Source organism: Pelophylax lessonae (assembly GCF_965119305.1).
Source record: "Pelophylax lessonae genome assembly, chromosome: 6".
In the NCBI taxonomy this organism is placed as follows: domain Eukaryota; kingdom Metazoa; phylum Chordata; class Amphibia; order Anura; family Ranidae; genus Pelophylax; species Pelophylax lessonae.
In genome coordinates, this window is record NC_138773.1 from 243,121,930 (window position 1) to 243,266,108 (window position 144,179).

The 144,179-nt window shown below is 44.2% G+C and overlaps 2 protein-coding genes across 5 annotated transcripts in view; one reads left to right on the forward strand and one right to left on the reverse strand.

Moving 5' to 3' along the window:
- Positions 1-17,110: 17,110 nt before the first annotated feature.
- NFE2L2 (NFE2 like bZIP transcription factor 2) lies at positions 17,111-84,445 on the forward strand. Its single transcript, XM_082260383.1, has 5 exons — positions 17,111-17,306; positions 73,910-74,170; positions 74,264-74,338; positions 79,339-79,527; positions 83,117-84,445. The coding sequence occupies exons 1-5, from the start codon at positions 17,265-17,267 to the stop codon at positions 84,299-84,301; spliced, it is 1,752 nt and encodes a 583-aa protein (XP_082116509.1). The 5' UTR covers positions 17,111-17,264; the 3' UTR covers positions 84,302-84,445.
- A 53,563-nt stretch (positions 84,446-138,008) lies between these two features.
- Positions 138,009-144,179, reverse strand: part of HNRNPA3 (heterogeneous nuclear ribonucleoprotein A3) — a 15,160-nt gene continuing 8,989 nt past the window's right edge. For 2 of the 4 annotated variants that reach the window (XM_082261909.1, XM_082261907.1), the window contains 8 exons: positions 143,450-143,596; positions 143,161-143,371; positions 142,424-142,513; positions 142,216-142,335; positions 141,858-141,923; positions 141,500-141,652; positions 140,718-140,837; positions 138,009-138,542 (listed from right to left, as the gene is read on the reverse strand). In XM_082261909.1, coding sequence (XP_082118035.1) covers positions 138,478-138,542; positions 140,718-140,837; positions 141,500-141,652; positions 141,858-141,923; positions 142,216-142,335; positions 142,424-142,513; positions 143,161-143,371; positions 143,450-143,596 — 972 coding nt within the window. In that variant the 3' untranslated portion in view covers positions 138,009-138,477. The remainder of the gene's footprint in view (positions 138,543-140,717; positions 140,838-141,499; positions 141,653-141,857; positions 141,924-142,215; positions 142,336-142,423; positions 142,514-143,160; positions 143,372-143,449; positions 143,597-144,179) is intronic. The other 2 variants (XM_082261908.1, XM_082261910.1) reach the window with 2 other exon arrangements.

Consider the following 144,179-nt stretch of genomic DNA (forward strand, 5'->3'; position numbering starts at 1 on the left):
GAGGGGGGGTAATCTAAAGAGAGCAATCTCAAAAAATGAAACTCAATGGATTCATCGCCTCGGGACCTTACAGCCCCGGGGTCTCAATATAGAATTGGATCTGAACTGTTTTCTGTCTAATTGGTAAAAAAACTTTTCCTCCCCTTCCCCCTTCTCTGTTTTTTTCTTCTAAGGCTGAGGCATAATTTTGATTATTTTGAATCCCATATTGTTGAAGTAAAAATTTTTTATTTTTATTTTTATTTTTATTTTTATTATTTATATTTATTTTTATTTTTATTTTTATTTTTATTTTTATTTTCATTTTTATTTTTATCTTTATTTTTATCTTTATTTTTATTTATTTTTATTTTTATTTTTATTTATTTTTATTTTTATTATTATTTTCACTTTTATTTTATTTTATTTTATTTTATTTTTTATTATTTTTTCTTATTATCATATTTATATTTATTTCTATTTTTATTTTTATTTTTATTTTTATTTTTATTTTTATTTTCATTTATATTTATTATTTTTTATTAAATTTTTATTTATTATTATTTTCATTTCTATAATTTTTTTACATTTTTTTAATATATAATTTATATATTTTTTATATTTTTTATATATTTTTTTCGTTTTTTATTCTTTCTCGGGATTTTGTAAATAATAGATATTAATATATATTCTTGTTACAAATATCGACCTTCTCATTTGAATTGTTTTATTTAACAAATAAGATTGTTTGAATAACGCTGATATGTATGATTTGTATTTATGAATTTTATGAAGTGTAATAAATTTTAAAGTTTTTTAACAATATAATAAGTTATCGGCAACAGGAAATGAGGTGGTGATTTTAATATTCGATAGATTTGCATATATTCATCAATTTATTTTATTCACCCAAATAAATATTGCGGATCGAGTTGCTATTTGCACCGTGGGGACACGCTTAATAGTAGACTGTCAACAGGAAGTTGATAGATAGAGTATATGCCACCCCCCTTTTCTCCTTCGATTGGCTGCGAGTAGAGTCAATTAAGTATAAAAACACAAGCCGCCTTACCGGAAGTGATGTCTTTGATAACGCCCATTAAGGCGGGCGAAACGCGTCGACGCACTTCCGGGCAGCGGAGCTTTTGCAGCGTCATTTCCTGTTAACCACCGTGGAACGCACGCCGGCAGCGACACGGAAATTGGAGGATTGACTGTGCTAGGCTGTTTAATGCTGTTCATTGCCGATTTTTTAAAGATACATTGTGAGTACTATTCTTACCATTCTGTTTTAAATAAATATTACGGGCTTCACTATGTACGGCTTCTCTCTTTATATTTGAAACACACATGGGAGAGAGAGAGGAGACGAATTATTAAGGAGCCAGTCTATGAGGTGCTTGTCATCCATCCATCCGTTTGAGGGATATCTCATATGCTAGGGTAGCTGCATTGATCCTGTGATCCGATCAAGGAACATTATACATGTTCAAGGCTCATTTTTACCCAAAATCTGGTGAGTGCATCCCCATTGGGGGCCTTTTTCCTGAAGAGCACTTGGGCACTTTTATGGATTCGAGCACCTGTTTGGCACTTTAGTTTTGTGTTGAAGAAGCATTTTTTGGACTGCACCTTAACAAATCACTTTGCACTTTAATGGTTATATTATGGACACTTAATCTTAGCACTTTAGTATTTATTATATATGTATTGTTTATATATACACTTTTTGGTTGTACCAATTTTTTAGAGCATCAATGTTTTAGGGCACCAATTAATTATTGTAGCACATTTATATATATTTATAATTCATTTACATTTTGTCACCTGTTAGCGCTGTCTATTTATGCTTTTAGTTTTTTCTGGTATTTCACCTAGTGAGCAGCAGCTTCAGGTTTTATACATTGTTTATATTTTATTTTTTCACCAAAATATACATCACAGCGCGGAAAATAAGTTATTGTTTTACAGATTTGTATTACTGTTTATGTTGAGGAGACTTGCCTTCAGGTCCTGCTGTGTCCACCCCCATGAGCAAGCTCCCATGGCAGAGTGGCCTGGAGGGGGTCCAGGCTAAGACTGCCACTTGTCTACACACAGCAGGTCTTTTTCTGATGTGCGGCTCACGGGATCCTCTGCTCTTATCTGTCAAGGTCCTGCTGTGTCAATGAGAAAAGTAGTGCAGGGAATTTTTCTAAAGGGGGCACAATCACTGAGATACAAGATCTCTTACACACATCTTACTATTGAATAAAAAAACACACACACTCTCTGCTACCCCACGTGGTAGGGCAGGGGGTCCTAATGGCCTTACCATGTTCAACTATGACAGACTCTTGCCTTAACTTTATCCACACTTTCTAGAAGCATTCAGTGCACTTTCAAAGGGCGATAGCATTTGTGCTTGTTTGTGCTAGTAGCGCAGTAATCTCTAAGGTGAGTAAGGACCCCTCCAACTGTGCCACCTAGATTTTTTAAAATACATTTTGACCGGAAGATCTTTTCTAAAATCATAGTGAATCGGCCTTGTCCTATTCTCCAACTCCCTATTCACCTCAACCAAACAAGGTTTTATCCTGTCTTGGAAAACTGAAGATAACACTATCAGAACCATTAGCTGATAGTGAAGGTCAAGATTGCAACTGAAAAACAGAGAACACCAGATACGGTTGACTGGGACTTTTTGAATCAAGCTTTGGGCAATATTGGGTTGTTGTTCATCCTTTACTCATGAACACATGGATTAAAGCCCACTATTCCAACCTCTATAAGGCCAGGACTACAAATGATGCAGAAAAATTTTGTTAAGATGGAATTGGATTTTTAGACTAAATTTTGGCCCACAATGAGAGTCCTCTGTCGATATACACCAGGATTAAAGTCCTTTATTCCACCATCTCAGCCATTGTCAAGGTTAAAGTGGAATTCCAGTCATACTCTAACTAAGCCTATACTAAAGCCCCGTACACACGTACCGATGGTCGGCTTACAAATGTTCCTCTTTTCTCCCCGGGATGTCGGTGTCTGCTGAAAAGTGCAAAGACAGCACAAGGACAGCACAAGAATTTTGTCCGCCGACTGCAGAAGTGATGTCATGTAATGGTTAACTTTCCCTGTGTTTTCTATTTTCTGAGCATGCCCAGTCTTGCAAATCTGCGGTCTGTCGGCCGAATTGTGTACTGACAGGCGAACAATCGTCCGTTCTGGTGTCGGCATACAAATATTTTCATGTTTGCACGAAAGACTTTTGTCCGCGGATTGTGCGCAGACATCTGTCGGAGGCACCATACTAACACGCGTACAATCGGCAGATCCTTCGTCCACCGACGTTTGTATGCCGACGATCGGTACGTGTGTACGGGCCTTTACCTATTCAGAAGCCTGGCCTATTCTCTGGTTGGGTCACATTTCCAGCTCTAGTTTAACCACTTCCGCTCCAGATGATTTACCTCCCTTCCTGATCAGGCCATTTTTTGTGATACCTCACTGTGTTACTTCAATGTACAATCGCCCAGTTGTGCGACACTGTACCCAAATCAAATTTTGCCCTTTTTTCCAACAGATAGCGTTTTTTTTTTGGTGGCATTTGATCACCTCTGCGGTATTTATTTTTTGCACTGTAAACAAAAAAATGACCGTCACTTCCGCTCCTGCAGGGAGCCTGGGCATACCACAACCTGCCCATGGACCAGAAATCACAAATACTCTGGGCTGGCAAACATCAGAGCAGATGGGGAAACTCCAAGTCTTGCCCACCTGCTGCTGATTGAAGGCAGGGACTGGCCATTCAACCCAGACAGCAAAACAAAATTCCCGGCCACCTGCTGCCGATCAAGGAATGCTGAGTTTCAGCAACTTGCCACTGACTGGAAGAGGAGAAGACGGGATGGGCATGGGAGTGTGTGTGTGTGTGTCTGCATGGGAGTGTGTGTGTGTCTGCATGGGAGTGTGTGTGTCTGCATGGGAGTGTGTGTGTGTCTGCATGGGAGTGTGTGTGTGTCTGCATGGGAGTGTGTGTGTGTCTGCATGGGAGTGTGTGTGTGCCTGCATGGGAGTTTGAGTGTGTCTGCATGGGAGTGTGTGTGTCTGCATAGGAGTTTGTGTATGTGTCTGCATGGGAGTGTGTGTGTGTGTGTGTGTGCGTGTGTCTGCATGGGAGTGTGTGTATGTGTGTGTGTGCGTGTGTCTGCATGGGAGTGTGTGTATGTGTCGTCATGGGAGTGTGTGTGTGTCTGCTTGGGAGTGTTTGTGTGTCTGCATGGGAGTGTGTGTGTGTCTGCATGGGAGTGTGTGTGTGTGTGTGTGTGTCACAGCAGATTCAAAGGGATCTGTGAATGAATTACTACAAGTTCCAGCAGACGGACTCAATGGTTCCTAATAGACTGTAAGGGTGCTGAGAAGCACCTTTGCAGTTCACAGACACTCCCTCCAGCTTTCTAACTGAAAGCCTGTACAGAGGATGTGTCTGCATGTACAGTAGGTAGGAGCAGTGTGGTGCGTCGGCAGTAATTACAGAAGGCACCTGACCGGGAACACTCACGGCAAGTAACAGCAATATGTAGCAGGGCAGGTCTCAGATGTGCCAGCAGCATCTGTCTTGAGAGGCAGAATAAGGCCTGGCCAGTCTGGACCCAAGTGTGGAGGTCTCCAGGTAGGATGGTGTGTCCCTATCCTTTTCCTACACGTCCGGAACCTCTGACCCAAGATGGCTGGTAGAATCACATGGGTCGGCAGAATCCAATCAAATATCTTCCTCAGTGACTCAGGAAACCATAGCTGAATGCTGCTGCTGTTTAGCGCCACTTGCAGTGGAGAAAATAGACTGCACCTGCCTACATGCAGGAGTGCGGCATTATACCTGTGATCCATTGATCACAGGTGCAATGGTTTGCATGTTACTGTAGAATAAAATATTAAATGCATGTTTTTTCTCTGCAAAAACCTGTGCATTTATTATTTTTTCCTCATAGGTGAACTTAATTTATTGAATATACACAAAATTTCCAAAAGTATTGGGACCCTGCCTTGACATGTGCATGAACTTTAATGATAACCCAGTCTTAGTGCGTAGGGTTCATTATTGAGTTCACCCGTCCTTTGCAGTTTTAACAGCTTCGACTCTTCTGGGAAGGGTCCACAAATGGTCCACGAAGTTTAGAGGTGTCTATGGGAATGTTTGACCATTATTTCGGAAGCACATTTGTGAGGTTAGGCACTGATGTGGACAAGAAGGTCTGGCTCGCAGTCTCCACTCTAATTCATCCCAAAGGTGTTCTATCGGGTTGCGGTCAGGACTCTGTGCAAGCCAGTTAAGTTCCTCATTCCCAATCTCGCTCATCCATGTCTTTATGGATTTTGTTTGTACACTGGTGCGCAGTCATTTTGGAACAGGATGGGGCCATCCCCAAAGTATTACTACAAAGTTGGGAGCATGAAATTGTCCAAAATGTCTTGGTATGCTGACGCCTTAAGAGTTCTCATCCCATTTTTGTAAATATTTTACTATATCTTTTCATGTGACAACACTGAAGAAATGACACTTTGCTACAATGTAAAGTAGTGAGTGTAAAGCTTGTATAACAGTGCTGTTCCCTCAAAATAACTCAACACACAGCCATTAAAGTCTAAACCCCTGGCAACAAAAGTGAGTACACCCCTAAGTGACAATGTCCAAATTGAGCCCAATTAGCCATTTTCCCTCCCCGGTGTCATGTGACTCGTTAGTGTTACAAGGTCTTGGGTGTGAATGAGGAGCAGGTGTGTTAAATTTGGTGTTATCGCTTTCACTCTCTCATACTGGTCACTGGAAGTTCAACATGGCACCTCATGGCAAAGAGGATCTGAAAACAAGAATTGTTGCTCTACATAAAGATAGCCAAGGCTAAAGGAAGATTGCCAAGACCCTGAAACTGAGCTGCAGCATGGTGGGAAAGACCATACAGCTGGTTTAACAGGAGAGGTTCCACTCAGAACAGGCCTTGCCATGGTCGACAAAGAAGTTGAGTGCACGTGCTCAACTTCATATCAAGAGGATGTCTTTGGGAAATAAACAAATACGTGCTGCCAACATTTCTGTAGAGGTTGAAGGGGTGGGGGGTCAGCTCGTCAGTGCTCAGACCATACACCGCACACACTGCATCAAATTGGTCTGCATGGCTGTCGTCCCAGAAGGAAGCCTCTTCTACAGATGATGCACACAAAAGCCTACAAACAGTTTGCTGAAGACAAGCAGACTAATGACATGGATTACTGGAGCCATGTCCTGTGATCTGTTGAGACCAAGATAAACTTATTTGGTTCAGATGGTGTCAAGCGTGTGTGGTAGCAACCAGGTGAGGAGTAGAAAGACAAGTGTGTCTTGCCTACAGTCAAGCATTGAATTGTGATGGGAGTGTCATGGTCTGGGGCTACATGAGTGCTGCTGGCACTGGGAAGCTACAGTTCACTGAGGGATCCATGAATGCCAACATGTACTGTGACACACTGAAGCAGAGCATGATCCCCTACCTTCAGAGACTGGGCGGCAGGGCAGTATTCCAACATGATAACAATCCCAAAAACACCTCCAAGGTGACCATTACCTTGTCAAAGAAGCTGAGTGTAAAGGTGATGGACTGGCCAAGCATGTCTCCAGACTTAAAACCCTATTGAGCATCTGTGGGGCATCCTCAAATGGAAGGTGGAGGAGTGCAAGGTCTCTAACATTCACCAGCATAGGCGTGCGCACAGGGTGTGCCGGGTGTGCCTGGGCACACCCTAATCACCTAGGGCACATTAGCATTATCGCTCTGTTAGCCAGTGAGGAGATGGGAAAGATCTCCCTCGGACCTGCTCTGCCATTAGAGAAGTGCCACACACTTCTATTTCACTTTGCCAGCAGGGAGAGTAATGTACCGGGCCATATACATGTAGGCAAACACATGCATGTGTATTTAAACTTTGGGGTGCACACCCTAATGCAATAGGCTGCTCACACCTATGTTCACCAGCTCAGTGATGTTGTCATGGAGGAGTGGAAGAGGACTCCAGTGGCAACCTGTGAAGCTCTGGTGAACTCCATGCCCCAGAGGGTTAGGGCAGTGCTGGAAAATAATGGTGGCCACACAAATTATTGACACTTTGGGTCCAATTTGGACATTTTCACTTAGGGGTGTACTCACTTTTGTTGCCAGCGATTTAGACATTAATGGCTGTGTTTTGAGTTATTTTGACGAGACAGCAAATTTACACTGTTATACAAGCTGTACACTCACTAGTTTACATTTGTAGCAAAGTGACATTTCTTCAGTGTTGTCACATGAAAAGATATAATAAAATATTTATAAAAATGTGAGGGGTGTACTCACTTTTGTGAGATACTGTATACATCCAAAAAGTGAATAGAAATTAACTAAATAAATAAAGTTCTAATACTCATAAAAAAAACCCAATAACATCCAGTGACCCTAAATAAACACAGTAAATGTCCAGTGCTAAAAAGTCCAAACAACACTATTAGGTAAGAGTGTATAAAAAATGTTCAGTGAAATATTCCACTTGCTGTGTCTCTTTTATGGGTGTGAATTCCACCATTAGGTATAGCCTTCACATGTGATATTCTACATACGATATTCTACTGGTGTTTAGAACTAAAATCCCAGTGCTGCAATTGCTTGCGGTATCTTCTCCGCTGCTCCACCAGATAGTGAAAATATAAGAATTGCCCCGTACCCGTTGCCAAGACCTATGTTATAGGCCTAGAAACGCCTGTTCCCCAGTGTCAGGGGTAATCAGATGTGTAGACTCCTTTAAGGATGGTCGCCGCTCAGAGATGTATAGTAACTAAGTAGAACTACTTCACTACTGTACTTAAAGCAGAGTTCCAGCCATTTACTCACCTGTCCAGCGGTCCAGCGATGCGGCCGCCGGAAGCCTCGATCCTCTCCCTCGGCGCCGGCATCACTGCTGTGGGCACCCGGCTGTTACAGTTTGCGGCTTCACAGCCGGGTACCCACTGCGCATGCGCGAGTCGCGCTGCGCGCCGTGATTGGCTGGTAATCTGGGACACGTCAGAGGTCCCAGAAGATTGCAGGGAGGGACTGGGAACTCGGCGCTCCGAGCGGAAGTGGGAGCGGGTACCTGTCAAAACTAGGTACCCGCTCCCCCCCCCAAAAAATGACATGCCAAATGTGGCATGTCGGGGGGTCAGGACTCCCTAAAGCGGAAGTTCCACTTTTGGGTGGAACTCCGCTTTAAGTACCGAAAGGCGGTATCTGTACTTTCCTAGAGTAGAATTTTTTTCTCCTACTTCCACTTTTACTTCACTACATTTTTTCGATGATTTCAATACTTCTACTCCGATATTTTTTTTTTGTGCTGCATAGTTACTCGTTACTATTATAAAAATTACCACTGCCAGAACAGTAGATGGCAGGTTTCATGAAGCTCAAAACATGTGTATTATCAGCGCATACGAAAATAAAAGCTACTGTATGTATAAATAAAAGCTGCATTTGAAATAATAAAAAACAATATGATGTTCAAACTTTTGACTTCTTTCTTTAATAACTACATAACACAGTACTTGTACTTTTACTTTCAGTACTTGAGTAGCAATTTTTTTTAAAAAACTACTTGCAATAATTAAGTACAAAAAATGTTGAATACTTTTGTACTTCTACTCAAGTCACTTTTTGATTGAGCACTTCCACTTCTACGCAAGTCACTTTTTGATCGAGCACTTGTACTTTTACTCAAGTATGGGTTTCGAGTACTTTCTACAACTCTGTCGCCGCTCAGACGCCGTTCGGTATCTCCTCTCCCCCTATCCAGTTAATCTCATGGATATCCCCGTGGTAATCTCTAGGCAGAGCTCATGATCTCAGAGAAACTACCATAGTGTAGTATGTAAAACCTCCAAAGATTTTATTAAAACTATGTATTGCACTCACATTAAAAACACTTGTAAAATAGCATACCAATATAGGGTCCAGCACAAACTGATTAAATACTTGCTGGTACTCCTCGTAGCTCATCCATGACGTCACCTCACTCCTCCAGGAGTCAATGGACGCAGAGCGTGGCTCGGGATTGAGTCTGCATGAGTGCTCCATAGCAAGTGGCTTGCAATGGGGGCACTCAGTGGGGGGAGGATGGGGGTGGCCAGGAAAGTATGACATGTTTATTAGGTTAAAAAAAATGTTTTCCCTTCATAATCACTTTAACTCTTTAATGACACCATCATATATGTAATTTATGATTTTCCTGGAGTTTTCGCTTTAATTTCCTTTTTTTGGGGGGGGGGGGGGTTGCATGGTGGAGGAGGCAAGATTGGGGAGGTGGAAGCTGGAGCTGGATTTGGGTCTTATACTGGTGAGAACATTCAAATTTAAACTTTTTTTAACCTTACGTTTAATGTTGTCTTTTTATAGTGTATCTACTGTACCTTAAAGCGGAGTTCCACCCTGGGAACGTTTTTTTTTAATAAAAATACCCCCGGGACAGTCAGGACTAGTGCATTCCACAATGGATAGCCTCTGATCTGTCCCGGGTTGCACTTACCTTTTAGAAGAAATACTTACCCTGAAAATGTATTGTCCAGCGCTGCCATCTCAGGTGTGGGCAGCTTGAAGCCAGCGCGATCCTCTTCTGTGTCCTCTTCCGTCTTCTTCGGTCCCACGATGCACTGCACCGGCCCCACCGTCACTTCCGGTGCCGCAGCGTCATCCCTGCACAGCTTCTAGGCATGCCCAGAAGCTGTTTTGCAAGGTATGAAGGCGCCTGCACCGGAACTGAAGTCGGGGCCGGTGCAGGCGCATTGATTCCTGGGAGCGATGACGTTCAGCTCCCAGGAATCATTGCAAGCCAGGAAGTGACGAATCGCCATGGCCGCCGAGGGGAGGAAGAGGAAGTAAGGTAAGTATATTTTCTTCTAAACAAGGTAAGTAAAAAAAAAAAAAAAAATTGCGATTATCCATTTGTTTTTCAGGTGACCCGGAGCAAGAATATGGAGGTAAGTATAATTTTAGGGTGGAACTCCGCTTTAACCATGCCACCAATGTTGTTTCTCTTGTAGTTATCTGATTAATTCATCATATAAGGCTTAAAAATACAAAAAGTGTTGTACATATAAACTCGAAGAAAACTCTGCTCACCTCTGATTGCAGCACACCCTGGCCTATTCATTATATCTAGAAAGTGTTATAAACTCAAAAAGAGAACTCTGCTCACCTCTGATTGCATCACGCCTTGCCAAAAGATTTCAGGGCGAGTGGGTTAAAGGTAATGTTGCTGAACCTGCTGAGCAGACAAAACAAGCAAGTTTGTCCAGTGCGCTCAGTTCACAGTTGGAGAGAAAGCTTTTTATGGAAACATATGCAGACATATACAGTGACAAATGTCTAACACATATTCTTGTGCATTTATTTTGAATTTAAGTTAAATGTAATCTGATCAGATATTTGTAAACTGTTATACAATGTGTAGCACTAAAGAATCTACTTGATTAGGTGTAAATAATGTAGCACCCTCCTAGGTAGGTGCTAGGGAAAAGAATAGTTTGCTCTGCCTGCTTTACATTGGAGCCTGATCAGTAGTTAGGCCTGTTGCATGTGTCCATGTGTGATTCATCTGGTCTGAGGGAGTGTCCACACTGTATCCAATAGGGGAGCCTGTTGGACAGTGGAGGAAACCCAGCCAGTGACACACAGGCTTTTATGACTATCCCAGTGGGTTGGCATATGGGATATGTTATAAAAGCCAAGGGCACATGTGACAGGGTTTCTTTGGGCAGGAAGCCAGGTCCTAGGAGGAGGGTGATGGCTGTCTCTCCTCCTGTTGCTGAGGAAGGTGGTCACAGGTGGTCGGCCTCGTGGACCAGAAGTGTGGTGCTGAGCCAGGAGGTCCAGTGGATGCTGACAAGGGAGTTGGAGGCAGAGCGACCCAGGCAAAAACAGTGTCCTTGAACACTGGGAAGCTTGCCAGGGGTCTGCCCAGGAAGGGGACCTCTCCAGTAGAGTGTCAGTGGACAGGAGGTCAGCGCACACAGTCAGTGAGAAAGGGGGTGCCAAGTTAGACCCTAAAGAGGAACCTAAAGGGGAGTACATATTCTTTATCTTCACTTCAATGGCAAGGTGAAGCAGCGGCCTTGCCGCATTGTACAGTCAGTTGTCCTCAAGAATTGTGCATAGTTCAAGTTGGAGTATCCCGCTCATCCCTTCTCCCATCCAAGTTCCAATAAAACACAAAAAACAAAACAAATCCCCTGGACTGTTCATTGTCTGAGCCAAGAACTTTTAATGCCCTGTATCTGTTGTCAGTTCAGGGGCGTAACTACAGGGGTTGCGATTGCAACCGGGCCCAATGCTCCAGGGGGCCCAGCATTGGATAGGAGGGGAGGCGGGGGCAGCATGTAGAGAAATCACTGTCCTCCTTTTTCCTCCTGTAGCTGCAGAAAGAAAATGGAGGAGATTGGATCCTCTGTATGCTACCCCCGCCACTCCTCCTATCCAGTTCACTTGTGTTCTGCTGTCTGGGCCCCTGTGTGCTCCCCTGGTCCCCCCCCCCCCACTGTGATCCCTCCCCTTTCCTGTCGGCTGCTGCAGGGGATGTGTAACAATAGAGAACCAGGAAGGGGTCGGTAAATATGTAATTTACCAGCTCCTTGCTTCTCTAAATGGGCAGAGTCATAGTCAGTGACATTGTAAAAAAATTAAATAAAATGATAAAAAATAATACAATTAAAATACCAAAAAATAAAAACTACTGACACCAGTGGGTGAACTTTCAGGATCGCAAAGGTCACACTTGCAACCGGGCCCTGGCATTCCACCACCGTGGGGAGGCCCCAAGATGGCAGGAAGGGGGGCCCACTGCAAAACTTGTGAAAGGGACGCACTGTGGGACCGCAATAAAGGGCCCCGCAAGCGGAGTAAAGGGCCCCAGGATCAGTGGGAAGAGCCCGGGGCTTGAAGGGAAGGGCCCGGCCAGGGGTCCGGGGGGGCCCTTCATGGTATCTTGCACCGGGGCCCTGAAGGTTCTAGTTACGCCTCTGTGTCAGTTGCTAATGGTAACCCAGGGGAACTCAAGAAGTGTAATTCTCAGCAACTCCCTAGGGGGCAGTGCTTCAGTAATATAACTGGGTATTAATATTTATAAGTAAAGTTGATCCAGGGAATATCCGATTGCCTCTCGTGGGATCAGGAAGGATTTTGTTACCCCTGCTGTAGCAAATTGAATTATGCTTTGCTAAAATTTCTTTTATGTGTATATATATATATAGCATGTATCTGCTGATGTTGTATCTATACAATGTTTCCTTCTTGCTCATATTAGTATCTAACATCTATATCCTGTATATGCTTTCTATTCTAGAAGTAGCATTAAAACATCCCCTGAAGAAACCGTTTGGTGAAACATGTCAGGATTGCTACTCTGCGACAATACCGCAAATATATATTGTGACAGGAAGTCAGGTAAATCTGGGAATGTAGTCACTGAGAGGAGACACATTCCCACCTGCTTTGAAAAGTTCACTGATACTATAGGGTGTTGGCTGCAAAAAGAGCCAGCAGGAAGTTGAAAACCATTCAGCTGTTCAGAATGAGGAGATCAAGGCCTCTATAATTTGTCCAGAGAAAATCTATTGAGTGCTGCCTCCTGTCGCCGTGTGGGCTGGGAGAGGAAGGCAGACATACGTGTACCTCCCGACGCCGTGTGGGCATGGGAGAAGGACTGCTGCCTCCTGTCGCCGTGTGGGCTGGGAGAGGGGGACAGTCGGATGTGTGCCTCCCGACAAGCTGGTGAGCATGGGAGAAGACCCCCTACAGCGATGTGAAGCTAAGGAGGGTAACCACGAGTGAAGACGTCTCAAAGGTGAGAAGACAAAGTGTTCCATGTGAAGAGTGTGAAGAGTAAAGGGACCTGTTAAATGAACTGTGTTCAATGTGAAGAATCTGAAGAGTAAAGGATCCTGTTATAAATGAACATGTGCTGTGTGAAAGAAAACAAAGGGACATGTTCAATGGACAATGTTTGTGCTGTGTGAAAAGCAAACAAATGGACATTTGAGTGTCTGCTGTAGGATCAGCAGTGTCGGCCCAACAGTAGGTTGGGAAGACTTCTTAGGTAGGTTCCAGCGTGAGAAGGTAGCCGCCCACAGAGGCAAGGATTTATTTTGTCTTTTATTTTATTTTGGCTGTTTTGACGCTTGCAATTATGTGAAGTAAATTGCATGAATAAATCAGTCTTGTTTTCAACCTCTGCTCGGCTATCTCTCTGTGAAAACGCACCCCCAAAAGGGTCACCCATACGCCTACCACCGAGCTAATCCCTTACAATATATATATATATATATATATATATATATATATATATATATATATATATATAAAAAATTTCAATAATGTATACAGAAGCAAAAATGTTTTAATCATGTTGTTTGTTTGTCTATTTTAATCTTTTCAAATACAATTTGGATATTTTAAGATGCATGTTTTGACGTTGAGTTAATTGGCACCTTAACCACTTAAACCCCGGAAGATTTTACCCCCATTCCGACCAGGGTTTTTTTTGTGATTCGGCACTGCGTGACTTTAACAGACAGTTGCGCGGTCGTGCGACGCTGTACCTAAACGAATTTGACGTCCTTTTTTTTTCCCCGCAAACAGAGCTTTCTTTTGGTGGTATTTGATCACCTGTGCGATTTTTACTTTTTGCGCTATAAACAAAAAAAGAGCGTCAATTTTGCAAAAATAACAATATTTTTCACATTTTTATATATGAAATTCCCAAAAAAAAAATGTAAAAATCTAAATTTTTTAACATTTTTTTTTAGGCCAATTTGTTTTATGCTACCTATGTTTGGTAAAAAAATCGCAAAAAGCGTATTTTGATTGGTTTGCGCAAAAGTTATTGCGTTTACTAACTAAGGGAAAGATTTCTGTCATTTTTGGTGTTTTTTTTTTTTTAACGCGTAATGGCAGTGATCTGCGATTTTTTTTTTGCGGTACTGCGACATTGCGGCGGACAGATCGGACCCTTGACTGACATTTTTGACACTTTTGGGGTTACCAGTGACATTACCACAGTAATCAGTGCTATATATATATGCACTGTTACTGCAAAATGACACTGGCAGGGAAGGGGTTAATTTTATTGAGGAAGGAGGGGTTAAGTGTGTCCCTAGGGGCGTGCTTCTAACTGTGATTGGACATGGCTACTGGTGTAGGAACAGTGATCAACGGTCCTACATAGTAGAACTGTATGATCACTATTCATACACAGGGGAGAATGACAGGCGGCTTTGTTTACATTAGCCGCCTGCGTTTCTCCCTTCACGGCAGACGATCGCGAGTGACCGGCGGACATCGGGTCCACCGGTCACACGCACAGACTTCCCAGGGAACAAGCCGGGGCCCGCTATTGGCTCACAAGCAAGTAACAGGCGAGTGACGTACCCATTCGTCACTTTGCCTGTCCGGGGCTGACCGCCGCAGTATATGTACTTGTGGCGGTCGGCAACCAGTTAACAATCCCTAGCCCTCCCCCCTTGTAGGGTTTACTTTCTTGCATGCTTTTCTGGGATTTTTCACCTTCATATAGATCAACTGCGGGTATAGGATTGTGTATATGGGATTGTATGGTTGTGTTTTCTTTACTGTTTTTTTGTTTTTTATTGGTTGAGCCAGATGGACTTGTGTCTTTTTTCAACCTGACTAACTACTGTATGTAACTGTTATTATCATTAGGGGAAACCCTGACAGGAAGACTGCTGATGGTCCTGACCCTGACAAAAATGGTATGGCTGGTCCTCCTGTTGGTTGGGTAGCATTAAAAAAAATATATAATTTTTTTGTTTTAGGGTAAAGATTATAGAATACACTAAAACAAGAAATAGGTCACATAGATAGGCAAAAGTGAATTAACATTTATAGGCACAAAATGGGTAAGAAAAAAAAAACCTAGAGGTGAAAAGAGGCTTGGAGCAGGTCTCTAATAATCGTAGTCAGAGAATACCCGTGTGGCTAATCTGCTTTGGCAGAGTATATACCCTTTCCCAATCACACCAAGGTAATTAACAGGTATACCAATTGGGGTGTAAATGTTAAATAGGCCTTATTCACACTTGCGAATGGGGCCGTTTGTGATTAGCTGTGGGAGACCTAGCGGGGTGCCCTGGTTAGCTGCAGGCAGGAAGCCCCACTAAAAGCAATGGGAGGCAGCAGCTATGAACAGCTCAGATGTTTTGCCTGCCTCCAAAGAACCCAAAAAAATGCCCAAAAAAACGCTAGCGCCAAAAAAAAAATGCCCAGGTGTGTTGTTGCAGGCATTTTTTTAGGGTTTTTGGAGGCAGGCAAAACATCTGAACTTGTGTATAGTGGTATATATACACACCTATATATGTCTAGGTGTATATATACATATAAGTATGTGTGTATATATACCTCTATACACAAGTTCAGATGTTTTGCCTGCCTCAAAAGACCCCAAAAAATGCCCAAAAAAACGTCTGCTGCTAAACCGGCAAGGTGTGAAAATAGCGAAGTGACATAATACAAACAATCTTTTTTTTATGGTTCTGGACATGCTACAGAGCTTAAACTTCACAGGTACACTTTTTAGACCCCCCAGACACTAAATCCAAAGAATTTTTTTTTTTTTTTCAATAATTGGCTCTCTATCAAAAATGAAAATTTTTAAGAACTTTTTTTGTGTGATTAATAGTCCCTGGGGTATGACCCAGAACCCTAGGCACTTTTTAGGGGTATATATTGGGTTTTAGGGCTTAAAATTTGTGTTTTTTGATTACCGAAGTTCGGGTCCCATTGATTTCAATGGGGTTCTGAAATCTGGGCTGAACTTTCGGGAAGTTCGGATGTTCTAACCGAACCGAACTTTTGAAAAGTTCGATCATCCCTAGTCTCCAGACCTAAACATCCTCAAACAGAAGGCAGAGGAGTGCAAGGTCTCTAAAATCCACCAGCTCTGTGATTTCTTCATGGAGGAGTGGAAGAGGACTCCAGTGGCAACCTGTAAAGCTCTGGTGAACTCCATGCCCAAGAGGGTTAAGGCAGTGCTGGAAAATAATGGCGGCCACACAAATTATTGACGCTTTGGGCCCAATTTGGACATTTTCACTTAGCGGTGTATTCACTTTTGTTGCCAGCGGTTTAGACATTAATGGCTGTGTGTTATGGTATTTTGAGGGGGCAGAAAATGTACACTGTTATACAAGCTGTACACTCACTACTTTACATTGTAGCAAAGTGTCATTTCTTCAGTGTTGTCACATGAAAAGATATAACAAAATATTTGCAAAAATGTGATATACTGTATATAATACATAGGATGATATGATTGCCCCTCTATCAGATCTCTGTGTATATAATACATAGGATGATATGATTGTCCCTCTATCAGATATCTGTGTGTATATTATATCGGATGATATGATTGCCCCTCTATCAGATCTCTGTGTATATAATATATAGGATGACATGATTGCCCCTCTATCAGATCTCTGTGTATATAATATATAGGATGATATGATTGTCCCTCTATCAGATCTCTGTGTATATAATATATAGGATGACATGATTGCCCCTCTATCAGATCTCTGTGTATATAATATATAGGATGATATGATTGCCCCTCTATCAGATCTCTGTGTGTATATATTATATATAGGATGATATGATTGTCCCTCTATCAGATCTCTGTGTATATAATATATAGGATGACATGATTGCCCCTCTATCAGATCTCTGTGTGTATATAATATATAGGATGATATGATTGCCCCTCTATCAGATCTCTGTGTATATATTATATAGAGGATGATATGATTGTCCCTCTATCAGATCTCTGTGTGTATATAATATATAGGATGATATGATTGTCCCTCTATCAGATCTCTGTGTGTATTATAGGACACGTTCCCCCAGCTCAGGGCTCTCCCCGATTTTCCCAATTCCTCAGCCAATCTTCGGCACCGAAGAGGTTAGTGGAAGTGGGCGTGACACGAAAGCGTGGGCGATGGCCGGCCCCGCCCACCCCTTCGTTCGTCAGACGGGGCAGTGAGAATGGGGCGTGGCTGGAAGAACACGGCTCTCCATTGGCTTAGTGGGCGTGGCTTGTGACTTTGGCAGTGTTACGCTGGAGTTTCCCGTCATATCGCTCTGGACGGTCCTGTGAGCGGAGGGTAAAGTGAGTCACCGGCCGGGAAGACGTGAAGGGGGACACGAACCGAGGAATACATACTGCGACCACCACAGCGAGGAGACACCCGGCCGGGGCCAGGGACCACCATGATGGAAATAGAGTTACCCCCCGCCAAGCAGTCCATGCAGGTGAGGGGGCGGGGCGGGGCCGAGCTGTCACCTCTGTCCTGTCCTGTGAAGGAGGGAGGGAGGGGGAGGGGTGTGTGGAGCTGTCACACACAGGCGGCTGTTATCTGTCACATGTGATCACATGATCAGTGCTGCCCCATACACGGGCCGATCTCCCTGCTGGGGATACAAAGTGTCATTATCTGATCCCAGGAGAGCAGATCTGTACAATGCAGTGCAGGCCTGACTCTTCATACACATTACAAGAGTGGAGGGATCAATTCCTATGTTCTCCATACAGATCAGACACCTCTATTACAGATCTGTCAGCTTCAGAGTCCGACTGCCATGACTAGTCCAACATCCAATCAGAATTGTCTCCAGGCCACGCCATTCGCCATTATTGTCCAAAGTAGAAGAATATTCATCCCCAGGAACAGGGGAGGCGACCAATCAGAACTGGGGATTTCAGATCCCCCCCAAAACTTTCTGGAGATTTGATTGTTGGTACACCGATCCTTCAATCCACAACAAAGTACATCTGACCACCATGCTGGGGGGGATTGTGTGGTCAGAGCCGGGCGCTCAGTGATTGGACGGAGAGCAGATTCTGAGGATCGGCCCCCTTATTGGCCCGTAAAGATGACATTGGCCCCATAAAGACGACTTTGGCCCCCTTCTGGGCCCCTAAAAACATTAATGCCCCCCTTCTGGGCCCTTAAAGACGACATTGGCCCCCTTCTGGACCCCTAAAGATGACAATGGGCCCTTAAAGACGACATTGGCCCCCTTCTGGGCCCTTAAAGATGACATTGGCCCCCTATTGGGCCCCTAAAGATGACAATGGGCCACCAAAGACGACATTGGCCCCCTTCTGGGCCCCTAAAGATGACATTGGCCCCCTATTGGGCCCCTAAAGATGACAATGGGCCACCAAAGACGACATTGGCCCCCTTCTGGGCCCCTAAAGATGACAATGGGCCCTTAAAGACGACATTGGCCCCCTAAAGATGACAATGGGCCCCTAAAGACGACATTGGCCCCCTTCTGGGCCCCTAAAGATGACAATGGGCCCTTAAAGACGACATTGGCCCCCTTCTGGGCCCCTAAAGATGACAATGGGCCCTTAAAGACGACATTGGCCCCCTTCTGGGCCCCTAAAGATGACAATGGGCCCCTAAAGACGACATTGGCCCCCTATTGGGCCCCTAAAGATGACAATGGGCCCCTAAAGACGACATTGGCCCCCTATTGGGCCCCTAAAGATGACAATGGGCCCCTAAAGACAACAATGGCCCCCTTCTGGGCCCCTAAAGACGACAATGGCCCCCTTCTGGGCCCCTAAAGACGACAATGGCCCCCTTCTGGGCCCCTAAAGACGACAATGGGCCCCTAAAGACGACATTGGCTCCCTTCTGGGCCCCTAAAGATGACATGTGGCATGGACTTTCCACTGTGCCTCCTACCTGGGGACGCTCAGCTGGAGTCCTCTGGTTTGGAGATCTCTCATTAGAATGGGGTTGGCTCTGTAGAGATTGTTGTGAAGGTCAGATAGAAATGTCACCGTGTCTCCTTACCCCCTCCTATAGATCAGTACAATTGTTCTGTCCTCAGCATACATTGAACATGCACATAATATGCATGGCAGCGCACCTCACTATGTCACTGCGCCTGGTCACAACACGCTCTGATGCATGGTGTTAACCGAAATGTTATTTTGTAACATTTTAATAATGTTAAAAAAAACAAAAACCCTTCACACCATACCTTCACACCAGTACACACGTTTAAAGTGTATCTAAAGCGATAATGTTTTGGTGCTTGCACTAGGGAAGAGTTAAAACCCCTATCAGTAGTTTCTTTTTTTTTTTTTTTTGCCCTCGGTTTTATTAGGGAGATTTCCATTCATTTCCTGTCCCGTAGACACGAAAGGAAGTGAGAGAAAATCTCTCCAAAGTGAGGGAATTCTCTTATCAGATGGTTGTCACTGGAACAGGTGTCCCCATTTGACAGATTCCGCTCCTTTCCTCTTATAGTGACAACTCCAAAATATTTGTTTTTCTTCCTCACTGTCACTGCTGGTGACCACAGCCACCAAGACCAATAATGAGGGGGTCAGCCTTCCCAGGCCAGGACACTTATGGCAACAAAAACCTTGCAGAGGTTTTAACCCTTCCACACTATCCTAAAGTAAAAAAAAAAATAAAACGGCGTTTGATACGCTTTAATCATTATTTAGATAGATTCGTGCTTGGTTTTGACATTTTTTTTTTTTTATTTATTGTATGAGAAAATCATTATATTAATAATAAGTAATAGGTTAAAAAAAAAAAAGTTTTGGTATAATAAAAAAATAGTGATGATGGTGTTGTTGTGATCAACAAAACAATTTTTTTTTCTTCTTCTTTTTTTTTTATTAACAACTTTTATTATTTTTATTAAGTATAAAACAATAGTGTTATCAACAACAAAGTAATAATAAAAAAAAAAATTGTTTTAATAACACAAATCATAATAAAAAAATGTAGTTTTGTTTTATTATTATATATTTTTTTTTATTAATAAAAGTAATTAAAATATGTATGATAATACAAGTAATAAAATTTTTAGTTTTGTTGATAACAAAAGCAACACTATTTTTATATTACTTGTAGTAGTATTATCAGTATTATTGTTATTAATAATAATTTTATAGTTTTGATAATAAAAAACTTGTTTTGTTGATGATAATAGTGATAATTTAAAGTGGTGGTGGTGAGGATGATGAGACAACGATGACTGACATTGCTGAAGGGTTTTTTTTTTGTTTTTGTTTTGAACAGTATTGTTTTTTATTCCACAAGATTTAAAGAGTTTTATTTCTTTCATTTAGTACTGTACATTCAGCTTTCCATCAGTAAGTAGTACAAAGTACATGAACCCCCAGGAGCCAATCACATTTCAGATTACGTCGGTCTTGTAGGTGAGAAGTAAATTCTTCTGGCGGGTTATGGTTTCCTGCACATTGCCCTGCTGCTTCCTGAATAGGACTGACCTGTTTCTCTGCGTGTTGAACATTCCTCTGAGCAGTTCTATAATGACTGATCTGATACAGTGCAGTGCAATGACAAGTTTTCCTGACTGTATCAGCGTAGTGGGATCTGTAGAGGGAGGGCCGGGGGCTGGGATCTGTAGAGTGGGGGCCGGGGGCCAGGATCTGTAGAGGGAAGGCCGGGATCTGTAGAGTGGGGGCCGGGGGCCGGGATCTGTAGAGTGGGGGCCGTGGGCTGGGATCTGTAGAGGGAAGGCTGGGATCTGTAGAGTGGGGGTCGGGGGCTGGGATCTGTAGAGTGGGGGCCGTGGGCTGGGATCTGTAGAGTGGGGGTCGGGGGCTGGGATCTGTAGAGGGAAGGCCGGGATCTGTAGAGTGGGGGCCGTGGGCTGGGATCTGTAGAGGGAAGGCCGGGATCTGTAGAGTGGGGGTCGTGGGCTGGGATCTGTAGAGGGAAGGCTGGGATCTGTAGAGTGGGGGTCGGGGGCTGGGATCTGTAGAGTGGGGGCCGTGGGCTGGGATCTGTAGAGGGAAGGCCGGGATCTGTAGAGTGGGGGTCGGGGGCTGGGATCTGTAGAGTGGGGGCCGGGATCTAGAGGGAAGGGCGCGATCTGTAGAGTGGGGGCCAGGGGCCGGGATCTGTAGAGGGAAGGCCGGGATCTGTAGAGTGAGGGTCGGGATCTAGAGGGAAGGGCGCGATCTGTAGAGTGGGGGCCAGGGGCCGGGATCTGTAGAGGGAAGGCCGGGATCTCTAGAGTGAGGGCCGGGGGCCGGGATCTGTAGAGAGAAGGCCGGGATCTCTAGAGTGAGGGCCGGGGGCCGGGATCTGTAGAGAGAAGGCCAGGGGCCGGGATCTGTAGAGGGAAGGCCGGGATCTCTAGAGTGAGGGCCGGGGGCCGGGATCTGTAGAGAGAAGGCCGGGGGCTGGGATCTGTAGAGGGAAGGCTGGGATCTGTAGAGTGGGGGGTGGGGGCCTGGATCTGTAGAGTGGGGGCTGGGATCTGTAGAGGGAAGGCCGGGTTGGAATGGTCACACTTTGCATGCTTTTTCTCCTTGAAAATGGAATGTGCTCGGTCACCCTGGGGCTCCTTAGGGGTTTGGAGGGCTATGTACAGTGAAAGGTCTCCTGGTATTCTGCAGCCTAAGTTTTATAAATACCGATTGAAGGTGTTTTAGGAAATCAATGCTTTGCACTCTGCTAAATCAACATTTGTATATCTATGGGGGAGACTTTACTAAAACTGGAGAATGCAAAATTGGGCACAGCTCTGCAGAGAAACCAATCCGCCTCTGGTTTTTTTTGTTAAAGCTTGGTGGAAGAAGCTGAAGTTAGATGATTGGTTACCATGCAGAGCTGCCCCAGAATTTGCACTCTCCAGTTTTAGTAAATCTCCCCCAATATATCATAGTTTTCTCATTCCCAGAATCCTAGATCAGATTTCTCTGCAGGTGTCCTATGAAAGTCGATTATCAGCTGTGAGCTCATAGGAGATATGGATATATATATATATATATATATATATATATATATATATTATGTATTCACCTTATCTTGGCTGTTGATGACATTGAGCTCGGGGCAGCGGTCCTCATTTTAGCAGAGTGAAGATAACCCTGAATTGTATGATTGGCGAGCAGGGAACGGAAATATTTCTGTTCCCTTTTGAAGGATATTTCAAGGTTTTTGTTGAATAAAAAGTTATTTTTTGCATCTGTTTTTACTAGGAATAATCTCAGACTTTGTGCCTCTCTGTAGTCGGTTTGGACATTGAGCTCGGCTCTTTGTTTTCATTGCTATAGGTGGGAAGAGCGAGAATTGTTTGCTGTAGTAGAGAGAAGGATCTGTAAATACGCAAAGCTTATTTGATGGGAGTTGGTTGTTTATGATCCGGTTCACCATGGAGCTTATCACTTCTTCATGGACACTAAAGCCCCGTACACACGTAGCGATCGTCGGCCGAACGATCGGCCGTCTTTTGTCCAGGGCTGTCGTGTCTGTTGAAAACTGCAAAAGACAGCACATGAATTTTGTCGGCCAACAACAGCCGACTGCAGAAGTGATGTCATGTGATGGTTAACTTTCCTTGTCTTTTTTCTTTTCTGAGCATGCCCAGTCTTGCAAATCTGCTGTCTGACGGCCGAATTCTGTACTGACTGGCGAACAATCGGCCGTTCTGGTGATGGCCAACAAAAATTTTAATGCCTGCACGACAGATTCTGTTCGGCCGAAAATGCGCTGTCGGAAGCTTCATACTAACAAGCCTACAATCGGCCGCCGAATATTTGCGGCCGACAATCGCTACGTGTGTACGGGGCTTTAAGGAACAATGGGCTTTTGTCTGAAAAAGGCATTCAGGGCAGTATAGTTTTCCTCCTAAAATGGAAGTCCAGGATAGGCCGGTGGTACTGGTTGGACTTCATAGTTGGCCTGATTGCAGTCTTAGCCAGGGAACAAACAATGGACATCCTACTGCCTATACGTAGGGGTGTCCAAACTATGACCCTCCAGCTGTTCAGGAACTACAATTCCCATGAGGCATTGAAATTCTCTGACATTCACAGAGATAACTAGGCATGATGGGAATTGTAGTTCCTGAACAGCTGGAGGGCCATAGTTTGTTACTGGGGCCTGACTTTCCCTGACTCTATGGTTTAGGTTTACCAGCACTGGTCTCTTTGTCTGATAAAACTCTGTGATTGCTAATGGTGCTGCCCTTGGATGAGGAATGGAGCTTTGCCATGAAATTTTGGAAGAAAGACTTGGAAAGAAAGTGAAACTAAATCAGAGAGGGGCACGGAAGGGGGATTCTTGGCTGGTAAAGTTGGGCATCCTGTGGCACCTGCTGTTTATGGTTGTAGGATTTGGGGGGAGTGGGGGTTTGGGGAGTATGGAGGGTACAAACAAATGGCAACCACCCAAACTATAGCTGGCCCACTTACCAGCCAGCCTGCAACAAACCCAACTGACCCTGTCCAGCAGCTCACATTTAAACTAAGGGGTTTAGTTTGCACACATTTGCAAATACATGTGTAAGCTGCAGCAGCCACGTTGCGTCACCCCGGTGTATTGTAGTTCTAACTCTATGGCGTTAGGAATGCAGTACACTGGGTTGCTGTGACCTGGCTGCTGCAGCTTATGCAAATCCTCTTGGTTTTGCCATGAACAGGTTAGCTTGGTTTGTTGCAGACTGGCTGGTAAGGGAGCTGGGAATTTTTGTTTGTTGTTTTTTAAAGTATGGAAGCTGCCATTGTTGACCTGTCCTGGTGAAAATACTTGTAGCCTGACTTCAGTTCCTTCAAGAGATGCAGGGAAATTTCGGCCACAGAAAATGTTATTGGCATTTTGCTGATAAGAGAAAAAGGTGCCAATAATGGCGCCAAAAACGCATATTGTGATTTTTTTTTTTGTGAATTTTTGGCGATTTTGCTGCTAATTTGCAGCAATTTTGGCACGATTTTACTGTGTGTATAATTTTTCATAGGTCATGTGACTCAAAAATGTAACACGGGTGCGTTCTTGCTGTGATTTCAATTAATTTCAACAGGGAGGTGCATTTTTGGCGCAGCTTTAACTGACCAAAAATGCAGCAAGCAAGATTTTAAACAACGGAAGCGCAATGGACCAGTGAGAAGACCTACATTGAGTTTTAAAAGGGATACGTTTTTCTTGTGCTAAAGGTGCCAATAATGGCTGACAATAAATTAATTTAAATTCATGATAACTAAAGTCAAATTATAATACGGTTCTATATAAAAAATATACTTTTAAAAAAAAAAGTCAGTTTCGGCACCAAAATTTCCATTTGGTGCACCTCCCAGTTCCTTCCTAGCTGAGGGGGTGGGGGGTAGGTAGGATAAATATGTAGTTTAGATCGGACTCTTATGTTACTGATCTGCACACATGCTGGGTCACTGTCTCAGACAGCCAGGCAGGAAGCATTTTCAGAAGCAGATCGGCAGTTGTGGCTTCTTCTCTGTACAGAATCACTTTAAGGCCCCTTTCACACTTGTGCGACTTCAAAGTCACGCAATTTTACCGCAACTTTGACTGGGCTTGAATGTCTTTGGCCTTAAAATGCTTCAAAATCGTGCCAAAGTAGTGCAGGGACTACTTTGAAGTCAGTGCGACTTCAAGTCGCACAGATATGAATGGGGCTCATTGGAAATAATGGAAAACGACTTGTCATGTGATTTTTGCAGTCCCAAATCGCATGACAAGTCGCACAAGCATGAAAGGTGGCCTAAGGGGAATGTGCTCTGGGGAAACCGTGGGGCAGCCATTGCCGGTGCTGGGCTATTACAGCGGCACTTCTAAGCTCTATAAATTTCCTACCATTTAGTTGGTGGTAATTACAGCTCTTCAAAATGTTATTCGCGGAATCCCGGGTGGATAATTTATTGGTTACCCGGTAGAAGGAATCCCTGGGATTACATAACGTTAGCATGAAAACATTTCTCCGGAATAGTCAAATTTTTTTTTCAAAACAAGCCAGAAAAATAAATTAACCAATAAGATTTGTGTTTAACCACTTCAGCCCTGGAACGTTTTACCCCCTTTAATGATCAGGCCATTTTTGTTTGCGATGTGGCACTGCCTTACTTTAACAGCACAGTTTGTACGACACTTTACCCAAATAAAAATTATGTAATTTTTCCCCACAAATAGTTTTCTTTTGGTGGTACTTGACCTCTGCGGTTTTTATTTTTTGCGCTTTTTGAAAAAAAATAAAAACCTGTATTTTTTTAATTTCTGCTAAAAAAACATCCAATATAAAAAAATCGAATTTCCTCATCAATTTAGGCCAATATGTATTCTGCTACATATTTTTGGTTTAAAAAAAAAATCACAATAGGCGTATCGTGATTGGTTTGCGCAAAAGTTATTGCGGCTACAAACTAGGGGCAAGATTTATGTCCATTTTTTATTTATTTTTACTAGTAATGGCTGACACTTTTGGGGGGACCAGGGACATTACTACAGTAATCAGTGCTAAAAATAGGCACTGTTACTGAACTAATTACACTGGCAGGGAAAGGGTTAATACCAGGGGCGATCAAAGGGTTGAGTGTGTCCCTAGCGCAGTGATGGCGAACCTTGGCAGCCCAGATGTTTTGGAACTAAATTTCCCATTTCTTGCACTCTGCAGTGTAGTTGAGCATCATGGGAAATGTCGTTCCAAAACTTCTGGGCTGCCAAGGTTTGCCATCACTGCCCTAGGGGATGCTTTCTAACTGTGTGGGGGAAGGACTTACTAGATGAACAGAGATCTGTGTTCCTACATAGCAGGAACACAGGATCCTTGTGGTAATCTCTGACGGAACGGCGGTTTGCCTTGTTTAAATTGGCAGACCGGATGTTATGTTTCCCTGGGGAGCGATCGCGGGTGGTCAGCAGACATCATGGCTGCCAGACTGGCTGATTGGCTCCCCCTCTGGCCAATCAGTGCGCACGCCCCCTGCTGGCTATTGCACTAAATGACGTACAGGTACAAGGTTTTGCGCAATAGAGCCGACCTGTCGCAGTATATGTACCGCAGCCGGTCGGCAAGTGGTTAACCCCTCCTCCTCCTCCCTCTCGCTTCATAAAAAAACCAACCCTAGAAATTTCCTGAAAAAAACCATCACTTCGTTGGTTATGGGGTTATTACGTGTGCGTGATACAAAGGCCAAGGTCCCCGGTCTACAGTCATTTCTCAACATATCCATGAACTGCTATGCTAAAGTCCTCAAACTTGGAGAGGACATTGACTTGTATGGTGCAGTAAGTAGAGTTCATGTTCGCAGCCATTGTAGGCTGGAGGAGTCCCACCAGAGGAACTCTACAGAGGAGATACTTGGGGGTTTTGTTAAAGCGGAGTTCCACCCTAAAATCAAAGTTCGGTCCATCTTCTTGGTCCGGGTCACCTGAAAAACAAATGGATAATCGCAATTTTTTATTTTTTTTTTTTACTTACCTGGTTTAGAAGAAAATATACTTACCTTACTTCCTCTTCCTCCCCTCGGCGGCCACGGCGATTCGTCACTTCCTGGCTTTGCAATGATTCCTGGGAGCTGAACGTCATCGCTACCAGGAATCAATGCGCCTGCACCGGCCCGACGTCCGTTCCGGTGCAGGCGCCGTCATACCTTGCTAAACAGCTTCTGGGCATGCCCAGAAACTGTGCAGGGATGACGCTGCGGCACCGGAAGTGACGGCGGGGCCGGTGCAGTGCATCGTGGGACCGACGAAGACGGAAGAGGACACAGAAGGGGATCGCGCTGGCTTCAAGCTGCCCACACCCGAGATGGCAGCGATGGACAATACATTTTCAAGGTAAGTATTTCTTCTTGCAGGTAAGTGCAACCCGGGACAGATCAGAGGCTAGCCATTGTGGAATGCACTAGGGTATTTTTTTTTATTTTATTTTTTTTTAGGTGGAACTCTGCTTTAAACTGTTAGGGCCGTTTACACAGGTGTCTATTTTATGATACCGAGATGAGCTGTGATCCTGATGATAGCAGCTCCTCTGGGATCATTAGCGGTTTATGAAACTGAGATGGTCAGGGAAGAGCATGTTCTCCTCTGATCACCTCCGCACACATAGAATCGGCCAGTTTATGAAGGTGCGATCTCGGCACCTCACTGGCGATCTGTCAGAATTCTCCCTCCCAGATTCTCCAGTCCATAGGTGGAGAATTAGGGAGAGAAGAGAGAATCCTGGGGAACTGAGGAGGAAGAAGGACCCAAAACCGGTAAAGTAGGTTGGAAGGAATGAATATATATAATATAATATGCGTGCCCACCCTTTACAGCCATAACAGCTTCAACTTTTCTGGGAAGGCTGTCCACAAGGTTTAGGAGTGTGTCTATGGGAATGTTTGACCATTCTTCCAGAAGCACATTTGTAAGGTAAGGCACTGATGTTGGACGAGAAGGCCTGACTCGCAGTCTGCACTCCTAATTTATCCCAAAGGTGTTCTATCCGGTTTAGGTCAGTACTCTATGCAGGCCAGTCAAGTTCATAGTTACATAGAAGTTAAGGTTGAGTAAAGACAACAGTCCATCCAGTTCAACCTGTGTAGGTGTGTGTCTTCGAAGTTCCTCCACCCCAAACTTGCTCATCCATGTCTTTACGGATCTTGCTTTGTGCATTGGTGCACAGTCATTTTTGAATAGGAAGGGGTCATCCCCAAACTGTTCCCATACACTTGGGAGCATGAAATTGTACAAAATGTCTTGGTATTCTGATGCCCTAAGAGTTCCCATCACTGGAACTAAGGGGCCAAACCCAACCCTTGAGAAACAACCCCCCACCATAATTCCCCCTCCACCAAATGATTTGGATCAGTGCCCAAAGCAACGTCCATAAAGACATGGATGAGCGAGTTTGGGTTGGAGGAAGGAACTTGACTGGCCTGCACAGAGTACTGACCTCAACCCAATCTAATTTATCCCAAAGGTGTTCTATCGGGTTGAGGTCAGAACTCTGTGCAGGCCAGTCAAGTTCCTCCATCCCAAACTCGCTCATCCATGTCTTTATGGACGTTGCTTTGGGCACTGATCCAAATCATTTGGTGAAGGGGGGTTATGGTGGGGGGTTGTTTTTCAGGGGTTGGGCTTGGCCCCTTAGTTCCAGTGATGGGAACTCTTAGGGCATCAGAATACCAAGACATTTTGGACAATTTCATGCTCCCAAGTGTATGGGAACAGTTTGGGGTTTGCGGAGACTGCGAGCCAGGCCTTTTTGTCCACATCCCTGTCTGACCTCACAAATGCGCTTCTTTATGATTGGTCAAACCTATTGTACGGATAGATGGATAAATACCTATAGATCCAAATCTGGTGTTGCGAACAGCGCTACGTTCTTCTCACACTGCGATGCAATCAGGCCATTGATAGAATAAATCAAGAGGGATTGCTGCACAAAAAATTTACGGGCTTTCCGCTCAGATCTAGCTGTCGGCTTTTCATGCGGACCTGATGGGATGCTCCAGGCACCTCTATGGAGAAGCAGATGTCAGCGGTGACATGTCCGCGGACACCCGCTGCTATCTGATCCTGTCTGTAAAATCTTTTGCTTTTAAGTGTAGATGTAAGATCTAAGGTCTTTTTGACCCTAGATCTTAAATTAAAGAGGACCTGTCCTGCTTTTTTCCATTTACAAGGGATATTTACATTTCTTGTAATGGGAATAAAAGTGATCAAATTTTTTTTTTTTAAAGGGACAGTGTAAAAAAAAAAAAAAGGTAAAATAAATAAGAGAAAAAAAAATTACACGCAGGACCCCTTTGTCAGGCATGTGATGAAGGGGTCCTGCGTGACTCTGAAACGTTGCACCTATCCTGATGTGATCCTTTTGCAATAAAAAGTTTCTTTGGATTGCTGTGCAAGATCCTTGGTGTGCTGGCGAATATGTATGTATGTATCTGTGATAGATCCAGTGTCCAGCACCCACAATTGATGTGCCTATTCCAGGAAGGTGTGCGATGGGAATATGAACTATACTATTTTGGTGCAATGCTGTGTCGCTCATCTCAAATAGCATTCCACTCCCCCTTACCAACATTTGCACGATGCTGCACAGGGCAACACACAGCGATTCAGTAACATGTTGCTGTGCATGTGCTGCAATGCACATCTGTTGGCAATGTGCAATGGGATGCCATTCAGAATAAATGGGGCCGCATCTTGCCAACACATGTAGCGTGTGAACCAACCGTCAGAATCCAAATTCTCTAAATATATTATTTTCTAAAGCTGTCTAATACAGCTAGAAAATTGTCGGCCGAACAGTGCATCTGTTTCAATAGAACTTATTGAAATTTTTTTGCAAAAAAAGTAAAGACCTTAGAAAATGAGGCTTAAAACAAGGCCTATCGTGACTTATCAAGTAAAGGTTTTCAATGTGAGTCGGCTACGCAGGCGGAATAGGACGCCAACAAATAAGAACAATAATCTTTAGGAGTAGTAAACTTAATCGGTTGAATAGTACATGTGAGCAGTTCGGGATTTTGAGCGTTGGTGGAGGAATCTGTTAGATTTTCCAGGCTAAACAAAAAAAGCCTGTTTGTACGGGCAATTTAGTAGAGATGCACCAAAATTTTAGCAGGCCAAAAATGGTGTTATCGGCAATTTGCTGATAAGAGAAGAAGGTGCTGAAAACGTGTGATTTTTACCACAATTTTATTGTACTTATGGTGAGTTTTTCATAGATCATGTGACTCAAAAACCGCTTCAAAAATATAACACGGGTGCATTATTGATGTGTTTTCAAAGCATTTAAACTGGGAGGTGTTTTTTGGTGGTGTTTTTTTTTTTTTTTTTTTTTAACTGACCAAAATGTAGCAGGCAGGATTTTTAACACCACAAAGGAAGTGCAATGGACAAGTGTAAAGACATTTATGGCGCTTTTCCACTGCATGGAACCGAACGGTTCGTCTCGCTTTTGTGCTTCTCCACTGCTGGTACCGCATGGTACGGTGTAGGAACGGTTCAGTACGGTACGGCGGCACTTTTCCACTACATGGAACAGAACGGTACGGCTCTCAAAAACATTACCACCTCGATTGTGGTTCCAAGAAGTACCATACCCGGTACCATATCCCACAATCCTTTGCATGCAGTCACTACTAGCCACTGATTGGTCAGAGAATTGTTGTTATCCCACCCACATCCCACCCACTTAACTTTAGTACTACTTTAGTGGAAAAGCAAACCATACCGTACCGAACCGTTCAGACACCGTACCATGCGGTACCAGCAGTGGAAAAGCAAACCGGGCCAAGCAGTGCCAAGTAGAGCCAAGCTGGTACTTGCAGTGGAAAAGTGCCATTATGGCGCTTTTCCGCTGCATGGAACCGTACCGGTTCGGCACGCTTTTGTGCTTTTCCACTGCGGTACCCCATGGTATAGGGTCGGAACGGTTCGGTATGGTACGGTATAGGTTTGCTTTTCCACTGCATGGAACCGAACGGTACGGTACGGCTCTGAAAAAAACAGTACCTACTCGATTGTGGTTCCAACAGGTACCAAACTGGTACCATATCCCACAATCCTTTGCATGCAGTCACTACTAGCCACTGATTGGTCAGAGAATCCCACCCACCCCGTTGTTATCCCACCCACTTAACTTTAGTACTACTTTAATGGAAAAGCAAACCGTACCGTACCGAACCGTTCCGACACTATACCATGCGGTACCGCAGTGGAAAAGCAAACCGGGCCGAGTAGAGCCGAGCCGGTACTTGCAGTGGAAAAGTGCCATAAAAGAGAATTTAAAGGTATAAACTTTTCTTGAGCTAAAGGTGCCAATCTAAGTTCTCTTACTATGGACAATTTAGACAGGAGCTAATTAACCTATGAGCATGTCTGCCTGCCCCCTCCAATGGCACCCCAAACGCAGTACAATTTTGCCGCAATTGTCGCCCGTGAAATTGCAGTAAAATTGCCCAAACGGAAACGCAGAATGTTGCCGAAAAGAAATCCTTTTATTACTTTTGGGTGACAGGCATCCCTTGATTCTGTTTATGTGATTTTTACCGCGATGGCAAAATCGCGCTGCGTATAGGGTGCCATTGAAAGGGATGGGAACCGCACGCGTGTGCCGCGATTTGCTGTGATTCAGGATCGTGGGCAGAATTGTGGTAGTTGTGCCTGCAATCCAGGATGCCAATATGTGAACGGAGCCTTAGCCATTGTGCTGCTCTATGTAAATACAAAAATTGATGACGGTAAGTGGCATTGATGTATATCTGTACCCATATTTCCTGCGTCTTTGGACCATTGGAAGTCTGTGATAGGTGTGAAGATCAGGAAGAAGATATCCCCCACCAGAATACGTGCATTAGACTCCGTTACTTAATAGGGGTCCATCTCTTCTGGCGAGTGTGAAGAAGCGGCACGGGTCGCACATCACTGTTGTGAAGTCTTTTTAAACACTAAAGCACTTCATGTTTTTGCGCACGGAGCACATTATAAAGGAAATTCACCAAAGAAGTGGACATTTCTGCACTATTTATATTCATCTGTTTTGACACTGAAAGGACATTTCTTTTATTTTTTATATATTTATTTTATATTTATTGGTGGTTTTGAACTGCGATGCGCTGCGTTCTATAGAGTTTGAGCTAACATTTGTTTCCCCATATTCCCTAGGTGGAAGTGATTAGCCTAGATGACATGATATAGGTTAATTAGAATACCTCCAAGACTTGTACTACATGGACAGCTTCCTGTAACTATGGCAACGGATTAAACTGGCGGCTTTGTAGCCACAGTGGTAGCTGTCACTTTATTTGTTTAATTGGCGCTGGTGACAACAGTACGTCACCTGTGTAGCTGAGAAAACTAGACCTAGGAGGGGGAACCTACCTGCTGGGATGATCTTGGTAAAGCGTGTGATTCTGTATATCTGGTTTGGTGGCTTCTGTTGCCTGGATGGGGCAGGAGGCTGTGCTCACAGATGTATGGAAGATTGTTTTGTCACCTCTGATTAGAACTTGCAGTTGTGTGCTAACAAGCTGCATTCCCTGTTGTGAGGGAACGCCATGTGGTGCCTGGAAATGGAGGAACCGGATCTTCTGGTGTTGACAAAGACCTTCCTATTGATCAAGCTAATGCCTCGTACACACGCAACGATTATCGGCCGACCGATCGTCCTGGAAATGGAGGAACTGGATCTTCTGGTGTTGACAAAAGACCTTTCTATTGATCAAGCTAATGCCTCGTACACACGCAACGATTATCGGCCGACCGATCGTCCGACTTTTATCCAGAGTGGTGTTTTGTTGGTTGAAATGTTCCTAGACTGCGCACGATTTTTCTTGGCCAACAAAAATCTACTTCAGAAGTGATGTCATGTGCTGGTTTACTTTCCGTGTGTTTTTTCTTCTCTGAGCATGCCCAGTCTTGCTCATCAGATTTTTGTCTGCTGAAATCTGTACTGACTGACGGAAAATCGGGCGTTGTGTTGACGGCCAACAAAAATTTTATAGCAAGCACACCAGATTTTTTTCGGCCGAAAAGTCGGAGTCGGTTGTCGAAAGCATCATACTAACAAGCCGAAAATCGGCCGATCGGACGTTGGCCGAAAATTTCCAGCCAATAATCGATGCGTGTGTACGAGGCATAACTTGCTTTGGTTAGGTTGCTTGAAATCACCAAAAAACACCCCCAAAAAGGAGGGGGGGGGGGTCTTCAGACATATTTTAAATCCAAATACAGGAAACAGAAGGAACACCACTCCGAAGGTTAGAGAGTCCAAGACTGTGTATTATTTAAAGCCCAACATTGGGAGATCTAAAAATTCCTCCTACGGCCCTCCAGCTGTTGCGGAACTACAAGTCCTATGAGGCATTGTAAAACTCTGACATTCACAGACATGACTAGGCATGATGGGAATTGTAGTTCCTGAACAACTGGAGGGCCATAGTTTGGAGACCCTTGCTCTAAAGCCTCGTACACGCAATCAGATTATCGAACGATCTGTCGTCCGTTTTTTGTGGCATGCTAGTCTCATGTGGAAAGTGAAGAGGTTACTTTCATACGAAAATTCCCATATGACAGAATTCAACTTCAGAAGTGATGTCATGTGTTGGATTGTTTTGTATGAGTTCTTTCATTTCTGATCATGCCTAGTCTTGCTCTTACGGTTGTTTTCGGATGTACTAATTAAGTGTCCATTCACACTACCGCGACTTGTCAGCCTGACAAGTCACGGTCCATGCAGTGCTACAGGACCGGTTCTAATAGAAGCAACACAAGTCGCTCCGACTTAGAAAAAGGGTCCTGTACTACTTCGGGGCGACCTCGGAGCGACTTGCATAGACATTCATTATATGAAGTACGTGCAAGTCACGCCGAAGTCGTGGTGCACGGGACTTCACAGGTCGCCCCCGAAGTTGGAGCGACCTAGTGTGAACTGGCACTAAATGAAAATCGGACGTTGTGTTGACGTACGATAAAAATGCTATAGCCTGCACATCCAGTTTTTATCTTCCGAAAATTCGTAATCGGCTTTCGAAAGCACTATACTAACAATCCGAAAATCGGCAGATCGCTCGGATGAAATTTTACTTCCGATTTTCGTATCGTGTGTACAGGCCTTTAGTGTGTACTACTCATTTAGGTCTAGCACTTTACTTTCCTGATCCTCTGATTCCCTTGCAAACAGCACTCCCCATGCTCTGGTGGTGGAGTCTTCCCCTGGTGTCATCACGTCCATTGCAGGGCTATGGAGCCAGCATTGGTTTTGTTGGTGCCAGATGACCTTAGACCACAAGAGAATGGGGGAAGAAAGCAACGTGAAGACGAGTAGAATCGTAATTGTAATTTTGACCCCCTATACCGAGTATGAGCAATTAATCCCTTCTGTGCAGGCGCAGCCCCACTGCAAAGGAGACCTTTCTAGTTTCCAGGAGATGGGCTTTAAAACTTAGTAAAAACGCGTGTATTTTGGGGGTTCAGACACTCCCCCCCCCCCCCCCTTATCAAGGGCGGAGTATTGTGTGACCTCTAGGGGCCGGTTCACACCGGGAATGCACAGGAACCTGTGCCGCATTTAAAAACTTGCCACACCAAATTGCATGGTACTGCGGTTGGGGTTCTAGAAGTCTGATTTGCAGCGCCGTTACGTTTACATTGGCAACCACATGCAGATTGCAACAACATTGCATTTGAATGCAGTATGTGAAATGTGCACATAAAGTGCCTTTTCTGCACTGTCCTGGTGTGAACGGCCCTAAATGTGGCTGGACTTGATTGAAAAAAAAAAAAACCGTTTCATATTTTATAAAAAAACATTACTATCCCTGGCAGTCTGTAGCAGGAAAACCAGTGGAAGAGATTTTCTTTTTTATACTGAATAATTCTATAACTATTGTTGCTTTTCAATAGAGTCCAGACAAATTTGTAGATGATACAATACACGGCCATGATGAGAGGGCAGAGTCCAAACCCCGGAAATGTGTTGGAGTTTTTATTAGGCTGCATTCACATGTCAGCGTTTGGATCGCGGGCAGAACCGCCGCGGTTCCGCCCGCGATCCGGAGATTATTGCAAATCGCGGGACGCCTAGCGTTGCCCGTTGATTTGCAATAGCCCCCCAAACGCCGAGCGATGTTGCCGCGATTTCCGCCTGCCGAATCGCGGCAACATCGCGCAAACAAAATCGCGGGACGCAATACGCTCCAAAGAAGCTCTTGTTCTGCCCGCGATCCATACGCTCACATGTGAACGGAGCCTTACTGATTATTTAAATAAAACACAGCTTAGACACTTTAATAGAGATGCACCAAAATTTTGGCGGCCGAAAAAAAATGCACGCACTTTTTCTACGATTTTTTTACCATGATTTTACTGTGCTTATGGTGCCTTTTTTCATAGGTCATGTGACTCAAAGTTAACCCCTTCCCTGCCAGTGTTGTTTTTACAGTAACAGTGCATATGTATAGCACTGATTACTGTAGTAATGTCACTGGTAACCCCAAAAGTGTCAAAAATGTCAGTCAAGGGTCCGATCTGTCTGTCGCAGTCCCGCAAAAAAAATCGCAGATCGCCACCATTACTCGTTAAAAAAAAAAAACAATAAAAATGACAATCTTTCCCTTAATTAGTGAACGCAGTAACTTTTGCGCAAACCAATCAAAATGCGCTTTTTGCGTTTTTTTTTTTTTTTTTTAACCAAGCATATGTAGCAGAAAACAAATTGGCCTAAAATGTTAAATTTTGATTTTTACATTCCTTTTTTTTTTTTTTTTTTTTGGGGGGGGGAATTTCATATAAAAAAAAATGTGAAAAATTAAATTATTGTTATTTTTGCAAAATTGTCGCACATTGTTTGTTTATAGCGCATGATCAAAAAATCGCACAGGTGATCAAATACCACCAAAAGAAAGCTCTTGTTTGTGGGGAAAAAAAAGGATGTCAAATTCACTTTGGGTACAGCATCGCCCAACCGCGCAATTGTCCGTTAAAGTCACGCAGTGCCGAATCGCAAAATAGGACCTGGTCAGGAAGGGGGTAAAATCTTCCGGGGCTTAAGTGGTTAAGCTGCAGTTTGCAAGAGGCCTCATAGGTGGTGTGGGGGGGGGGGGGTAGTGGCTGTTTGTTTGTATCCTTTGACACTTAAACATTAATTCTGGCAATTGAAATGAATTAATAATCTGGCCAATCAAATGCATTAATGCCCAAGCACTTGATGTGCATTTACAATCGTCAAATGTTTTTTTTTTTTTCTGCCCAAATGTGGCTGCCAGAAGTAAAGGAGGGTTAGCACCCCCCATGCATGTGGCTTTCCAAATCGCTTTGGGTGGATTTTTATACTGTTGTGCTAATCCAGCATTAAATGTGTTTGATGAATTCTATAAACGAATGATCTTCATGCATTCAACTGGCATTAAAGTATAATTTCTGCTTCTAAAACGTGTAAAAATCCCTTCAGATATCAGTGTTACAAAGTGCTGCTAGAAAAACTATTCCTATGAATTCATTTATCCGACATCTACAGGCTGGAAAGTCTTGGAAAGCCTCCCAGCACATGGTCTGAGCGCGTCGCTGCTGGTTGGATGTCTGTAGTCCCCTTGATGGATCCCCGCTCCTTTGCGTGTGAGCTCCTACACACTCTGTGCACAGCAGGGAGTTGTTGGGACTGCTGAGGCTCTTGCACAACCATCCGGCTGCACTTCCCTCCACTCCCTCTGCAAAGGGCTGACTTTTCTTTTTTTTTTTTTCCTACATCTGGCTTCAGCCGCTTGCAGAGCCAGCACAGTGTACTGTTCTATGGAGATTGCACAACTTCCCTTTTGCAAATAAACTATTATAGGGATCAACCTACACAAAACTGCTCATATGTTATTTGTACTAAAATGTAATTTATCCAACAGTAGCAACAGAATCCACTCAAAGGTAATGTGGATCCAATCCAATGATTGATATAGGTCAATAGTGACTGTGTGGGCTAATGGACCAGCTCAGCCAATGCAGATCAAACTAAATTTCTCCTGTACTGAAATAGTCACTGCATGCTGTGAGCTTCTCACAGTATGCACAAAAGCCGCACGATCGTTTAAAAAAAATCACGATCTTGATTTAACCCCCCCTCACGACCTTTTTTCAACATTTCCGATTCATGTTCAACAAGTGCAGAGCAGTTCTCTGCTCACAGTTGTCAAAAAAAAAAAAAAAAAAAAAGGCAGCCGGCAAAGTTTTATAATAACATTGCTCAGCACTGAGAGATAAAATAAACATTGTATCATTTGGTTCTTTTAGATCAAGGGGTTGAACTTCGGTCTGCAAATGAGGGCAGTTTAACTTAAAGCGGAGTTCCGGGCACAGATCTCCTTTTTTGATGAACATACCCCTGGGACAGTCAGGGCTAGCACATTCCACAATGGATAGCCTCTGATCTGTCCCGGTTCGCACTTACCTGCAAGAAGAAATACTTACTTTGAAAATTTCTTCCACAGCGTTTCCATCTCTCTTGTGGGCAGCTGAAGCCAGCGCGGTCCTCTTCGGTGTCTTCTTCCGCGTCTTCTTCTCCCAGAATGCGCCGCACCGGCCCCTCTCGTCACTTCCGGTGCGGCGCCGCATTCCTAAATAGCTTCTGGGCATGCCCAGAAGCTGTTTAGCAGGGGAATGCGGCGTCGCCCGGAAGTGACGTGCGGGGCCGGTGCCGTCGCATTGATTCCTGGGAGCGATGACTTTCAGCTCCCAGGAATCATCGCGAGGCAGGAAGTGACGGGGTGAGCCGCGGCGCTGGAGGAGGAAGTACCCTGAGGTGAGTATTTACGATCTTCGATTACAAGGTGAGTGTACAAAAAAAAAAAATATAACTATCCAATTCCTTTTCAGGTTATGTGTAGCTAGCGGAGGGGCCCGGAACTCCGCTTTAAAGCAGAGTTCCACTGGCTTTTGTGTTTTATTAAAAGTGTAGCTGCTGACTTTTTTAATAAAAACATACTCACCTGCCCCACGGTCCAGCGATGCGGCCAGGTAGGGAGCCTCGGTTCTGTCTGTCTTTTCCCTGTGGCGCCAGCATCTCTAGTGTGGGCACCTGGCTGTGACAGCTTGCGGGTGCCGGGTGCACACTGCGCATGCGCGAGTCACACTGCACGTCGTGACTGGCCAGGCAATCTTCTGGAACCTGTGATGTGTCCCAGAAGATTGCAGGGAGGGAGGGGGAGAGCAGAACTTCCGCCCGAGCCGCCTAGGTGGCCTGAGCGGAAGTGGGAGGAGCGGGTACCTGTCAAAACTAGGTACCCGCTCCCTCCCAAAAAAGTGGCATGTCAGGAGTCGGGACCACTTAAAGCAGAAGTTCCACTTTTGAGTGGAACTCCGCTTTAAAGACTAAGCCTTTTTCTGACACTTGTTGCTAACAAGTTAAAATCAGTATTTTTTGCTAGAAAATTACTTAGAACCCCAAACATATATATAATGTATATAATTTTAGCAGAGTTCCTAGAGAATAAAACGGCGGCCGTTGCAATATTTTATGTCGCACTGTATTTGCTGCGCAGTGGTCTTTCAGAAGGAATTTATTTATTTATTTTTTTGGGGGAAAAATACACTTCAACTAATTTAAAAAACGAAACCGTAAAGTTAGTATAATGTGAAAGATGATGTTTCACCGAGAATCGTGATCTTTATATGAAACAAATTGTGATTCTCATTTTATGCAGAATCGTGCAGCTCTAATATGCACTAAAAACTACAGCAAGTCAAATAGAGCCTGCCTCATTTCCTGGTTGGAGGACAGCCGATATTGTTAATTCCTTTCCTCCCCAGCTTTACTGTCCATGTTTTCATTTATTGGATTTCACTTCTTACAGTCTTTGTGATTCTACATCACATGCAAGCAAATGCAGTCTGCCTGCCTAGGAAAACCCTCCCCTCCAAACTGACATCCACCCATCAGAGCAGTCTTATTTGCATAACTCCTCCCAAGGGTCAGCCCATGGTTTGCTTCAGGGATGGGGGCTCTAGGGAGGAGTACTGAGGCAGGGTGCTGTGATGTTTCAGGAAATATGCTGCCAACCCCTCCCACCATCCATGCGATGATCTGCCTACATTGCATAGAGTAGCACAAGGACCTAGTGATTATGTCACTGGGCCTAAGATAAGGTTTGTATTGGGAATGTTTTATTAATACAAGCAGATTAAACTTCAGCTTTAACTGTATCTAGCCAAAACATTTTTGTGTGGTTTTAGTGTGGGGAAGACCTAAAACATGTCATCTACAGTGCCTTGCAAAAGTATTCTGCCCCCTTGAACTTTGCGACCTTTTGCCACATTTCAGGCTTCAAACATAAAGATATAAAACTGTAATTTTTTGTGAAGAATCAACAAGTGGGACACAATCATGAAGTGGAATGAAATTTATTGGATATTTCAAACTTTAACAAAGAACTGAAAAATTGGGCGTGCAAAATTCAGCCCCTTTACTTTCAGTGCAGCAAACTCTCTCCAGATTTTCAGTGAGGATCTCTGAATGATCCAATGTTGACCTAAATGACTAATGATGATAAATAGAATCCACCTGTGTGTAATCAAGTCTCCGTATAAATGCACCTGCACTGTGATAGTCTCAGAGGTCCGTTTTAAAGCGCAGAGAGCATCATGAAGAACAAGGTACACACCAGGCAGGTCTGAGATACTGTTGTGGAGAAGTTTAAAGCCGGATTTTGATACAAAAAGATTTCCCAAGCTTTAAGCATCCCAAGGAGCACTGTGCAAGGGATAATCTTGAAATGGAAGGAGTATCGGACCACTGCAAATCTACGAAGACCTGGCCGTCCCTCTAAAGTTTCAGCTCATACAAGGAGAAGACTGATCAGAGATGCAGCCAAGAGGCCCATGATCACTCTGGATGAACTGCAGAGATCTACGGCTGAGGTGGGAGACTCTGTCCATAGGACAACAATCAGTCGTATACTGCACAAATCTGGCCTTTATGGAAGAGTGGCAAGAAGAAAGCCATTTCTTAAAGATATCCATAAAAAGTGTTGTTTAAAGTTTGCCACAAGCCACCTGGGAGACACACCAAACATGTGGAAGAAGGTGCTCTGGTCAGATGAAACCAAAATCAAACTTTTTGGCAACAATGCAAAACGTTGTTTGGCGTAAAAGTAACACAGCTTATCACCCTGAACACACCATTCCCACTGTCAAACATGGTGGTGGCAGCATCATGGTTTGGGCCTGCTTTTCTTCAGCAGGGACAGGGAAGATGGTTAAAATTGATGGGAAGATGGATGGAGCCAAATACAGGACCATTCTGAAAGAAAACCTGATGGAGTCTGCAAAAGACCTGAGACTGGGACGGAGATTTGTCTTACAACAAGACAATGATCCAAAACATAAAGCAAAATCTACAATGGAATGGTTCACAAATAAACATATCCAGGTGTTAGAATGGCCAAGTCAAAGTCCAGACCCGAATCCAATCGAGAATCTGTGGAAAGAACTGAAAACTGCTGTTCACAAACGCTCTCCATCCAACCTCACTGAGCTCGAGCTGTTTTGCAAGGAGGAATGGGTAAAATTTCAGTCTCTCGATGTGCAAAACTGATAGAGACATACCCCAAGCGACTTACAGCTGTAATCGCAGAAAAAGGTGGTGCTACAAAGTATTAACTTAAGGGGACTGAATAATTTTGCACGCCCAATTTTTCAGTTTTTTTATTTGTTAAAAAAAGTTTGAAATATCCAATAAATTTCGTTCCACTTCATGATTGTGTCCCACTTGTTCTTCACAAAAAATTACAGTTTTATATCTTTGTTTTTGAAGCCTGAAATGTGGCAAAAAGTCGCAAAGTTCAAGGGGGCCGAATACTTTCGCAAGGCACTGTATATACCCACTGAGAGGTTCACCCTCTCGATTTGTCATGGTACCCGAACTGCATAGTTTTATGTTGGTCTCCAGAACAGAAGACAAGGGGAAAACTTCCAACGGGGAATTTTGTTCCCTTGGCAACTGTATAGTGCTAGAATTTGCCTTGTTTTTAAAAGACATTCTTTTGCCTCCTGCTGTGTCTCCAGGACAGGAAGTAAAGAAATGTTCCCAAGTGGCACGGACAACCATTCCCTACTCTAGCCTTTCATAACCTTTTTAACTCAGAGGAACCCTTGAAATAACTTTCCAGGCTCAGGGAACCCCTGTTTAAAAGTTTACTATATCTACAACTTAAGATACGTTAGTGTGATGGTCAATGGGAAGAATGACCCCTTTACTAAATCTACAACTTAAGATACATTAGTGTGATGGTCAGTGGGAAGATTGTTCCTTACACTTGTGGTCATTGGGAAGAATTCCCCCCTTACAGATTGCTAAACAGATCAATGGTGTCAGTGGGAACTTATCTGATAAGAAGAAATTACTCATTGCTAAAGAAACCCTTAGCAACCTCTGGAGGAACCCTGGTTGACGAACCCTGGCAATGGCATACTACTTCGATCCAAAGCATAAATGTTTTGGCTATTGATAATCTGTAACACAGGGAATTTTCTTGGGGGCTCCAGTGGTGGAACAGAATGGTACAGGAAGCATGGTGAAGGAAAGTATCATCGCTGGAGCTGTCCGATAAGCTTGTTCCATACTCTGAACGGTTTGTTATGACACTTTATAAAATTCTTCATTTTCGGTTATCTGTATTCAGTCATTTACTTCTAGAACACATTCTGATTCTGATCTTCTTTTAAAAAGTTTTAAATTCCAACCTTGTCATAATCGATAATTATGTAGCCAATAAATTGTGGCGCAGCACAAGATAAGAAGCTGAAGAAGATTGTTACTTTGGACTGGGAATTGATCAGTGTAGAAGATGAAGCCTTGGCCCTAGAGGGGAGATGTTGTCATGCTCCAATGATAAGAGCGGACGCCAGTAATTGATGCACCCTCGTGGATTCTGGATCAGCTCAGATAGCGGCTGCTTTTAGTGTGCGCTGGTCCGATTTTAAAAATTCCTACTATGTTGTGTAAAGGTCTGTTCTAAAGGGCTGTCCACTTTTGTTGACGGACTTTTTTTTTTTTCTACATTGTTGTTTTTTTTTTTTTTTTTTTTTTTAATGACACATTCTAGAGAGTTAGGGCTCTTTCACACGGGCGGTCCGATCAGATCCGCTTGTCAGTTTTTTTAGGCGGATCTGATCGGATCCTCCATGCAGCTCTATGGGGCAGCGGATGTCAGCGAAGACACCTCCGCTGGCACCCGCTGCCATCCGCATTCGATCCTGTGCGTGAAATCTGGACGGATGGAAACCCTATTTTTCCATCCGTTCAGTAATCGGAGCGGATCTGATGAGAGCGGACAAGCGGTCCGCTCTCATCCGATCCCCCATAGAGGGCAGCGGGGGCTGAGACACCTCCCTCTCCGCTCTGCAAGCGGAGACGGAACTGTCATCCGCCTGCTCAGCGGGGATCGCGGATCGATCCCCGCTGAGCAACCCGGATCCGCCTACGGAGGCGGACCGTGTGAAAGAGCCCTTACTGTATGTATTTGTGTAAGTATGGACTTCCTTTGGAGCCCTAGTGAAAGGTAGTCCTAATTGATTGGAGGCTTATTATTTTAAATGGAGTGCAGGTTTTTTGCATATAAAGGGTGTTTATAGGTTAATACGGCCTGATTGGGGCTATGTGAGGTGGAGGGCCTGTTGCTTGCAATGTGCGCTTGCATTTACTTTGGAAAACGGGATGCCATCGGACAAGTTGCCTGCTTTCCCTACTTAAGAATAAGTGGTTGCCATAGTTTTAGGCCCAATTCACATCTAGTGACGCCAGATTTTTATTTTTATTTTTTTTCTGCACCATTAACACCATTCAAATAGGCAGCCCTCCACTTCAAAAACATGCCAAAGTCACTCCTGTCCCCTTTTTTTTTGGAGCCAACTTTTGCAAATTTTTGCACCACACATTTTCTCTTCACCTTCTTCTTCTTCTTCTTCTTCTTCTTTTTTTTTTTTTATTTATTGTGAGGTTTGGGCTGCCATTATGCCAGAATGGCGCCCAGCAGTACATCACACACTGTACTGTAATTTTTGGTGTGATCCAGAATCCGTGATTCTACCCATGATTCCAAGTCACCTAAGAGCGGGTTCACACTGAGGCGATCCGACTTCGGGGGGCGACCTGTGAAGTCGCGTGCACCGCTGTGCACCGCGACTGCGGCGCGACTTGCAGGGACTTCACATAATGCAAGTCTATGCAAGTCGCCCCAAAGCAGTACAAGACCCTTTTTCTAAGTCGGAGCAACTTGTGTCGCTCCTATTAGAACGGGTCCTGTACTACTCAATGGACCGCGACATACCGCGACTTGTCAGGCTGACAAGTCGCCTGACAAGTCGCGCTAGTCTGAGTGGGCTCTAAATGTGAAAGGGGCCTTATTTATGGTTGTTTATGGCCTCAATGGGCCTTTTGGTGGTAGTTGAATGCCTCCTGGCACTTGTGGCAAGGATAGGCATTCGGGCTGGTGTTCAGGTTATTGCTTAAGTGCTCAAAGTATGCCTGTGACTGGCACAAGTTTTTGCTGTTGAATGTAGCATTTTGGTAAGAAAGTCATGAACTGTGGAAGCTGTGACATCTTGAGCGTTTTATTTGGGTGGAGATAGCCTGTTTGGTACAGGTGCGGGCTTTACTTCCTCGGGACTGCCCCGATGACTGGTAAAATGACCATTCTTGGTTTAAAATTCGGGAGAAGCAGCAAAGGTACAGAGAGCTGAGATTCGCAGAATGAATAAAGCAAAAGCAGAGGGAGGTCTTTCTTTGCAGGTCCTCAGGTACAGCTTATGCCTCTTACACACGCATCGATTATTGGCCCGGGAATTTTCGGCCAACGTCCGATCGGCCGATTTTCGGCTTGTTAGTATGATGCTTTCGACAACCGACTCCGACTTTTCGGCCGAAAAAAATCTGGTGTGCTTGCTATAAAATTTTTGTTGGCCGTCAACCCAACGGCCGATTTTCCGTCAGTCAGTACAGATTTCGGCAGACAAAAATCAGATGAGCAAGACTGGGCATGCTCAGAGAAGAAAAAACACACGGAAAGTAAACCAGCACATGACATCACTTCTGAATTAGATTTTTGTTGGCCGAGAAAATTTGTGTGCAGTCTAGGCACATTCCATCCAACAAAACACCACTCTGGACAAAAGTCGGACGATCGGTCGGCCGATAATCGTTGCGTGTGTACGAGGCATTACCTGTCCTAGAATCCAGTGATGTTTGGACCCCAGCCGATATTTCGCCAGCTCTTGGGTGCTGCTGCCAACATGGCCTGTAAGGCCCCTTTCACACATACGGTCCGTTCAGTTCATCAGTTCAGTCACGTCCAAAATGTATCAGTTTTCCATCTGTTTTTCATCTCTTTTTCATCAGTTGTCATCCATTTTCATCAGTTGTCATCCATTTTCGTCAGTTGTCATCCGTTTTTCATCCGTTGTCATCCGTTTTTTCATCCGTTGTCATCCGTTTTTCATCCGTTGTCATCCGTTTTTCATCCGTTGTCATCCGTTTTTCATCCGTTGTCATCCGTTTTTCGTCCAATCCGTTTTTTTGATGGATGAAAAATAGGGCATTCATCCGTTCACAAAAACGGACATTGACGGAAGCGGATGAAAACGGATGTTAACTGATGATCATCCGTTGTCATCCGTTTTTACATAGAGATACATTGATGTCCGTTTTTCATCCGTCAACGGATGGATGAAAAAAGGACAAACGGACAGCATGTGTGAAAGGGGCCTAAGGGAAACCAGCAGTGAAGCCTTGCGGCTTCACAGCCAATTCCCTACTGCGCATGCGCGAGGGGCACTGCGCTTTCTGAATAGCCCGGCGGTGGGGAAGGAGAAGGAGGGGGGCCGAATTTCTGACAGACCTTGCTGCGGCGAGGTCCGACGGAAGTGGGGCCCAGTACTTGTCAAAAAAAAAAAAAAAAAAAGATACCCGTTCCCCCTCCCGTCCGAAAGGTGCCAAATGTGGCATCGGGGGTGGGGGGGGGGGGGGGGTTAGACAGATAAGCAGAGCTTCCATTTTTGAGTGGAACTCCGCTTTAAGTTTAGTTTTAGTTACAAGCCCAATTGTACAACTTTCGTAAAGGCGAGGCCTTGCCTTTTCTACCCTAAATCTGTTACATTGTCATTACTGGCAAAATACCTTGGTGAGAAACGGCAAATGAAAGCCGCCATTCTTCTGAAGACCTGACATTTTCAGCTAGGGAATCTGAAAAGGGTTTCCAGGAAGCTGAAGGCAAATAATGACTGGTTTTGTAGCTTCTCACATGGAGATATATATTTTTATGACCCGTTTTCCCTAATTAAACTGGTTTTCTGATTTTATACAGCTGTGCTTTTTCCTGGATATCATTTACCTTTAACTGACTGCTGTCTCCCGGAATGTGTTTGTAGGCAGAGAGTACCTAATCACATTGTATTGTGTTCAAGTGTCGAAAAATATCTTTGTTGTATCTGTGAAATTTAGGGGGTTTTACTGCTGGATTCAATTTAGAAGGCTTTGACTTTTGATGGTAGTTAATTGTTGTGATCGGGGCATTTTTGTGGGTATTGTGAAATGTCAGAAAAGAGAAATGGGTACAGATCTTTTCCATGTTATGTTCATAAAGTCCCGTTATCTTGGGACTAAGCTACATAATGAAACGAAATGTCTGGTTCCCCAATTTAAAGTTCTATAACTTGAAGGGGGATTTCCAGCTTTTTGTGCAATGAGACACATAAACAAGTAACTTTTTAAGGTGTATCTAAACTGAAGAATATAAATGTATTTATTGCACCTTACCTAGATGTTTGATCTTGCTATAAAACCAGTGTGCTTGTAACTTCCTGCCACTGATCTGAAATCTGTAAAAAGGTTATCATCCGTGAACTACAAAACACCTCCTGTCTATGTAATGGAGAGGAGGAGGTGTTTTGTAGCCCAAGTGAGGTGAGCAGCCTAGAGTGACAACTCCACTCCTCCGGTACAGTGAGTGAATATTGTCCATCTAGGACAGGAAATGTATTATTTGTATGATCACCAGGTGGAAATAAAGTGAAAATAAATGCGGCCACCATGTTTGCGGGCTGGAAAGCCAAAATAATATTACATTTTTCTTTTTGGGTTTAGATATGCTTTAAAGGTATGTATTCACTAATGAAATGAAAGAGCCTCATGTCCTTGAAACTTCTATTGTAGGGTTGGACAAGTTATGGAATTCAGAAACCAGTCTGTCCATTCCAGGAGACTCCTTCATTAACAACCACTAGGGAAACCCCCAAATGAAGCGCCAGCGGTAGTTTTTAAGGAGCATTGGTTGCCAGCCCTAGTCTAATTTACTGACATTACAATTCTCCACTCTACCCAAAACTGAAAATACTTTAACTACTTCAATACTGGGCACTTTACCCCCTTCCTGCCCAGGCCTATTTCCAGCTTTTAGCGCTGTCACACTTTGAATGACAATTGCGCAGTCATGCAACACTGTGTCTCAAAATGATAGTTTTTTTATAAAATGTTGCCAATAAGTCGTTTTTTTCACTAATGTGCCCGATGAGGCTGTGCCCCGATGAGGCGGCCCGATCCGTGTAAAAGATGTGTTGACAGGCTTGACAATTAATAACTTTCCTTTCCTCTCCTCCCACAGACCGAGCGTGAGAGGAAAGGACTGTTGATAACTGGCACGTTTGTTTACATGTGTGTTTGGACACAGCTGATCACATGATAAAGGGCCACTGTGATTGAGTCACAGCTGATCACAGATCTGGGTAAAAGACCAATGTCAGAGAGCGCCCGATGCATGCAGCAGAAGGCCCCCCCCCCCCCCCCCAGAACTAGACGACCACACTGTAACCGTCTTTTGGCTATAGCGTGGTCGGCAAGTGGTTAAATATGAATTTCCATTGTGTTGGAATCGTTCCTGGAGCTCAATTTCCTCATTCTTCATCCTACACATGCTCAGAGAATGGGAAGTGCAGAACAGCAGTGGTATGTAGTGGGGCATCAGACATAAATGAAAGGCAATTAACCCAAAAACAAAAAATGTAAAACATTGAAGTTTGCCAGTTATTAAACGTTCTGCATTCATTTTCTTTGGGTTTTTTTTTGCCTGGTGATCTTGCCTGTAAGTCTGTTATTTTTCAACATCCTTTACCAGACTAAGCTGTCCAGCAAAAGCGGCAATTGCAACCTGCTGTGTGCAAGAGTTTTGCATAGAGCAGCCCCGATCCTCTTCTTTTTGTGCCCCCCCCCCCCACTGGCGCTTGCTATGGGGGCACTTCTGTGTGCTCCCTTCTGAATCCCACTGTGTGTGTCCATAAGACACACAGAACGGGGCTCGACCCTGCCCCTACTCCCTCCTAACTGGCTGTGATTGACAGCAGCAGGAAGCCAGTGGCTCACTTTGCGGTCTCTCGGGCAACAAGTAGGCAGCGACTCGAGAGAGCAGCCGCTCTCATGCCCATCAATGGATCGCAATTGAGTTCAAGTATTAAAGCGGTAGTATCCCGCTTTTTGACACTTTTACCTACAGGTAAGCCTATAATAAGGCTTACCTGTAGGTACAAATAATATTTGCAGTGCATGCAGCCGCTCGCGCGAGTGCATGCGCTCTGAAGGTCCGGGGGGACCTTCAATTATGTTTTGCCGGGAGCTTGCCGGAAAATCACTCCCGCGTGCATGCCCGGGAGTGACGTCATCGCGGCTCCGGCCATTCATCGCGCCGGAGCCGTCTCTTCCGGCCAATCACCGCGCCGGAGCCGCCGAACCCGGAAGAGACGGCGAGGGATCATGGCAGCGCCCGCAGCGATGTCCGGGGGTCCGTGTCGGGGCTTCGTTCTAAGGTAAGTTACACATAATGGGCTAGTATGCGATGCATACTAGCTCATTATGCCTTTTGTCTTGCAGGTTTTTTTTTTTTTTTTTTTTTTTTTTTTTTTTTTTTTAGGGTTTACAACCGCTTTAAAGGAGTTCTAAAGTCTCATGGTTTTTCAAATGCATTCTATGCAATTAGATGAAAAACTTTTTTGCTTCAGCTGAAATCTGAACCTGATCGTTCCAGCGACGACCAGGAGCCCAGCGGCTCTAGCAGCTGTCTTGGGTCCTCATTGGATAGATTGATAGCAGCAGGAGCCATTGGCAATCAAGTCCAGGGACACAGGAGGGGATGGGGGGCGGCGGAGGGCGAAGTCCCCATGTCGATGTCAACAGATGCAGCAGCGGGACTCTTGAGTGCCCCCATGGAAATCGGCTCTCTGACCAGGGCCCCTTCCTGACCAGGGCCTATTTTGCGATTCGGCACTGCGTGATTTTAACGGAAAATTGCACGGTCGTGCGACGCTGTACCCAAACGAATTTGACGTCCCTTTTTTTCCCCCACAAACAGAGCTTCCTTTTGTTGGTATTTGATCACCTGTGCGATTTTTTGATCATGTGCTATAAACAAAAAAGTAGCGTCAATTTTGAAAAAATTACAATATTCACATTTTTTTATATGAAATTCCCCAAAAAAAAAAAAATGTAAAAATCCAACATTTTTAACATTTTCGGCCAATTTGTTTTATGCTACATGAGTGTGGTAAAAAAAATCGCAAAAAGCGTATTTTGATTGGTTTGCGCAAAAGTTATTGCGTTTACTAACAAATGGAAAGATTTTTGTCATTTTTGTTGTTTTTTTTTTTAACGAGTAATGGCGGCGATCTGCAATTTTTTTTTTGCGGGACCGCGACATTGCGGCGGACAGATGGGACCCTTGAGTGCCATTTTTGACACTTTTGGGGTTACCAGTGACATTACTACAGTAATCAGTGCTATACATATGCACTGTTACTGTAAAAATGACACTGGCAGTGAAGGAGTAAACTGTATTGGAGAGGGAGGGGTTAAGTGTGTACTAGGGGCGTGTTTCTAACTGTGATTGGCTGTGGCTACTAGTGGACGGGGGGGGGGGGGGGGGTCCGTAACTGCGCGGGAGCAGGAGCGCGCCTCCGGCGGCGCGCGCTCGCTCCCTAGAGCCTCACAGGCTAGCGACGTAGCCCTACGTTGCTTTGCCTGTGAGGGGCTGACTGCCGACGTAAATAGTCGTGCGGCGGTCGGCAAGCGGTTAAGGTCCATGGACATAAGGATTGCTTCAAGTCCAGTCAAAATCGTGCAACTTTTATATATATACATATGTATGTATGTGTGTATATATATATATATATATATATATATATATATATATATATATATATATATATATATATATATATATATATATATATATATATATATATATGTGTGTGTGTGTGTGTGTGTGTGTGTGTGTGTGTGTGTGTGTGTGTGTGTGTGTGTGTGTGTGTATATAGAGTGGGTACGGAAAGTATTCAGACCCCCTTAAATTTTTCACTCTTTGTTATATTGCAGCCATTTGCTAAAATCATTTAAGTTCATTCTTCTTCCTCATGAATGTACACATAGCACCCCATATTGACAGAAAAACACAGAATTGTTGACATTGTTGCAGATTTATTAAAAAAGAAAAACTGAAATATCACATGGTCCTAAGTATTCAGACCCTTTGCTCTGTATTTAGTAGAAGCCCCCTTTTGATCTAATACAGCCAGGAGTCTTTTTGGGAAAGATGCAACAAGTCTTTCACACCTGGATTTGGGGATCCTCTGCCATTCCTCCTTGCAGATCCTCTCCAGTTCTGTCAGGTTGGATGGTAAACGTTGGTGGACAGCCATTTTTAGGTCTCTCCAGAGATGCTCAATTGGGTTTAAGTCAGGGCTCTGGCTGGGCCATTCAAGAACAGTCACGGAGTTGTTGTGAAGCCTCTCCTTCGTTATTTTAGCTGTGTGCTTAGGGTCATTGTCTTGTTGGAAGGTAAACCTTCGGCCCAGTCTGAGGTCCAGAGCACTCTGGAGAAGGTTTTTGTCCAGGATATCCCTGTACTTGGTCGCATTCATCTTTCCCTCGATTGCAACCAGTCGTCCTGTCCCTGCAGCTGAAAAACACCCCCACAGCATGATGCTGCCACCACCATGCTTCACTGTTGGGACTGTATTGGACAGGTGATGAGCAGTGCCTGGTTTTCTCCACACATACCGCTTAGAATTAGGGCCAAAAAGTTCTATTTTGGTCTCATCAGACCAGATAATCTTATTTCTCACCATCTTGGAGTTTTTCAGATGTTTTTTTAGCAAACTCCATGCAGGCTTTCATGTGTCTTACACTGAGGAGAGGCTTCCGTCGGGCCACTCTGCCATAAAGCCCCGACTGGTGGAGGGCTGCAGTGATGGTTGACTTTCTACAACTTTCTCCCATCTCCTGACTGCATCTCTGGAGCTCAGCCACAGTGATCTTTGGGTTCTTCTTTACCTCTCTCACCAAGGCTCTTCTCCCCCGATAGCTCAGTTTGGCCGGACGGCCAGCTCTAGGAAGGGTTCTGGTCGTCCCAAACGTCTTCCATTTGAGGATTATGGAGGCCACTGTGCTCTTAGGAACCTTAAGTGCAGCAGAAATCTTTTTGTAACCTTGGCCAGATCTGTGCCTTGCCACAATTCTGTCTCTGAGCTCTTCAGGCAGTTCCTTTTGACCTCATGATTCTCATTTGCTCTGACATGCATTGTGATCTGGAAGGTCTTGTATAGACAGGTGTGTGGCTTTCCTAATCAAGTCCAATCAGTATAATCAAACACAGCTGGACTCAAATGAAGGTGTAGAATCCTCTCAAAGATGATCAGAAGAAATGGAAAGCACCCGAGTTAAATATAGGAGTGTCACAGCAAAGGATCTGAATACTTAGGACCATGTGATATTTCAGTTTTTCTTTTTTAATAAATCTGCAACAATGTCAACAATTCTGTGTTTTTCTGTCAGTATGGGGTGCTATGTGTACATTCATGAGGAAGAAGAATGAACCTAAATGATTTTAGCAAATGGCTGCAATATAACAAAGAGTGAAAAATTTAAGGGGGTCTGAATACTTTCCGTACCCACTGTATGTGTGTGTGTGTGTATGTGTGTGTGTGTATATATATATATATATATATATATATATATATATTATATATATATATATATATATATTTAAATAATATGTGTGTGATATAATTATGGTGGACTCCTATCTGTACAGCTATACCCTCCTTTTTACATAAAATATCCACATTTGAATGTATACAAAGTAAATGCATATGACCGTCTCTGGTATTTGCTTCTGAGTTCTGTAAAATAAACCTAACATTCCTTCCTCTTGGCACTGATAAATCATCACATGGCGTCTGCGGGATCCCTGTTAGAGGATTCTTCTTGTGTTTTTATGTATATACAGTGTAAGGCACTCTGCGTTGTGTAAAAGCTGTTATATATATTATTTGTTGTCTCTTGTAATTAAATGGTGTGCTGTTATTGCACTCGGAGGGGACACCAGTAATTAGCGATGAATCACGGCACAAGGTTTATCATACACAGGGCTGCTGTGGTTGTACAGACAAAGGATTCATTATGCAGAACATCCTTCTGGTTTGGGTTTAACCTTTTTGCCTTTTCGTAGCTTTATTGATTTCTAAAAGGCGTTCTGTCGCCTTGTGCCATCCCCTAGCAGTGGCATTTTAAAAGTGTATTAACTGCAATGGATTAACTTGAATGTTCTAGGTGCCAGAGCAGATAACAAAGTAGGTCATGATTTAAAGGGTTAGTCCGCCCAACAAATACTTTGGCTATGGGTAGATGCTGGTATGTTGAATAACATGTCAGCTTCCTACGGGTATAGGTCATTGTTCTAGGATAGGGCTGGCTTTATAAAACACATGAAAAATGACTGCACAGTTTGCTGTTTTATAATAAGAAAAAGAAAATGTTGTATTTCATTCAATATCCAATAAGATTTTTATGTACCCTTTCCTCCCCTGCGATGGAGAGATGACAGCTGGAATCTAATTGGCTGCTCTGGGCACACCTCTGCTTTCTAATATCTTTTATGTTCCGGAATGAAATTTTGAAGAAAGGGTTAAGTTTATAAGGCCGCTGCGCAGAAATGTTATTTAAACATTTTTGAAAATACAATTTCCCTTACAACTTAAAAGTAAACTCGGAGGAAAGTAAAAAATCCTCCCTTGCCACGGGGCTGTCCCTGCACTGCAAGGGTTAAAATGGTATTAAATCCATAACAGTAAAATCAGCCTGTATATGCAGTAGAGCATGCTTGTTCTCACTGTGGAACCTAGGGGGTTAATCCACATTGCGTAAAAAGGCTGTTTGATCCTGTCTCCTCTGATCCTCTCCTCCTTCCACTGTCCCTAATCCATTTCCTGATAGAACAGAGCCTTGAGGGCACTCTGCACATGCTCAGTTTGGTGTGTATTGCTAGAGAGTCTTTATTTAATTTTTTTGGGAGGGTGCATGTGATCAGCACAGGGCCAATGAGCACTGTCCAGACAGAGGGTCAGGCGTCCTGCAGCCTCATAGGACAGTCGAGGGAAAATTAAAACTCCTCCTACAAGCTTTAACCAGACACTGATAGAGGTCAAAAGACTGCAACCGTATATACTGCTGATGGGGAAAGGTATTTTAGCAGTTTAAATTTTCTACACCTTTTGCATTTCCATGTTCTGTGGGAGACCAGATATAGTGAATGCAGGGTCCTGGGTTTAGTAACACTTGAAATACTCATTTACATCTAGAGGACCGGGAAAAGCACTTTTACTTACCTGATCCTCTGTTCTGGTAGACTCTTCTGTGCTGCAAGGCTGGACCCCGCAGCTGCTTCTTCCCTACACACTGGCGGTCGGATGCCCCTGACATCAAGACCTATGCAGGGCCCATAGCCCTACATTGCATATAAGGATGCTGAGGAACAGTACACTGCCAGAGCATTGGGGAGCAACATCTGCTAGTGGAGGATTGAGTAATAAAACTGCTTTTCCTGTCCTTTAGACTTAAAAAAGCATTTTACTCTTGCAGTGAGGGGACAGTCCCTCTGCATGGGAGGATTTTTGCTTTTCATGGGCTATAAAAGATGTATTTGTTTTTTGGTTGTTTAGAATCCTACTTATCTAGGTGGATGCAGCTTTGGTCTCCCGACTCCTCTAACACTGAGAACTGAGCGATCTAACACTGCTGATCGCTCAGTTCTCAGTTCCTGGGCAGAGAGCTGGTGAATGTCAGTCAGCAGCTCTCAGTTCTGCGCTCACTGGACCACTGGGCTGTGAAAGGGGGTGGGAGCGGCTGGCTCAGGCTTGCTAAAAGGCTAAGCCGGGTGCCAATCCAGGCATGTGGGTGGATCCTGACTCCATTGTCTCGATCTTGCCCGAGCCTGGACCAGCTCTGTGATGTTCGCAGACAGCGGACTTTAGCCCGCTGTCTGCTGAAAACTGGTCACAGGAGAGCAGAAGAAACTGCCCTCCTGTGAGCCACGGGAGAAGCACAGCCAAACAAGCTTTAGCTGTACTTCTCCTTTAAACATGTTTGCACATTTTCTGCGGCATTTAGGTTACTATGAATCTTTTTGCCAAAATAAATGTAGCACCCTACAGGTAGGTGCTATGTAAAACTATAGTGGGCCTTGTCTGCCTAACAGCAGGGCTGTTTTTATTTAATCCGGGTGTCAGGGCTTCCAGATGAGCCTGCTGAGGGGAGAAGTATCCCCATTGGCTCCTGTGAGAGGATTCTCATAGGGCAGTGTGGGAAGCCCAATCAGGGGACACATCCAAGCTTGTAACTACCCCAGAAGGCAGATTATGCTGCAAAGGATTCTGGGAGTGGGTATAAGTTTGGGGGGGGAAGTGCTTGGCACGGTGTCTTGGCGGGAGCAAAGTCCCAGGAAGTAGAGTACGGCTGTCTCCCCCTGTCTGAGGAAGCGGATGTCTCGGGGTGTCGCCTGAGAATCCAGAGAATGCTGAGTTGAGCTGAGGGGATCTGGTGTGCCGAGAGCCTGCGGAGAGAGAGAGAGGGGTCCAGTCCCAGGAAAGCCTACACAGGGCGTGAGTACTGCGGGTTGCCCCTGGGGGTCTGCCTGAAGAGTTAGAGGGGACCACTCCGGAAGAGGTTCTGGGATCCAGTGTCGGCTAGCTGAAAAGGGGCTACCTAGGTTGAGGACCCTGAAGGTACAGAGGGGGTACATAGTCAATGGACCCTGAAGAGTTCAAGGCCAAGGGGGGCACCTGCAGTTTGGGCCCTGAACTGCACAGAGCGTGTCAGTTAAAGTGACCGCTATACAGAGTTCTACTACATACTACCTCAAGCTGTGCCAGGCGGGGGAAAGTATTCAGTGACTTTCACAGTACAACAGTGTCAGGAGTTCTACAGTTCTCAGTCTTGGATCTATTGGACTCTAAGTCGAGGATTCAGCATTTCTTCTGTTCTACAGAGTGTTCTCAGTGTCAGTGAGCGTTGGCTGGTGCCGGCTGGCGTCAAGGAAGCGCCAACGGGCATTTCAGAAGTAAAGTCCCAATTGTAATTAAAGCGGAGTTCCGGGCACAAAAACATTTTTTCAGTGAACATACCCCCGGGACAGTCAGGGCTAGTACATTCCACAATGGCTAGCCTCTGATCTGTCCCGGTTCGCACTTACCTGCAAGAAGAAATACTCACTTATAAAATTTCGTCTCCAGCGTTGCCATCTCTGTTGTGGGCAGCTGAAGCCAGCGCGATCCTCTTCTGCGTCTTCTTCTCCCAGAATGTGCCTTCACCGGCCCCTCCCGTCACTTCCGGTGCGGCGCCGCATTCCTCCACAGCTTCTGGGCATGCCCAGAAGCTGTTTAGCAAGGAATGCGGCGTCGCACCGGAAGTGACGAGCGGGGCCGGTGCCGTCGCATTGATTCCTGGGAGCAATGACGTTCAGCTCCCAGGAATCATTGCAAACCGGAAGTGACGGCGCGGGCCGCGGCCACAGAGGGAGGAAGTGGAAAATAGGTGAGTATTTCTTTCTACAATTACAAGGTAAGTAAAAAAAATAAATAATCCTAACTATCCAATTCCTTTTCAGGTGAAGAAGAGCAAGCGGATGGACACAAAATCGATTAGGTCGATTTTGTGCCCGGAACTCCACTTTAATTAAGCCTCAAGGAGTATCCCACTCATTCCCTTCTCCCATTCCCTTTATTCCAATAAAAACCACAAACAAAGATGCCGGAGTTGTCGCTGCTTCAGTTGTCACACCCAGGGTTGCAGCTCACATGGGCTGGAGAGGATTCCGGTACTAATAGCAGATCCACATCAGGCCATAGGCCTGGAAACCTCTACATAAAATTTTGGAAGCATATTTATAAAGTGGTGAATCTGACGGTTCCCAAATGTTCACTACTGGTGAAATTTAAGGGCTCATACACTCTGCATCTAAAATAAGTTGCGCCTACAGGCCTTTGAGCTTTTTTGCGCTTTCACTATGGCTTTTACAGAAGTTAACAGGCAGAACCCCCCCCCCCCCAAACTCTCTTTTTTGAAAGGAGCTTTTGAGCATTAAAGATGCCGAAGTGCAAAAAAGCTAGAAAACGCACCAAAAAATTGGAAAAATGAGCTGGAGAGTTTGTGAAAAAAAAATGTTTATGCTTAAAGAAGTGCAAAAGAGCACAAAAAAAGCACAAGTTTCTTCAAACTGAAATAAAAGCTCAAATGCCTGTGAAAGCTTTTTCTTTTGAGCTGCAGTGTTCGTGAGCCCTGAGTAACCGTAATTCATTAGCAGCGAGCGTTTGTTACCTTCCTTGCTTTATAAATAGGCCCCTATGCCTGCCATACATATCATTGTCACGGAGCAAAGCAATAAATAATTATTATTGATCAGCACATGTGTAAGATGATGATATGCCTTTATAGAGTATGAATCATGCAGAGATCCTTTACACTATGAGCCAAAGAACATAAAGTTTGCTGATGTTTCATTTTTGTCCTTTGGCGGTGTCTTATGTGTATCTGAAAGGGAAAAAAAAAAAAAGCTTATATATATATATATATATATATATATATATAGTTGGTTTTTTTTTTTTAATCCAAGAAAAGAACAGATTTGTGTTTATTCAATAAATGGGAGTCCTGTAGGCCAGTGGTCCTCAACTCCGGTCCTCGGGGCCCACTAACAGGCCAGGTTTGCAAGATAACTTAATTACATCACAGGTGATCTCATTTGCTGCTCAGTGATTGCAGTATTCTAGTCTGCATCTCCCTCAAGGGTCCAATCTGTCCGCCGCAATGTCGCAGTACCGCAAAAAAAAAATCGCAGATCGCCGCCATTATGCGTTAAAAAAAAAAAAACAAGAAAAATCACAAGAATCTTTCCCTTTGTTAGTAAACGCGATAACTTTTGCGCAAACCAATCAAAATACGCTTTTTGCAATTTTTTTTTTTTTTACCAAACCTATGTAGCATAAAACAAATTGGCCGAAAATGTTAAATTTTGATTTTTACATTTTTTTTGGGGGGGAATTTCATATAAAAAAAATGTGAAAAATATTATTTTTGCAAAATTGACGCTCTTTTTTTTGTTTATAGCGCATGATCAGAAAATCGCACAGGTGATCAAATACCACCAAAAGAAAGCTCTGTTTGTGGGGAAAAAAGGACATCAATTTCGTTTGGGTACAGCGTCGCACGTCCACGCAATTGTCCATTAAAGTCACGCAGTGCCGAATCGCAAAATAGGCCCTGGTCAGGAAGGGGGTAAAATCTTCCGGGGCTTAAGAGGTTAAGTAATACTTAAAATCTGGCCTGTTAGTGGGCCCCGAGGACCATAGTTGAGGACCACTGTGTAGGCAACATCAGCTAATTAGAATTGTATGAATGTATGACCAGTAAAAGGGCCTGAATGGTTGGTGATTCCTGTACTTTGTTCTGTTAGCATAATATCACTTGTAGCCAAAACCATACCTGTTAAAAGAAATACTTTCCTTTCCAGTAGCCCATGTCTTGAAATGCTGCCACTTCACTGCTCCCTAACCACTACAAGTATTCCTAACTTTTGGTGTGTTAAATACCTGCTCCCCCACTGCACGCTGTGGTTTCTTCCCTGGCTCATACATCCCTACAGGTCATACCAAATGGTGGAAGGAACCACTGAATGTGGCAGGTGAAATGGGTATTCAACCTAACTGACAGGTCAAATAACCTGCAGCAGCTGGGGAGCATCTAAATAGCTGCACTTTCAAGAGTCAGGCTGCTGGAAAGATACCGTAATATATTTGCTCTTAGCACATATGGCTTCAGCTGAAAGTGACCCTGGCCGAGGGTTGCATTAATGCTTTGCTTATTATGCTTGTTGAAAATGTTATTTTCCTTTTCTTGGGCCCCATGCTGCACTAGGAGACTTCAAGGAAGAATGTGGTTGCGGTGAGCAAAAATCTAGGCTTTTGGACATATAAAGCTGTGTGCCTTATTTGCCAGTGTCTGAGTACTTGGGCTTATATGTTCTCCCCGTATTTGTGCCCGCTGGTGCTTTGGCTCCCTCTGAAAAAGATGCAGGTGCTTGGCATTCATGTGAATGTAGCCCTTAGCTGTACCTGGGGCCATGTAAAAACTTAAGAGACCATGGCAAGCAATGAAAGACTGGCTGCCTTACTGGAAAGGGGCAGGACCAGGCTCTCGCCATGCTGGCCTGTCAGAATTTGCATACTAGAGCGACTTGGGACTTTGCACAGTCAATGAGGAAAAAAACTCATGTGCATGAAAATGTCTTGCGTGTGTAACAGGGATGATCCTTTAGATGACAGCGTACCACGGAACTTTGTGTTTACCCCTTTCTTGTCCTGACACTGGATACTGGAGTTACTGGGAAGTCTCGTCTGTATGATCAGATCAACTTACAGTCCTGTGCCTTGACTTTAATTACAAACTGCTCTTCTAATGCACAACAGCGGTGCATCTTTAATGTCAGTTACCTTATGTAATGTTAATGCGGCGCTGCAAAGTTATTTACGTGACCATTCTCTGCAGTGTATACACTGGAATCTAAAGGTCTTCACTTCCACAGGTTACCCTGACAAGTCTTTCTCAGCTGGGAAAAAGAAACTCTTCCTCTAAGAAAATACATTTTTATAAAAACATTCTCTGGTTAAAGCAGGCCACACTATTTACTCTGATTGTACAATCTTGTAGGATTTAACCACTTAAGCCCTGGAAGATTTGGCTGCTCAAAGACCAGAGCCTATTTTGCGAATCGGCACTGCGTGACTTTAACGGACAATTACGCGGTCGTGCGATACTGTACCCAAATTAAATTGCCGTTGTTTTTTTCCCACAAACAGAGCTTTCTTTTGGTGGTACTTGATCACCTGTGCAAATTTTTTTTTTGTTTGTTTTTTTTTTTTTTTTTAACTAGTAATGGCGGCGATCTGCGATTGTTTTTTTTTTTTTTTGCGGGACTGCGACATTGCGGCGGACAGATTGGACCCCTGACTAACATTTTTGACACTTTTGGGGGTACCAGAGACATTACTACAGTAATCAGTGCTATACATATGCACTGTTACTGTAAAAATGACACTGGCAGGGAAGGGGTTAACTTTATTACTGATCAAGGGGTTAAGTGTGTCCCTAGGGGCGTGATTCTAACTGTCAAGGGAGGTGGCTAGTGATGTAACCACAGACATACGACCCTACATCGCAGGATCGTATAGTCTCTGCAGTTACACCAGGGAGAATGACAGGCGGCTTTGGTTACATCAGCCGTCTGCCTTTCTCCCTCTCCAGCGGGAGATGGCGAGTGGCTGGCGGACATCGGAGCTGCCAGTCACTCGCGCGTGGATCCCTGTAAACGAGCGGGGGCGGGAGCGCGCCACCTATTGGCTCGTGGGCGAGTGACGTACCGGTACGTCACTTTGCCCAGGAGGGGCTGACCGCCGCAGTATATGTACTTGCGGCGGTCGGCAAGTGGTTAAGGACCACCCACCCGCAATGTACTGCGGATGGGCAGCCTGTGTAGGCAAAGCGACCTACGGGGACGTTGCTTCTGGGTTTAAAGCGGCCACACTGGGCTCTTACAGAGGGAATCGTCTGTTTCTTATCCCTGCAAAGCAAAAAAAAAAAAAAAAAAATATATATATATATATAAATTTTTTTTTTCTTTTTTTACATAATAGCGAGGATCAGCGACTTACAGTGGGACTATATATAGATAATCTCATAGTTTGTGGATGCTATAACTTTCACACAAACCAATAAATATACACTTGTTTTTTTTTTTTTTTTTTTTTACCAAAGGCATATAAAAATTTAGAACACATTTGATTTTTTTTTTTTTTATTATTTTATAGGCGATATTTTATAGCCAAAAATATTTGTTTGTTTTTTTGTGTTTTAATTTTCCGGCTTTTTTTCTATTTCTTTTTATTTAAAAACATTTTTTAAAATACCCAGTGCAGAACAAAAACCACCAAAAGAAAGCTCCATTTGTGTGAAAAAAATTATATAAATTTATTTTGAGTACAGTGTTGCATGACTGCACAATTACCAGTTAAAGTAGCGCAGTGCTAAATGGCAAAAAATGGCCTGGTCATGAAGGGGGTAAAACCTTCCAGAGGTTTGCAAGTAAAAAAAAAAATGTGCATTTATTTATTTATTTTTTCTAAGGAGCCTGCAGATCAGTGCAATACCAGGCTTCTGCAGACTCTCAGGATAGCTGTCTGCCCTTTCCTCCTGGAGAGCAAGAAAGTCAATGATCTATAAAGCTGCTCACCAGCGCCCTCGCAGTTCATTGAGAACTACAAGCTGTCAGCCGCAGTGACAGCGGTACTTGTAGAATTAATTCACAGGTAACTGTGAAACCGCTCTGTTTTTAAATTGTGACAGGGGGTGCGGGGAAAGGAACCCATGCCTGCTACCATCGGGGGAGGGTAGAGATTCTGAACATGTTACATAAGTATTGGCATAACATGTAACATTCAACCATCGATTGCGCTGATTTTTTTCACTTTGCACATAACATGTAACATGGGAGTGGAACACAAACCTTGCGGGTGCGGGCGGGAGTGTAACACAAACCTTGCGGGTGCGGGCGGGAGTGTAACACAGACCTTGCGGGTGCGGGCGGGAGTGTAACACAGACCTTGCGGGTGCGGGCGGGAGTGTAACACAAACCTTGCGGGTGCGGGCGGGAGTGTAACACAAACCTTGCGGGTGCGGGCGGGAGTGTAACACAAATCTTGCGGGTGCGGGCGGGAGTGTAACACAAACCTTGCGGGTGCGGGCGGGAGTGTAACACAAACCTTGCGGGTGCGGGCGGGAGTGTAACACAAACCTTGCGGGGGCGGGCGGTCCTGGTCATACAATTAGCGGGTGCGGACGGGTGTGTGTTTAATAAAACAGTGCCGTGCAGGGCTCTACTGTGAAGTGTGAGAGCCTAAATTGGATAAGACGGACTGGATTTAGGTTAGCACTTTGCCCTTCATAGCGGTTGGAAAGAAGATCAGATTATAATGTTTTGACCAACTTTTAATGGGGGGGGGGGAAAAGCATTCTGCTTTAAAATCCCCCATGAAGATTCCTGGGATGTATGACATCATTTTGGCCTAGGCCAGAAACCAGGAAGCAACTAAAATTTAAAAAAAAGTTTATAACCAAATATATACAGTAATCTTTATTCTTATCTATTTCCTAATGCTAGCAGTGGCTTACAAATGGTAAATGCTGATTGAGAGAAATTAGTTCTGCTTTAATATTTGTGTAGCCATTTTATTTTTTAGGTTTTGAATAGAATAGGAAGGATTACAACCTCTTTGAGTTTCTTTATTGCTGTGTTCCTATTGCCGGGATTCGCACTGCTTATTTGTTCTGTTAATTGTCACCAAAACAGAAATTGATGAAAAATACACAATTTAACGGTTCCCTCCAGAACTGGAATTTGCAAGTGAGGACCTCTGCCTAGAGGGATTCCCCTCGCCTAATAGAGATTTGCTCTCACTTCCTGTTCTGTCTGTGGGACAAAAAATTAAGAGAAATCTCCCAAACAGGAAAGTCCAAATAAACTGACGGAAGTTTTAACTGTTCCCTACTCTATTGAAACTAAAGGGAAATGTTTTGGCTATAGGTACACTTTTATTCTGGGTTCACACTGAATGTGACTTTGAAATTGTGCAACTTCACGTAAAATCGCATGATTTCAAAGCCAGATGTCAGTGTGACTTGGCTGACATCTGTGCGATTTTATGCACAGATGTTTATGCAAGTCTCACCTGAAATCACTAAATGTAGTGCAGGAACAATTTTTTTAAATCTGTGCGGCACCGCAAAGTCGCACTGATTTGAACAGTTCCATTGCCAACAATTGGGTGTGACTTTTCATGCGAATTTTAACCTGTCAAATCGCATGACAAGTCGCGCCGGTGTGAACGGGGGCTAAGACCGCAATGTTATGTCTGAGAGAAGCTTAAAACCGTAAAAATTATTTATTTCTTTTTTTTAAAGTACAGGTGCACCTTTCAGGCCCGGGTATGTCGGTACACGCCCTCTTCTTGACTCTGCCAGTTCGTTCAACAATAAACTCCGTATTCCTACTTCTAGCACGATAATGTCATTTTGTTTTATTAGTGAACAGCCCTTGTAATAACATCTGAAAGCAGCGTGCAAAGAACTCATTATTTCATTATTGAGTTGTCATAACAAGTCTCTGTAGGTTTAATCATGTGACAGCTTCAGCTGCTTAGGAAGAGTTCTCCCGTCACACTGCTAACTTGAAGGGTACCTGTCATGAAGATCTTCCTTAAAGTGTTAGTCCACCCTAAAACTAAAATCCCTGCATCTATAGACCTCCATGATCCAACACTCACCTATCTAGCCCTGTAAAGAAGAAATCTATATACATACCTTTTTATGAATCCGATCTGGTCTCCAGCGGCGGAAGCTCTACAGAGGACATGACCGACAACGACTGTGAAATGAAAGGGGAGTGACATCACTCATATTCTTACTATGGGGCTTCCATTGTCGGATGTGTCCTCTACACCCCCCACCGCTGACAGCTCCGTGTGGGATTGGGTCTGATCGGCTTAAAAAAAGGTAAGTATACTGATTTCTTCTTTACAGGGTTAAATAGGTTAGTGTTCTATCATAAAGGTCTATAGATGCAGAGATTTTAGTGTTAGTATGGACTTCTACTTTAAAGAGGCTGTAAACTCACCTTAAAGTCTTTAACCTATAGGTAAGCATATATTAAAGCGGAGTTCCACCCTGGGAAAGTGTTTTGTTTTTTTTTTTAATAAAAATACCCCCGGGACAGTCAGGACTAGTGCATTCCACAATGGCTAGCCTCTGATCTGTCCCGGGTTGCACTTACCTTTTAGAAGAAATACTTACCTTGAAAATGTCTTGTCCAGCGCTGCCATCTCAGGTGTGGGCAGCTTGAAGCCAGCGCGATCCTCTTCTGTGTCCTCTTCGTCTTCTTCGGTCCCACGATGCACTGCACCGGCCCCGTCGTCACTTTCCGGGGTTGCAGCGTCATCCCTGCACAGCTTCTGGGCATGCCCAGAAGCTGTTTAGCAAGGTATGAAGGCGCCTGCACCGGAACTGACGTCGGGGCCGGTGCAGGCGCATTGATTCCTGGGAGCGATGACGTTCAGCTCCCAGGAATCATTGCAAGCCAGGAAGTGAGGAATCGCCGTGGCCGCCGAGGGGGAGGAAGAAGGAAGTAAGGTGAGTATATTTTCTTCTAAACAAAGTAAGTAAAAAAAAAAAAAGAAAATTGCGATTTATCCATTTGTTTTTCAGGTGACCCGGAGCAAAAAGATGGAGGTAAGTATAATTTTAGGGTGGAACTCCGCTTTAAGGCTTACCTATAGGTGCTATAAATATCTCCTAAACATGCACAGTTTAGGAGATATTTACAGTGCATGCAGTCGATGACGTCATCGGCGCATGCGCTCTGAAGGAACGGCCACCCGTGCCGTTCTTTCAGAGCCCTATGCCGCGAACGGTGGCTCCCGCTCGCGTGGGAGTGATGTAATCGCGCCCCCGGCCAATCAGATGGCCAGAGGACGCGAACGAGGAAGCAGGACAGCCGGACATGTCGGCCGCCCTGTCGCTGAGCGGGACGCACTGCGAGGGCTTCGTTTTAAGGTAAGTATTTCATAATGAGCGAGTATGCGATGCGTACTCGCTCATTATGTCTTTGTCTTTACAGGTTTTTTTTTCTCTTTTTTTTTTTTTTATGAGGGTTTACTTCTTTAAAGAGGAGCTCCAGTCTCCCCTGAAAAAAAGTAAGTCAGCACATACAAATACTGTAGCTGCTGAGTTTTAATATAAAGACAATTCTTTGTCCAGGGATCCAGCACTGTCCTCACCCAAACCGATTCTTCAATGGGCTTCAGGTCCAGGAGCTGGTACCTTAACTAAGGGAAACTGGCAGTGGAGCCTTGCAGCTTTTGGGTGAAGTTCTGCTTTAAGGACAGTAGAACATTTTCTCTCTGCTTCAGTTTGTAGGGCAGAGTTCTAATGGAATTTGAGGGGTCAAAAAGCTGAGAATGTGACGGGTCATGTGCACTGTTGTGATGACATCTGCCCATGTGTATAAACCAGCCAATAATTTTAAGAGCGTTTGTATATTGTCAAATGGCTGTCATTATCAACAGCGTAAGTAAAGTATCTCCATCTAGTTGTGGAAGTCTGTTACAGAGGGCTCTGACTACTCTCTATTGTATTATCCATTGCTTCTTTCATCTCGTGCTCTGGTGCCCAACGAAGGCCTCGTGTGGCATTCAAGGCCCCCTTAGACATTAGCCTGTGTTTTGGTGCATACCCAAACCTGTGAAGAAAGAGAGACAGAGAGATGTTTATCTTTCACATTCTCTTATTTTAAGTGCTCTGCATTTCTTTTCTCATATTTTTTATGTCACCTCTGATCTTTTTTTATTAGGATTTACTAAGAACCATATCAAGTGCAACACCATTTTGGGAGAGGGCGAAATGTTTTAGATCTGTCCACTGACCCGCAATACAAGAGAAACAAGATATACCTGTGCCCAGATCCTAAACGCTTGTCCATGCATATAATCTACCAGGTGATAAAGGGGTATGACCACATGTATTGCAATATGTGTGCACTAAATATCCCTATTTTTTTTATATATTATCCCTATTGGGATCTGAGCACAGCTATTCTCTTGTATTGCAGGTCAGTGGCCAAAACTAAACCATGTAGCTCTCCCCCATTTTGTGTCTGTTTGCCCCAGGTTGGCATTGTGTCCACAGTAGCATTTGCAGTGGCAAAGCAGAGTAGGACTGGTTAAAGAGGGATTACTTTGGCGCCGTTGGCCAACTTAACCACATGCCGACCAGCCGCTGTAGTTTTACTGAGGCAGGTTGGCTCTATTAAGCGAAACGACGTACCTGCATGTGGCTTTGTGTAATGGATAGTAGGGGCACGCGCGCACACACGGTGATTGGCCAGAATGGGAGCTAATCAGCAGGTCCGGCGGTCATCGGGCTCCCCATTGAGACAGAACAGCGGTCTGCCTATGTAAACAAGGCAGACCACTGTTCTTTCAGAGATGAACACAGTGATCCTGTGTTCCTCCTTTTTAGGAACACAGGTCTCTGTGTTCATCCAGTGAGTCCATCCCCCACACAGTTAGAAAATCACTCCCTAGGAGCACACATAACCCTTTGATCGCCCCTTGATACAGTAACTGCTTATTTTTAGCACTGGTGTCCAATCTGTCCGTCGCAATGTCACAGTCCCGCTAAAAATCGCTTATCGCCACCATTACTAGTAAAGAAAAAACAAATTAAAATGACATAAATCTTTCCCCTAGTTTCGTTTGTAGACATGATAACTTTTGTGCAAACCAATTATACACTTATTCTGATTTTTTTAACCAAAAATATGTAGCAGAATACAGATTGGCCAAAAATGATGAAAACATTTTGATTTTTTTTTTTTTTTTTTTTAAATCGTGTTTTTTTTTGTTTGTTATTTTCAGAATTGTCGCTTTTTTTTTTTCTTGTTTTAAAGCACAAAAAATAAAATCTGCAGAGGTGATCAAATACCACCAAAAGAAAGCTCTATTTGTGGGGAAAAAGGACATCAATTTTATTTGGGTACAGCATCGCACGACCACGCAATTGTCCGTTAAAGTAACGCAGTAATGTAACGCAAAAAATGGTCTGGTCATTAAGGGGGAAAATCTTCCGGTCCCTAAGTGGTTTAAACATGTATTGCAATGCGTGTTAACTAAATATTCCTATTTTTTTTTTTTTTTATTGCAAAGTTTCCTTTTATAGGGTATAGCAGTGTGTAGAGGGTTCATCCAGTATTTTTATAATATGTGGTCACACCCTTTTAGCACCTGGTAGATTATTTGCATGGACAAGCTATTGGGATCTGAGCACAGGTATAATCTTGTTTTTCTTACATATGTACTGGTACTGATATACAGTGCACTTCGTTCTGCACTCCTGTGATCCTCAGAAGTAGGGTCAAAAGTGCTTTGGCCCTATTTCTCCATTTAGGGGCTGTAGGCAGCACAAATTACGAAGAATTTGTTTGCAAGGTGGCGGTAATAGCCATGATCTCTGGAAATCTAATGTAACCTTTTCCAGTCTTATAAAGCATTTACTTAATAGTCAACAACTCTTATATAATGCTGTCTCTTTTCATGCCCTGTAGCATGCCTACGGTCTCTGATCTTCTCCTCTAGCATGCCTACGGTCTCTGATCTTCTCCTCTAGCATGCCTACGGTCTCTGATCTTCTCCTCTAGCATGCCTACGGTCTCTGATCTTCTCCTCTAGCATGCCTACGGTCTCTGATCTTCTCCTCTAGCATGCCTACGGTCTCTGAACTTCTCCTCTAGCATGCCTACGGTCTCTGAACTTCTCCTCTAGCATGCCTACGGTCTCTGAACTTCTCCTCTAGCATGCCTACGGTCACTGAACTTCTCCTCCTAGCATGCCTACGGTCACTGAACTTCTCCTCCTAGCATGCCTACGGTCACTGAACTTCTCCTCCTAGCATGCCTACGGTCACTGAACTTCTCCTCCTAGCATGCCTACGGTCACTGAACTTCTCCTCTAGCATGCCTACGGTCACTGAACTTCTCCTCCTAGCATGCCTACGGTCTCTGAACTTCTCCTCCTAGCATGCCTACGGTCTCTGAACTTCTCCTCTAGCATGCCTACGGTCTCTGAACTTCTCCTCTAGCATGCCTACGGTCTCTGAACTTCTCCTCTAGCATGCCTACGGTCTCTGAACTTCTCCTCTAGCATGCCTACGGTCTCTGAACTTCTCCTCTAGCATGCCTACGGTCTCTGATCTTCTCCTCTAGCATGCCTACGGTCTCTGATCTTCTCCTCTAGCATGCCTACGGTCTCTGATCTTCTCCTCTAGCATGCCTACGGTCTCTGATCTTCTCCTCTAGCATGCCTACGGTCTCTGAACTTCTCCTCTAGCATGCCTACGGTCTCTGAACTTCTCCTCTAGCATGCCTACGGTCTCTGAACTTCTCCTCTAGCATGCCTACGGTCACTGAACTTCTCCTCCTAGCATGCCTACGGTCACTGAACTTCTCCTCCTAGCATGCCTACGGTCACTGAACTTCTCCTCCTAGCATGCCTACGGTCTCTGAACTTCTCCTCTAGCATGCCTACGGTCTCTGAACTTCTCCTCTAGCATGCCTACGGTCTCTGAACTTCTCCTCCTAGCATGCCTACGGTCACTGAACTTCTCCTCCTAGCATGCCTACGGTCACTGAACTTCTCCTCCTAGCATGCCTACGGTCACTGAACTTCTCCTCTAGCATGCCTACGGTCACTGAACTTCTCCTCCTAGCATGCCTACGGTCACTGAACTTCTCCTCCTAGCATGCCTACGGTCACTGAACTTCTCCTCCTAGCATGCCTACGGTCACTGAACTTCTCCTCCTAGCATGCCTACGGTCACTGAACTTCTCCTCCTAGCATGCCTACTGTCTCTGAACTTCTTCTCCTCTAGCATGCCTACGGTCTCTGATCTTCTCCTCTAGCATGCCTACGGTCACTGAACTTCTCCTCCTAGCATGCCTACGGTCACTGAACTTCTCCTCCTAGCATGCCTACGGTCACTGAACTTCTCCTCCTAGCATGCCTACTGTCTCTGAACTTCTTCTCCTCTAGCATGCCTACGGTCTCTGATCTTCTCCTCTAGCATGCCTACGGTCACTGAACTTCTCCTCCTAGCATGCCTACGGTCTCTGAACTTCTCCTCTAGCATGCCTACGGTCTCTGAACTTCTCCTCTAGCATGCCTACGGTCTCTGAACTTCTCCTCTAGCATGCCTACGGTCTCTGAACTTCTCCTCTAGCATGCCTACGGTCTCTGAACTTCTCCTCTAGCATGCCTACTGTCTCTGAACTTCTTCTCCTCTAGCATGCCTACGGTCTCTGATCTTCTCCTCTAGCATGCCTACGGTCACTGAACTTCTCCTCCTAGCATGCCTACGGTCACTGAACTTCTCCTCCTAGCATGCCTACGGTCACTGAACTTCTCCTCCTAGCATGCCTACTGTCTCTGAACTTCTTCTCCTCTAGCATGCCTACGGTCTCTGATCTTCTCCTCCTAGCATGCCTACGGTCACTGAACTTCTCCTCCTAGCATGCCTACTGTCTCTGAACTTCTTCTCCTCTAGCATGCCTACGGTCTCTGATCTTCTCCTCTAGCATGCCTACGGTCACTGAACTTCTCCTCCTAGCATGCCTACGGTCACTGAACTTCTCCTCCTAGCATGCCTACGGTCACTGAACTTCTCCTCCTAGCATGCCTACTGTCTCTGAACTTCTTCTCCTCTAGCATGCCTACGGTCTCTGATCTTCTCCTCTAGCATGCCTACGGTCACTGAACTTCTCCTCCTAGCATGCCTACGGTCTCTGAACTTCTCCTCTAGCATGCCTACGGTCTCTGAACTTCTCCTCTAGCATGCCTACGGTCTCTGAACTTCTCCTCTAGCATGCCTACGGTCTCTGAACTTCTCCTCTAGCATGCCTACGGTCTCTGAACTTCTCCTCTAGCATGCCTACGGTCTCTGAACTTCTCCTCTAGCATGCCTACGGTCACTGAACTTCTCCTCCTAGCATGCCTACTGTCTCTGAACTTCTTCTCCTCTAGCATGCCTACGGTCACTGAACTTCTCCTCCTAGCATGCCTACGGTCACTGAACTTCTCCTCCTAGCATGCCTACGGTCACTGAACTTCTCCTCCTAGCATGCCTACGGTCACTGAACTTCTCCTCCTAGCATGCCTACGGTCACTGAACTTCTCCTCCTAGCATGCCTACGGTCACTGAACTTCTTCTCCTCCTAGCATGCCTACTGTCTCTGAACTTCTTCTCCTCTAGCATGCCTACGGTCTCTGATCTTCTCCTCTAGCATGCCTACTGTCTCTGAACTTCTTCTCCTCTAGCATGCCTACTGTCTCTGAACTTCTTCTCCTCTAGCATGCCTACGGTCTCTGATCTTCTCCTCTAGCATGCCTACGGTCTCTGATCTTCTCCTCTAGCACACCTACGGTCTCTGATCATCTCTTATCTCTCTATCATCCTGGTAGTCTTTCACCCTCACCTGTTGCAATTCTGCAGTCTCACAACTTTCTGTAGCATTACATATACTATGGCTCCTTGGTGATGCCAGGGGTGCACCTAAGGACCTCTGTATCAAATTGATCATCACTGATCTAAAGTAGTTGGCTTTCTATCTAAACTTCAATATAACATACTCTACATACTGTATGTACAGAGTAGTGTGTATGTATGTTATTGATCTTCCAGTTTGTTGCTACTGCTCCGTGGCAGGTTACACCTAAGCAGATCTAAACCTGATATAAAAAGAAAGCTTTATGAGCCTGGGTACAATAGAAGCATCCTGTCTTTCTAACCCCATGTTGCCCAACCTGCGGCCTTAGGGCCCCCATGCGGCTGTTTGGTATAGGATGTGCGGTTTGTAGTGGGAACAGCATTGATCTCTACTAGCCTCAAATAACCTGTTTCCAGTTTCTTATTCTGCAGCCTATCCCCAGCTAAAAACGTAGCCAGTCCACACACTCTGACCCTCCTTTCCTCTATTAGGCCCTGTTCACACCTGAGCGTATTTCAGCTCATAAAACGCTCATCTCTGAAGTCTCAAAACGCCCAACAAGCAAAATCCTATTCATTTCATTGGCCCCTAATCACATCTGAGCGTTTTCTCTCCTGAAGCAAAATGCCTGAAGCTGAAACAAGTACATGAGCTTCATTTTTGGCTGATTACCAGCGTTTTTGTTAGATGTCAATGCCTGTCTCCAAACACTTGGAAAAAAGCCCAAAAAAACCCTGAAAAAAGTCCCAAAAAACCCGCCTGAAAACGATACGCTCAGGTGTGAATGGAGCCTTAGGTTGGCATTTTCTGACAGTCCTCTCGAGCATTCCATATGTTGAACATTATGTGTGGCCCTTTGGTGATCTAAGGGGCTGCATTTGAGGCCCCCTTTAGCTCATAAGCTGACAACCACTGATCTAAGGTTTATTGTGGATCACCATAATATTATTGAAGAAGAAACGCAAATGATTCTGGGTGTCAGGTCATACTATTCATATTGGCTGTTCCTACTTTGCTAAAAGATTGGTGTTCATTGGGTTTTGTTTGATGGGGAGATTATAACGCAACATCCTACTGTTTATTTAGACCCAAGTATTGTCAGGTTATTAGTGATAGTGAATGGTTATTAGTGATAGTGACTTGCCTTTCAAGTAAAAAATGACGTTATTCAGTATTGCCTCTTTGTACATCTCTTATAAGTCACCTTTGTCAGTTTATTGGGAGCGTAGAGCATCCAATCGGCAGTCATCTCTGACTGCTGCAATAACTATAAGCTGAGGGTGTCCATAGACCTGGGAGGGGGGAGTTTAGGTGTCTATGCTGTTCTAACTGTTCTAAACATGATTCTTGGCCAGGTAAACACATCTAGGACAAAGAAAGGAAAATCATTACCATCCCTGGGCTGGGTGGTAGCCATGGTGGTCCTGACAGGTCTTTCAGCTCATCTGATGAAATGTCCCCACAGTTGTTGGCAGGGAAGACCATCATGGGATATCTTTAGGTATATATATGAGATATGAACGCCGGCTGCTATAATGTTATGCACATTATCTTTGCTCTTTTCATTGCTAACTTAGACCTGTGTGTAATGAGAGAGGAAGTTCTGTGCTTGTGGAATCCAGTATGGAATGCTCCCTCTCCGGTTCCATTCCAGCCCAGCCCAATATGTGTGATTTTGCTAACAAACCTAGCATTAGGACACTAAAGGGGATATTAACACAATGGTTAGGGTTAAACACCACTAGAATATGTTCTGTTACAGAATATACAGTGATGCCTCGGTTCACGAACTTAATTCGTGAACTGACTCTGGTCGCCAACCGAATTGGTCGTGAAACGGGGCACATTTTCCCATAGAGTTCAATGGAAATCCGTTCTGACCTTTTTTTTTTTTTTTTTTTTTTTTGGGGGGGGGGGGGGGGGTTTGAAGCACAAAAATATGAAACCAATTACAATACAAATTAGTACAGTATAGTAATGTATAAAGAGAGAACACTAACCTTGCTTGAGATGACTTCTGGCATGGAGGAAGGCAGGTGGGAGGCTGTGAAATACAATACAGTAAGTACAGTATTGTACAGTGTAGTACAGTACTGTATGTGCTAAAAAGCACACCAAAAAGTGTCTTCACAGTATTCAAAGTACTTCTTTTTGTGTCTCCTCTTCTCTCCACGATCTTCCTACAGGAAGTCACGACCATGTGACAGCCTGGAAATAGCATTAAAATGGCCGCGGCTCCTGTTCGTGAACCGAAGCGGAGTTCGTGAACTGAAGTGGAGTTCATAAAAATATGCTCCGGTTCACGAACTTTTCGGTTTGTGAACCGAGTTTGTTCGTGAACAGAAGCGTTCGTGAACTGAGGTATCACTGTATTCGATTCTGATAAGAGTTTGTGAGAAGTTCACAGCAACGGGTGCATTTTGTGCTCCATTGTGTCAGGTGTGGGGCAGTATGTTACAACAAATTTCACAGTTTGTACATTGTTGTTTTAGTGCCGGTTCACAATAGTGTGATGCCAGACATTGCATGTGATTTGCAACGCATTGCTGTGCTGATCACATGCGATGTCTTTGCGATGTGATTTCACTTATACAAACTGTATGGCTGAAATCACGTCACATTCTCACCAAAATGGTTGTAGGACCCTTTCTGGTTCCCACTGGAATCAGATCGCTTGGGTGTTCTGAGAACCAATCTGGGGGTGTCATTAACTTTACATTGGCACCCCCAGCGATTTTCAGACCTCAGTGTGAAATACTGTGCGATTCTGATACAATGCAGGAACTGGCACTGAATCGCAGGGTTTCCTGCATCACACCAGTGTGAACCGGGACTTAACAGTGTCTCAGCCACTTTGTGAGGACAATTTATTTTCATTACTTTGGATGGCATGTTGTTTGACCCATAAGACGTGTCCCTTGGTGATCATGGAATGCCGACCAATCGTACAGAAAACCGCATACCTTAGACTTAGTTCATAAAAACGCCATGATGGGAATCGCTTTTCTCAAAACGGTGGCAGTCATTTTTAGCTGCGCCCAACGGGATTTGAAAATTAGCCACATGGCTGAAATAAAGATCTTTTTATCTTTGTGTTAAAGCTTTGTGAATTGAGCCTCTTATCTGGCAACGTGTATCCTATTTCTATACCTATCTGCCCAAATAAATTCCAATGAAACGGTTAACTGGAATTGTGCTGATATATTACTGATAGGTTTAGGAATTTTGTGTCGCTTGTTATGTGAGCAGATTAATAAATGGCAAAGTCTTGCATCACTCCAGAAATATACTGATCTGTATCTTTCCTTGTGAGCCAGACACAGCCTATTGTGTGCTTGTGGAATATTATTTTGACAGGAAATGAAATGAGCACAGTTCCTCTGATAGTTCCCTATTGTTACTAGTTCTCTTGTGACACGTCTTATGACTACAAAAGACTGTGGAAAAGCCTTTACATCCCTTATACCCTGAGGGGTTAGATGCTGCTCAACCAGAATAAAGGCGTGAAAACCACATCCCTTCATATGTCTATGTGTATATAGATTGAGATTGTGTGTGTGTGTGTGTGTGTGTGTATATATATATATATATATATATATATATAATATACACACACACACACACACACACACACACACACACATATATATATGACACTGAAACACTGTGAGACACTGTGACACTGAAATGACACTTTGACACTGTTATACAAGCTGTACACTCACTACTTTACATTGTAGCAATTTGCTGTCCCCTCAAAATAACTCAACACACAGCCATTAATGTCTAAACCACTGGCAACAAAAGTGAGTACACCCCTAAATGAAAATGTCCAAATTGTCCAAAAATAGCCATTTTCCCTCCCCAGTGTCGTGTGACTCATTAGTGTTACAAGGTCTCAGGTGTGAATGGGGAGCAGGTGCGTTACATTTTGATTTTTTTTCGTTCTCACTCTCTCATACTGGTCACTGGAAGTTCAACATGGCACCTCGTGGCAACGAACTCTCTGAGGATCTGAAAAAAAAAAAAAGGAATTGTTGCTCTACATAAAGATGGCCTAGGCTATAAGAAGATTGCCAAGACCCTGAAACTGAGCTGAAGCACAGTGGCCAAGACCATACAGCAGTTTAACAGGACAGGTTCCACTCAGAACAGGCCTCGCCATGGTCGACCAAAGAAGCTTAAGTGCATGTGCTCAGCATCATATCCAGAGGTTGTCTTTGGGAAATAGACGTACGAGTGCTGCCAGCATTGCTGCAGAGGTTGAAGGGGTGGGGGGTCAGCCTGTCGGTGCACAGACCATACACTGCATCAAATTGATCTGCATGGCTGTCATCCCAGAAGGAAGCCTCTTCGAAAGATAATGCACAGGAAAGCCCGCAAACAGTTTGCTGAAAACAAGCAGACTAAGGACATGGATTACTGGAACCAAGTCCTGTGGTCTGAACTTATTTGGTTCAGATGGTGTCAAGCATGTGTGGCGGAAACCAAGTGAGGAGTCCAAAGACAAGTGTGTCTTGCCTACAGTCAAGCATGGTGGTGGGAGTGTCATGGTCTGGGGCTGCATGAGTGCTGCCGGCACTGGGGAGCTACAGTTCATTGAGGGAACCATGAATGCCAACATGTACTTTGACATACTGAAGCAGAGCATGATCCCCATTCTTCGATGACTGGCTACAGGGCAGTATTCCAACATAATGACCCCACCTCCAAGACGACCACTGCCTTGCTAAAGAAGCTGAAGGTAAAGGTGATGGACTGGTCAAGCATATCTCCAGATCCACCAGCACTGTGATGTCATCATGGGGGAGTGGAGGAGGACTCCAGTGGCAACCTGTGAAGCGATGGTGAACTCCATGCCCAAGAGGGTTAAGGCAGTGCTGGAAAATAAAGGTGGTCACACAAAATATTGACGCTTTGAGCCCAATTTGGACATTTTTACTTAGGGATGTACTCACTTCTGTTGCCAGCGGTTTAGACATTAATGGCTTTGTGTTGAGTTATTTTGAGGAGACAGAAAATTTACACTGTTATACAAACTATACACTTTACATTGTAGCAAAGTGTCATTTCTTCAGTGTTGTCACACGAAAAGATATAATAAAATATTTACAAAAATGTGAGGGGTGTACACACATATGTGAGATAGTGTGTGTGTGTGTATATATAGATAGATAGATAGATAGATAGATAGATAGATAGATATAGATCTCTATATATATATGTGTGTGTGTGTGTGTGTATATAATATATATTTTTTTTTTTTTTACAAACCGTAATTTGAGGCGAATGTGCTGTACCTGTGAGCCATGCTGTTTCTGCATGGCCCTATGGTCTTGGAGTGCCAAGTTTGACAGGCTGTGCCACTTGTCAACACAACGTACCATGTAAAATTTGCTGCAACTCTTCCAGCTTTACTTTAGACTTTGGGTGGACAGCCAGGGGGCAGTATAACTGCCACTCAGCCACCTGTTTTTACCGACCCCTGGCTGCCCGTGTGAAAGATGCCTTGGCTGTAATCAGATTGTATTCTGAATAAATTCTTTAGCCAATTGCCATCTCTGGCTAAAGAAGCCAATCTCTTTACAGTATAGAGAGTCAGGCAGGTGTCAGCATGCTTTCATGAATTTCAAAACTGGTCTATTTTGTGAAGATGTGTCCATTTTTAGTAAGCCATCCCCCTTCCTGGTGTTGGATGCTGGTGACAATGTTGAATAAGTCCAGTTTTTAATGACAGATGTTGACTTTTAGTAGTCAGTGGCAGTGGAGATCAGAGAGAATGGTGGTGTTTCAGGTGCTTTCTTTATCCTCATAAATGCAGCAAACCCACCCCCGCCAAATCTTCTTGAGGCTGTGCGGATACTCAGACTGGCCTCAGTTTACCCATGTAAACCTAGCCCATGAATATTTTAGTGGGCCTCATTTATAATGGTATCCAAATGAGAGGAATTGGTTTTGTAATCCCTAGCTACCCTTTTAAATATTTAATGTTTGTAGTGAAGTTTTGGAGAATAAATCTGGTTACTCTGAGAACCAATTGCCCTTCCTTTAGACGATTGTATCCATTTGCTCAGTATAATGAAGGCTGTTGGGTTATACTTTTAGTGACATTATATTGTATTTTTCTTCTTAGGATACGGACCTCATCGACATCCTTTGGAAACAAGACATCGATCTCGGTGTTGGCCGAGAAGTTTTTGACTACCATCAAAGACAGAAAGAATATGAGCTGGAAAAAAAGAAGAAGCTTGAAAAAGAGCACCAGGAACAGCTTCTCAAGGAGCAGGAAAAAGCCTTTTTTGCCAATCTCCAATTAGATGAAGAGACTGGAGAATTCATCCCTGTTCAGCAGCCGCCACCCATGGAGGCTGCAGTGGTCACAAGCTCCTTGCAGGCAAGTAGTCAACTTCTTGTTTACTAAAGCAGTGCGGCATGGACTACTTGTTAGGATCAACCTGATAATGTTTACATTTCTTTTTGTATCTAGAATAAGTCAGATCTGAGCCAAGGACTGTCCTTTGATGAATGCTGGAAACTTTTAGCTGATACATTCCATATGGAGGTAAATATTTAGGGTTCAAAGACTACAGATTACATTCTAAACAGCATCTTGTACCTAATTATATTGTGAAGAGCAACTAGCGATGGCTGATGAAGTATAAGTTACAGCACACGCTGACAAGATTAAAAAAATAAAACCATATTGAAAATATTCATGATATTGCCCTGCTTGCGCTGTCCCAGAAGGTGGCCTTTTTAGTGGCTATCACCTCTGCACGCAGGGTGTTGGAACTGGCGGCATTATCCTGTCGTTCACTTTACCTTGTGATTCACAGGGACAAGGTGATTCTTCACCCCTGTCCGTCGTTCCTTCCAAAGGTTGTCTCTTGAGTTTCCTGGTTGCCCTGGTTGGCTAATGTTTAGCCTATTTTTTATTTTTTTTGTTCCCACCCCTCATGTTAACACTGCTTTGGGACATCCCAATGGTTATGAATATTGGGAGCTGTGTCCGTTAATGAACGAAAGAGAAAATTAGATTTTTTTTTTAACTTACCCTAAAATCCATTTCTCTGATGTTCATTGACAAACACAGCACCCACCCTTCTGTGGAGGTATAATTTTCCTGACACTGCTTGTAACAAAACTGAGTGGCAGAGAGAGGGAGTATACCCCCTGGGACTGCCCATGGGTGTAGCCAGCGAGCCTTTTGTGCCTAGTGTCCTACTCCTGTAGGGGGCAGTGTAACCCAATGGTTATGAATATCAGGAAATGTCGCCGTCAATGAACATCAGAGAAATTGATTTTGCAGTAAGTCAAAAAAATCCAGTTTTTCATGTACTAGTGATATGACTTTACAACATGGGTGCTCAACCTGTGGCCCCTCCACTGTTGCAGAACTACAAGTCCCATCATACCTAAGCCTTTGGGAGTCATGCTTGTAACTGTCAGCTTTGCAATACCTCATGGGACTTGTAGTTCTGCAACAGCTGGAGGGCCACAGGTTGAGCACCCATGCTTTACACCTTGAAGTTTGGCAGCAGTTTACAAGCATTCCACAACTCCCAGATACAGACCTAGCCCTGAAAGTAGCCGCACTGCAGAGTAAAAATGGGATTTTTTACTTACCGTAAAATCCATTTCTCTGAGTCCACCGACAGGCGTAGCTGCTGCTTTAAATCATAGACTGATGGTTAATAAGCCCTTTAGGAGTGACCAGGTAGAGCCAAAGGCTTTGACACGCCCAGGGGGGCGAGGTCCCTGGGTTATAACCCCTGGCCTCACCTTTGCATCTTCAGTTTAGTTGCAAGCAGTGAATAATAACCAAAACCCAACTCATCAGAGAAAAGAGGGGTGGGAGCTATGTCCGTCGGTGGACTCGGGGAAATGGATTTTACGGTAAGTAAAAAATCCCATTTTCTCTTTCGTCCACCGACGGACGTAGCTGCTGCTTTAAATCATAGACGGATTGGGACGCCCAAAAGCAGTAACCACTGAGGGGTACAGACGACCAAGTGGCCGCCTTGCAAACCTGCATCACTGACGCCTGATGGCGGAAAGCCCAAGAGGCACTCAACGCCCGCGTAGAGTGAGCCGTGACAGGGAAAGGAGGAACCTTGCCCTTAAGAGAATATGCCTTCACCACTGTCTGTCTGATCCATCGAGAGATGGTCACCGCAGACGCAGCCATCCATATTCGCAAACGGAGAGTCCAACTTACGAAAGGACTCCGTAGTGTCCAGATACCCCCGTATCCTGTATCGCCCGAACCACATCCAAGCAATGCAAGGCAATTTCCTTAGGATGTGAAGGTTTTGGACAGAGTGACGGAAGCACTATGTCTCTTCGTTCAGATGGAAGTCTGAAACCACCTTAGGAAGAAACGATGGATTAGGCCGTAATAATGCCTTATCCCTGTGTATTACCAGATAAGGAGAGCGGCAAGATATCGTCGCTAGTTCAGAAACCCTGCACACAGAGGTGATGGCTACCAAAAAGGCAACTTTCTGCGACAAGGCGAGCAAGGAAATGTGTCTGATGTTCTCGAAAGGAGATTTCTGAAGAACCGATAGAACCAAATTGAGGTAACGGAGACCTCCGGGGGGGGGGGGGGGGCCTAGCCAAATGGCGAACCCCCTGAAGAAACGTACAAATCAAAGAGTGCGTAGCCAAAGGACGTTGGAAGTACACAGCCAAGGCCGAGATCTGACACTTCACAGAGTGCTCAACGTTGGTCAACCCCTTTCTGTAGAAAGGTCAGGATCCTGCTGATAGTAAAGGATCTAGGATGCAGCTTCAGCGATTCGCACGAAGCAATGTATGCTTTCCACGTACAATGATAAATCTTCTGGGAAGTGGACTTCCTAGCCTTGAGTAAGGTAGGGATCACAGAATCGGAACAGACCCCTGTCCTTTAACACCTTGCTCTCAACAGCCAAGCCGTTAAAGCCAGCAACTGTAAAGCAGGATGGAAGATTGGACACTGAGATAGAAGATCTTCCTGCAGAAGAAGTGTCCACGGACCTGCGACCTTCAGCCGAATCACGTCGGTGTACCAGGATCTCCGGGTCCAATCTGGAGCCACCAGAATTATCGGAATCTCCTCCAACTCGACCCTGCGTAGCAGGCGAGATAAAAGTTCCAGTGGAGGAAATGCATAAATTAGCCCGTACTTGCTCCAGGGAGCCACTAGGGTGTCTACTGCATCGGCCAGAGGATCTCTGGACTGAGCCACAATCTTTGAAACCTTCCTGTTTTGTCTGGAGGCGAACAGGTCCTCATTCGGGGTCCCCCACCGGAGACACAGCTGGTGGAACACTTGTGGATGGAGGGACCACTCTCCCTGATCCAGGGTTTGCTGCCAATTGTCTACGCTAGGAATGTACACGGCGGATAGGGCCGGGACGTAGTCCTCTGCCCAGAGCAGGATCTCGGCTACCTCCAGAGCCGCCAGGGCACTTCTGGTGCCCCCTTGATGATTGACATATGCCACGGCCGTGACATTGTCGGACTGGACTCGGACAGAACACCCCTTGAGATTGTCCATCCAGTGGAACAGGCACAACTTGATTGCTCTCAGTTCCAGAATGTTGATCGGTCAGACAGGCATCTGTCATCACCACCGTCCAGAATACTGGAAGGAAGGATTTCCGGTGGAGAAGATTCGGAGAGCTGAGCCACCTATTCAGGGAGTCCTTGGATCTCTGACTCAAGCGAATCAGACTGTCCAGGAATAGAGGGTCCTTGTCCCATTTGACCAGGATCTCCTGTTGCAAAAGTCTTGTGTGGGCCTGCTCCTAAGACCAGGCAGCTAAAACAAAAGCTGCAACGGTGAGCCAAGGCTAATAACCCAGGGACCCCGCCCCCCTTGGCGTGTCAAAGCCTTTAGCTCTACCTGGTCACTCCTAGTGGGAGGGGCTTATTACCCATCCATCTATGATTTAAAGCAGCACCTACGTCCATCGGTGGACTAAAGAGGAAAGACCTAATGCTGTGTTTTTTTTTTTTTGGTGGATCTGATGTACACCAGACCACTTAAGCTCCTCCCTCAGACTTGTTTCTCTCAGGAGCCTTATTATACAGGATTTATATAGCGCCAACAGTTTGCGCAGTGCTTTACAATGTGAGGGAAGACATTACAGTTACAATACAATTCAAAACAAGAGGAACTAGAGGGCCCTGCTCGTTAAGAGTTTACAATTATTTTCCATGAATATGCTAATTATGAGTGAAACAGATCAGAGGAAGAAGCTCAGGTGGTCTGATATACACAGTATATTGGATCCATCAATAATTACAAATTACGGATTTTTATTCAGCAGTGCGGCTACCTATATTTTTACTTTCTTTTACATCCTTTTTCATTTAAATTATATTCTATGCAAGTCTCTGATGGGTATTTGACTTAAAGTAGTAGTAAAGTCCTTTTTCTTGATTTATACCTACAGGTAAGCCTATAATAAGGTGGTATGATGGTGGTATGGTCCTGCAGTTTTTACCTGTTGATACTGCTGTTATTTTTCAACTCCCTTTTAACAGACCACGCTGTACAGTAGAAATTGCAGTTAGAGGGCTGAGACAAACCATTTAACACTAATGGATGCTTACGGTGGTCAGCTTTTTTTTTATTTATGTAAAATCTTTACCCAAAAGAATAAACAGCGGTTTCTGTAACTGCTGAAAGTGATGGATGTATTTGGGCCATAATTTATGTAAAGTCCGAACACTACCCTCTCCAGACAGTGCTGCTGTCAAGAGTGACTCTCTTAAGGCAGGGAGTGCGTTGCAAGATAACCAGGTAAAAATTAAAAGGTAAAAAAGCCTGTAAAAGGAAACTAGTGCGGCCATCATATTAAAGGTTTATTAAATAAAAAATAAAAAAACATCTTATACTTGCGGGCTGTGCAATGGTTTTTGCACAAAGCTTCCCCGATCCTTCTCTTCCTGGGTCTCCTGCCAGTGCTCTTGGCTCCTCCCCTTCTCCGAGTGCCTCCATAGCAAGTTGCTATAGGGGCACTTGTGCATGCTCACTCCCGAGCCCTGCTCTGTGTCCACAAGATGCACATGATGGGGCTTCCCCCCTCCTCACTGGCTGTGATTGACAGCTTGCCTCCTGCTGTTGTCTCAGCCAAGGAGGAGGCAGATCGCGATCAGGCTCAAGTAAGTATTGGGGGGGGGGGGGGGCTGAATACTGAAGGTTTTTTACCTTCATGCATTCTATGCATGAAGGTAAAAAAAAAAAAAACATTTAGAACCATTTTAAGGATTGGTATGCTGCATGTATCTTTGAGCTGGACTGGATTGGTGGAATATTGCACTGTAATTACAGTTTGCCCGCTTTGGGTCCCTGCACCTTGAGCCAAAGGCTAGGCAGTTTTCCAGGGTATGGTGGAAATGCACAAGAATCCAACCCTTTGTCAGGACATGCAGTCTGTTTTTTTTTTTTTTATTTCAGTTTGTAATAAATATTTTTGATACAAAAAAAATTATTATACAACACTTAACATATATAAACTTAACATATATAAAAAAAATATATATAAAAAACACTATGTATGCTTTCAGGCACCTACAATGACCTTCCAAACAGTAATTGCACCCAGTCCTCACATGGAGATCAGTCAGAACTTCCTCCCTACAGAGCAGCTATCTGCACCAGAAACTCTGCCGATGCCGAACACAGCCACTAATGCAGAAGGCATGCCAGAAATGGAACAAGCCTGGATGGAGCTGCTGTCTATTCCTGAGTTACAGGTAGGCTTGTTACTGTGACGTCCCCTCAATAAACTAATCTCATACAAATTCTGATTATCACAGTGTGATTTTTAACCACCTCCCACCCAGCCAATGTACATAAAGGTGGGAGCTTCCTGTTCTGAGTTGATGTACCCGGAGGCCCCCCTAGAATGGGTGCCTGTGTGTGGCCCCGAGGTCTCTGCAGCACTATTCTGTGATGGCTGTGTCCCTCGAACACAGCACATCACAGATCGGGATATGGGCTCTCTGTTTGTTTGGACCTCCCGATCACGTGATGGCTGTGTCCAATGACAGCCATCACTGAATGTAAATGGTAACACGGGTCTCTCTGTAGCAGTTTTCCCCGCTGAACTCAGTGGGGGGGGGGGGGGGGATTGGGGGATACTACAGCCTGTGGCAGCTCTGTCTCTCTGTGCAGCTGATGATTTTATTGCTCAGCTACACAGAAAATACACAGTTAACTGCCAGCCCACACCAGTGCACCAAGCACAATCTCTCCCTGTCCACAGTGCACATCAACATCTGTCACAGTGTACAAAAACATCTGTAATAAATAAATTTGTTGGTCTCACATGTATACGTATCTCATACGCAACAGCGATCACTCCACACGTGAGGTATTGCCGTCAACATTGGAGGGAGAGCAATATTTTTAGCACCAGACCTTTTCTGTATATCTAAATTGGTAACCTGTAAATGTTTGGAGGTTCTAAGTAATTTTTTTTAGCAAAAATACATTTTTTATTTACTTGTAAACAAAAAGTGTCAGTAGAAGGTCTGGTCTTAAAGTGGATAATGGCTAAAACTGTTCCTTGGATGTTTGGCCTCTGTATGTGGTTAAGTTGTGGAAAAAGTCTCAAGTGGTATCGCCATACTCAGGAGTAGCAGAATGTGTTTTGAGGTGTAGTTGCAAGTATGCCTATGCCGTGTGTGAGAAATAACTTAATATGGACTGTCTATTTTCTAACAAGAGGTAAGTTGGGGGGTATTTGTTCTGTCCTGGCATAGGACAGATCAGGATTGACCAATTTTCAATGATTGGTACTATAGCTTATAGACTCTATACCTTTCACACAGACCAAATAATATGACCGAATAATATGCACTGGTTTTGGAAATTTTTACCAAAGAAATGTAGCAGTATAAATTTTGGTCAAAATTTTATATAGAAAAAATTGTTTACAAAGGTTTATAACCGAAACGAGGAAAAATGCATATTTTTTTTTTTTTTTCAAAAATTTTCAGTCTTCTTTTTTTTTTTTTTTTCATTTAATGCAAAAAAAAAAGAAACCAGTGCTGATTAAATACCACCAGAAGAAAGCTCAATTTGTGTGAAAAAAAGATAAATGTTTCATATGGGTACAGTTTTGCATGACTGAATAATTGTCATTCAAAGTGTGAGAGTGCTGAAAGCTGAAAATTGGGTGGAGTGAAAGTGCCCAGTTTTAGGGTGATTAAAAGCCAACCATAAAATTAGGTGAGCAAAAAAAAAGTCTAATACAGTATTGTGGAGCTTGGCACAAAAACTGCATTATTCCTTAACTATTTGTCTGCTGGGGCCGTTTTTTTTTAATTTTTGTACACCTTAAAATCTGCAATTTTTTTTGCTAGAAATTACTTTTTTTTTTTTTTTTTTAATACATTTTTATTGTAAATATAACAGATGCATAAAGAAAATAGCATAACGTCAGTATTGACATCCAAATGTCAAAAGAATAGTGCAAAACATTGAAATATAACCATATATAACCTCCTGGAAAACAGGTGACAAAACGGGTGTAGTTGACCCAAATAAAAGGTCTACAAGTTCTGCAAATATGCCTCAGTTTGAGAAGAAAAAGTGAGAATGATTGGGGGGGAGAAGAAAGAGAGAACGAGATGAAATGTCAATGGTTCAAGTGGGAGGGGGGGGGGGGGGCTGCTAGGAATTGCCTAAAACCGCACACCTCCAGAAACCTATAAAAGTGATTGGGCAGTTCTAGAGCCACCCAGATCATTTTTATCTGAAAGCCAGCTGTAAAAATCAATAGAAAGATCATGGGTGTATCAGCAGCCTTGAGCTTGCTTTAACCCCTTATATACCACACTATTTATAAACGTACGTTGGTAGACAAATCATTAAAAATACATTTTTCCTGGGGAAAAAGTGAGTAACTGCTGCAGATATTCAGTGCAGGCACCTAAAGATGCACATACCTGCATCAGCCTCCAAAACCTTCTAATCGCAGCCAAATCTTGTGCCTTTCTAACTGAGAAAGCATCTGTACCGAAGCTTGCACACACATTGGGGACAGTGGAAGAAGGGTAGGGCCAGAGAAGACAGGATCAAGCAACCTTTTTTACACAATGTGGAGGATTAACCCCTTAGGTTCCACAGGGAGTATAACAAGCATGCTTTACTGCATATAGACTGATTTTACTGTTGTGGGTTTAGTAACCTATTTTACATCTATTTTAATGAACTAAATGGTCTTTTCTGCCTGCCCGTAGTTCACCATTATTTGTGCATTTTGCTAAATAGGCACAGGCCAGTTATATGCAAACACTTTATACATATCTACATCCATAACAGTAGCTGCAGATAAAACACCCTCTGTACTTCTGAGAGTACCCCTGATAATCTCTGTGTCCAGCATCCTAATGATACACAAGCCTACAATATAAAACAAAAACTGACTATTGTTATCCTAAATCACATGACATTTGCTTCTTGTAATATTGATAGGCAGAGTCCTTTACAGGGGCTGTATGTTAGGAGATGACTTCTAAGCTGGCTCCCAATCACTTGCATGGGCACAGTAAATAAATGTTCATAATCTTAAATTCGGAGTGCACAAGTGGATACTGAAGTCCTGCACCGTCAGTCTATCCCAGGAACCAGCAGCACTCTACCAAGCCAAGTTTCAATCATTTCAATCGTCCGAATCAATTAACTATAATGTTTTGGGAATATTAGCTCTTGATATATGGATCTCCTCCCAGAACACACCTCCCGCGCACCCCCTGGGGCGCTTTGTGATCACTCTGTCCTTAGGACATGGCTGATCACAGATCAAGGTAAAGAACCAATCACAGTCGCCCTTTACCATGTTACCAGCTGTGTCCAATCACAGCTGATCATATTTAACAAGCTTTCCGGTTATCAGCATTCCTTTCCTCAAACGCTGTCGCTGTGTGAGGAAAGGAGAGCCGATAACCAGCAAGGCTGATGAGGCACATATACACTGATAATCAGGGTACAGATCATCAGTGCAGCCATATCAGCGCAAACCCGTGAAGAAAAAAAAATGTTATTTGCAAAATTTTATAACAAATTAAAACTTTTTTTTTTGGTTTAGCAAAAATGAAAAAAACCTGTGATGAATGAATACCACCAGAAGAAAGCTATATATGTCTTAAATGATAAAATGTTTTATGTGGGTACAGTGTTGCGTGACCACACAATTGTCATTCCAAGTGCTACAGTGCTGAAAGCTAAAAATTGGCTTGATCAGGAAGGGGGTAAAAATGCCTAATTGAAGTGGTTAAAATGGTAGAATTGCAGTTTTTCACAATTAACTTCCTTTTGTTTTTTCTTTCCATACAGTGTCTTGGCAATCAGATTGATGGCTTTGCAGACCTGAGTATGTATCCAAATCAACGACCCCTTACAGAGACTGTACCCAGTTACATGTTTCACAGTCCAGTACCGCCTATGGAAAAGCCAGTTGAAAATGCCGCTCCGGTTTTCTCTAATGACTTTGTAGGTTCTTTTGTATCCAATGTGCCCACAGTAAACACAAACCAAACATTTAACGTGGAATCTTTTTGTGATGACATATTTACCCTTATTGAACCCAAAATTACCAATGTGCCTTTGACAGACAATTCGGGCCAGTCTCTCACTGAACTTTTAAATGAACCTGTTGATATAAAGGACCTTTCTATGTGCAAAGCTTTTAATGGGAACAATCCATCAGAATTCAATGATTCGGATTCAGGAGTTTCAGTTGGCACAAGTCCATGTGCCACATCACCTGGGCAGTCTATGGGCTCCTCGGTCTATGGAGATGCTCCTTATGGATACAGTGACTCTGAAATGGAAGATGTGGATAGCAAACCTGAAAGTGTACAACAAAAAAATCCCACTGAAGAGTTACCAGTGTCATTCACAGAAGATGCATTTTTTTCACTTTCGCCTTTTGTACCACTTGATGCATCCTTTGAAACCGAATCTTACAATTCTTCAGGAGAAGAGTTGCCTGTTAGGCCTGGTCAAAGTAAGTCCCCATTCACAAAGGACAAATCTTCAAGTCGCCAGGAGGCTCGTTTCACTAGAGACGAGCAAAGAGCGAAAGCTCTTAATGTACCATTCTCAGTCAATACAATTGTTAACCTTCCTGTGGATGATTTCAATGTTTTGATGTCCAAACACCAGTTTAATGACGCCCAACTTGCTCTCATCCGAGATATACGCAGGCGTGGAAAAAATAAGGTTGCAGCCCAAAATTGCCGCAAGAGGAAAATGGAGAATATTGTGGAGTTGGAGAGTGATCTAGATAAGCTGAAGAACGAGAAAGAAAAACTACTTGCGGAGAAGGGAGAATATAACAACAGCCTTCGTCTTATGAAGAAGCAACTCGGGACCTTGTATATGGAGGTCTTCAACAAGCTGCGTGACGAAGATGGAAAACCGTACTCCCCTCTCGAATATTCCCTTCAACAAACAAAAGATGGGAATGTCTTCCTTGTTCCGAAAGCCAAAAAAATCGAAATTAAAAAAGAAATCTAAAATACTAGTTTTTTGTTTTCTTAAATGTCTATGCTTCTATAGTGTTGGATAAATGAGTTGTGCTTAAAGGGTTGCTTTATTAGAACTAGCATTTTTTTGTACTGTAGCACTTAACGCCCATGAAATAAACAATATCAAAATATATTTTTTAACTAAAGTACCTAGCTAAGCCAGTCCACATGTTACTAAAAATCACTATATTTTAGAGGCCTCTGGATTTAAGAATGAACATTTAGTACTGTCAGGGTTATTGACCAGGCAATAATTGTGTAAGATTGGCATGTACAGTATGTGAGCCAAACTATGGCGGTTCAGTTTTCACTAGAAGTTAGAGATTTTACTGAGATTAGGGCAGGTGAAATTAATTAAATTTTGCTCAAAGGCTACCTAGCCATGATAAATGGCCCCATAGATTCATTTCATAAAATGGATACCCATGGTTGGAATTAGAGTTGCCATTTTACACTCTAAGTTTCTGTAAGGAATTATTAAAAAAAAAAAAAAAAAACGGCTGAACGGCTTTCCAATAAATTTTGCCTGGTTCAATATATTACAAGAATGGGCATTTTGAGAGAATTAACATTACTTTTTAAATGTTTCTGATTGTGTGTGTGTGTGTTCTTCACACTGTGACTTTTCTCCTGTAATCTGAAATACCTGATTTTAGAAGATTTCACAACGAAAGCCTTTCTTTAATATAGCATATAATGGGTAGCATAGATGGAAGGTCATCAGAGTTCCCGGAGAAGTGTCACACCCATGTGTGTGTATTCTTTTTGTAAGATGGTGGTTCTGTTGCCATAGCAATTTGACATCAAAAGAAAAACCAGCTGGACAACTTACTGGAGAGGGACTGGACTCCCTCTAGCTATGGAGAAACATCAACCTTTTAAAAGATTCAGTGCACTGAAAGCAAAGCTTTCCTCAATAGATGCACCCAGTTTTCCTTAATTTTCTAACTGTAAATAGTGCAATACATCATATTTATATAAATATATAAAATGTCCTATTTTATGTACCAAAAGAATTCAATTTAGTACACTAAGCATTATCAATTGCAGGCCACATTTAATTGGGAACCTTCTTTTTATTGAAGTAACTTTTTATCTTTACTTCCGAGTTTAATTTCAAATTTTTTTTATATTCTATATGTTTTCGTTAGGCAAGTCTGATGGCCATTAATAAAACATATAACATCAAATGTTTTGTCTAGTTTTGTTTCTCTTGGTACCATTGTTTAATTTATGTGAGTATAGTGCAAAACACAAATGTTACCTGTGGTTCTCTTTAAGTTGCTATAACCTATCCAATGATGCCGCAATATGCTTAGGCAAATGCCGCTAAGCATGAATGTGTTACATTGGAGGTCATGGGTGAAATGCACAGAGTCGATCAGAGTGATTCTATGCCTTGTGACCCACCCAAGTTATCACAAATGCTAGCATTTACACTTGGGATCCCTCCCCTTCCTCTCACTAGTGAGGAAATGGAGGAAGGAGAGTTTCCCGAATAAAGGAAATTGGCTTCAGATTAAAAGCTGGAGGTGGGTGGGTTTAATAAATGTTATTGTGGGATTGTTTTTTTTTTTTTTTTTTTATCCCTTCCTCTTGTACATTTTAACATATACACCAAACAATTCTCCTGCGCTTAATCGAGGCAAATTGGGATAACTGCTGTCTTGCTGCCCCCACAAGACTGGGGATGTCTGGATGACCGAAATTAAGAAATAAACAGGGCGCACTGGCCTACTGCATTATCCTCAATGTTAAAAGCTTTACTGTATAAAAAAGGGTGCTCACAAGCAAACGCTTGATAAAGGCATATCGCATCAATATGGCTGTAGTGCCCACGGTATCACATCATAGATTAAATGTCCACAGTAACTGGCTAATGCTAACTTCTTCTGGTTCTTCGGCTGGTTAGGGAGACAAGTCCTCAAGCGCACTGGCATTGTAATGGATGCCTGAAGGGTAGAACAGGTGTCCCTCTAGCTCTCCACATCTTTGTGAGCCCTCAAGTGGGTGGAACACACACGGCGACTGCAGTAAAACTATGGCTGCGTCCTGCGTTCCACTGACATTACAATGGGGTGTGTGAAAGCGTCGCAAGACATCCTTTCCGCCCTAGCCGACTCCGGAAGTGTGCTCGTAGATGCATTCCATGCTGGAACGCGGAAGTAGCACAGGCAGAGACGCATGTTGGTGACATCATCCTTCCCTAGCCAACTAAAGAGATGTACTGGCAAATGCGCTCCACATTGGGATGTGGAAATGGCGCCATTCTGTTGTCTCTGCCCTAAAAAGGACCTTGAAGGACAGCCACCTGGTGTGCCTCACATGCTAGAGCAACAGCATCCCATAAGGGGACACTGAGAAGATAGCTATTTGGGCATCCCTACACCTGACAGGGAACATTTAGCTTAATAACCCGACAATAAGCTTCCCAGCACCTCATAGCGTCTTTCTGTAGGAAATATATTCCTGTAGGGCAGGGGAACCTTTTTTCTGCCAAGGGCCATTTGGGTATTTATAAAATCATTCGGGGGCCGTACAAAATTATCAAATTAAAAACGTGCCTGTTCTATTTGGTCAAACATTTAATTAATTGCTACTCGCAACTGGTTTTCCAGGTTTGCGTCGGTCAGTCTGGTACTGCTGTGGGTACTGCTGACTCTGGCTGGTACTGCTGGCTCTGGCTGGTACTGCGGTGGGTACTGCTGGCTCTGGCTGGTACTGCTGTGGGTACTGCTGGCTCTGGCTGGTACTGCTGGCTCTGGCTGGTACCGCTGTGGGTACAGCTGGTTTTGGCTGGTACTGCTGGCTCTGGCTGGTACCGCTGTGGGTACTGCTGGCTCTGGCTGGTACCGCTGTGTGTGCTGCTGGCGGGAAATGCTGGCTAGGAGAAGTCTAGTGGCACTGCGCTGGAGAAAGGGGGGATGTTTCCTGTATTGGTCACAGGCAGAGTGCATTTGATATCACTCTGCCTGTGACTCACTCAGACTGTGAGAACGGAGCCGGAACTATACAGGAAGCATTGGCTCCGTTCTGACAGATCAGCTGAGAGACACAGACTCAGCTGCACAGGGGGCCGGATATGCGGCCCGCGGGCCATAGAATCCCCACCCCTGCTGTACAGGAATGCGTGTGCATTAAGTAACATTATTTAAACAGAATTCCTCTAAAAATAAAATGTTAAAAATATACACCAGGAAAAGGCTTTTAGAAACGAGTCACCATCACCTAGATGTAAACGGGACAGGACAAGTGGCATATATATATATAAGCGTCGGGTGACAACAATTGGGTAGTTTAGTAAGATTAGTTTATTAGATGCAACAGTTCAATAAAACCAAGGTGAACTAAAAAGCCACAACTCGCTGTATGTCTCCATACTATGGGCTGCTGGCTCCGCCTCAAAGGCTCAGCTATGGATAGCTAGGCTCATACTGAGTAGTAGTATCTTGGTGGAGTGGGAACCCTGTTAAAGGGGAGACAGGACCTCACTGGTGGATGCCTGGGGATGTGAAGAATTATCGATCTGATGAATCAGCCTTCCCCTGTAACAAAAGTTGGGACAGCCGTACAGCCTGTGTCCTGGAACCGGCGGCCCTGGTGTGACATCACTCAGACTCGTCAGCCAGAGCGAGGCTTGGAACGCAAGCGTGGCTAGAGTGTAGAGATGATGTGTTTTGGGCGTGGCCCTTTATCAAGTCACCTTTTGTGACACTGCTCCTGGTGCCTACTTTTCACACAGCTGGATGGACCCCAATGCACCAGGACCTTTCCCATGGAGAAAGCCCTTAGATGGTTTTAGCGCAAAACATTTTTCTCTAATCGCCTTCCAGGACGGCCCAAACATGAGAGATGATAGGCTCCTCCTACCGGAAACACAATCAATTAAACATGGTTAAAAGGCCCTACCCTTCCCTCTATCCTCAGTTTAGATTGTGTTTCTTCCTACGAAACATTTGTTATTTTTCACTGACCTGCAGACTTTTTGATAGTCCTATGGTCCCCCTGTGAGCCAGGTTCAGCAAAGCCATTGTGAGTGGAGCTCTACCTGCCACCCCTCCCGGGTTTCTCACAGGTCGCCTCTTCTTTCGGTAAAACCGTCGGTCACCCGGGTGATTCCTCTAGGGTTTTCTCACCGATCGTTTTCCCGGCGCCAGCAGCTCTCCTCCACAGATCCGGATTCAAGTTTCCCTCTGGAAGTGACGTCATACGCGAGCGCCTCAAGCCTCGCGGTCAGAGCGGAAGGACAGCAACATCCGGTGACGTCAGTTCCTACTACAATGCGGAAGAGAAAGGTGGAGGAGACGCCGGAACCGCTTGCACGTGGTAGTGCATACTCCCAGGCCATAGGAGCTCGGACAGCTGCCAGGGAGATGAAGCCTTCTACTCACCCACCAGGGAAGGAAGAAGCGCTGGGCCAAGCAACTACAGCCAAACCCAGGTCGGACCCGGGTAAGTGCTGCAGTGCATCTTATTTTTTGCCAAGGAAAAGTCTGCTGATGTTTGTTTGCTTTCCTGCAAATGCTTGATGTTCCCTCTCCCTGCCCCTAGTAGGACTGTTTAAGTGTCCTTTTCTAGGGGCCTCATACCCTTTCAGAAAGATTGGAAGAGTGATACTAATTGATGTTGTATCCTGTCTTCCAGAGTCCCAGAGCGGTGTGCAGGAAACCTCTACTGTCTCACCTGTAGGGTTAGGATCTGTTGCCTCTAAAAAGTGTGGTAATTGTGCAGACAGGTTGCCTAGCTCCCACACAAAACCATTTTGCTACAAATGCATTTACAAGCTGGCAGGGAGGGAATCTTCAGCCCTAATGAAGGACTTCCTAAAAACAGTCCAGGAAGAAATGTTGTCAACAATTCAGACTGTAAAATCCTCCCTAGGAAATTCAGGATCCTCAACCTCTCCAGCAGGGGAGGGTACCTCTTCTCAGGAGAGCCTTTCGGTTAGGCCAGGACAAGCTAGCCAGTCTTCCTCAGAGTCTACCTTCAACGATTAGACAGGAGGAAGAGGATATAGACCGCTCAGCCTCCCAATCCAACTCAGAGGGAGAAGGAGATAGGGACTCAGAAGAGACAGAGGAAACAGAACCATCTAGAAATATGTTTGGGCTGGATAGCATGCAGGGACTCCTTCAAGCAGTGTATGCCTCTGAAGAAATAACCGAAGTGCAAAAAGGGACATCAGCCCAGGACAGACTCTATAAGGGTCTTGGTAAGACTCCTTCCAGGGTCTTTCCCATCCACCAATCCCTCAAAGGGTTGGTCCTTCAGCAGTGGAAGCGTCCAGAAACTAAGTTTAAGAAACCAGTTTCATGGAAACGCAGATTCCCCTTTAAAGAGGAGGATATAGAACAGCTGATCAAGAGTCCCAAGTTAGATGCACCCTTGGCTCAAGTGACCAAGAAATCTGACCTCTCCTTTGCTGACACAGGCAGTATTAAGGATGTCATGAATAGGAAAGCAGAATCTCTCCTGAGGAAAGCCTGGGATTCCAATGCCTCTACCATGGCCCCGGCCTTGGCCGCCTCCTGTGTAGCAAGGAATACCTGCTGTTGGTTAGACAGGTTAAATAAGAACTTACCCCAGGACAAGTCTCAGGATTTACAGGACTCACTGTCCCTGATTGGGAAGGCTGTAGCCTATTTGGCAGATGCGGCTGTAGAGTCAGTAGTAGCCTCGGCTAAGACAGGTGCCCTCTTAAATTCAGCCAGAAGAGCCATATGGCTGAAAGAATGGGAGGGGGACCTTACCTCAAAGACAAAACTTTGTGCCTTGCCTTTCGAGGGGTCCTTGCTATTTGGTTCTGGGTTGGATGAGGTCCTGGCCAGGTCCTCGGAAAAGGGGAAGAAATTTCCAGTAAAGAGAAAGGAGGTTCCCAGGAAATTTTTTCGAGGCCCCCAGGAGCAAAGTCAAAACAGACCGGAAAAGGGAACCCAACAAAAGATGGGGGTTCAGGTAGGGAAAGCAAAGGAATAGTTTGCTCTTTCCCTCCAACACCGGTTCAAGAGACAATAAGTGACGCCAGCGTCAAGGTGGGAGGCAGACTGACCCAATTTATCACTCAGTGGAAAGAAATTTCAGTCTCCCCATATATTTACAACCTCATTCAAGAAGGCTACCGCCTTCAATTTTCTTCAATACCTCACACCACAATTACCTTAACTCAGGTCCCCAAGAATCCTCAAGTCAAAGAAGCGCTGCTTCAGGGAATCCAAGAACTTGCAGAGCAGTCAGTGATAACCCCAGTGCCAGAAGATCAACATCTCCAGGGGTTCTATTCCCACGTGTTTGTGGTTCCAAAACCATCAGGAAAATTCCGCCTGATCATAAATTTAAAGAAACTCAACAGGTTCCTGACGTACAAAAAATTTTCAATGGAAACAATCTATTCAGTACAGAAGAACTTGCTAAAGGATGTCTTCATGACCACCTTAGATCTCAGAGACGCTTATCTGCACGTTCCCATCCACCCAGAACATCAAAAGTTCCTAAGATTTGCCTTAGAGAACAAGGGGAAAATGACTCATTGGCAGTTCAGGGCACTACCCTTTGGTCTTGCCGCCAGCCCAAGGATATTTACAAAAGTCCTTGCAGAGGCGGTAGCACACCTACACTTGTTAGGGATTGCCCTGATCCCTTACTTGGACGACCTACTGATTTTCGGGAAATCGGAGACCCAAGTAGACCTAGATACTCGTCGGGTTATAGAGGTCTTGGAGAGCCTAGGATGGCTCATCAATCTGAAAAAGTCAGCCCTGCTTCCATCCCAGCTACAGAACTTTCTAGGGTTCCTGGTAGACTCAAAGGCTCAAAAACTATTTCTAACCCAAGAGAAAAAGGACAAAATAGTCACCGCAGTCCAAGCGTTAGAGGACTCCCCATCTGGCTCCAGAAGAGAAGTTCTGAGAGTATTGGGTTTTATGTCAGCCAGTATACCAGCTTTGGTTTGGGCACAACTACACGCAAGGGAACTTCTGTTTTTCCATCTATCATCTTGGGACAGGAAAACAGAGTCCTTGGACGAACAGGTCGTCCTCACCCCTCAGGTTCGGGAATCCCTGATATGGTGGAAATAACAGACCAACCTCAGCAAGGGCAGGCCCTGGGGGCAATGGGATCCTGTAGAAATCACCACAGACGCCAGTACCAAGGGCTGGGGGGCTCACATGGAAGGAGCTCAGGCACAAGGGATCTGGGAGTTGGCAACAACTCAAGCCTCCTCCAATTTCAGAGAGTTAAAAGCTGTAGGAGAGGCCTTAAAAGCCTTCAGGGAGAACATCCTCAACAGGGAGGTCCTCATACTCTCAGACAATACTACAACGGTAGTATACCTGAACAGGCAAGGAGGGACCAGATCCAGACCCCTCTTAGATCTAGCTACCTCAATCCTAAGCTGGGCAGAGGAAAGAGTGGTCTCCCTAGTAGCAGTCCACATCAAAGGGGAAAACAACAGGCAAGCAGACTTCCTCAGTCGTCATCTTATTCAGGAGGGAGAATGGGAGTTAGACCCCAGAATTTTTCAAGAGATAACCCAGAGGTTCGGAACACCAGAAATAGATTTGTTTGCCACAGAGCAGAACAAGAAAGTGGAAAAGTTCTTCTCCCTTACCAGGACCAGAGGGATGATGGGGTTGGATGCACTAGCCCAACCTTGGCAATTCAGTCTGGCTTATGCCTTTCCCCCTCTGTTGATCCCAAGAGTTCTTCAAAAATTGAATCACTCAGGGGACCTCCGATTGATTCTAGTTGCCCCTTGGTGGCCAAGGAGACCTTGGTTTGCAACTCTGAGGACCATGGTACTGGTTCCCCCTTGGCACCTGCCGGTTTCACAAAACCGGTTATCTCAGGGTCCGGTTTTTTTCCCAAACCTGGAATTTTTTCAGTTAACAGCTTGGCTACTGAAAGCCAACTCTTAATTTCAAAAGGTTGCTCACAGAGAGTGGTAGATACTCTCCTGTTGAGCAGGAAACCTGTTACCAAAAAAATCTACATGAAAATATGGAAGATATTTTGTACCTGGGGTAAACAAAAAGGCTTTGTCTCCCCCCTCTACCCCGGTCATCCTAGAGTTTCTACAGGACGGGGTTGATAAGGGTGTGGCCATTAACACCCTTAGGGTACAAATTGCGGCCCTCTCTGTGTTTCTTGACAAACGTCTGGCGAGAGAACCGCTAATAAAAAGATTTTTGTTAGCCAGACAAAGAGTTACTCCTTTGTTAAAGGACAGGTTCCCACCTTGGGATCTGACAAGGGTCCTAGAGGCGCTATCTAGGCCCCCTTTCGAACCTTTGGGAGAGATTCCCCTCAAAAGGTTGTCCCTTAAGTTGACATTTTTACTGGCCATCACTTCAGCTAGGAGAGTAGGAGATCTCCAGGCCCTTTCCATCAAAGAACCATTTATGACCGTTTGCCCGGACAGGATAGTCCTAAAACCAGATCCTCTGTATTTACCTAAAGTGGCATCTCCTTTTCAAAGAACACAGGAGATTAATTTACCTTCCTTCTGTGACAACCCTAGGAACAGTAAGGAGGAAAGGTTCCACTGTATTGATGTTAGAAGAGCTCTACTCATCTATTTAGACAGGACAAGGAATTTCAGAAGGTCAAACCATCTTTTAGTCCTTCACTCTGGACCTAGGAAAGGGTTGCAGGCCTCTAAGCTTTCAATATCCAGATGGATCAGGCAGGCAATTACCATCGCTTATGAGGCATCAGGTGTCCCAGCTCCTGTAAAAATTAAAGCACATTCTACAAGAGCCCTAGCAACATCTTGGGCCGAGAAGGCAGGAGCATCCTGGGAGCAGATCCGCAAGGCAGCCACTTGGTCCAGCCACGACACCTTCCTGAAACACTACAGGATAGAAGTTCTGTCTCAACAGGACCTAACCTTTGGACGCAAGGTCTTGCAGGCAGTTGTCCCACCCTAAGGTAGGCCGGGGGTTAATCTAGTATCCTCTCATGTTTGGGCCGTCCTGGAAGGCGATTAGAGAAAACTTACCGTTAGTTTACCGGTAACGACTTTTCTGATGAGCCTTCCAGGACGGCCGGCCTACCCGCCCTATCAAAGGGTGCAAACAAGTTTAAAAGGGGTAAGTACCTATGGATTAAATATTAAAACACCTCCCTCAAGAAATCTGGTTGTGGAAGATACTTTTTTACAACTGAGGATAGAGGGAAGTGTGGGGCCTTTTAACCATGTTTAATTGATTGTGTTTCCGGTAGGAGGAGCCTATCATTTCTCATGTTTGGGCCGTCCTGGAAGGCTCATCAGAAAAGTTGTTACCGGTAAACTAACGGTAAGTTTTTGTGCTTAAGTTTGCATACCCTGGCTGAAATCCATGACATTTTGGCATTGATAATAAAAATGAGTGATCATGCCAAAAAATTGTCTTTATTTAAAGTGTTAGTGACTTTACAATGTGACTTTACATGTATGGTATGCTGCCATTAACAAAAGTGTGTTTGTTAGAAATAAAAAGGCTAAATACGTTTTTTGACACTGCAGCTGTGCAGTCATGTGATCCCCCTGTGCTGGCTGGCCATGATCTTCAAAGAGAAGCGGGAGGGGTGGAGATTGCCTTGTGATGTCAACCTGCCAACAGAGGGGAGTCTCCGCCCCTCCTGCTCCTCTCCATAGATCAGGGCCAGCCAGCACGGGGATCAAGTGACCGCACAGCTGCGGCGTCAAACAGTATTTCGCATTTTCATTTCAAACCCTTACACTATCGTTACTGCCAGCATACCTGCATGGCATACATTGATATGTGCTGCATTATGCAGCTGAATAGAGGCAGGAGGGGCAGGGAGGAAAGCGATCTCATGCTGACAGACAGGGAGGGAGGGAGGCTGTCAGAGAGACAAAAGCTGCGAATGACGAGGCATGTAGCCTGACCATGGTAATCGGGGATCATCAGCCATGATTATCGTGGTCAGCAGCGGCAGGGGGACATTGGAACTGGAACAACCAGGTTTATTCGAAATTAGGAAGAGAAGAATTGCACAGCACAAGCACTGTGCTGTTATTCAAGCCTTAAAGGAACAGGATCTTGTTTTTTTGTATTTTTAGGATTACAAACACTTTATAAGGATAGTAATCATATGTAACTATTTATGATCAAAACATTCGGCTCCTTTTTGAATCCTCATGATAACCTAAAACACCCAAATGGCCCTGATCAAAAGTATACATACCCTTGCATGTTTGGCCTTGGTACAGACACACAAGGTGGCACACACAGGTTAAAATGGCAATTGAGCCTATGTTCACATTGGTCATTGACATGTCAAATCAGGGCCAATTGCCGGCAATGGTACCATCTGAATCAGTGTGACGCAGATTCCCAAAAGTAATTTCTGTACTACTTTTGGGGGGGCAATTTCCATACACATCTGTGCAGGAACCCGCACAGATGTCTTTGAAATTGCAATTTGTGTCTGTGAATAAACAGTCAATGAGTTTGTTAGCTCTCACGTGGATTCACTGAGAAGGCTAGATACTGAGCCATGGGAGCAGAAAAGAACTGTCAAAAGACCTGCGTATCAAGGTAATGGAACATTATAAAGATGGAAAAGGCTATAAAAAGTTATCCAAAGCCTTGAATATGCAGTCCGTAATGTTCAATCACTTATTAAGATGTGGAAAGTTCAGGCATCTCTTGACAGCAAGCCAAGGTCAAGTAAACCAAGAAAGATTGCAGCCACAACTCCCAGAAGAATTGTTCAGGATACAAAGAAAAACCCACAGGTAACCTCAGGAGAAATACAAGCTGCCCTTAAAAAAGAGGGTGTGATTGTTTTGAAGAGCACAATATGACAAAACTTGAACAAAAATGAGCTGTATGGTTGAAAGAAAGAAGCCTTTTACTGTGCCAATGCCACAAAAAAGCCCATTGAGGAGTGTCAAGGTGTTGTCGGGCATATTGTAACCAGGCTTTTTGTGGCATGGGCACAGTAAGGGCTTCTTTTTGGCAACTGAACATGCAGCTCATTTTGTTCATATTGTGCTCCTTTGGAAAAATAGAATTTTTGTAAGAACTTACCATAAAATTATTTTCTCTGAGTCCTCTGACAGTCGCAGCCTGTTCAGTATTCCTGCACCATTGGGTAATGGTGCCCTCTGCAGGAGCAGGTTAGGTAGTGAAAAGACTTAGCAAAAAGCTTTACACATAGGCACACCTCTAGGGGGCTGTCCCTCAGACATTACCCTTAGCTACTCAGTGATGCTCTTCAGTTTCGTAGAAAGCAGTACAGGAAGACAATCAACCCTAAAATAGAGGGGCGGGGCTGCGACTGTCAGAGGATTCAGAGAAAAGAATTTTATGGTAAGTTCTTACAAAAATTCTATTTTCTCTTTCGTCCTCTGACCGTCGCAGCCCGTTCAGTATTCCTTTGTGTGAGGGGTGGGAATGACGCAACCAAAGAAAATGGCAACGTGTCAATAAGGCCAGAGAAAAAAAACAGAGCCAACCGGGCAACAGCAGCTCAACAGGAGCCAACCCCAGAACAAAATTCACCCCAAGAAGAGAGACCAACACGTCTCTTCAACAAACCGCCGCACTCAAAACTTTGCGGCCAAAGGAAGCATTCGAGGATGCCATCACGTCAATCTTGTAGAATTTTGTGAAAGCGTGCACAGACGACCAGGTCGCCGCTTTGCACACCTGAGCCACAGAAGCCAGGTGGCGAAAAGCCCAAGAGGCACTCGCAGCTCTAGTAGAATGTGCCCTCAGAGGGAAAGGAGGCACCTGACCCTTTTGTGAATAGGCCTGAACAATAGTCTGATCCATTTGGAAATGGTTGCAGCGGACGCAGCCGAACCCTTCCGAGGTCTTTTCTGCCTCTGTTGTGGACAGTAATCGCCACGGATGCCAGCCCATCAGGGACAGAGATCTCTCCTCTCTACGGGCCTGCATGAGGTCCCTGGGGCTGATGGTCTTGGCCTTCGAAGCCATCCCGTCTGCTCAGTTCCACACGAGAATTCTGCAAGCAGAGATTCTTGCTAAGTGGAACAAGGATCCTCAGTCGTTGGACAGGAGGATATGTTTGAGCTGCCTCACGAGGACGGAATTTTCGTGGTGGCTCTTGTCACCGACTCTGAACATATCCCTCTTTTCTGGGCACTGTGAATAGGTTGGAATAGAACCTGCGAAACCTGTCCCGCTGAGGGACTGGTATAACTCCTCCTTGGGCAAGAAAATCTTGCACAGCCCCCTTGAGATCTCGTAAACTATCGGGAGGCAGACGGAGATTTGATGGAAAGAACCTGTCTGTGGGGCAAGAACGAAACTCAATGTTGTACCCTGAGCGAATCAATTCATGAACCCACCTGTCCTGGTTTTGGACTGACCGGCCTTGGGCTTCCCGGACCATGACTTCTTGGAGGTCTTGAAGGATTTACCTTTTTCCTGTGCCCCTGAGGCACGAAAGGACCCCCGATGAGTCTTGAAAGAAGGACCCTGCCGAGCACGGGGTGATTTGCCTTATGCGGTTTGAAGCAAAAGAGTACTCTTACCCCCCGTGAGACCCTTGACCATTTCGTCCAAGGGATCCCCAAAAAGCCGTTCCCCCCCCCCAAATAAGGGACATCAGACACAGTCATTTTGGAGGCATGGTCAGCCGACCAGCTCTTCAACCAAACCATGCGGCGGAGTGTGACCCCAACTGCAGAAAAATCTTGCAACCAGAGGAGCTTTGTCCAGGGCCGCGTCACACAGGTATCCCAAGGCCTGGGCAATTTGGTCCACCAGGTTAAGAACAGTTGGTGGGACCGACTCCACCACCAAGTTGCACCTAAGCACCTTAAACCATTCTGTAACCGTCTGTGAAACCATCAGGGAGGCGAACACTGGCTTGAGCAGAGAGCCCGCCACCAAATATATGTGGCAGGAAAGCGTCTCCATGCGCCTGTCCATCAGGTCTCTGAACACTGGGGAATCCTCCACGGGCATCACTGTGGATTTGTTTAACCTGGAAACAGTGTGGTCCAGCTTAGGTGACACCGTCCAGCGATTGTTGACAGGGTCTGCAAAGGGATAGCGGCGTTGAAACTGCTTAGGCACCACCAGCATGTGCTTAATACGACACCACTGTTCGTTCACAATTTTGTGAAGCTCATCGGGACAGGGGAAAACCTGACCCAACTTCTGGGCTTTGCAGGACCAGAAAGAAACCCGCTTACCTGACTGGGCGGGCTCATCATCCATATGTAAGGTCTCCCTGACGGAGCAAATAAGTGCTTCAACCAGAGCGCGCTCCCGCGCTGCAGCGGAGGAGGACTTCTCCCCCCCTTCTGGGGGGACATTGTCCGTGGCAACCAAATCAGGCTCTGAGTCAAAAGACTGAGAGGGCATCGGCCGTTTTTGAACAGTACTTTGAGACATCAGCAGATGACGCCAAAGTTGCGAGAGCATCAGATAAAGAGGCTATAGAAGTTGCTTCAGGAGTTCCCGAAGCACCAACCAGGTCTGTGGGGAATTTGGTATCCTAGGACTCCATTTTTATGTGAAATAAAACTTTTGGACACTGACCCTTTAAATTGACGATTTCCGCGGTCCGCACCGCCGTCGGAGCCCCCTTTTCGATAGATATAGAAACAGGAAAAACAGTTTTGAGGAGAAATGCCTAAAAAACTGGAAGAAAACAGCCCCCACAGTGTCACAGTGTAATGTTACCAGACCACCTCACGTTCTGCTGCAGGAAAAAGGAAGAAGCCAAAAAGGAAGTGACCTCATCCACTAGAGGCTGATACAACGCCCTGATTTACTGAAAAATGGATGCCATAGAAGTAAATGGGGAAAAGGCACCAGCAAAATGGCCGCTGCCTTTACTAGGCGGCCGCCCACATCCAGGATGAGGCCGAAACCGGCGCCAAACAGCAAAAATGGTTGCTTCCCTCACAGGGAGTCAGCCAGGCTGCGCTCACCCAAAATGGCAGCCGAAACAAACGGCGCTAATTTGTCAGGAACCCAGGACCTGGCCACCGTGGAAATCCACCAGGACAAGGTAAAAAGCCCCCCACACCCCTCCCCATGTAACGTTTACCGCAGAGTGCCCCCCAAAGGGTGCAGGGACCGGCCGGGGGGATATTATAGAGACCGCATGGTCTGCCATCCCCATGGAGTGGGCCCACATAACCCCCCCCTCAGATAACTGTCCCAGGGACACGGGGGGTAGCATCACTCACCATACCACAGACCGCGGGCTCTGCTCTGATACAGACCACCTCCCACCCTGAGTGGGGGGTGCCTTCAGCCAAGGGGGGGCGCTGCAACACAGGGCGTTCCAGAGTTGAGACGTCACGGCGAAGAAAGGCTTGTCACAGGCTCGTCCCCATCCACAGTGGCACCCATCGTAGCGAGGCCTGGGTAGACCACAACCTGCACACGCTCACTGGTCAGGCTGGGACACCATTAGGACCTATATTATCTAGTGCGAGGCCCAGCCCGGCTCTCGCTTGTAGTTCACCAGGAGGATCCCCCTGACTAACTAGCGATAGTGAGGAAACCTAGACCTACTCCTGAAGCTAGGCAGCAAGAAACTGAAGAGCAGCACTGAGTGGCTAAGGGTAATGTCTGAGGGACAGCCCCCTAGAGGTGTGTCTATGTGTAAAGCTTTTTGCTAAGTCTTTTCACTGCCTAGCCTGCTCCTGCAGAGGGCGCCATTACCCAATGGTGAAGGAATACTGAACGGGCTGCGACTGTCAGAGGACATAAGCGATATAGTGTTTTTTTTTTTAAAGGAGCACAATGTGATACTTGAACGAAAATGAGCTTGTGTATATATAATATAATAACACCTTCACCTCCCTTATGCTGCACGTTAACGCCTTCTCCTCTATCGTCACTGTATGTGACCTGCACTTACTGTATCCCCTTCACATCCTCCTCTCGTTGTGTATGACCTGTATCTGGTGCACCATTACCAAGCTCCAAGTTTTAACCACCTCAGTACAAGAACGTTTCTTTATTTTCACAAAATGAGATTACTTTGGGATGCCTGCTTTCCACACCAAGGGGTCATTCTGAGGATTTCCTTTTTATCCTATTTTTTTTTTTTATACGTTTATAATGGAGAATAAGTCAAATCAGTTTTTCTTTTAAACTTTTAACAGAAGTGTGGGGAAAAAAACAGAATTTTTGTAAAATCTTACTGTAAAATTCCTCTCTCTGAGTCCTCCAACAGTCGCCGCCCACTTATACAGTCTTCACCAATGGGGTATTGACTTTCTCTCCGCAGGAGTAGCTAGGCATAAGACTTGTTAAGAACAAAGCATTTACATAGTCACACCCATGGGGGCTGTCCCACTGGTCCAATACCCCCCTGCAATAGCCATCCCAACTCAGTTTGGTAGCAAGCAGTTAAGTGTATAAGAACCCCAAAAAAGGGGCAGGGGCGGCGACTGTCGGAGGACTCAGAGAAAGGAAATTTACGGTAAGATTTTACAAAAATTCAGTTTTCTCTTACGTCCTCCGACAGTCGCCGCCCACTCATACAGTCTTCACCAATGGGGATGTCCCAAAGCAGTGTAGACATGAGGGGTGGGAAACGCAACCATCAGAAAGGCAACGCAGTACCCACATCAGAGAAAGGAACCTTACATGAACAGCAAGGGAACCTCCCGGGCAACAAAAAAGCTAAACAGGAGCAACAACCCAGGAAAGCAAATAACCAAGGGGGTAAACAACCCCAACAGCAAGGGACCTGCAAAAACAGGGTCCCCTATGGCACTGCCGCACAGAGAACTTTGCGGCAAAAGGAGGCATCAGCTGATGCCAGAACATCAATTTTGTAGAACTTGGAAAAAGTGTGCACTGACAACCAAGTTGCAGCCTTGCACACCTGGGCCACCGAAGCCTGATGCCGGAGGGCCCAGGACGTACTCACCGCCCTGGTAGAGTGAGCCTTGACAGGGAAGGGCGGTACCCGTTCCTTCAACGAATAGGCCTGAACAATTGTCTGTCTGATCCATTTTGAAATGGTCGCCGCAGACTTAGCCATACCCTTCTGAGGTCCCTCAGGAAGGACAAAGAGAGAATCCGATTTCCGAAAGGATTCGGTCGACGACAGGTAAACCCTAATCGCCCTGACAACATCCAACGAATGCAAGGCAATCTCCTTAGGATGCTTAGGATTCGCACAGAGGGAAGGTAAAACAATGTCCTCATTAAGGTGAAAATCCGAAACCACCTTTGGAAGAAAGGACTGGTTAGGTCGCAAGACCACCTTATCCCTATGAACCACCAGGTAAGGGGAGCGGCAGGACAACGAAGTGATCGCCACCAGAAAGGCAACCTTTCTAGACAGCAGAGGTTTCCCTGATGGTTTCAAACGGGGAACGTGGTAACACGGACAGAACCAAGTTCAAGTCCCATGTAGGTAGAGGCTTCCTTCTAGGAGGGGCCAAGTGACGTACACCTTGAATGAAGGTGCGAATCAAAGAATTAGATGCCACAGGGCTCTGAAAAAGAACAGCCAGTGCAGATTCCTGGCCCTTAATCGCTGGTCCACACCAGACTGAAGGAAAGCCAGCACTCTCGCCACCGAGTAAGAACGAGGAGAGAAGCCCCTGGACTCACACCAGGCAAAATAAGCTTTCCATGTACAGTAATCTTACCAGACGAGGCTTTTCGAGCCTTGAGTAAAGTAGGAATGACCTCTGAGGAAAGACCCCTGTCTCTCAGGACCTGGCTTTCAACAGCCATGCCGTTTAAAGCGACTGTAAAGCAGGATGGAAGATCGGTCCCTGAGACAGGAAATCTTCTCGCATTGGCAGCTGCCACGGAGGCTCGACGGCCAGGTGAACAATGTCCGCGTACCAGGACCGGCGTGGCCAGTCCGGCGCCACCAGAATCACCACTGTTGGTTCCGAGGCCAACCTGCGAAGGAACCTGGACAACAACTGAATCAGAGGAAAGGCATATATCAAACGATACTGATGCCAAGGCACCACCAGCGCATCCGCGGCGTCTGCCAGAGGATCGCGCGTTCTTGCCACAATCCTTTCCACCTTGTTGTTCAGCCGAGACGCTAACAGATCCACATCTGGGGATCCCCATCTCGCACACAGCATTTGAAACTCCTCCGGGTGCAGGGACCATTCCCCCTGGTCCAGGGTCTGGCGGCTCAGATAATCGGCCTGCCAATTCTCTACACCCGGAATGTGAACTGCCGATATCGCCTGGACATGAGTCTCGGCCCAAGACAGAATACTGGTCACTTCCTGGGCCGCCCGGGCACTCCTGGTGCCCCCTTGGTGGTTGATGTAAGCCACCGCAGTGGCATTGTCCGTCTGCACCCGTACAGGACGGCCCTGAAGACGATCCGACCAGTGGAGCAGGCACAGCCTGATCGCTCTCCATTCCAAAATGTTTATCAGAAGGGAGGATTCCTCCTCCAACCAAGTGCCCTGGGCAGACAGGTTGCCCAGGACGCCACCCCAGCCCGACAGGCTGGCATCTGTGGTTATCACCGTCCACAGAATTGGCCAGAAGGATTTTCCTTTTGACACAGCCGGGGGCTGAAGCCACCACAAGAGATCCATTCTGGTTTGGCGACACAGAGACACTCTCAGGTCCAAGGACTGAGGTAGTCTGTCCCACCTGGCCAGGATCTCCGCTTGGAGAGATCGCGTGTGAAACTGTGCAAATGGTATCGCCTCGAAGGCTGATACCATCAACCCCAGGGACCGCATACAGGTCCTGATTGACGAGGATTCATTGTCCCTGAGGGACTTGACCTCAGACTGCAGGGTCCGGAGCTTGTCCTCCGGTAAGAACACCTTTGCTTGAGCAGAGTCCAGAACCATTCCCAAATATGGGAGACGAACTGAAGGAGACAAGGTCGACTTCTGAACGTTGATGGTCCAACCGAACTCCTGGAGCGTCTGGACCGTAGTGGACAGATCGCGCAACAGGCTCTGACTGGCACTCGACCTTAACAGGAGATCGTCCAGATATCCCAAGACTGCAATGCCCTGTGCCCGCAACAGGCCCAGAACAGGCGCCAACACTTTGGTAAAGACCCTTGGAGCCGAAGCGAGACCAAATGGTAACGCCACAAACTGATAATGATCCTCTGCGATAGCGAATCGGAGGTACCTCTGATGACCCTCGAAAATGGGGATGTGCAGATACGCATCCTTCAGGTCGATAGAGGCCAGGAATTCTCCCGGACTCAGAGAGGCCACCACCGAGCAGAGTGATTCTATGCGGAACTTTCGAACATGCACGAAGCGGTTCAGAGCTTTTAAGTCCAGAATCGGACGCACTTTGCACTCCTTTCTGGGCACAGTAAATAGATTTGAGTAAAACCCCCGAAACCTGTCCCGATGAGGCACCAGGACGATCACCCCCTGAGCGAGGAGATCCTGTACCACTTGATGCAGGTCTTGTAACCGCCCTGGGGTCAAATGAAGATTTGAGGGAAAGAATCTGTCTGCCGGCCGTGAAAGAAATTCGATCTTGTACCCTGATCGAATGATTTCCTGAACCCACCTGTCCGGAACTCGGAGCAGCCAAGGTTGGAGGAAACCTCGCAAATGCCCCCCCACCACCCCTGAAATGGGTGAGGGCGCCCCTTCAAGCAGAGGCGGACTGAGCCGCCACACCAGCTTGGCCAGATTTTTGTTTGCCTGCCCAGGGCTTTCTCTGGCCACTCTGGCCCTTGAAGGGTTTGCCCTTGTTCTGTGCCTTGAAGGCACGAAAGGACCCCTGATTAGGTTTAAAGGCGGGACCCCGCTTGCCACGGAAAAACTTGCCCTTAGGATTCTGGGGCAACAGAGTGCTCTTGCCCCCAGTGACTCCTTTAACCAATTCATCCAGGGAGTCTCCAAAAAGGCAAGACCCCGCATAGGGAATATCAGCCACCGTCTTTCTGGATTTCTGGTCAGCCGACCAGCTTTTCAACCATATCAGTCGACGGTTAATCTCCGCGACACTGGACAGGCGCGCAGCCAATGGGGCCTCATTTAAGGCCGCATCGCACAAATACATGACCCCTTGATAAATCTGGTCCACCATCTCCACGGTAGTGTGGGGGGGGGGCAGAATCAGCCACGTGTGTGCGTCTGAGCACCATGGTCCAATCCGCCACAGCCTGAGCCACCATAACAGAGGCAAAAATAGGTTTTAGTATGGAACCCGCCACCACGTAAGCATGGCGGGCAAGAGATTCCAGCCTCCTATCCGTAGGATCCCTAAATACCGGAGAATCTTCGTGGGAACCAGAGTAGCCTTGTTCAATCTGGCTACAGTGTAATCCACTTGAGGAGCCACAAGAGTGAAACCGTAGTAGACACAAAAGGGTAGAGAAGTTGAAACCTTTTAGGCACCGTGAAAGTGTGTTTCAAATTGCGCCATTGCTCATTCACTGTGTGATGAAACTCAGCGGGGCAAGGAAAAACCTGCGCCGTCTTGCGGGTCCTGTGTGTACCAAAAGAGGACACAATGCCTGGAGGATTGGGCTCATCCTCTAAATGTAGTGTTTCTTTAATGGCAAGAATCAGCGCATCCATAGCTGCGCGTTCCTCGGGCGTCCCGGGGGGGAATTCATCCACCCCTGCAACCTCCGCCTCCCCCTCAGACTCTTGCGGGTCCTGAGAAGAGCGAGACCCTGAAAGGGGCACGCTACCTACAGCAACCATGTCACATTCAGAATCAGAAGAAAAATAAATCCTAGGCCTTTTTCTAGCAGCACGTTCAGTCATCAGCACATCCATTTTGGACACCAAAGTCGCCACTACAACAGCCAAATTAGTCAGGGCAGAGGATTCAGATTAACTTGAATTCCCCACCAAATCTGGAGAGAATTTGCTGTCCTGGGATTCCATTGCAAAAAAAAAAAAAGTTTTTTTTTGTAAGGTACTGCCCTTTAAGCGCGCCGCGGACCCCGCAAGACATCGCTACAATGAGTGTAAACACAGACCCCCCGCAGGGACAACTGAAAGCCAGGAAGATTGCACAAGGGAGGAAAAGGACAGCAGAACAGAGCCCCACAAGTGTGTTACCACCGCAGTCGGTCGCTCCTTAGTGAAGGAAGAAAGTGATGTCACCGCCAGAGACTGAACTGAGGCTGCAGGTTAAGGAAAAATGGATGCCTATGGAAAGTAATGGGAGGCTTTGGTAAAATGGCCACCGACATGTGCTCGGAACGATCGTTTGCCACAAACAAGATGGCGCCGCAAGGCGCCAAAATACACTACATACCATGCTGTATAAGCGCCCATAGTGAAGCCAGACATGCTGCCCACACCTAAAATGGCGGACCGGTGGTTTTTAACCCCGCAGCGGTCGCCGCACGTGTCTGTACCTCCAAGCACCCTAAAGTGACACAGGAGAGGGACCCCCAAAAATCCACACAGCGCTGGCTGTGAGAGAAACCCCCCCCCCCCCCCCCGCAGGGACTGGGATCAGGGAGCCCAAAATGCACAGACATAGGGGACACCACAGACACACAGGACTGCCGACCCCAGACAGAGGCCCCACACAGAGTGTACTTACCTGTACTCGATGGCGTGGGGTGCCTTATATCAACGGGAAACCGCCCGCCCTCTAATGGCAGGGGAGTGCCGTAAGCCAGAAAACGCAGGACACCAGTAGTGCACGGACGAACCGTGAATGTGTCCGGTGAGGTAGCCACCTCACAGGCTGCATCCCTGAGGACAGGGATGGGTCGTTTGCGAGGCCAGGGCTAACACATAGTCTGCTAAACGCTCAATGGCGGGCTGGGATTCCATCTGACCCTCTGTCCTGGATAACCAGGACGACCAGTCCGATTCCCAGCTCCGCAAACGCCGTCTTCATCCGAAGATCCGACTAACGCTGACAAAATAAAACAGCTAGTAATGCAAAGAAAAAATGACATTTGCAGAAAATAAAATCATAAAATAGAAGAAGAAGGCTGAGACTGTAGCCCCAGCACAGGGAAGCCTATCTACTCCTGAACTAGGCAGAACACAAACTGAGTTGGGATGGCTATTGCAGGGGGGTATTGGACCAGTGGGACAGCCCCCATGGGTGTGACTATGTAAATGCTTTGTTCTTGACAAGTCTTATGCCTAGCTACTCCTGCGGAGAGGAAGTCAATACCCCATTGGTGAAGACTGTATGAGTGGGCGGCGACTGTCGGAGGACGTAAGAGAAATATATAAAAATGTATTTGGGTACAGTGTTGGTCAGTTAAACTATCATAACACTGAAACTGGCGTGGCAATAAAGGGCAATACATTTTGTCCCATATACACTCACCGGCCACTTTATAGGTTACACCTGTTTAATTGCTTGTTAACACAAATTGCTAATCAGCCAATCACATGGCAGCAATTCAATGCATTTAGGCATCTAGACGTGGCGAAGATGACTTGCTGGAGTGGGGGAAGAAAGGGGATTTAAGTGATTTTGAACATGGCATGGTTGTTGGTGCCAGAGGGGCTGTTCTTAGTACTTCAGATCTCAATCCAATAGAGCAGTGGTCCTCAACCCTGGCCTACAGGGCCCACTAACAGGCCAGATTTCCAAGATAACTGAAATACATCCCAGGTGATATAATTTGCTGCTCAGTGATTGCAGTACTCTAGTCTGCATTCTCCCCAAGGTAATACCTAAAATCTGGCCTGTTAGTGGGCCCTGTATGCCAGGGTTGAGGACCACTGCAATAGAGCACCTTTGGGAAGTGAAGGAATGGGAGATTCGCATCATGGATGTGCAGCCGACAAATCAGCAGCAACTGTGTGATGCTATCGTGTCAGTATGGACCAAAATCTCGGAGGAATGTTTCCAACACCTTGTTGAATTTTTGCCATGAAGAATTAAGGCAGTTCTGAAGGCAAAAGGGGGTCCAAACCGGTACTAGCAAGGTGTACCTAATAAAGTGACTGGTGAATGTATAGAAGTACAGTGTGAAAACTTACCTTCCAGCAAGTGCACCCTTCTGATTAACCACTTGCTGTCTGGCCATTGTGGATAAACAATAAAACAATAACTGTGGCACTAAACCCTATAAAAGAGTCCCAAATGAATGAGAAAGCAGTCCATAAGAATATATCTCCACACTTGAGAACATGAGAGACAATTCCAGAGTTGAAGAACCACCACCAGAAAGCACTCCAGCACCACCACTCCTTACCAGATGTAGTTGACCCCCACAACATTCATTTGGGACTCTTTTATAGGGTTTAGCGCCACAGTTATTGTTTTATTGTGTATTTTAATCTGCCATATTCCAGGTTAGTTTCGCTGCTTTATCCTCACGTTTTGGCAAATCATTTTGTCATTTTTATATTATCTTTTATACATTTTCTTTAGCGCAGCAATATTGTGTTTTTTCATTGTGGATAAACGTGCGGAAGGCTGAGTGGAGAGTGTAAATATGGTATTGCACAGCTCCCCGCTCCTGGCTGCAGCCAGAGTGCTGTTTCTCTCACAATGATTGAGCTGTGAAAGGAAACGGAGCATTACCTAGAGTGCTTGGCACCATAGGAAACCCCGGTGTGATCATTGTTTTGATGACACTGTATGCTAGAGCAGTTAGCTTGTATCCCTGATCATTAGCCACACCTCCTTATAATCGCCATACCAGTTAGTGTCCCCAATCACCATACTAGGCTCTATATCAGCAGTCCAGTGCAGCCAGCAACAGTGCTCCTGATAACTGCCATATTAGTCAGTGTCACCATACCAGTGCAGCCGGCAACAGTGCTCCTGATAACTGCCATATTAGTCAGTGTCACCATACCAGTGCAGCCAGCAACAGTGTTACTGATCTCCGCCACACGACTCCCAAGTGTCACCAAACCAGTGCAAGCCAGCAACAGAGTTCCTGATCTTTCTTAACCATGTCTGCCTGCCACCTGAACTGACCCATTTGGGTGTACGAATGCCTGCGTCCCTGCAAGACACCAGTTTCAGCCACCCCTGCGGACTACTGAACTCCTCTAACCACAAGTCTTCTGTTCAGCCTTCTGTACTTGTGGCCAGTGAACATGATATTCCTGGGGGGCAGTCATACCAGTAGGCTAGGCTTACAGGTATGAGGACTGCTATAGGGTACAGCAGTACCTAAAGCACTAAGCTACACTATATTACAAAAAGTATTGGGATGCCTGCCTTTATACCTACATGAACCTTAATGGCATCCCAGTTTTAGTCCGTAGGGTTCAATATTGAGTTGGCCCACCCTTTGCAACTATAACAGCTTCAACTCTTCTGGGAAGGCTATCCACGAGGTTTAGAAATGTGTCTTTGGGAATGTTTGACCATTTTGCCAGAAGCGCATTTTTGAGGTCAGGCACTGATGTTGGACGAGAAGGCCTGGCTCACAGTCTCCACTCGAATTCATCCCAAAGGTGTTCTATCGGGTTGAGGTCAGGTCTCTGTGCAGGCCAGTAAAGTTCATCCACCCCAAACGCACTCATCCATGTCTTTATGGACCTTGCTTTGTGCACGTTGTTAGCTGGGGTGGATATTTTGTTGCTCAGGGTCTATTGTTGCAGGAGGATCTATTGTTACTGGGGGGGTATTTTGTTGCTTGGGGCTTATTGTTGCAGGGGGGTCTGTTTCTGAGGGTTCAACTGTTACTGGGGGGAATCTTTTGTTGCTGATAGTGATCTGTTGTTGCTCGGGGATCTATAGTTGCTGGCTGCAGGAGATCTATTTTACTCTTTTCCTTTTATAATTAAAGCATTACTAAACCCACATCAGTAAAATCAGTTTGTATATGCAGTAAAGCATGCTTGCTATACTTAATGTGGAACCTAAAGTTAATCCTTTGCACTGTGTATAAAGACTGTTTGATCCTTTCTCTCTGATCCTCTTCTTCTCATTGTTTCCAAAAAAGAACCTGATATTTACAGAGCCAGGGCTGCACATGCTCAGTTTGGTGTGTATTGTTAGAGGTTTTTTTTACTACTGGGAGGGAGCATGTGATCAGCACTGTCCAGACAGAGGATCAGGGGAGAATGAAAACTCCTCCTACAAGCTTTACTAGGAACTAATACAAGTCACAAGGCTGCTATATACTGCTGAAGAGAAAAGGTATTTATCTTTACATTTAAGTATAAAATAATTGCATTTCCATGTTCTGTGTACGGTGGGAGACCAGATATACAATAGTGAATGCAGGGTCCTGGGTTTAGTAACTCTTTGGTAGAGAAATATACTATGTATATTAGCGCGCCAGAGAGCTGGTATCTATGACCTGGTTGGAATTATATATTAAATAAATTTGCGATAATAAATAAATTAGATAAATGCAGCTGCTAGTAAAGTGCGGGTGCAGAATTTGAGAGAAAAGTATTCACAATAGTGATACCTCTAGCGCTTGCTGTTCCCTAGTGGAAATGTATATACTCAAATATGTGCTAAAAGTTCATAGTGGAAAATAAATACTCAATAATATATATCACCTCAAAATTAATGATAAAAGTGAGTAAAAAATTGATTAATAAAAAATTGATTAGAAAAAAATATATATATAGTCCATCCAATGTATAGTGATAAATCAATCAACTTTTAAATATAAAGTACATAAAGTCCAGTTTCAATATATGTGCTAAAGTGCTGGTGCTTCTTCTAATAACTTGGTGCTTCCTTTCCCGTGATAAATAAATAAATTGCCCACTCACCAGATGCTGTGGGTTCTATATGTCTTATGACATTAGAACCAATCGTGCTTCGATAGGAAAAACCTTTCCAGGTTCCGATTCCTTCTCTCTGGATGTGGACCGGCGCTGCGGTTAATCTTCCACCATGGAATGAGTCTCCTCCAACCACGGGCCAAATTGTGAGATGTATCTCTGTAAATCACCTCCAATCACAAGCCGTGATGGGGGAATAAGTGGATAGTGTGGTATTGTTTTCCAAAAGTTTTATTGCACACACTAAAATCGCACACTTCCAAAAAATTGCAGCAAAGTGAGGAAAAACCGTGCTCAATTCAAAATAGTGAGAAAGAAACAGGACAGGATCGTCATACACGTGTGCTGGAGAAGTGGAGAGCGGTAGTTCCGGTTTGCGTTCCACTCTAGCAACGTATGACGTCACGGCGTGCGTTCCACCTAACGCGTTTCGTCATTGGTTTAGACGTCTTCAGAGGTGGAGTCACACGTCTAGCTCAGTTCTTATATGCCGGAGCTACCACTCTACACTTTGCCCATCTCCGCCCATCGAATCTTCAATCGGAAACAGGAAGTGATTCCATGTCCCCGCATTACCATTGTGCTATACACACCATAACAAAAATAAATCATACCAATTACGTTTATGTTATCTCAAATTGTGTTTCTTAATAACAACAGGCATTCTCCCCCAGATCTATAGCCCTTGGCTTTCATACCTTGTGTATGCTATTTTTATTGTTTGTTAATTTGCAATCGTACTTTAATTGAATAACAGATTTCTAAAAATATTTATAAATGACATTTTGGTCAATCTTTATACAATTTTATGGCATCATAATAACTTTATGAGTTTGTATATTGCATAAATATTAATTTAATTAAAACCATTTTATTATTATAAATTAATACTCTTACTAATAGAATATATGGATATATTTAAACATTATTATTTTTTATTCTATATTTAATATTTTGATGTTAAATGTGTAAAATTCGTGAGTATAGAAACAATAATATTACTGCAATAATATTAACAATACTATTGTATAATTAAAATATGTCATACTGTATTTAAAATATTATTTTTAAAATTTTCTTATTAAAAAATTATTTTTCAAACTTAAGCGGAAATTAAAAACGGAAATTTTACTGTTACTTTATTTTATGGATTTGATATAAAACAATTAATGTCCATGTCAATGTTCATACCCTTGGGTTGCATGGTAGAAAGTTCATCTATCGATTTATACCGCTGAGTGTGCGATTTTAGTGTGTGCAATAAAACTTTTGGAAAACAATACCACACTATCAATTTATTCCCCCATCACGGCTTGTGATTGGAGGTGATTTACAGGGATACATCTCACAATTTGGCCCGTGGTTGGAGGAGACTCATTCCATGGTGGAAGATTAACCGCAGCGCCGGTCCACATCCAGAGAGAGGGAATCGGAACCTGGAAAGGTTTTTCCTATCGAAGCACGATTGGTTCTAATGTCATAAGACATATAGAACCCACAGCATCTGGTGAGTGGGCAATTTATTTATCACGGGAAAGGAAGCACCAAGTTATTAGAAGATGGATGGACTATATATATATTTTTTTCCAATCAATTTTTTAGTAACTCTTTAACAAATTCCATACAGATTATATAGCACCACAAAATTATACTTTGTTCTGTATTCTCTAAAAGGGACAGTACTTGCAGGTGGGTAGGGGGTAAAACCAAGGGACAATGTTCGGAGGTGGGAAGGGGACAGAGGCTAGGCGTAACTTGGAAAGGGGGAGTACCTGCACCTATTCTCTGAGAAAAAAATCCCTGCATAGTGTATATATATATATATATTAGGGATCGACGAATTATCGGCAAAGCCAACTGTCAAAGGGCTGATATTCATTTTTCCCGATACATCGGTATTGGCTCCAGAACTTGCCGATATTACTGATATTGTGGTGGCGTCATTGCGTATGTTGCACCACACGCCTCCGCGCACTGGGCCTATCCTTCTGCCTTCTTAGGGCACCTCCCTCGCCTTGCATAGCCTCGTTGGGAGTCTCTTGGGCATGTATAACACAGCCATACACCCACCCACCCACAGCAGCCTGGTGCCAGCCGCAGGCACTGTACCAGCCAGCCACCCACAGCCCCTGTGCCAGACACCCACGCACCACAAGGTGCCAGCAAGCCAGCCACCCACCACAGGGTGCCAGACACCCACCACAGGGTGCCAGCCAGTCATCTGGAAGAGCAGGGTGCTGCAAAAAGAGAAAAATGTCCAAAAAGACAACAGACAGAAGAGAAACATCATCGTGGTCGAATAGATGCCATCTTCAGCATTTTATTGGGGCCTCATGCAGAGGATTCTTCTGAATCTGCAATAATGACCCTGGATGAACTGTATCTCTATTTGAAGGAACCAGTAATTGACAGAAGTGGTGATCTTCTTCAGTGGTGGAAAGAAAATGAGGCATGCTACAAAAGACTTGCTTCCCATGCTAGAAGATACCTTTCTGCTGCTCCTTCCTCGGTACCAAGTGAGCGTGTTTTTAGGGAAGTGGCAGCAATATATGAAAACAAAAAAACAGAAGCCGTTTAACTGGTAAACATGCTGAAATGTTCTGCTTTCTGCACTATATTATTGTTCTACTTAACTGGGAGTATTGAAAGTGAGTAGCACTAGTGTCCAGCCCACTGTCTTTTGCACTGCAGCTACTAGATTTAATCATTGCAGACACTGAGTGCACTACTGCAGCAGTTTATGTAAATTTTGTTTTGGGAAGCCTTTAGTTATTTTCCCAGCACTTTATTTTTCACAGTTTTCTACTCTTCTAGGACTCGTTCATTCACATGATGTGAAACTGATGTACCTGCAAGTGAAAGCTGTGCATTCATGCGGGTAAGGTGTGAACAACGAGCCTTTAATGTTAAAAATGTTAATAAACAAACATGAAAATGTTCAGTACAAGATTTGTGTCAAAATTGTCTTTATTTCTCAAAACTTTAAATGTACAAAATATCAGCCCATACCGAAACTTTGTGACCAAAATATCAGTATCGGCCCTGAAAAAAACACATTGGTCTATCCCTAATATATACTGCTCAAAAAATTTAAACTCCTAGGATATTGATCAGTTAAGTAGCACAGGGGGGTGTTAATTTTATTAACACCAAAGCAGCTGAAACTGATTAATAACAGGTGCACTAGATGGGCAACAATTAGACAACCTTCAAAGCAGGAATAGTTTTACAGGTGGAGGCTACTGACATTTTTTTTTCCCCCATCATCTTTTCTGTTTTTTTTTTCTTGTTTTGCATTTGGATATGGGCAGTGTCACTACTGGTAGCATGAGGTGATACCTGGACCCTATAATTTGAACAGGCAGTCCAACTCCCCTTAGATGGCACATCAATATGTGTCATTGCCAGGTTTGCTGCATCTCCCAGCACAGTCTCAAGAGCATGGAAGAGATTTCAGGAGACAGACAGTTATTCTAGGAGAGCTGGAGAAGGCCGAAGAAGTTCCTTAACCCATCAGCAGGACCAGTATCTGCTCCTTTATGCATGGAGGAACAGGATGAGCACTACCAGAGCCCTTACAGAATGACCCCGAGCAGGCCACTGGTGTGAATGTCTCTAACCCGTGCTCACGGCCTGGCACTGCGGAGCTTGATTGGCATATGCCATTGAACACTGGAATTGGCAGGTCCGCCACTGGCGCCCTGTGCTTTTCACAGATGACAGCAGGTTCACCCTGAGCACATGTGACAGATGTGAAAGTCTGGAGAAGGTTATGCTGCCTGTAACATAGTTCAGCATGAGCAGTTTTGGTGGTGGGTCAGTGATGGTCTGGGGAGGCATATCCATGGAGGGATGCACAGACCTCTACAGGCTAGACACCAATGGCACCCTGACTGCCATTAGGTATTGGGATGAAATCTTTGGAACTATTGTCAGACCCTACACTAATGCAGTGAGTGTTGGGTTCCTCCTCACGCATGACAATGCCCGGCCTCGTGTGGCGAGAGTATAAAGCTAGTTCCTGGAGTATGAAGGAATTGACACCATTGAATGGACACCACGCTCATCTGACCCAAATCCAAAAGAACACCTCTGGGACATTATGTTTTGGTCCATCTGACACCACCAGGTTGCAGCTTGAGCCTGTTCAGCTCAGTGATGCCCTGGTCCAGATCTGAGAGGAAATACCCCAGGACACCATCTGTCCTCTCATTAGGAGCATGTCCTTAAATTGTCAGGTATGCATACAAGCATGTGGAGGCCTTGAAAACTACCGAGTACCATTTTGAGTTGCTGCAATGAAATTTCAAAGGACGAGCCTCCTGCATCATGTTTTCACTTTGATTTTCAGGGTGTCTTTGAATTCAGCCCTCTGTAGGTTGATAATTTTAATTTCCAATAAAAGATGTGGCATCCTTTCATTCCTAACATATTACCCAGTCCATATCAGTAAAGATATCCAGTATATTTTTTTTTACCCATTGAGATCTGGTGTGTTACTTTAATTTTTTGGAGCAATGTATATACTTCTTATGCAGCTAACTATAACAAATTGTATTACATAGAAAGTAAAGACACACAGACACAAGTAAAAAGCAAAAATTATCCCTACTAAAACCCAAGATACTACTAAAATAGTTAAATATATTTTTTTATTTATTTAGCAGGCATTGGGCCTGCCATGGTTACCAGGGACACCTTCAGCCCATGTAAATGAAAACCCAAGTGTGAGATTGGAGACAATAACCATTCCGGCATCTGTGGTTCATTTTGTTTATTTGATATTGGGGTTGGGAGAAGGGAATGTGTGGGATACTCCTCTGGCTCAACTAGGTACAAAGGTGACACTATGAAACAAATGCTTTTCGGCGCTGTCTTAATGCCGACCAACGCTTGCCGCCGCTTGAAAAGACACTGACTTGATGAACTGTACTTGAACTTGATTTCTGACACTCTGATCAGCTCAAAAGTCCTGGACTGTACTTTAGGCTTGACTTCTCTGACACTCGGGATAGCTCAAAAGCACTGCATACAGCTCCCTCCAGTCCTTCCTGACTGAGGTAGCTCATATAACTGCTTGTGCTGCTGCAAACGCTCAACACTGTACGCTTTAACACTTCAGAGCCCAACTGCTAGCACCCCATTTGCACTTCAGGGTCCTCTCACTAGCACCCCCTCTACACTTCAGGGTCCTCTCACTAGGCACCCCCTCCACACTCCAGGGTGCACACACTGGCACCCTCTCTGCTTCTCTTCATGGTCAACATTGGCCCCCCCTTTTTCTTTTACTCCTGCACCAGCTAACTAGCTCCTGGATCCCCACGACCTTCACCGGAGTGGTCCCCTCTTTCTCTAGGCAGACCCCCAGGGGGCAGTTTGCAGTACTTACGAACTTAGAATGCTTTCCTGAAACTGGACCCTTCATAATCCGCTGGTCCTCGGCACACTGGATCCTCTCTGCAGCTCAGCTCTATGTCACTTCAGGTAAGCCGCCTGGGACACCCGATCCTGCTGACAGGAGGAAAGACAGCCGTACTCTCCCTCCTGGAACTCTGCGTCATGCGTTCCCCTCAAACTTATACCCACTCCCAGAATGCTGTGCGGCAGAATCTGCCTTTCTGGCGTAGATACAGGCGTGAGTGCACCATTGGCTGGGTTTCCTCCACTGCCCAATAAGAACCCTCCCATTGAGCAAAATGGGGAGACTCCCCAGTCTCAACAGCCACACCTGGGAAACTTGACAGCCCAGCTGAAAATCATGGCCCTGCTGTTAGGCAGCCAGGGCCCACTATACTTTACCTAGCAACAATAGTGGAGATATGCTCTCCAATAGCAGCAGTTCCTTAAAAGGCTTCATGAGTGAAATGATTAATCCTACAATCACTAGAATACCAGAGTAGCAAGTCAACAATACTATATGTCAAATATCTACTACTTTTATGCACAAATCAAGAGTAGTATATCATCTAGATCAGTTTTATCACCCTGGGTGTGTCTTTAGGGTTCTTTAGGGGTGCCTTGGCAAAATGCCTAAAGATTGCCCCTAATTGTGTACAAGCCAGCAGGTGGATTAAGCCTGCTTTTTGTTACGCAAAGCCCCATGTTTTCATTGTGTAACGTAACAACCCTAAGCACTGTGCAGGCCAGCCGCCAGCATCCTAACAACTGCTAATGTCATTGGTTGATGAGGACATTGAGCACCTGTACAGCATCCTTGTCTGACGACCCGGCCCAAGTTCTGTCTGCACTGGGGTCAATGTTAGCTGCATGGGGGAGGAAAAAAGAAGAAATGCTAGAACACTGGTAAGTACTATTGTACAAAAATGTATTTGCTTTGAAAGAATAAATTACCTCCAACATCAGACGTTCTATGTAAATGAATGCTGCTGCAATATGTAAAACTATTAGCTTCACCTTTTACATTTTAGAATGGGGAGGCCTCAAGGCCATCTATAATTTTAAAGGGTGCTGTGATTGGAAAAAGGTTGAGAAACGCTAATCTAGATTGTATTCCAAGAGCGCTCAGTAAAAGTATCCTAGGTTGCTGAGGATGTAGCACATCACAAGGTTGAAACCAGCACATCAAGGGGACATAGCCAATTTACTGTATATGGTAGTTGGCGCATTATCATCCAGGCTGCAGTTGGATTTTAAGAGTTCACTTTTTGGAAAAAAATAAATGTACATTTTTTTTGCAGGTAAAAAAAAAAAAAGAGCATCTTTTAATTTTTTTTTGGAGCCTGTACAGCATTGCATCAGGGATCAGTAAATCCATGGTGCCAGCTAGGTCTCCAGCAGATCTGCCAGTGTATCTGTGTGCCCATACAAGCAAGCAGATAATATCAGTCAGGAAGAGAGAATGCACTTCGGTGCTCCACAGTGTTGTGGTAGTTCATTGGAAACTATGAGCCGACAGCTGTAAAGGCTGCCGGACCCTGTAGTATTCAATTCACAGGACACTGAATGAGTGACATGGCCTGAGCTCAGCTCATCCATGTTTTTTTTTTAAGTTTGACAGCTAGCTGTGTGGAAGAAGATCCCCCGTTAGCTGTCAAATCAGGAATGTGCGGAAGCAGTCCATTCATAACATGCTACAACCTGAATATGGGTGTAGCAAGTTAAAAAGGTAAACTTATTCTATAACCTTTCATTAGTGACACAGGTGGATTTGGCCTGTCAAGTAGTGTATGAATGTCAACATAATTATTGTTCTATAGGATTTATATAGTGCTGACAGTTTATGCAGTTCTTTACAACTTCAGGGTAGACAGTACAAATACACTTTAATACAGTAGGAATCAGAAAGCCCTGCTCATTAGAGCTTACAATCTAGGAAATAAAAGTCATTCATGTGCTTTCAAAGGTCACAGCAGAAGGGGGGAAAAAAAAAAGTTTATTTCGCTAAATAGTATCGTCAGTATATTGCACAGAAAAGGTTATAAAGTATTGCCAGCTTGCCAAATCGAAACAAAGCAATCACATATCCTGATACAGCAGTCAGGGGTGTATCCAGACCCAGTCTCAGAGGATGGGGGAACTAATCCTGGATGTCACCTGTGACTGCAGATGAGCAGAGGGAATTCCTGCCAGGGCTCACAGGCTGGCAGAGACACTCCAAGGGAAAACCCCTGGTATGGCAAAATCGCTGGACAGTCTGGCAGCAATCACAAGTCGATGGAAAGTTTTGTTTCATGTAGTTAAGCGATTTGGTTTTTATCGTCCCATCTACTTGTGATTGATTGCTGCCAGATCATCCAGCGATTTGCCCTTCGAGCCATCTTTTCCCTTGGAGTGTTTCTGCTAGCCTGACATCACAAGCGGGCCACCACCCGCATCACCTCCAGTCCAGTTATCTGCGCTCCGAGCTTTGGCAGACTCCAAAATTCCCTCTGCTCATCAGCAGTCACAGAGGTGACATATAGGATTAGTTCCCCATACCATGAGCCGGGGTCTGGATCCTCCTCTGACTCCGCTGTATGATGGTATGTGATTGCTTTGTTCCGAGTTGGCAAGCTGGCAATACTTTTTAACCTTTTATGTGCAATATATTGTCTATACCATTTGGATAAATAAACTATGCCTGGCGTTCTTCTGACCTTGGCGATAACGTGATGCTTCTGTATGTCTGATTTGTGGATTCTTCATATGCGTTCATTTGAGTAGTGAGCTGCCTGTTGTGGATCTTCTCGATCGTTAGTGGGGTCAAATGGACATTCATTTTCAACCACAGTGACCATAAATTCAAAGGAGCAGAATAGAAAACTTCTCGGTCAAAGGAACTTTCAGACAATGTATAGAGTTTTCGGTCAGAAATGACATTCATTTTAAAACTGAATGTTAAAAGCAAAATTTTCAAAACGACATTCTTTCATTCAGCAAATGTACAAAGACTTTTTGTATGAATATTCTAGTCTGAAAATCAATGTGTGTGTGTGTATGGCCAGCATAAAGCTTCTGGCTGTGCGTTTTTGCACATGCGGTTAGCATTTTATGTGCTTTTTTTTCTTGGCCAATTTGTTGTTTTGCCAATTCAATTTTTTTTTTCATGGATATGATCAATTTTAAATATAATACACAATACTGGTGAAAGTTTACTTTAAATGTAATTTTAATTCCTTATATTACCTACAGGTCAGCAGCCTCCACCTTCTCTGGGTTCAGATGCTGATCTTCCCCGAACAGAGTTTTAGTGATTTTTTTTTTTTTTTTTGTAAAACATGTTATACTTACCTGCTATGTAATAGTTTTGCACAGAGCAGTGCTGATTCTCCTCTTCTGGGGTCCCCCCCACTGACGCTTCTGGCTCCTCCTGCCTTCAGAGTGCCCCAATAGCAAGCTGCAAAGTATAGTATCAAGTGCCCCCATAGTAAGGTTAAAAAAACCTCTACCTTTAGAACCAATCACTTCCTGCCTAGGACTACATGTCCCATGAGGCATTGCTCCACCCACAGTCACAAGTTCTCAGGCACTTACTGACATGTATGAATGGGGTGCTGCACTGCATGTCCTGATATATAAACAAATAATGCATTCTGTAGTCAGGCCAACTAATCCATTATGAAAATGGCTGACAACTATTTTCATAATCGATTAATTATTTTAGGCCTAGTTGACAGTCCACATTATATGCTGCCCCCAATCTTGTCCAGAGCAAGTTCCTCTTGGCTGTGGAAATAGATGCCAATTGAACCCTCCTTTATCTCCATCAGGGGTGTTAAAAGGCCAGGAATTAGGGGAACTAACGCCCTTTAAAAAGGAAACTGCAAACACACAGGTTTAGAACATACATAGTTTTTAACTAGTGTCCATAGGCTAAAGCCCCGTACACACGTAGTGATTGTCGTCCGCAAATATTCGGCCACCGACCAATCGTAGGCTTGTTAGTATGAAGCTTCCGACAGCGCATTTTCAGCTGAACAGAATCTGTTGTGCAGGCATTAAAATTTTTGTAGGCCAACACCAGAACGGCCGATTGTTCGCCAGTCGGTACAGATTTCGGCCGACAGACAGCAGATTAGCAAGACTGGGCATGCTCAGAAAAGAAAAAAGACAAGGAAAGTTAACCATCACATGACATCACTTCTGCAGTCGGCTGTTGTTGGCCGACAAAATTCGTGTGCAGTCTTTTGCACTTTTCAGCGGACAGGACAGCCCTGGACAAAAGACGGCCGATCATTCAGCCGACGATCGGTACGTGTGAATGGGGCTTAAGTCTTAGCAGAGTTTGACTTCCTGCTTTTTTGATGCTGGCATCCTTTCACCTGAATGTGGTAGCAAAACCCAAGTAGTCATAAATATGAAGTTCCCTTTGTCCCATAATTAAGTGATTCCAGGAGCCAGCCATGAATCTGTAATGCTGCAACTATGTCTTGCAGCTCATGCTCACCAGATCCTTAAAGCTGATGTCTGGGTTTACTGTTACTGAAAATAGTGTGGGCCAAGCTGGCCCAAACATTTCCTTCAACATGTGCATCCGCAATAAATACAGAGCTTCCTGTGATTGGCGAAGTCGGAAAGGAGAGCCGACAACATGGTCTGACTCAGCCAATCAGAGAAGCTTTGTATTCACTGATAGAATACAAAGCTGCCTGTGAATGGCTTAGTGCCACTCAGCTCCGCACTGTTTTGTTCCAGGTGAGAGACAGGAAGGTCTCGTCTCACACTGTATGTGGCTGAGGCTACATAATTTATACAACACACTCAGCGTTGTGAAAGTAAATCTGGACAACAGCTTTAAAATCTGCTGTGCCTTGGATGGACTGGTCTAATAACGGTGTCAATCTGTTCCACATTTTAGTCACGCCTTGAGGTAAAGTACAGCCTTGATCCAAAGAACAATTTACAATAGAAGAAAATTTCTAATGGTGAACTGAAAAAGGACAGTGTTATGCAGGTATGAAGGCAGTTATCAAATATTTTCCAACTGCAGAAGCTTCTAAAAGAAGAAAAAAAAAAAAAACACTTTGCGCGCTTAAAAGAAGGTTCATGCATCTTAAGGTATAATGATTAACCATTTTGCAACGCTATTACAAAATGTAACATTTTTAATAGATTTGCATTCAGAAAGATTCATCTAATGTAAATAATGTGGACAATCACAAAATGTTTGTCACATCTATTTTTAAACATTGAGAACAAGTACTTTGTAGATGTAGTGTTATTTTCTCCTGCTTTTAAGTGCCAATGAAGGGTGCCATGTTCAAAAAACACATGCAAAGTTGATGTACCATATTTGTAATTTAACTAAAAAAAATAAGGGTATTAGGCAGCTTAAAAGTGGAAGATAAAATACATTTACTATTGGTCATTTTGTATTTTTATGGACTAACTTCAATTTCAGGCACTGAAATGCATGAATATTCCTTATTATGCCAAGGAATCATCGTAGGCATGATTGAAGAGTATCTAATCATACTCTTATGTTCTTCAGCTACATGGAAATACATTTTTAAAAGCACAAGTTCAGGGAGTTAAATGCAGTATTAACCACTTAAACCCCGGAAGATTTTACCCCCTTCCTGACCAGGGGGTATTTTGCGATTCGGCACTGCGTGAATTTAACGGACAATTGTGCGGTCGTGCGACGCTGTACCTAAACAAATTTGACGTCCTTTTTTCCCCACACACAGCTTTCTTTTGGTGGTATTTGATCACCTGTGCGATTTTTTGATCATGCGCTATAAACAAAAAAAGAGCGACAATTTTGAAAAAAAAAAAAAAAAAAGTAAAAATCAAAATTTAACATTTTAGGCCAATTTTTTTTTTACCATATGTTTGGTAAAAAAAACCCCCAAATAGCGTATTTTGATTGGTTTGTTAGTAAACGCAATAACTTTTGTGCAAAGGGAAAGATTGTCATTTTTTTGTTTTTTTTCCTTTTAACGTGTAATGGCAGCGATCTGCGATTTTTTTTGCGGGACTGCGACATTGCGGCGGACAGATCGGACCCTTGACTGACATTTTTGGGGTTACCAGTGACATTACTACAGTAATCAGTGCTATACATATGCACAGTAATCAGTGCTATACATATGCACAGTTACTGTAAAAATGACACTGGCAGTGAAGGGGTTAACTTTATTGGAGAGGGAGGGGTTAAGTGTGTCCCTAGGGGCGTGTTTCTAACTGTGATTGGCTGTGGCTACATGTGTAAGAACAGTGATCAACGGTCCTACATAGTAGAACCGTTTGATCACCATTCTTACACAGGGAAGAATGACAGGCGGCTTTGTTTACATTAGCCGCCTGCCTTTCTTCCGGTGTAACGGAAGATCGCGAGAGCCCGGCGGACTTCGGGTCCGCCGGGCACACGCGGGGGGGTCTGTGACCGGCAGCGCGCACTTGCTCCCAAAACCCTTACAGGCTAGCGACGTAGTACTATGTCGCTTTGCCTGAGGGGCTGACCGCCGCACTAAATAGTCGTGCGGCGGTCGGCAAGTGGTTAACATCCTTAGTACATAGATTCAAGGCATTCCCCCACAGTTTAAAACCTGACAGGTTTGAACAGTTTCACACTTTATTCAAATCGCTATGTTTCCCTGTCGTGGGGATTCATTAAATTTTTCCACATTTCCATGGTAACTACAACAGAAAATAATTATATCAATTTTACTACCAAGGACACTAGTTGAGGTGAAAACTGGCCAAAAGGTCCCCTGACATTGTGTTGTTGACAAGGCTCTGGAAGCAAAGTTCCCCAAGAAAGATTGCCCCTCCCAACCTCAGGATAGGCACTCCTCAAATGCAGAGGTCAGTACCACCAAGGCTTTCGAACATTTCATTTAATTCGCTCTGTCTCCCCCCTCCCTCACTAGGCTGGTAAAACCCAGAGACCTACACCTGACCACCCAAAAAAAACCCCACCATTTATGGCCTTCACTAGCGGCTGATCAATCTCCTGCTGGTCATCACTGCTGCCCCCCCCCCCCCCACTTGTCCTTGGAACTCCCCTTTTCAGGATTTCCTTGGACAAAACGTTCCCCTCTGCTCACGTACCTGTACAAACTAAATTACTCCAGATTCCTGCTCTACCCTTCTTCCTTTCATCTCTCTCCACACACACACCTTTCTTTTTCCTCACCTTAACCACTATGCTTCCATTTCCTTCAACTTGTCTGGTCCTTCCCTTTTGCCACTCGCTGGGGGGGGGAAAAAAAAAAAAAACAGAAACTGGCAGCCCCCCCACCTACGCTCTAAAATGACCGCTCTAAATGTACAAGACCTAAACTCTCCCCACCTACGCCCTAAAATGGCCTCTCTTAATGTACAAGACCTAAACTCTCCTCATAAGAGACACAAAGCCTTTAGTTTGTTTGCTACCAACAAAGCACACGTTATCTGTCTCCAAGAGACTCACTTCACGGATTCACATACACCCAAATATATGGCAGCCTCATATCCACAATGCCCAAAAAAGGATCTTAAAAGCTTTCCACTGCTCTTTACCCTTCACACTCTGAACGGAGATCAAGGATCCAGAAGGCAGATACCATATTCTGTTAATTAGACGCAAAAGTGACGATAGTCTCCTACTCTTATCCCCCCCAACCGCATTCCACACTCATTCCTTCGCACTTTTTCAGGTATTAGAATCATACAAACAAGGCACTCTTATGTGAGGCGATTCTAACCAAGTCGTCTACCTTTTTCTAGACAAATCTCCTATCCCCCCTCCACGAGCCCAAATAAAACATACTTTTCAACAACTACTCCGACACTCCCTCATATTCCTGGCGTGAAAATAATCCCGCTAAGAGACAATATACTCATTACACCCCTTTTCGCGCACCAACCACATCCTTATCACTATTGGATCTTCTCCCTCACTTCTATCCTCTTCAATTGTCCCAATCCCATGGTCAGATCACAATGCGGTTCTATCCTCTTTCGAATCTTATACCTAAACAAAGAGATTACTCCTGGTCTCAGAATACTAACCTTCTAGTTTATCCATCCCATAAGCGTGAGGTAACCGCAGCGATCAGACTACATCTCTCATAACATCACAGAGGATGTTACCCTTCTGGCAATAAACAGTTATCCTCGGTACCCTCATTAGCTTAGCCTCCAGTCGTAAAAAAAAAAAGAACGTCAAACCCTCTTCCGAGACTTAAAGAATACTTTCACCCAAGCCCCCAACGTGTTTTAGGATGACCCCACATCTACCCATAAACATAACTCCAATAAAGCAAAACTAGAGCTAGATCTATTTCTGACCGAGTCAGCTGAGCAAGCTCTCAGACGATCGAGGCATAAACTATACACCAAGGCCAACAAACCTGACACCTTTTTAGCTTTGTCACTCCGTATCTCAAATCACCCACACAAACCAATCCACCTAAATACCTCCCTCCCAGGGTATCTACTCTAGCAATCCGATAAAGATCCTAGAAACCTTCCGTAAACACCTCTTGGACTTTTTACTCTACCCCTGCTGCTCTAGGCGAATCCCGAGCAAACAAATATTTCTCTAGCCTTCAATTACCTTCCCTATCTTCCTCTCAACAAGACAAACTAGATCAGCCAATTACTGAACTTGAGATTCGAAACACGATCAAATCCCTTGAAGCTAAACAAATGCCCAGGCCCAGATGGCCTCACAGCCTCTCTTATAAGCACTTCGCAGACCTTCTCACTCCTATGCTCTCCAAAGCATACAATTCTATGCTAAAAGGTCCTCCTTCGCTGCAGATTCTCTCAGTGCAACTATATCAATGATCCCCAAATCACAATCAGACAACTCATCCTGGTCGAATTTCCACCCTAGCTCTCTATTAAATATAGATATTAAACTTCTGACCAAGATTCTCTCCACATGTTTAAACTCAATCATAGGCCCACTCATACATAGAGGTCAAGTTGGCTTTATTCCCACAAGACAAGCATACTTGGGATTGTCCTATTAACCCACATGGCATGCTCCCGCCGCATCCCCACGTTTCATTTCTCTAGACATCAAAAAGGCCTTGGACACCCTTTCCTGGTCATTTCTTGATTTGTACTACGTAGATGGGGATTTGGATCTGATTTCATGATGTGGATTTCTTCCCTATACTCTACTCCCTCAGCCCATATTAGAATATGCAGGCTTTAAATCCGAACCCTTTACAGTGCGATGTGGAATGAGACAGGGCTGCCCCGTTTTCCCTCCTGTTGGATATAGAACCCTAGACATTAAAGGATTAGAAATTGGAGGCTACCATCATAAACTCAGTTTATTAGCCGAAGACATTCCCATTCCTCCTCTCCTAATCTCCTCTCTGGAACAATTTGCGACCATCTTGAGCTTAGTAATAAATTCTCAGAAATCCAAAGCTCTTAACATTTACCTGCCCCCCACACTACTCTGGCATCTTCAACAAGCTCTCCCCTATTCATGGTCCACCCATCATATCCCATACTTGGGCGTTAAACTCAGTGCAGACAGCTCTGCGCTCTTCTCGGCTAATTATCCCCCCATGCTAATGTCATCCTGGTCTGCCCTACCAACAGCATGGCTAGAATGCATCACTGTTAAAATGGCAGTCTTCTGGAAAATTCTATACCTCTTTAGAGCCCTTCCTACTTCCTCCGTATATTACAATGTAGAACCCACACCTACATATGGGATAAAATCAGACCCTGAATACCCAGAACAGCCCTGCACCTCCACAGATCCCAAGGCAGATTAGGACTACCCCATTTCGCTAAATATTATCAAGCCGCACAACTAGCTCCACTTACTAAACTACACGCCACACATGAAATCCCCTTGTGGGTTGCCTTCGAGTCTGTCGATCGCGCCCCGCTCTCAATAGCTAATCTTCTCTGGCTCCAAAAGCCCACAGGGCAATCATCAACCCGATAACACGACATTCCATGCATATCTAGAACACCCTCAAATTTAAATACTCCAGTCTCTGCATAACACTCTCCTGTTCTACTTAGACAGTCCAGCCTTCCACCCTGCATGGACTTCACCATCCTCTTTCCCTAATTGTTCCAGAGCAGGCCTTATATGTTGATCACTCGTTCACCACCCTAAATTCTTTCAAACCATTCACAGCACTCTGTTAATCATACGGACTCCCTAACTCAGGAATATTCCGCTTTCTTCAACTGAAACACTTCCTAACCCCATGCTTACGTACAGACTCTTCTTTGCCTGACCTAATCACCTTCAAACACGTATGCTTAAAAGACCCCCATACCCAAGGACTGATTTCCCTTCTGTACACCTCACTCTTAGACTCCCCTGCAAATACTTCCCTCTATAACACAAAATGGGAAACAGATTTGGGCCTCCACTTAGAAGCCAACGACTGGTCTCATATGGATAGCTACTAAATCTGCTTCTCCAAATGTAGTGGCATCTGAAATCGACTACAGGGTCTTCCTGTGTTGGTACTTGGTCCCTGCTCGGATCGCCAAATATCTTACATCCTACTCACCTGCATGTTTTCAAGGCTGTACTGATAGAGGGACCCACCTTACCATCTGGTGGAGCCGTCAACAGACCAGAAGTTCTGGACTGAAATCTTTCAAATCCTCTCCACCCTAACAGCTACAACTCTCTCTACCGACCCGTCCATAGCTCTATTAAATATAAAACCCCCTGAATTATCCTGCCTCCAACATAAACAGATTCTACAAATCACCACCGCAGACAAAAAAAAACAAACGCTAGCAAAAAGCCTGGAAAACAGCCACTTTACACATTCTTGAAGTTAAACATAGGGTTGGTTACTAGAGCAACGATCCATGCAAAAGTGGAGGCAGTTATTCTCGATCGGGTTCCTTAATTTTAACGCCTCTGGCAACCCATGGGTGGACTACTTTCTTCCATCTGACTATGACAACTCCCTTAACTCACCTTCTACCAAAACACTATTCACCCCTCAGCCTCATGCCCTGTTCCCCTCCCTTCTTTTGTTTGTCAACTGTGCTATGTTCTCTTCTGATACATACCAATAAAAGTATTAAGAAAAAAACTCTGCCTTAAGGACATTAAAATAAATATCTGCCTTAAGGACATTAAAATATCAGCTTAAATTTTTCCCTGTGCATGACAGAACTACTCAACAAATGTTATGGGAGACAAACTTCGACTCATTAGGCGATCCTCTTGGAATGCTTCTAGATTGAAATTTTTTAAATTCCTCAAAAGCACTTTAAGAACACCTCCATCTTCACAATGCCACTTTTAGCTGTCACCTGAGATCCAACTTGCACATAACTGGCAGCCAAACTGAAAAGCAAGGGAAAGAAAGAAAAAAAAAAAAAAAAAAAAAAAAACACACATTACCATTGAAGTGGACTGGAATTCAAAGTGTAGATCTTGTGTGTTATAGGAACATTATTAAACAAATTGTGCCTTATACAATATAGTAACATGGCGCAATGCAAATGTGCATGACATGAATAGTATATGCAAACTCCTAACTGGAATCTTACTCGTTAATTTTATTAGGAATTATGTTTATTCAGGTCTACAAACCAAGCAATAAGCAGTAACCTGTATGAATCATGGGATTCAGCTACATTATAACTGATCACATAGGATTTCTGTTTTATTGTAGAGTATATCAAGAGTATAATGCTAGCATTTCCTACCTTGTGTTCTCAATTTTGCTGGCCTTGGGTCTCCTTTGCCCACTTCCCTGCTCCCGATTCATATTACACCTGATGTCCCCACTTTTTGGAAATGGCTTATGAGAATCATGTATCCTCCTAACCATCACCTGTGCAGTACATAAAGAATGCTAGATTAAAGTCAAAGTCCAACTCCAGCACCCAAAAAAAAAAAAAAAAAGAAGCGGGGTGCGGTTAGCCTGGATGGTGTGGAAAAGCGTTAGAATATTAGTTCAGTTTGTATTACTTAATGCCCCATGTCCGATTTTTTTTTTCCAGAGCACCACAGCCTTATTTTATACAAATTCACAGTCATGAAGGCACCAGGAAAAGTGAAAAAAATACATGTGCTTTGCCTGTGCACTCTAATGCTCTTTTCAGACGCAGGTTTAAAATTATCCTTTGCTGCCAGAGCTGTTTTTGCACTGGTTTTAAAAAAGCTAATTTTACACAACTAAAAAGGTTAGTTAAAACCCCCAATTCTAAACCTATTAAAAGTAGAGACCCTGTGAAAAAAATTTTCAATTATTTTATGTCACATTAGCACAACTGTTTATCAAATGCATCTTTTTATTTAAAAAAAAAAAAAAAAAATGTAAATAAAATACACTAAAGATTAATTTTGGGGAATGTATTGTGTGCCCTAAAATTAAGCAGGAGCTTGCATCGAGTAAAATTAATACCCAACAGGCTAAACCCTAAAATTGTGCACCCCTGTGAAATGGGGACAAACTTTGGTACTGGAGGAAGGATCAACAACATCTGTTCTTGCTGATCTCATGTGGGAAACCGGAGCCCAGGATACATAGGGAAGGGGCAGGGCTTTACTTTCTGGTACATGTGGAAGTGATCAGGTGGTTTTGCAGTGTATATTATGCCCTCCCTGCTGAAGCAAACATTTTGTTTGACCCTTGACCTTAACATGTTCAGTTTAATCCTTTTGCTGCCACTATCATTTTATGTTTTGGCCACTAGAACAATTAGGAAAACAAAGCATAATACAATAAAGAGACTTTCAAAAAGGATCCTGCACTATTTGTGATTTCATTGCGATTTGCACTGACTTCTGTTAAATGAAGTCGCATTGAAATCGCCAATGCTAATCACAGTGATCTGCGGCTTTGAAATCGAGCTGAAGTAGAACAATTTTAAAGCCACACTGGTGTGAACCAGGGCTAAAGAACAGAATTTCTTCCAACTTTAATGTTCTTGGCCCACATAAATTAGTGAAATTGGTTTCTCCGAATGGTTTTACTTGCCAAAGTTACATGTTTGCAATAAAACATGTAGAGCTGCATGATTCATCGTAAAAAAAAAAAAAAAAAAAAAAAAAAAAAAAAGCCTTCAGCAAATTTATCAACATTGTTAAGGTCGCAAGATAACACAATGCTTTCGGCCCCTTTCACACAGGGCGGATCCACTTGGCAGACTCCGCTAGCTCAGCGGGGATCACTCGGTTGATCCCCGCTGAGCAGGCGGATGACAGGTCCATCTCTGCTCACTGTGCAGAGACGGACCTGTCAAAAGTCCCGCTCTCCTCTATGGGGAGATTAGATTAATAACGGACAGAATGTCTGTTTTCATCCGAATCCATCCGATCGACGGATGGCGAACGTATCGCCATCTGTCTAGTTTTAAGCGGATCTTGTCAGATCTGATGACAGACGGGTATCAGCGGACACATCTCCGCTGACATCTGCCTTTCAATAGAGGAGAATGTTAATGTGAAAGATGTTACGCCGAGAATCGAGAAGATCATGATCTTTACTCCAAGCAAAAAAAAAAAAAAAAAATATATGATTCTCATTTTATCCAGAATCGTGCAGTTCTAACAACCTGTCACACAGACCTCATCCCCAGCCAATGACTGGACAGTGAATAAATGAGAACAGTAAGTTGACTGCTCTTTGCTGTATGCACTTGACATAGAACCTGCTCAGAGTCATATTGGCTTCAACTGCTGCCCATCCCTCTCCCAGTCTAAGTTGTATGATATATTGGAGTCTGATACAAAGTTCAATCACCAAAACTCTGGCAAACTAAAGTCAGCCATAGACACTTTGATACTCGACCGGTCCCTGCGGAACCATGTATGGGCAGGCTGAATGTACCCAAAATGATTGATCAATCAACTTGGGTACAACCAGCCTGTTGGATTTTACATACCATTATTGCTAGAAGCCACAGGTGTCCAAACACAAAGCCCGCGGGCCGAATGCAGACCCCCCCCGGCCATTACATGTGGCCCTCGCACCCCTCCTGCAGCCCCCTTGTCTCTGCCCCCACCTTGTCCCTGTAGTGGGCAGCAGAGAGGACAGCTCTGTGCAGCTGCAGAAAGGCTCGTCTTTCTTGTCTATTTCTCAGCAGTCCACAGCAGAGGAGGGCAGAACTCCTATAGATCTTGCCTCCGTTTAGCCGCAAAATCCCCTTGCCTCTCCCTCCCCTGGTCTCAGCATTCCGCAAACTCTGGAAGCTGACTCCAGCCCTCCTCTGGTTCTCCTCCAGACCCTGCACTTCCCAGATCCACCCGCATATTCTTCCTGGCAGCAGCACAAGGTAAGGGGGTGCATTGTGATGTAAGGAAGAGTGGGTGACTCGACTTCTGATGGTGGGGAGGCTCCTGACATCTCATGTAAGGGTGTAAGGGGGAGTAGGGTGCTCTGAACATCTAATCCTACAGATATAACCGGCCCTTTGAGGGAAACCATAATGCTGATGTGGCCCGCAATGAAATTGGGTTTGAAACCCCTATTATAAGCTATTATGGCCACTAGCAGGAATCACTGTTCTCCCAGCAGGGACGGCTCCTCCCATGGGGGAGAACACAATGGCGCCACAGGAGGGATCCCCCCCATCAACATGGGCTGTGTTGTGTTCTGCAGGTGGTTGCTTAGAAAGAAGGTTGGAAAGAAAATTGCTCCATCTTTGGCCAGCTTCAGAATGCACAATATAGTCATCTTGTGAATGGACAGTAAAATGCAGGCCTAACAGAGCAAACAGCAATATCTGCACTCGGCTAAAAAAAACGTTTAGTGTTTTACCCTCCCCCCCCCCCCCCCCCCCATCAGCATGGAGTTCAGATACAAACCAATACAGTATACATTCCACATGCACAGCTAACTTACACTTGTATATAAAGACATGACTGCCGCCCAGGAAAAAGGTCATCCATGCTTTTTCTTTAGCATATGTTGCCAGCCAGTCTCACCTGTGAAACAAGGAGGTAAAATTAGTACACCTCAGCTATTATATTTGCATTCATTGGGCTAGAGAATAAAAGCACACCTTACCTAGTCTTATGGCCCTTGCTTTCAGGTCTCACTGCTAGACCTATTGGCTTTTTGTCACACCTGCAGTAGCTAGCATTCTAGTAGGCTCCAAAAGATGTTGCTCTCTTGCTAGACTGTCTTCTTTATTTCAGCTGTAACTAGTCTTGGGGAAGCTCCTTACTATCAGCATAGTAAATTCTGCTTTTTGTCACTTCTTGGAAACTTGCAGCTCTTGTTCCTGCTGTAACTCCTTTAATAATGCTGACTGAGTCCATACTGCAAAAGGCTGTAGAGGTCCTGTGCTAGAGAGTTCTCATGTAATCCACTGGTCTATTAAGTGGGATGGCTCGAAATTTTCTAGTACAAAAGACATAGCTTACTCCAAACAAACACTACATTACGAGACTAGTTAATGCTTTAAAATAGTTTATACAAAGAGCAACACTAACCATCTGGAGTACAGTGCAAGATAATTTTGCCTAATAATTTCGCATTACTCAATGCCTAGACTTACTAAAGTGCAACATTACTATTTAAAATTCAGTGACCCCTTTAAGGCCATGAAAAAAAACCCCCCCACAAACTAGAAGTCTATACCCAGCCAAAACTTCCTCAATTTTGGATACTGAAAAAAAAAATAAGGTCTTGGAAAGCCTAATGATTTTTTTGCCATCTGTGTCAGCATTGAGATTGCTACCCACCCTGGGCACAGAAGGTCATAGGAACAGGAAATCACGCAATTTGAGAATAGAAGACGGACCCCCCCCCAAATTATTTTTCTGGTGTCACAGGTAAGAAAAAAAAAAAAAAAAAAATGTGATGAAAAATCTGTACAATGAAGGTCACAGACTAATACCTGAAAGACTGTATGCAAAAACAAACACCCCCCAAACTTGGCTTTTCCCATTGCATTTAGGTTTCTTATATAGCCCGATGCAGGTTGTTTTAGGGTCACGTAAAAGAAGCCCAATGCCACAAGCTTGCTTCTTAAGGCCCATACACACGTGCAGATTGTCGGCCGAAAAGATTCAGCCGACGACCGATTTTCGGCTTGTTAGCATGATGCTTCCGACAGCGCACTTTCGGCTGAACAGAATCTGTCGTGCAAGCATTAAAATTTTTGTATGCCGACACCAGAACGGCCGATTGTTCGCCAGTCAGTACAGAATTCGGCCGACAGACAGTAGATTTGCAAGACTGGGCATGCTCAGAAAAGAAAAAACACAGGGAAAGTTAACCATCACATGACATCACTTCTGCAGTCGGCGGACAAAATTCGTGTGCAGTCTTTTGCACTTTTCAGCGGACACGACAGCCCGGGGACAAAAGACGGCTGGCGATCGGTACGTGTGTACGGGGCTTTAGGGATAACAGACTCTGGTGTGGGATTCTATGTATTCAACAAATGACCTGCAGTCTTTAACCCCTTGCCGACTAGCCGCGGTAGTTTAACTGCAGCGGGTCGGCTCTATTACGCAAAACTATATACCTGTACGTCGCTGAGTGAGAGTGGCGACTATCCGATTGGCCAGAGGGGGAGCCAATCAGCGAGTCCGGTGGACGTGATGTCTGCCGGCCAGCCGCGATCGCTCCCCCTGGAGACGGAATGGCAGTCTGCTTATGTAAACAGGAATCCTGCGTTCCTCCTATTTAGGAACACAGGTCTCTGTGTTCATCCAGTGAGTCGATCACCTATACAATTATAAAGCACTCCTTAGGAGCACACAACCCTTTGATCGCTCCTGGTGTTAAGCCCTACCCTGCCAGTGTAATTAGTAGAGTAACCGTGCATATTTCTAGCATGGATTACTGTAGTAATGTCACTGGACCCCACAAGTGTCAGGTGTCTGAACTGTCTGCCGCAAAGTCGCAGTCATGCAAAAAAAAAAAAAAAAAAAAAAATTAAAAAAATCGCTGATCGCCGCCATTACTGGTAAAAAAATAAAAGCTAACAAATCTATCCGCTAGTTCAGACGCGACAACCTTTGCACAAACCAATCAATATGCACTTATTAGGATTTTTTACCAAAAATATGTGGCAGGACACATATTGGCCTAAATTGATGAAATTTTTTTTTTTTTTGGGGAATGTTTTATAGCAGTAAGTAAAAGAGTTTTTTTCAGAATGGTCGCTTTTTTTGTTTATAGCACAAAAAATAAAAACCCCAGGAGGTGATCAAATACCTCCAAAAGAAAGCAATTTGAGGGAAAAAAAAGGACATCAAGTTTATTTGGGTAAAGCGTCGCACAAATGTGCAATCGTCAGTTAAAGTAACGCAGTGCCATATCACAAAAAATGGCCTTGTCATTAAGGGTGTGGGGGCGGTAAAACCTTCTGGTCCTTATGTGGTAAAAATGGTGTGATCTTTTGGGCCATTATCTCAAGTAATATACATCTGAAATACTGCTTAATATAATTTTTCTCCCCATCATCAGAAATTTGCAGCTCCGCTCGGGTATATTTCTAAAGACCAGAGCTATTCCTATCATTGAAAAAAATGCATTTGGTAAATCTAGGCAATTCAACTTTTAGGTGTAGATTCACTTCTCATTGAGCCCATCCTCCCCATGGGGTGTAGACATAGGGTATATCAAAAGTCAGATCAATAGCCATCAAAAACTGTACGAGATTAGATTTGGTCTACAAAGTACTAGGAAAGCGTTATAGGACAGGATACAGGTTCACTGAAAAAAGTAAAGCTGCTTTTTAAAGGCTACTTCAATATCTGGAGCAGTGGTTCTCAAACACCGGTCCATAGTTTGCTTGGACAGCTAGACTTGAGCTATTGGAGCAGATAGTGGCCACAGGTGAGCAGGAGTATGCGTGTCTTGCAGCCCTCAACTCCTGCAATGAGGGTGCAGATGTGTGGGTCCACCTGACAGTCACATTATAGGTATGCACACCAGGCTCCAGCATCCCTACTAGTAAAGAGCAGCAGCTAGAAGAGGCTGGAGGGAGCCTTGTGGCTTAGCCCTCATTCTGGTGGCCAATGGGAGTGCAGGACACTGCCGACCTCTGTGTGATGCATGATTTGGGAATACATGTTTGCTGATATCGGTTTGTGCAACCCCAAGCCTGCGACACTGCAGTGAAGCTCCAGTTGCAGGCAAGAGTCCCACCTAGAGCTGGAAGGGAGCTTGTTCAGCACAGAGCCGCATTAAAAATGCAGGTCTCCTGTGGCCACCAGTTTTGACTGAACTACATCACACTTGATAGGTTAGTAGGGATGCATGTAATCCACTGTTGCAATGCGTTTGTCTTTTAGGGTAGCCAGTTTGGGACAGGCACACACACCCCTTCTGTGCTGGAGCTGCACACTGTCTTTATCCCAAATACTTCTCTGCCAGGCTCGATGCTGCTCCGGTGACTGCTATTCTATTGATACCCAGTTTTGAAGTTGCATGTTGCAAGTTTATGTACATTCTGATTGAAGCATGCATGTGACAAGTTACTATGCAAAAAGGTTTCCTCTAGGGACATTCAAAATAATTGTAAATGCACAGAACTGGCACAACCATTGTGATCAATCAGAAACAAACCAGATTTCACTGTTTATTTTGTGGAAATCAAGAATGAGTCCTGTTGCTATGGGATACAACTGCACAGAGTAGGAAGGTTTAGAATGGGTGTTTGCAACAGCTCAATCATAGCCATGTTGGACGTGGAAAGTTATGGAAGAACTTATCAGGCCCTGGTGTTCCTAGGATTGAGAAGCACTGATCTAAAGATAATGTATGGATGTACAAAAACAAGCAGTGGAAAAAGTTGTCATGAGCAACAGCTGTCTTTAAGGTAAAAAACGAAAGGTCTTTTAAAATGGTTGCCACAGCCAACATTTCCTCTAAGCTTCTGATCACAACCACTTTTATAATTTGCTATACTATTTACAGGATCTTTTGAAACTGGTATGGCTGAACTGATTAATGCTTACATAAAAAAAAATACTTATACCACTGCAAAAGCAGAGCGCACACAACAGATCATGAAGAGAAAATTTGATATTTAAAAATTACACAAAATGGGGATCTGTCACCCATAGCGGAAAGATTTTTAGAACCTTGGCAAAACATGGTTGTCACCATAACAAGACAACACTGAAGGCGGACATGGCTCCTACTGCATGGCAAATATAAAAGCCATCTTCTAAAGACAACAAATCTGAACAAAATATTTGGCTTCACATACAAATGATATGGATGTAAAGTTCGGTCTAAGCAGACTGTTGCCTTTACTACCAGGGAAAGACTGTTGCCTTTACTACCAGGGAAGCTGTGAGTTGCTTCCAGCAATTAAGAGACAGAAGAGTGTGATTGTAGACAGGCCCTGCCTGGTAGACTTGCACTGAGGAAACAAGATATGCAGGAAGCATCATCTGCAAATATAGGAAAATACGACATCCACTATGTTTATTTTGTTAATGTAAAATGAAGAAAAAAAAAAAAAAATGCAAATCTCCAACACATGACTAGGAAAATACTATATACAGTCACACTGGCGGACTCCGCCAGCTAAGCAGGGGGGGGGAGAAAATCGCTCCACTGAGCAGGCAGATGACAGCCCACTGTCCTCTATAGGCTGTCCGATTGAAAAGGACTGCATGTCCATTTCCATTCGACTGTCATCCAATCCATTTTTAGACAAGATCGGCTGTTGGCAGGTGTCAAGGGACACATGTCTGTTGACATCCCCTGCTCCATAGAGAGCAATGGATGGTCCAATTGGGTCCACCTAAAAAACTAAAAACAGGCAGACTCGATCTGTCCGTCAGTGTGAAAGAGGCCTTAAAAGCTTTCCTACTCTGTACCACAGAAGTTTGGGCAATTCTTTTTAGCTCCATTAAACTCATGCAAGCTCAAGAATAATAAGGGAATCTACATGTCTAATTTTAGGTAGAGGAATTTTATTTCCCTCAATGCATGCCCTGTTTAAGGCTGCAAAGAAATATCTTTCTGCTCCCTGCATCAACAGGTCAGAAAGAAGGAAAAATAAAAAAAGGCTTACAAGCATGTCCACCCAAAACATCTTAGTTTTGGACAACGTGGATAAGGGTTAAAACCCGTCAGGTTTTTGCTACTATCCAGGGCTTGGTTAGTGGGATTTCTGCCTCACTTTCTGATTTACCAAACAGGTAACTGAACTGAAGGGAAATACCCAACTGTAACAAAAAAAAAAAAAATCCTTTCGTTAAAGTAGGGGGAAGGCCAGAAGCCTCATGAGCTTTTTATTTCAGTGTCCATATTGCAGAAAATCCCTCACTTTTGCTAAAATTGTCAGCAGGACGGGAAGTAATTTTCAGAGAGCCCCAAATAGCAGTAAAAAAAAAATCAACAAGAGTTCTAATTTTTCCCACTTACAGAAAACTAGGAAAAAAAAAAAAAAAAAATAGGAAAAAAAAAAAAAAAAAAAAAAAAGCATGAACGAACTTGGCAAAAGATCAGGTTCTGAAGACGTTTTAGGAATGCAAAATAGAGGCACAAGCTGAAAGCATATGCAAGTACTTTCCACCCACCACTGTTTTTCTTTTAATTGGCAAGCTGTATATAACTTGTTCAAATGTGTGTTGGTCACAGAGAAGCTGCAATAAGTATTGGTTTCTGAAAACAGCTAAATTGTCTTAAGCTAGGATTAGGACTGTTTATTATTGATAATGCACTAACAATTTAACAGAATCATTCTACTGTTTAGTTCCGGCACATATTAAACTTATGTAGCTAAAAGTTTTAAAAGTAACTCATTTTGTGGTTTGAGGTGCTGATTGCTTCCGAGAATTCAAGTTGTTTCAGTTTATGGTAATCTATAGACTTAAAGTGATTGTAAAGATAAGTTTTTTTTATCTTAATGCTATAAATAATTCTATGCATCAAGATAAAAAAAAAAACCTGTGTGCAACAGCCTCCCTTACCTCCCCCTAGTACTTACCTAAGCCCATCTCTATCCAGTGATTATGAAGGAGACACTCTGCTGCCTGGTACTCCCCTCATTGCCTGGGAAAGGCAGCAGGGCGCCATTGGCGCCCACTGCGGTCAGTGAGCCAATGAGGAGAGCGGGTAGGGCCTAGCCGGGGCTCTGTGTCTGAATGGACACAAGGAGCTGCAGCTCGGCTCAGGTGCCCTCATAGCAAGCTGCCTGGGAGTGGGGGGGTTTAGGCCAGGAGAGCTTAAGAGGGACCTGAGAAGAGGAGGATCGGGGCTGGTCTATGCAAAAATCACTACACAGAGTAAGTATACATTTTTTTTGCCAGAAAATAAAGACTTTAGTATCACTTTAAATACTTTTGAGGGGCTAACCTGCAGGTCAACAGTTTTGACTTTCTAATTTGCCTGTTTGTTCTATGGCAGGAGCTACGTGTTCCCCATTTTGCTGCTGCCAATGCAATGCAACCATTACTTTGCCATGTAATCAAACTCCTGGCCTATATAACAGTTAGTGGTGCATCTTTACATTTTTACTCTTTATCATCAGTTATGTAGTAAAAGATTTGGGTGCACTTCTATATTTAAATAAAAAGTTACCCTCCCACATCCTGGACCCTCCATGACAGGGGTCAGCAGGGACAACAGTGGAAGATTGATTTGCGGTTTTCCCCTGGGAAGTACGAGCCCAAAAGCTCTTAACTGCGCATTTCTGGGTTCAGAGCTTTCAAACGCCAGCCCATCTTTCTGCTGTAGATGCTGATGGAGCGTTCTGTGCTTCTTCAACTTCAACAGAGTGCGGAGGTGACATTAGGGGGGGGTCTAATAGATACCCGATGTCCCCTTAAAGCAAACCTGTCGCCTTCAATATGCTATTACACAGTGGAGTTCATCAGGCCCCTTGTAATAAAAAAATAAATCACCCCAAAGTTTTTTAAAAAGCCCACAAGCTCCCAAATGCCCGGTGTGCACATGAATACAATAATTGTGTCACACATGCTGGGCATCACCATGCACACCAAGGTGAGCAATAATTTTAGAACCATCATTAATGAAAATGATGAGCTGCAAAGGCTTTTTCTAGTGTCACATATGAAAAATTTTGAGTAACAGTTTTGCACCACTTTACATGGAAATAAAGGTTCTGGCAACAAAACATTTAACCACTTGCCAACTGGCACATAGCAAAAACACATTACTTTGACATTTAATATCGGTGTTATGGCAGGAGCTAGCTGCCATAACCCCAGTAAATAAATTTCTATGGCAGATTCCATGGATAAAAAGTCACAAGGTGATAAAGGCATGGTCAGCAAGTGGTTAAAATCAGAGGCAGCAAGTCCACTAGCAATTTGGAAAGGTCAGCCAAGGCACCCCCCACAGGTTAGTACAGGTTGCCTTATAAAAATGGTAAGCCTGCGTAGAATGGAAAGTACCACAGTGCATGCATAGTACAAAAAAACAATTCTGCTGAGCCACGTAGTCTTTCTTCATCATGCAGAGAAAATCTTGACAGATCAGGTATAAAGCTATTCACTGGCTTGCTCTGCCTGGCTAGTGGGGTTGCAAACTGCCCTGGAAAGAAAACATGAGCAGTGCCATGTATCAGTCATATTCCTAGGTAGAGAATCACCGCAGAAAACTATTACAGCCAAAGTGTAATCAATTGGTCCCTTGTGTTTTTATTACGCTGGTAAAACAGGTTTGTTTTCATCTTTAGGACAACCTCAACTATTATATCTAGTTCAGCAGAGAACAGTTAGAACATCTATGGATTAGATGCATGTAGTATTTGTGCAATATTTTATACTACTGGAGCAGGGAAACCACAGTAGCTCTCACTAGTACCCTGAAATGGCCTGTGCTCAATATATACTGACAAAATAAATCTGCTATAGCTCAAATTCCTTCCAGTATTAGGAGACTTGAGGGTCCCCCCCTTCTTAACTGAAGTTTCACTCATGTAAAATCAGATTTTACATTTACACTTTTATCCAAAACAAACTGGCTTTCCATGTTAAAACCATGTTGAAATGGTATGCTAAAATAACTGAGGCAGGTTTACAGATACACGCCAGTTTTTTATTAGAAAACATACATGGGACAGAAGCCTCAAGCTGGTATAGAATGTAAACATTCAAATTAGCTAAACAAGGTCATACAAAGGCATTTGGCCACTTCTAAGTGGCAAGTTATATTGCCTTGGCAGGTAATGTCAATTTAGGTAGAGAAATGACCACAAAGTAAAACACCTAAACTATAACCTATTCAAATCACATTACTGAATAATTTTAGCTACAGCAACAAAATTAGATACTACCATGATCTGAATTATAGTACAAAATGGAAAGTGGTGAGGTTCTCATTCTATGATGCCTTGTGCTGAGTCAAATAGCCAGCTTCATAGGATATACAAGACGTTTAAGGCTACAGAAGCCCTATGCCAAGAATGGCGGATGGGGAGGAAACTGGGCAGCTCCAGGTCTGAATGTGCTTGGGCTAAACAGAACAGCTGTCTCAATGTTAAAACCAAGCAAGTTTTCAAAATGGCATCCACAGACTAAAAATGATTAGCTATAGACAGGGACATTTGGTAACACCACCTTTTGTTCACATTCTGTCAATAACAAGCTTGTACCTTTAAAGTGTTCCAGGTACACTACTATGATTTTCTAAAATCTGACACTAGCTCATCAAAAATACTATAGAAAGTTTATTTTTGTTGAGCAATACATTGAACCCTGATATGCAGGGGTCGCTAGACTACACAAAAACTGTTTAAAATTTAAAAATTCCTTAATTCTTTATTCCTGGTATCACTAGAACAAAGGATAGGGCAATTTACTTGACATCATGGGGAAATGGGAGACAAACTACAACAGATATAAAGACCTCAGGAATGTACATCTAAATCAACACTACATTGCATTAATCATCAGCTGCACTGATGGGAAAAAACTGTGACTATTCCAGTCCTTAACAAGAAATGCCTCCTGTATAAGCTGCGGTAACTTTTCTGACTATGGATCCTCGCTGCTCCTGTAGTAGATTTTACAGTTCCTCTAATGCACATGGACGACTGTCTCAAAGTAACCTGCAGCTTTCCTGACAAATCCTCGCTCTCTTGCTAAGAACTGTAGCCTGTTGAATGATACAGGACAAGAAGATTATTACTCAAGTGATCTGTCAGACAGACTGAATCATCAGAACAAAACATATGCAATAGGTTACCTGTATCTACTGCACTCAAAACCTTCTGCTTCCATAGCCGCCGCCACCACCACCACCTCCTCCACCAGATCCGTAACCACCTGTAAAAATAAGTACAGGCAGTTTACCAAAATAACCCTTTTAGGATAGTAGAATGACCATAGTGGCTCATTCTATTTAATAATGCACACATTTGACCTGTTTTCTGTACAATCAGGTCAGAGGTAAGCTTGTGCCATTTCAGATAGTAGATTGGGGTAAAAGCCAGGGGTAATTTCACAGAAATTCTTCAAAGCACTCCAAGAATGCTTCAGGCTTGTATCAAAGCATCAATTTTGGGTGTTGCTGAGATTGTTCAGAATCTGACAGGTGCATTTGACCTACTTCAAGTGGGTTTGAACTCCCATAGACTTATACGAATATACAGTGCCTTGCGAAAGTATTCGGCCCCCTTGAACTTTGACCTTTTGCCACATTTCAGGCTTCAAACAAAGATATAAAACTAATTTTTTGTGAAGAATCAACAAGTGGGACACAATCATGAAGTGGAACGAAATTTATTGGATATTTCAAACTTTAACAAAAAAAAAAAAACTGAAAAACTGGGCGTGCAAAATTATTCAGCCCCGTTACTTTCAGTGCAGCAAACTCTCTCCAGAAGTTAAGTGAGGATCTCTGAATGATCCAATGTTGACCAAAATGACTAATGATGATAAATTGAATCCACCTGTGTGTAATTAAGTCTCCGTATAAATGCACCTGCACTGTGATAGTCCGTTTAACGGATAGAGGTCCGTTTAAAGCGCAGAGAGCATCATGAAGAACAAGGAACACACCAGGCAGGTCTGAGATACTGTTGTGAAGTTTAAAGCCGGATTTGGATACAAAAAGATTTCCCAAGCTTTAAACATCCCAAGGAGCACTGTGCAAGCGATATTGAAATGGGAGCATCAGACCACTGCAAATCTATGAAGACCTGGCCGTCTCTCTAAACTTTCAGCTCATACAAGGAGAAGACTGATCAGAGATGCAGCCAAGAGGCCCATGATCACTCTGGATGAACTGCAGAGATCTACAGCTGAGGTGGAAGACTCTTTCCATAGGACAACAATCAGTCGTATACTGCACAAATCTGGCCTTTATGGAAGAGTGGCAAGAAGAAAGCCATTTCTTAAAGATATCCATAAAAAGTGTTGTTTAAAGTTTGCCACAAGCCATCTGGGAGACACACCAAACATGTGGAAGAAGGTGCTCTGGTCAGATGAAACCAAAATCTAACTTTTTGGCAACAATGCAAAACATTATGTTTGGCGTAAAAGCAACACAGCTCATCACCCTGAACACACCATCCCCACTGTCAAACATGGTGGTGGCAGCATCATGGTTTGGGATTGCTTTTCTTCAGCAGGGACAGGGAAGATGGTTAAAATTGATGGGAAGATGGATGGAGCCAAATACAGGACCATTCTGGAAGAAAACCTGATGGAGTCTGCAAAAGACCTGAGACTGGGACGGAGATTTGTCTTCCAACAAGACAATGATCCAAAACAAAAGCAAAATCTACAATGGAATGGTTCACAAATAAACATACCCAGGTGTTAGAATGGCAAAGTCAAAGTCCAGACCTGAATCCAATCGTGAATCTGTGGAAAGAACTGAAAACTGCTGTTCAAACGCTCTCCATCCAACCTCACTGAGCTCGAGCTGTTTTGCAAGGAGGAATGGGCAAAAAATTCAGTCTCTCGATGTGCAAAACTGGTAGAGACATACCCCAAGCTACTTACAGCTGTAATCGCAGCAAAAGGTGGTGCTACAAAGTATTAACTTAAGGGGGCTGAATAATTTTGCACGCCCAATTTTTCAGTTTATTTTATTTGTTAAAAAAGTTTGAAATATCCAATAAATTTCGTTCCACTTCATGATTGTGTCCCACTTGTTGATTCTTCACAAAAAATTACAGTTTTATATCTTTATGTTTGAAGCCTGAAATGTGGCAAAAGGTCGCAAAGTTCAAGGGGGCCGAATACTTTAGCAAGGCACTGTAAATCTGACCTGAAGCAAACATAAGCCCATCAATGCAAGGCTTTAACCAGTATAGGTGTTGCTCTTCTGCACTTTCAAAACACATGTGTTTAAGACTGTATCTGCAAGCTACCCATCTAGGTATACATACCAATGAAAAATTACCAATTCAATGTAACTACCTAAAAATGCATACAAGCTTATGACAAAGCACACTGATGTGAATAGAGCCCCAAACAAATTACACCACTTACCACCATAGGGGCCGCCTCCAGTTCCAGAGCTCCTTCCACTAAAGCTGCCACCACCTCCCTTCATGGGTCCATAACTGGACTGCTGCTGACCCCCATAATTTCCGAAGTCGTTGTAGTTACCTAAAACAGTATAAGATACAATAGAACTGATTCTATATATTTAAAGGCAGAATGATTTTCATTTAATGATAGGAATTCATCCAACATTTCAATATGTGTCTCAAGTCCAAACATGCAAATTTCCTTAACGAAAGTTTCTTGTTAAAAGTTTCAGGGAAAAACTACAAGCTACACATGCACATTTACACATGTTTAAAGACCCTGTAAGCACGGAAAAGTAACTGTTATGCCCAAACCCCTATTGTGGGCTGACAAACCGTGCCTTGCCTGGAATAAAATTGCAAGGAATGGCATCAGCCCTGCCTTGATGTTTACCAAATGGCAACAGCTCCCCATCTCACCAGTTAGGGGAGGTGTTTTGTTGATCAAGGGGTGGACAGGAAAGACTGATTAGACTAATATACAGGACAGAGTGAACAGGGCTGTTTTGAATTTCTTACAGGATCAACTGGCATTGCTTATGCTCCAGAAGAGAACAAAAAAATAAAATATAAATAAAAAAAAAAAAAAATCTCATTGTAATGGTTTACACAACTACACATTTACTTACCATAGTGCAGTGTGAAGTTACAAGTTCACTAATTTTGCATGTTATGAATGTATTTCACAGCAAGTTAACAGTCAAGTATTTATCAATATTTAGGTTAAAAGTAACTTACCACCACCGCCACCACCAAAGTTCCCTCCTTCGTTGTAACCATCATATCCACCGCCACTACCACCGCCATATCCACCACCTTGGTTTCCATACCCCGGGCTACCTCCATAACCCCTGCCGCCACCATACCCAGGGCCACCACCATAGTTGCCAGGCCCTAGAAATGATAAAAAAAATTAAAAAATGCAACCATTAAAATTAACAATTTATTGAACATTTTAAATTACAGTAAAAGCAAGGATTATCCATCCCATTAGGATCTCAAAACTGCAGGTTGTTACAACCCTTTGTATTCTCCAAGAATGAGGAGGGGTGGGAGAAAGAGAAAAAGAAAAAAACCCTATAGGCAAAATAAAACATACCATCTCCGCCAAAGCCATTGTATCCATCTCCTCCACCATAGCCACCTCTACCACCACCATAACCACCTGGAAATAAAGGATGGATGAATTTATTAGAACCATCCAAGGTTGAGAAGCCTCTTCCATGTTCTGCACTTCAAATGACTAGCATACCAGCTAAAAAAAAAAACTAACACACTATTCTTTATAGCACCACAAAAAAGTCCTCTGATCAGAAAAAAAGAATGGTAGCTGCAAGCCCCAACCCAGAAAACAAAGTATACTAATTCAGTGGTAACGTGACAATAAGGTGGGAAAACACCACTTTTTGTCTCAATAAAAAGGTTAGAGGGGAAAAAAAAAAAAAAAAAGATTTTACCTCTGTTCCCAAAGCCACCTCCCCCACCGCCACCACTGCCGCCACCTCTTCCAAAGCTTCCTCCACCACTTCCGTAATTTCCCCCTCTACCCACAAAGTTGCTTCCACCTCCTCCACGGCCTAAAATTAAGAAAGCCATTAGAAAAAACACACAACACATATTCCTAAGGCAACAAATTCTGGCCTGCCATTCCTGCAAGCACTGTACCTCTTTGGGTGGTGGCAGTTTGCATCTCTTGCTTAGACAGAGCTTTTTTAACCTCACAGTTGTGATTGTTGATTGTGTGATATTTCTGAACTAGAAAAGAGAAAAGGGGATGTTAGCAAACATATACAAAAAAATCCCAAGACTACTCATTTTTTCATTCATTAGCTGGGGTAAGCAGCTTTCAATCTTTGGAAGCCAACTGTTTATGTACAAGGCTTCTCAGCCATCTGTGATAACCTAATAGATGTATACAGCTATTTGAAAATACTGAACCTTCCAATTACTGCTTAAAATGGTTGTAAAAGGCAGAAGGTTTTTATCTTAATGTATTATATGCATTAAGACAAACCACCTGTGTGCAGCAGTCCCCCTAATACTTACCTGCGCCCATTGCTATCCAGCGACGTGCACAAGTGCCTTGGCCATCCGGGACTCTCCCTCCTGACTTGCTAAGACAGCAGTGGTGCCATTGGCTTTAATATCACTTTAAATCTAGCTCTGTTACTGTGGAATAGCTACCCTGATCTGCCCTGAACAGCATTTGTCTAGATGGAGAACAAATTTCAGGTTTATAGAAGACCTAACCTGTAAGAGGCAAGACCTATGAAGTAAACAAGTCAAGCTTTCAAAATCTATAAAAAAAAAAAAAAAAAAAAAACAACATTTATGTACACAATTTGTCAAGTTCACCAGCACTGAGTTCAGAGGGAAAACTTGAAATGGCAAATGTTACTCACCAACAATTTTATCGACTGTGTCATGATCATCAAAAGTGACAAAAGCAAATCCTCTTTTCTTTCCAGACTGACGGTCTTCCATTACTTCGATGGTTTCGATTTTGCCATAGCTCTCAAAATAGTCTCTCAAATGGTATTCTTCTGTGTCTTCTTTAATGCCACCAACAAATATTTTCTTCACAGTAAGGTGAGCACCAGGCTTGACCGAATCCTGTGTTAAAGAATATAGATAAGGCTCTTCTCTACCGAGGTTGGGGGGTTTGACAAAAAACACAAACTAAACACGCACCTCTCTGGAAACAGCTCTTTTAGGCTCAACAACACGGCCATCAACTTTATGAGGACGAGCAGACATTGCAGCATCAACCTCTTCCACACATGAATACGTCACAAAGCCAAAGCCCCTGGAGCGTTTTGTTTGTGGGTCTCTCATAACCTGGAAGTAGTACAGCAGTCTATTACAAACACTTCTGCATTGAAAATTGAGATAGATCACCTAAAATGCTTTGCAGGGTACAAATGCAATTATGAAAATTTTTGTAATAGAACTAAGCAGGAATAATTTCAGGAAAATCCTATATTTACATACCCAGCAGATTTTCACCCTCAAAACTATGATCCCTTCTCCAGTCCTTTACACAGATTGCATTTTTTAATTTGCATACCCTCGGCGAATGACATGCACTGTGCTCCCTAGGTCTCCTGGGATATGCACATCACATATTCCCAGGAGGCATAATCTTTCAAACACTGAAGGAGGGCCACCAGCTGAATCCAGGAAGAGCCGGGAGCCTGTCACACAAAACATGGTGACGTGAGTCAGAGAGCTGCCAGAATAGAAAAGGATCTCATCAGGACAATGCTGGGTCTGCTGGGTGGTCGAGTATCGGAAATGTGTAAAACGCATCACCAGGTAAGCAGGGATATAAAAAAAATAAATAAATGGGGGAGGGGGGATAAAAAAATCTGCTTTAATGCAAAAATAAAAAATCCGCTAAATATTGGGCTCCACCCCACTT

Coding starts and splice junctions, on each gene's coding strand:
- NFE2L2 (XM_082260383.1), top strand. CDS start 17,265: ATGATGGAAATAGAGTTACCCCCCGCCAAGCAGTCCATGCAG. Junction 17,307..73,909: donor CCGCCAAGCAGTCCATGCAG/GTGAGGGGGCGG, acceptor TTTTCTTCTTAG/GATACGGACCTCATCGACAT. Junction 74,339..79,338: donor CTGATACATTCCATATGGAG/GTAAATATTTAG, acceptor GTATGCTTTCAG/GCACCTACAATGACCTTCCA.